General features: G+C 38.2%; 3 protein-coding genes, 1 long non-coding RNA gene and 3 pseudogenes across 15 annotated transcripts; 3 read left to right on the top strand and 4 right to left on the bottom strand.

Annotated features, from left to right (window-relative positions):
- Positions 1–10,771: 10,771 nt before the first annotated feature.
- SMU1 (SMU1 DNA replication regulator and spliceosomal factor) lies at positions 10,772–39,626 on the top strand. 3 transcript variants are annotated; one of them, XM_077147952.1, is made up of 12 exons: positions 10,772–10,906; positions 14,221–14,431; positions 18,643–18,795; positions 20,431–20,541; positions 26,720–26,848; positions 30,364–30,483; positions 31,867–31,983; positions 34,445–34,572; positions 35,172–35,298; positions 35,840–36,007; positions 37,697–37,849; positions 39,165–39,626. In XM_077147952.1, the coding sequence occupies exons 1-12, from the start codon at positions 10,881–10,883 to the stop codon at positions 39,261–39,263; spliced, it is 1,542 nt and encodes a 513-aa protein (XP_077004067.1). In that variant the 5' UTR covers positions 10,772–10,880; the 3' UTR covers positions 39,264–39,626. The 3 variants fall into 3 exon arrangements, with proteins under 3 accessions (XP_077004067.1, XP_077004068.1, XP_077004069.1); XM_077147953.1 differs by lacking the exon at positions 37,697–37,849; XM_077147954.1 differs by lacking the exon at positions 14,221–14,431 and having other exon boundaries at positions 10,782–10,906.
- Positions 39,627–40,666: 1,040 nt separating this feature from the next.
- Positions 40,667–46,095, bottom strand: LOC143673441 (AP-3 complex subunit sigma-1 pseudogene; annotated as a pseudogene).
- A 122-nt stretch (positions 46,096–46,217) lies between these two features.
- DNAJA1 (DnaJ heat shock protein family (Hsp40) member A1) lies at positions 46,218–57,491 on the bottom strand. 2 transcript variants are annotated; one of them, XM_077147955.1, is made up of 9 exons: positions 57,342–57,491; positions 56,055–56,196; positions 55,722–55,899; positions 53,633–53,737; positions 50,783–51,010; positions 48,780–48,894; positions 47,678–47,793; positions 47,286–47,386; positions 46,218–46,603 (listed from the first exon to the last, which is right to left on the bottom strand). In XM_077147955.1, exons 2-9 carry the CDS (start codon positions 56,184–56,186, stop codon positions 46,385–46,387), a joined length of 1,194 nt encoding a protein of 397 aa, XP_077004070.1. In that variant the 5' UTR covers positions 56,187–56,196; positions 57,342–57,491; the 3' UTR covers positions 46,218–46,384. The 2 variants fall into 2 exon arrangements, with proteins under 2 accessions (XP_077004070.1, XP_077004072.1); XM_077147957.1 differs by lacking the exon at positions 57,342–57,491 and adding an exon at positions 56,449–56,885.
- A 2,833-nt stretch (positions 57,492–60,324) lies between these two features.
- On the top strand, positions 60,325–96,549 carry APTX (aprataxin). Of its 9 annotated transcripts, XM_077147959.1 has the most exons (9): positions 79,278–79,344; positions 87,104–87,157; positions 87,263–87,399; positions 88,713–88,759; positions 89,571–89,873; positions 90,502–90,561; positions 91,329–91,555; positions 95,485–95,588; positions 96,275–96,549. In XM_077147959.1, the coding sequence occupies exons 2-9, from the start codon at positions 87,147–87,149 to the stop codon at positions 96,427–96,429; spliced, it is 1,044 nt and encodes a 347-aa protein (XP_077004074.1). In that variant the 5' UTR covers positions 79,278–79,344; positions 87,104–87,146; the 3' UTR covers positions 96,430–96,549. The 9 variants fall into 9 exon arrangements, with proteins under 9 accessions (XP_077004073.1, XP_077004077.1, XP_077004078.1 ...); XM_077147958.1 differs by lacking the exons at positions 79,278–79,344; positions 87,104–87,157 and adding an exon at positions 60,325–60,395; XM_077147963.1 differs by lacking the exons at positions 79,278–79,344; positions 87,104–87,157 and adding an exon at positions 60,327–60,395 and having other exon boundaries at positions 89,571–89,657.
- A 427-nt stretch (positions 96,550–96,976) lies between these two features.
- Positions 96,977–103,429, top strand: LOC143673443 (uncharacterized). The gene is made up of 3 exons (XR_013170359.1): positions 96,977–97,449; positions 102,960–103,043; positions 103,221–103,429. It is a non-coding gene; the product is annotated as an uncharacterized LOC143673443 (long non-coding RNA).
- Positions 103,430–104,590: 1,161 nt separating this feature from the next.
- LOC143656353 (shugoshin 1 pseudogene) lies at positions 104,591–106,173 on the bottom strand (annotated as a pseudogene).
- A 3,305-nt stretch (positions 106,174–109,478) lies between these two features.
- On the bottom strand, positions 109,479–110,127 carry LOC143673442 (SIN3-HDAC complex-associated factor pseudogene; annotated as a pseudogene).
- Positions 110,128–144,179: the final 34,052 nt, after the last annotated feature.

Here is a 144,179-nt window from a genome sequence, read left to right on the forward strand (position 1 = left end):
GCCGGCTAATAAAGACTCCAAATTGGCTTGCAGTTTTGAATTATGTGGTCTCTCTTTCAGTTCGTCCCACAACAATTTAATCCTCATAACTTCTGATGTGGGTGCTATCATTATCCTTATTTTAGAGATGAGGAGACTGAAGCCCAGAGCCTAAAGTCATATAGCTAGGAACTGAAAGAGCTGGGATTCATACATAGGTAACTTGCACTCTTACCCACTATCAGTATTGCTACTTTCAACCCAATGATAAACATTGCTTAGGATCTTTTCGAAGTAAGAAATAGAGCTTCCCACAAAATACTTCAAGAAAAGAAGGGATTATTGTAGGATAAAAGTGGGATCAAAAGAAAGAGGTGGAAGCTCAGAAACCTAAAGATAGGCACCATGGTGTAATCAGGCCTTCATAAGCCTAGAAATGGAGGTTCCTTAGGGCTCACAATTTGCTCCAGTGCCCTCAGCAGCAAAGAATTCAAGTTTCCTCTCTCTGGTGTGACCCCATGAACATTACTTGGCATATTTCCAGTGTCTGCTCCATGCTTGTCTTACAGACTTGCTGCCTTTCCTACCCTCAGCTCAATATATTTTTCTCTCTCATGACTAAAGCTGCCTCACACATCTATCTTACTTACTCATGGACTTTGGGTTCCCTCCTCCTCAGGACATTTCATCTTCAATTTTTCTCCTAAGTGTTTTGATCTCACCACGTTTAAAAAAAATTATTATTATTAAAAAATTTAGGGCAGGCGATGGGGGTGCAGTGGCAGACTTCTCACCTGCCATACTGGAGACCTGGGTTCGATTCCTGGTGCCTGCCTATGCAAAATAAAAAAAAAAAATTATTAGAGAAGTTGGAGGTTTACAGAATAATTATTCATAAAATACAGGATTTTCATATATCACCCCACCGCCAACACTTGCTTTGGTGTCTCATGTGTTTTAAGGTCACAGTTCTGAGACAGAGAGAAAAACTGTGGTTCAGATCATCGCTGAACCAGCTCATGTCTTTGGATGCTGGTAAGTCCATGGATTGGCTGCTCGTGGGACTGCAGTCACGTGGCCACCTACTGAACTCTTTTTAGACCCTGCTGTGGGTGAGGCAGTTTCCTTAACTGCATGTTAAGCCCCACTTTCCTACCTCTCATTAACCGCCACCACCACCCCTGCCCTACTGCAGGAAAGGCCACTTTCCTCTCTACTTGCTCCTGTCGTATGAGCCTGGTATCTTCCACATAATTTTCCAGTGAGAACAGAATCTGCAGTGGTTGTTTAGGACATCGGTCAGAGAAGGGTAAGGGACAGAGGTCAGCAGAACTTGGGACTTACTGTGAGATCTGGACTAGGGCCTTCAGATCCTTCTTTTCACTGTCTTATCTGTGTGGTGGAACTTTTCAGTGCCTCCTCCCATGCCTCACAGCCCACAGCAGACAGAGCTGGCTGTCTACCCAACAACCAGCCACCAGCTCCATCTTGTCTTCCTGACTGGATGATCTGTGATTGTGTTCGGAAGAACAGGAAAGTGGTGCCTTCACAGCCTCCAGTAGTACCTGCTGATTATCTCAGGCCAACTATGTTAATTCCATTCCCTTTGCCAGGAAGGTTTCATCTTGAGAATGGACAGATGATGCTGTTTTGACTGATGTATCAGCTGAAGTAGGAGACTTCTGGGAAAGGATTTTGATCCCTGATAAAAAATTAATCCAAAAGGAGAAAATCCCCTTTCTTACTCTGAGGTCAGGGTCACATGGCAGTCTCTGAAGGAAACCGCAGGTTTTGTTCCAAATTTGGGACAAATTTGGTGGATTTCATTCATATAGGTCTCAAAAAGGATGGAGACCCTTTGTCAGAATGATTCAGGGATTCCTGCCCTGAGGTGAGAGGTGGGGATTAAAAAGAAGGAGGAGTTGGAGGAAAACTGCTTGATAGTTCCTCAAAAATGTGAACATAGAATTGCCATATGATACAGAAAATCCACTCCTGATTATAAACCCCAAAGAATTGTAAACAGGGACTCTAACAGATATTTATACATAAATTGTCCATCAACTGATGAATGGATTCTCTAGGGAAACAGAACCAACAGGAGATATCTGTAACAGTATGAGATTTTATAAAAGTGTCTCTCACACCTGCAGGGCTGCACAAATCCAAATTCTGTAGGCAGGCTGCAAATTGGCAACTCCAGTGAAAGTTTTAGATGAACTCTCCAGGAGAGGCTGACTGACTGAAGTAGAGATGAAAGTTTTGCTCTTCTGACTGCTGAAGTGATCGTCTCCCCTTTAGAAGTATTAAACGATTAAATTAAATGTCTCTCATTGCAGGAGACACTTTTCTTAGTCAACTGCAGATGTAATCAGCTATAGATACAACCAAGGTACTGATAATTTAAGTCCACGAAATGTCCTCACAGCAACAGACAGGCCAGTGCTTGCTTGACCAGACAACTGGGCACTGTCACTACATGAGACCAACCATCACATGGATAAACTATATGCGAAATATCCATACAAAGGAACATTATTCAGCTGTAAAAGTAAATGAAGTCCTGATACATTCTACAACATTATGGATGAACCTTGAAAACATTATGCTGCATGAAAGAAGCCTGATACAAAAGGATAAATATTACATGAATCCACTTTATGAAATATCAAGAATAGGCAAATTTCATGACCAAGTGCGGTTTATACCAGGAATGCAAGGGTGGTTCAATAAAAGAAAATCAATTGGCATAATATAGGACACTAACGAACCGAAAGGGAAAAATCACATGATCATATTGATTGATGCTGAAAAAGCATTCTATAAAATCCGGTATCCTTTCCTGATAAAAATACTTCAAAAGCTAGGAATCAAAGGAAACTTTCTCAATATCATAAAGGGCATTTTTGAAAAACCTGTAGCTAGCATCATACTTAACAGTGAGAAACTGAAATCATTTCCCCTAAGATCAGGAACAAGACAAGGATGTCCATAGTCACCACTATTATTCAACATTGTATTAGAAGTCCTAGCCAGAGTGACTAGACAGGAAAGAGAAATAAAAGGCATCCAAATAAGAAAGGAAGAAGTAAATGTTCATTATTTGTAGATGACATGACCCTAAACTTAACTCTGAGAAATCTACAGCAAAGCTACTTGAGCTAATAAACAAATTCAGCAAAGTAGCAGGATACAAGATTGATGTACAAAAATCAGTAATGTTTATATACACAAGCAATGACCTATCTGAGGAGAGAAGGAAAAAATTCCATTGACAATAGCCACCCAAAGAATCAGATGTTTAAAAATAAGCCTAACCAGGCATATCAAGGACTTGTAACACAGAAAAATGGGGAAAAAATTTTAAAAGAAATAAAAAAATGATCCAAATAGATGGAAAGACATTTCATGCTCATGGGTAGGAAGGTTGAGTGTTATTAAGATATCCAATTCTACCCAACTGATCTACAGATTCAATCCAATACCAATCAAAACCCTAACAACCTACTATGAAGACTTGGAAAAAATGGTTATCAAATTTATTTGGAAGGGAAAGAGACCCCAAATAGCTAAAGGATATCCTAAAAAAGTAGAGCAAAGTGGGAGGACTATCATTTCCTAACTTTAAAGCTTATTATAAAAACCACAGTGGTCAAAACAGCATGATACTGATACAAAGATAGAAGTAGTGACCAATGGAATAGAATTGAGAGTGCATAGATAGATCACTAAAATTACGGACAAATGATCTTCAATAAGGCCCCCTGAACTGGGACAGAATAGTACTTTTCAATAAACGGGCATGGGTCATTGGATAGCAATAGCCAAAAGAATGAAAGAGCCAGTATCATAAAAGTTCTAGAAGAAATGCAGGGAAACATCTGCAAGATCTAGTAATAGGAGATAGCTTCTTAAAGTTTACACCTAAAGCACAAGCAGTGAAAGAAAAAAAGGACAAATGGGAACTCCTTAAAACCAAGTGCTTCTGTGCTTCAAAGGACTTTGTTTAAAAGGTGAAGAAAGTATAAAGAGTTTAAATACAGATACTGAATCCTAGAGGGTATGGTGATCTGACCAACGATGAGTGGCAGGGTCACTCAGAACCCTATTTGCAGACAGGAACTTGGAAGGAAGGTCAGGGCAGGACTTAACCATGCAGGCCTCAGTGTTGTCATCTGTTAGAGAAGGGACTAGTTTTTTACAGCTCCGACAATTTATGATTTCAACACTTAATAGCCAATTTTCAACCTAAATATCTTATGCTTCTTTAAACTCAGCTTTTCCCCAGTGAAATTAACCATCTTTCCAATTTTTTCTTCTCGTATCTTCCCTTTCATTGTCTTGGGCACACAATTTTAAACCTTGTAGTGACTTTTGACTCAATCCTTTCCTGTAACCAGTGCTTCTTAAACTTTGTAGCGCATACAAATCATTCAGGAATCCTGTTAAAATGAAGATTCAGTAGGGTGGGGCCCAAGATTCTGCTTTTTTTTTTTGGCATGGGCAGGCTCTGGGAATTGAACCAAAGTCTCCGGTATGGCAGGCAAGAATTCCGCCACTGAGCTGCCATTACACTGCCCAGAGATTCTGCATTTTTAACCAGTTTCCAGGGGATGCCAGTGCTGCTGATCTGTTGACTAGCCCATCCCCGGCCTGACTCCCACCCCATCACATCCAATTGGTTGCCAGGTAACTTAGATTTTTCCTATGAGACATCTCCCAATGCATCTATGCATTCCTTCTTCTTTGTTCTCTCTGTGCCCCATCACTCCCCACTACTCTCCACCACCTCATACCACCCCCTGTTCCCACCAAGTTTTATGCCTAGATAACATTGATAGCCAAACTGTGGGAATCCATCCATTAGTAGGTCATAATATCAATCTATGGGGTACCTGTCAGCATAAAAAAAAAAGGTGAAGAGGCAGCCAACTCAGTGGGAGAAAATATTTGGAAACCACATATTAGATAAAGGCTTGGTATCTGTGTATATAAAGACATTATACAGCTCAAAAGCAAAAGAACAAAAACCCAATTATAAAATGGGCAGAGAACATAAATAGGCACTTTTCTGAAGAGCAAATACAGATGGTTAAAAAGCACATGAAAAGATGCTCATTTTCATTAGTTATAAGGGGAATGCAAATTAAGACGATAATGAGATATCACCTCACACGTATAAGAATGGCTGCTATTAAACAAACAACTACAAATGTTGGAGAGGATGTGGAAAAATAGGAACACTTATTCACTGTTGGTGGGAATGTACCATGGTGCAGCCACTGTGGAAGACAGTTTGGTGATTCCTCAGAAAATTAAATATTGAATTGCTCTATGACCCAGCAATGCCAATATTCAGTATATACCCAGAAGAGCTGAGGGCAGGGAAACAGCCAGACATTTGCACACCAATGTTCATAGCAGCACTATTCACAATTGCCAAAAAATGGAAACAATCCAAGTACCCATCAACAGAAGAGTGGATAAACAAAATGTGGTATATACATATGATGGAATACTATGCAGAGACAATGTGGATGAACTTCGAGGACAAAATGAATGTGAAATAAGTCAGACACAAAAAGACAGATACTATATGATTTCACTATTATGACTCTGGTAAAGGTAATCTCAGAGGTTGCGCTGTAGAATATAGCAGACCTAGAGAGGTACGCAAAAGCTGAGACTGAGGAAAGGCTACCCAAGAGGCTGACTGTAAATGCAAGGGAATTGATAGTAATTAATTAGTGGATTATAAGTAACATTACCATATTGAAGGTGAATATGATTGAAAGGGGTTGTATGGTGCCATGTAACCCATTGATTAAATTTATAACTATAAATAAGTTCTTGCATGACTATTTCAATGGTTCGATGGTGGACAAAGAATCGAAAAGTAAAAATGCATGCTGTGGCCAATAGTTAACAGGAGGACATCTGCAATGCCACAACAAATTGCCAGGGGCAATTAATTAAGGGACAAGTGACAAGGGGTAGTTTTGATTCAGAAGTTGGTGACATTGTGTTTTTGCTGGTTCTTTGTCATTATGAACCAATGACAATTGTCTAAAATTGAGAGTGCTGTTGATTGTACAACCAAATGAAGATACTGTAAGACATGGTTTGCTTATTTTGGTCATTATCCATGATGACTAATAGACGGAGGGAGCCGAAGTGTACAATGACTGAGAAGCACAATGGTGAACGGTGATATATTTATATGAGGGAATTTGATGCAAGTACAAAAAGGATGGATGTTAAGGGACATACAAAAATCTGAATAAACCTTGGGGACAATTTGTTGTGCAAAATAAGCCAGAAACAAAAGAATATGCTAAGGTCTCTCTCAGAAAACACTTAAAAGAAAATTGGAGCCCTGATTGTGGACCCTTATAGCAGCCACATTTGGTCTAAAGTTGTAGATGCACTTCTGGATTCTGAAACACTGAGCTATACGTAATCAGCTAGTATTTCCCTGGAACTCTGAGTAGCTCTGTGACACCCAGTTCCAGAAATGGAGTACTACAGACCTGAAAGTTAGCATAGATATATATATAATAACAGTCAAAGTGACCAAAAAAGAGATCAGCCCTCACAGTTTAAAACAATGCCAGTCTGGCTGGGTCTGAGGTAAATTAGAAAGCAGGGTCAAAGATGATAGTGTACGTACTCTAGACCTTCAGCTATTGTATGAACCAAAGACAGAGAGTTTTATTATGCCTAGAACCTAAATTTTTTGTAACACATAATCTAAACCAACCTCTTTGGATAGCTCATTTAAAGAAACCAAACTCCTGGAGTTAAGAACCGAAACGATGCCTTGTGATTCTCCACAGTTTAATATAATACCAGGATACACCTCAAGACTATAATGGGCTGATAATTTAAATGTTTTGGTAGAGTCCCTTGAGGACTTGAAGGAGGGGGGAATATGTATGGAACTATTAAACCCTCCCATCTGGGAAACCCCAGGCACCCTCTCAACATTGAGGAACCCCAAGAAAATAAACCAAGCCCTGGATTTTAAGTCTTGCCCTTATGAAATTTATTTCTGTAGGGCAGAAGGTAAGACTACCCATACCAAAGCCTAAGAGTTGCTTCCAGGAAACTTCTTTGTTTCTCAGAGGTGGCCTCTCTCTCTCTAAGCCCAACTCTGCAAGGAAAATCAGTGCCTCCCCGTGCCCCGCCCCCCCCCCCTCCCCCGGCCCCACAGGCTATTCAGGGGCGAAAGTCTTCCTGATAATGTGGGCGTGACTTCCAGGGATGAGTCTGGCTCTGGTACAGTGGGACTGACAATGCCTTCCTGATCAAAAGGGGGAAAAGAAGTGTAATAAAATAAGGCATTAGTGGCCAAGAGAGTTCAAATGGAGTCAAGAGGCTATTCTAGAGTCTACTCTTATGCAAGCTTCAGTTAGAGCTAATTGCCATGTTTGCTGAACCCCAATCAACATTAATTACTCTTGTTGACTCTTAAGACACCTAGGGCTCTATAAAGTTTTCATGCACTAGGTTTGCCTTCCTGGAACATAATTCCTGGAAGGTCCCTAGTTCAGATAAATCCTGAAACTCAGAGCGGCCAGCCTCTCCACTATTTTCAATTAATTACATCTCCCTATCTTTTAGTGTGGACACCCTTCCCAATATGAAAAAGTCAGAACAGGCAATGCCCAAAGAACCCTATAGATTGGATCAAAGGAGGAGAAGATATATAACAGAGAAAATGGGATTTAACAAACGAGTATGGCTGCTGAATCACTATATTTGTATTTCTTCTAGCCTCCAGTGTTTTGGAGAGCTAGAAGCAAAAATCTAAGATGATGAAATGGTAGCCCATGACAAGCTCTGGGATCTGTTCTGTAACTTATTTATTGAAGTGTGTTTTGAAAATTATGGCCTTTTTCTTTCTTTGTTTTATATATATGTTATATCATACAATTTTTAAAATGTTTTTAAAAAAGAAAAGACAAATTGCCAGGGGCTGGAGGGAGGGAAGGATGAAGTTATTGCTTAATGAATTCAGAGTTTCTGTTTGGGCTGATAAAAAAAAAGAGTTGGGAAATAGTGGTGATGGTTGCACAACACTGTGAATATAACTAAGGCCACTAAATTGCATGAAAAAATGGCTAAAATGGCCAGTTTTATGTTATATTCTTTTACCACAATAAAATTAAAAAATAAAAGTAAAAAGCCAGGGGTCGAGTTAAAAGACTTTTCTCTAAACTCTGTCTTACTATCACGCTAGCTAAAATTGGCCTAGTTTAATAAGTAAAGCCAAAATTTCACTCCATTTTGGCAGGTAAAACTAGCCTCTGCCTTCTACTTTCCTTGCCCATTGGACTCAGGGTCTCCCTCTCCTACACTTTTCTTCCTTAATAACCAGTCGAACACCCGAAAGCTCAGTTTACAATGATAGCTTTTCTGTGGCCATTCTGCCCTCTGCTGGATTAGCAAGACTGCAGCGATGTGGAGTGGGAATGCCCGGCTTTCTGGAAAGAGGGCATGATCATAAGTTCAGATTTCCCTTGGGATCACTCTAGACTGTGACCTAACCTCTGGATGTGGGGTGAGAAGTCTCCTGGCGAATACAACTGACTGGTTCAGATCAGGTTAGAAATTGTATGTGTGTGTGCCTGTTTGAATTTCTTTGTCCGTATAAAGATGGAGAAATAGTAAAAGAGAGATCTCATCTGTCCAGTGTTAAATTTTCTAGACAAATTTACCTTTAGCACTTGTCAACCTTTATCAACTTGCTAGTAGTTAGGTGACAAAAGTATGTGTCAGTTCAGAGAGGAAATAGAAACTGACAGTTTCTATAGTTGGGTGATAGATGACTCATATAAACAGCTAGTTTAAAGGACGGTGGGGGGTAGTCAGTCTTTAACTAGGTAAAGATACAGTTTCATTACATATGATCACAAAATCATCGTACTCAAGTCAGTTATCATGGAGGAAACATGGATGAGAAAGTTCTGCAATTTGTCAGGGGCATTGACTGTCAATGAAAGACTTAAAAATACTGTACACATAAAAAGCAAAAGAATGAGGATACCTCTGTGGCTAATGATTTTAATGATAGGGTTTCATTTCTTAAGAGTGGTATCCAATGATCTGATTGGCATGGATACATAAACAGGGGCAGAGCACCAAATAACAAGTTCTGACTTAAAACAGACCACTGGCCACCAGGGTTTTTTCTCAAGTAGCAAAACAATATAGATTTTTACAACACCCCCACAATAACCACCATTTTTGTTTTGTTCAAAGACATTTTTTTTTCTCTGAAATTACTATTATCAGGGATTGATGTTTTCCACATAGATTAAGTTTTCATATAATTGAAATTTGAACATTAAAGTATTATAACTTCTTGGATTTTGAAAATAAGATTTTATTGCATTGTATTGTATTGTATTGTAGTAACACACAGATATATATAAAACATAAAATTAGTCATTTTAACCATTTTGTGCACCATACAGTGGCATCAATTACGTTTACAATATTGTGCTTCCATTATTATCATCCATTACCAAAACTTTTCACCATCCCCAAACAGAAACTTGTGTGGTGTACCTATTAAGCAGTAACTTCCCATTTCCCTTCCCCCTAAACTCTGGTAACTTGTAACTTACTTTCTGTTTCTATGTATTTGCTTATTCTAGGTATTTTATTTAAGTGAAGTCACACAATATTTGTCCTTTTGTGTCTGGCTTATTTCACTCAACATGATGTCTTCAAGGTTCATTTATGTTGTTGTAGCATGTATCAGTAATGAACTTCATTTATTTTAATGACATATTTTGGTTTGGTAAAGCTGCCAAAATACAATACATCAGAAATGGGCTGGCTTTTAAAATGGGGATTTATTAACTTACAATTTATAGTTCTTAGGGCATGAAAATGTCCAGCTGGTGACTTCTTCCAAGGAAGAGACAGGAAGAGACTTTTTCTTTGGAGCATGTCCTCCAAAATGTGATAGGAAATAGAGAATACTTTGAAAAAAGACGTTTTTAAGAGGCCAAAGGGAAGTTGTGTCGCAGACCGTTAGAGTGAGTATCAGATAATACTGAAAGCCCACAGGAAATGTCCAAATAAAAAATTTCAATATGTAATTTCTTGCAACATAGATTTATCATTGTGCTGCAAATATTTTCAAAAATTTATATAGGATAGCAATGAAACCTTTTAAAAGTCTTTAAGTTCATTGATATCGCTACATTTCATTTGTTTCTACTAATTTAATGATGTATGATTTTAAGCCTGTTAAAAGGAGTCTCAAATCTCCCTTTACATATTTGCATTTCGTTTCATTGCTCTTCCAGTAACGGCAGCAACTGCAGTGGAAACTCTTTTCAACTAAATACTTAGTTAGAAATGCTGTAAATAATTTAGCTCTTTCCAAGAAGTGTGTATGCAAATCTTAACTAGGTTCCAAACCTTTTATAATTAGTTTGATTAAATTGTGCTTTGGTGTCAACGACTTTTTTTTTTAAGATTCTATTAACTATTCCTACAAACGCTGATGTTGGCTAGTGTTCCATTGCTTTGTAAGGTATTAATCGCCCAATCAGGCATCGTAATTTCAATCCGATTTTTAAATCTAACCAATTAACTGCATCAAACGAAAGCATAATTTCCGAGGAGCTTTTACGGGTGCGCGCGACTTCCTCCAAGGAAGAGACCGGAAGAGACTTTTTCTTGGAGCAGGCTCATAGACTCGGTGACCTTCGGCCGCACTCGAGGTCCCGCCCCACACGTACCCCACGCTCCTCTAGGTACACACCGCCTCCAGGACTGACGTCAAGACAGCGAGCGGAGGTGACGCAAGGCGGCCGCCGGAAGTGTCGTTGGCGCGACGGGCCTAATAGCGGACCGAGGCCTCCGCAGGGAAAGATATCACCATGTCGATCGAAATCGAGTCTTCTGAGTGAGTCGTGCAGTGGCGAGTGTTTGCGCCTTAGCGGGGGCCGGGAGGTGATAAGTATGGGGTGGAGGGTGCTGAGGTGGAGGGGTCTGAGAGGTTGAGAAGTCGAGCGGTATTTCATGCCCACAAACGCTTCTTGGATCTGGTTTCTTCCGAGGCGGGCAATCAAGAAAAGGGACATCTTTGGGACGTGAAACCCAAAGCCCTCCTGGAGGCTGCGCGGTGTTGTGGGAAGAATACATGCCTTGAAGACCCGCGTTCTAATCCCCGCCGACTTCTGGCGGAACTGTGAGCAAATTAACGATCCACTCTGAACTCTAATTTAAGTTGTATGTACAGGAGGGGTTGGTCTCTTAAAGCCCTCCTCTCCCCGCCCCCCTCCTTAAGTAAAGTGATTCGTTCTTATACTTACACAGCCCCTCTGCTTTCCTTTGTGTAGCACTTAAATCCAAAATTGTCATTGTTTATTTGTGTGCCCTCGCCACTTGTTTGTGTAGACGGGCTGAATTACTGCTTTTGGAATGAGTGAACAACTAGCTAATTTACCAGGCTCTAGATTAGTCTGTGAGCTCGGTGTAGCCACAAAGGACAGACAGAATCTGAAGATTGGGCCAGGAGAATGATAGATTGGGGGGCGGGGTGGATTGAAAAACTAATGAGTGAGGTGAGTGACTAAAGACTTCTCTCGAATTCCATTCCACCATGTCCTTGCCAACACTCAGTAATTAAATTAGCAGGCATAACATTTGTGTCTTGCGTGGAAAGGAGAAAGAGGATCTGTCTTGAAGAGCTCTCATAGAAGAGAGGGTGATTTATTCATTCAACAAGTACTGAAGTTTGCTATATGCTATTGCTATTCTAGATGCCAAAGATACAGCAGTGAGCAAAACAGACCAAAATTCCTGCCCTAATAAAATGTAACTGTGATTGGGAAAGGCAAAACAATAGACAAAAATAATGAGTAAAATGGGAGGTGTAACATATGTTGGTAAGTGCTGGGGAGAAAAATTAAACAAAAAAGAGTGATTGAGAGTACTAGAGATTAAGACAGCTACGTTAGGGCAGGAGTTGGAAAGGGCAACATGATTTGGAGTCTGGATGATAGAGGACACTGACCATTCTCCCAGCCTTGGCACCCAGGCTGTAGCAACAGTGGCTGTTGCATATTTTTATTATTAGTAATAACTACTATTTACCAAATGCTTTCTGTGTGCACTTCCTAAGCAGTATAGTCAGTCGTTTCAGTAACCTGACAGGGTAGGCATTTTTCTTAACAGTTGGATAAACAGGCTCAGAAATGTTAACTGACTTGCCCAAGGTCATGGCTAGTAAGTGACAGAGCTCTGATTCAAATCCCAGTCTATTTCATAGCTTTTAGCGATTTATATATTACTTTATGTTCGAAGGTAGTGAATTTGATTTTGCTTAAGAGAAGTATGAGGTCTTTGTGGGAGGGTCTCATTTTGGGAGTACAAAAAGGAAGTGTGCTAAGGAAAATAATATGGTAATAGAAAAGCAGAAGTGTAAGCCAGGGGCACCCCTAAAGGGACCTTGAGAGAAAAATATATATGTATTTCTCATAGTGCTTTGAATAGCAGTAGTTAATTTCCTTAAGAGTATGGTTGCTTTCTTGTCAGGAATGTATTTCCAAGAGCTATACTGCTAGATTTGCATCTTCATTTTTCCACTTATTATCTCTGACACTCGGTCAAGTCCTTATCTGTAAATGGGAACGATAATAACGTTTTGAGGACTAAATGAATTAATCTATCTAAAATGCTTAGAACTGTACCTGGTGCTATAAACACCATAAACCTAGTAAAAATACAACAAAATGTTTGTTATTGTTTTATGATTATTGCTTCTTTCCTATGAAAGGGAATTGATTATATTCCAATCTGAAGTCCCTTCCGACTAGAATATCTGACCTCTGTACTAGCATGGTCCAGTAGATGTAATGTGAGCTATGTATGTACTTACAAATTTTCTAATAGCCACATATTAAAAAATGGAACAAAACAGGTGAAAATAGTTTTAATAATACATTTTATCCATCCCAATAATACAAAATACTATTATTTCAACGTGTAGTCATTGTAAAAATTACTGATAGTTGGCTTTTTTTATACTAAATCTTTGAAATCTGGCATGTAATTTACACTGATAACACATTTCAGTTTTTTTTTTTTTATGTTGTATGGTAGGGGTCACATTTCATTCTTTTTCCATGTGTCTGTCTTGTTATTGCAGCACCATTTATTAGGTTCTGGTTTTTGTTTTTGGGAAGTGCACTGACTGGGAATCAAACCTGGGTCTCCTGCAGGTGCGAATTCTACCACTGAACTGATTGCTCAGTTTTTATAGGAAATAGTTGATGTGTTTAGAGTTCATAAAATTTTTGGTTGAAAAAGTAGATTCAAATACCCAAGTTGTTCCACATGTATTTAAAAGTTTTCCGTTACTGAATCAGATATCAGTTTTTTAAATTAGGTAATATTAGAAATTAACTTCCTCAGTGATGCTTGTCATATTTCAAGTATTCATTGGCCACATATGGTTAATGGCTACCATATTAGACATTGCAGCTTTATACCAGTAAATATATGAGGCACAGTGGAGCTGATGACTTGCAAGAAGGGGAGAGAAGGTTGTACATGCTTGGTTTCTCTGTAGGCAGATGGGTGGGAACAGAAAGTAAGGAAGAGAAAGAACAGCATATCACAGTATTATCCAGTGAATTTGTATAGTCTGTATGAAGAGATCTTTTTACCAGACTCCCTATTACTATCAAGCCCCAGGGAATCAAAAGTCTTAGTATAAATAGTTGTTTGTTACATACTAAAAATTGTTACTTATTCTCTCAACATTTGGAAATTGTCCTTGAAACTGAATCTGCAATGTTTTTATTTCCCTTGTCCTGAAAGTTTAGTAATAAATACAGTGGGTAGTTGTTATTTTTGCAAATGAGGAGGCATAGGAAGAAATGGGGCATAATAAAAAGATCCGTGGCCCTGAAAGTAAGAGAATCACCTGCTTACTAACTCCTTTTCTAGCTGGTTGTGAGATATTGGGCAAGTTGTTTCTTTCTCTGAATCCCAGTTCACCTATCTCTGAGATGGGGGAAGGCTGAATGATCCCCCAGATCCTTCATAACTCAGATTCTGTGATAATTGGAAAGTTTTGCTGACATGATAAAGAAATGAAAAGTGGGTGGTAAAAAGAGGCTGAGTAGGAAAAATTGGATAGAATGGGCTTTAAATTTGGCCTCTTTGATGAGTGAGGATCACTGAACTGGATGACTAACTTTTGTTTTTTAGTGTGATCCGACTTATCATGCAGTATCTGAAGGAGAACAGTTTACATCGGGCGTTAGCCACCTTACAGGAGGAGACTACTGTGTCTTTGAATACCGTGGACAGCATTGAGAGTTTTGTGGCTGACATTAATAGTGGCCATTGGGATACTGTTTTACAGGCTATACAGTCTCTAAAATTGCCAGACAAAACCCTCATTGACCTCTATGAACAGGTAAGAATGGTGAAATCCTTGGGTTGGTTTATCTTGGACCCACTGACTGGGAAGCATCAGCAAACTTTCCTTCAAGAGTTTTAGGTCCCTTATTCTCACAAGCAGTGGGGACAACCAAAGCAATAGTCTCAGTCCCCAATCTTGGGGTTTGTTCATATGAAACTTAACCCCACAGGGGATAGGTCAAGCCTACTTAAAATTAGACCTTAGAATCACCCCCAAGAGAACCTCTTTTGTTGCTCAGATGTGGCCTCTCCAGCCAACACAAGCAAACTCACTGCCCTCCCCCTCTCTACGTGGGACATGACTCCCAGGGGTGTGGCCCTTCCTGGCAACATGGGACAGAAATCCTAGAATGAGCTGGGACTCAGCATCAAGGGATTGAGAAAACCTTGACCAAAAGGGGGAAGAGTGAAATGAGACAAAATAAAGTGTCAATGGCTGAGAGATTCCAAACAGAGCTGAGAGGTTACCCTGGAGGTTATTCTATTTTTTTTTTTAATTAATTAAAAAAAAATTAACAAAACATTTAGAAATCATTCCATTCTACATGTACAATTAGTAATTCTTAATATCATCACATAGTTGCATATTCATCATTTCTTAGTACATTTGCATCGATTTAAAAAAGAAATAAAAAGACAACAGAATAAGAATTAAAACGATAATAGAGAGAAAAAAAAACCTATACCTCACATGCAGCTTCATTCAATGTTTTAACATAATTGCATTACAATTAGGTAGTATTGTGCTGTCCATTTCTGAGTTTTTATATCCAGTCCTGTTGCACAGTCTGTATCCCTTCAGCTCCAATTATCTCTTCTCTTTTTTTTTTTTTTTTAATTAACGGAAAAAAAGAAATTAACCCAACATTTAGAAATCATACCATTCTACATATGCAATCAGTAATTCTTAACATCATCACATAGATGCATGATCATCGTTTCTTAGTACATTTGCATCGGTTTAGAAGAACTAGCAACACAACCGAAAAAGATATAGAATGTTTATATAGAGAAAAAAATAAAAGTAATAATAGTAAAAACAAAACAAAACAAAACAAAAACCTATAGCTCAGATGCAGCTTCATTCAGTGTTTTAACATGATTACTTTACAATTAGGTATTGTGCTGTCCATTTTTGAGTTTTTGTATCTAGTCCTGTTGCACAGTCTGTATCCCTTCAGCTCCAATTGTCCATTATCTTACCCTGTTTCTACCTCCTGCTGAACTCTGTTACCAATGACATATTCCAAATTTATTCTCGAATGTCCATTCACATCAGTGGGACCATACAGTATTTGTCCTTTAGTTTTTGGCTAGACTCACTCAGCATAATGTTCTCTAGGTCCATCCATGTTATTACATGCTTCATAAGTTTATTCTGTCTTAAAGCTGCATAATATTCCATCGTATGTATATACCACAGTTTGTTTAGCCACTCTTCTGTTGATGGACATTTTGGCTGTTTCCATCTCTTTGCAATTGTAAATAACGCTGCTATAAACATTGGTGTGCAAATGTCCGTTTGTGTCTTTGCCCTTAAGTCCTTTGAGTATATTCCCAGCAATGGTATTGCTGGGTCGTATGGCAATTCTATATTCAGCTTTTTGAGGAACCGCCAAACTGCCTTCCACAGTGGTTGCACCATTTGACATTCCCACCAACAGTGGATAAGTGTGCCTCTTTCTCCGCATCCTCTCCAGCACTTGTCATTTTCTGTTTTGTTGATAATGGCCATTCTGGTGGGTGTGAGATGATATCTCATTGTGGTTTTGATTTGCATTTCTCTAATGGCCAGGGACATTGAGCATCTCTTCATGTGCCTTTTGGCCATTTGTATTTCCTCTTCTGATAGGTGTCTGTTCAAGTCTTTTTCCCATTTTGTAATTGGGTTGGCTGTCTTTTTGTTGTTGAGTTGAACAATCTCTTTATAAATTCTGGATACTAGACCTTTATCTGATATGTCGTTTCCAAATATTGTCTCCCATTGTGTAGGCTGTCTTTCTACTTTCTTGATGAAGTTCTTTGATGCACAAAAGTATTTAATTTTGAGGAGCTCCCATTTGTTTATTTCCTTCTTCAGTGTTCTTGCTTTAGGTTTAAGTCCATAAAACCGCCTCCAGTTGTAAGATTCATAAGATATCTCCCAACATTTTCCTCTAACTGTTTTATGTTCTTAGACCTAATGTTTAGATCTTTGATCCATTTTGAGTTAACTTTTGTATAGGGTGTGAGACATGGGTCTTCTTTCATTCTTTTGCATATGGATATCCAGTTCTCTAGGCACCATTTATTGAAGAGACTGTTCTGTCCCAGGTGAGTTGGCTTGACTGCCGAGGTTATTCTTATGCATTAAATAAATATCACCTTGTTAGTCAAGATGTAATGGAGAGGCTGGAGGGAATTGCCTGAAAATGTAGAGCTGTGTTCCAGTAGCCACATATCTTGAAGATGATTGTATAATGATATAGCTTTTACAATGTGACTGTGTGACTGAAAACCTTGTGTCCGATGCTTCTTTTATCTACCTTATCAACAGATGAGTAAAACGTACGGAATAAAGATAATAATGGGGGAACAGATGTTAAAATAAATTTAGTTTGAAATGCTAGTGATCAATGAAAGGGAGGGGTAAGGGGTATGGTATGTATGAATTTTTTTCTGCTGCCTTTGTATTTCTTTTTCTGAATTGGTGCAAATGTTCTAAGAAATGATCATGATGATGAATATGCGACTATGTGATGTATTGTGAATATGTATGTAGAACGGAATGAACATATGTTAAGAATGTCTGTGTTTTTTTGTTATATTTTTAAAAAAATTTAAAAATTAATTAAAAAAAAAAGAGTTATAGTTCCCTGGTCCAGATAAGTCCTGAAACCTAGCCCGGCCTCTCCAGAACATCAGATAGTTCCATCTCCCTACCCCATATTAGTGACAGACCCTTCCAATAATAAAAATTTATCATTGTCATAGCCCAAACAACCCCAAAGAGAGGTATGGAAAGATCAAAGGGGATGGTGGAATTGTACATAGAAGATAGGACTTAACAAATGAATATGAATGCTGAATCATTAAATTGATATCTATTTTAGTCTCTAGTATTTTAGAGCAGCTAGAAGTAAAAACCTAAAATTGTGAAATTGTAACCCATGTCAAAGTCTGAAATATGTTCTACAACTAATTGTGGTGCTTTGTTTTGAAATTTATAGCTTTTTTGAATATATGTTATTGTTCACAAAAAAAGAAGGAAAGAAAAGTCGGCTATGATGATAAAAAAGTATTTAAGCCCTCTAGCCTTCTATATTCTGGAGCAGCTAGAAGGAAAAATATGAGAGGATTGTATGGTAGCCCATGACAAAGTGGGATCTGTCCTGTAACAGCTTGTTGAAGAGTGCTGTGAAAACTATTGCTTTTTTATTTCTTTGCTTTGTATATATGTTATACTATACAATAAGAAAGTAAAAAAAAAAAAAGAGTTGTAGGGTTGGGTTCAAGGGTGGTTCAGTTTTAGAATGTTCGCCTTCTGTGCAGGAAACCTGGGTTCAATTCCTGGACCATGTACTCCCTCCCCAAAATAAAAAGAGTTATAGAGCTGTAACAGGCCTTAAAAGCATATATTGTCAAGTCTTGCATGCTACTGTGTACTTTTTTTAAATCTGAAATTATTTCTTACGTTACCATTAAATGAACAGAGTGGACTTATTGGAAATAAGAATTTGGCATTATCTGAAGTAAGAATAGAGAAGTTGGTTTGTTTCTCTACATTCCGCATGAGTTCAGTAATTCCCTGAAGGAAATTTCACTAACTGAAGAAAAGTTTCTGTTGAGTCCATGGAAATATTCCCATCTTTAGTTTTCTTCAGCATCTGTGCTCTGAACAAGACCCTGAAAAAGGGGGAAATGAAGGATGGAGGGTACATGGGTGGTTCAGTGGTAGAATGCTTGCCTTCCATGTGGGAGACCTTCCTGGACCATGAACCGCCTGCCCCCACCCCTCACCCCCCAAAGAAGGATGGAGTTAGAAGAATTCAAATAATTACTTAAAATTATTCGTTTGTCCACCTGACATCTCAGTGAAAAGAAGAGGGGGCATTTCCCAATATTGGAAATCTGTTTGGCAGGCCATAGCTGCATTAGAAACTATACTGAAAAAGAAGTATTAATAAAAGAGTGTGTTGAAACAGCCATTTTCTTTCAATTGTCCAGGTGGTTCTGGAATTGATAGAACTTCGTGAATTGGGTGCTGCCAGATCACTTCTGAGACAGACTGACCCCATGATTATGTTAAAGCAAACACAGCCAGAGCGGTATATTCATCTGGAGAACCTCTTGGCCAGGTCTTATTTTGATCCTCGTGAGGTATGACTGTGGTAATGAAAAGAAAGTCTTGTTAACTTTGAAAATACAGGATGATGTGATCTTTTTACTATTTTATTAAACATGTTTTATAATTTTGATGCAGTTTTTGAGAATGATGCTTTCTAGTCATATATATTAGCTGAAATTTGCATATTTTAAGAGGATAATCTTGTTCAGTTTTCTAAGTATTTGAGGGTCTTCCCTCATGAAGTCCCCATTTTAGAGGACTGTGTGTTGGTTAGTAAAGAAGCAGATATCATTTGCACACTAGCCTAAATACTTATCTGGCCCTGAAGTACTACCTGATTACTAGTCTGTATGCTGCATTTGTATCTCCTGTCTCTGACAATCACAGTCTTCTCTTGGCTCCTCCAGTCCCTAGTAGCTTGTGCTTATACTTCTCAGCTGAGCATGGCGATTAATACCCTTCTTTTTTACCTTTTAAAAAACTTCAGGTTTATTTGAGTACATTTAATATAAAAACTCCAATAATGATAATTTTTAAAAATAGCAAATTAAAAGAAAGTACTATGTAAAAAGTACCCTTCCCACTCTACACATCTACAAATAACAATCTTGCTAAGTCTCTATAATTATTAGAAAACAGTGGTCTTACATGATCAGTACATGTGTTAAAGGGTGAGTATTTTCATCTTTCCCTGGAGGTTACAAGCTCAGAAACTGACAGAGGCTACCAAGAGGAGAAAACATGGTAGTATTATAAAAAGCAATTTATTAAACAGTCCCCTGCTAACCTGAAAGCTAATTCAGCTCTGAAACAGAGAAAATTAGTCCCTTCTCAATGCCAAGTTGAAGGCCACAATTTCTTAAAATAACAAATCAAGATCCAGGGCTGACCTTTAGGAACCTGATAGCTTGGTCTTGATGACATATAAATCCAGTTTTCTCACCTATCTGATTATATTTTGAACGGTATGATGTTGGACTTCAGGTAGCAATTATCTGCCTGTACTGATCAAGAATGGGGAGGTGTCTATGGATAATGGAGGAGGTGGAGGAGGGTGAATACTGTCTAAGCCATAGTACAACTGCAGTTGACTGATTTTTTTCTTCTTCTAAAACCATATTATAGGTATAGTTTGATTCTTTCCCACCCAGCCTTTCACTAAAGGTTTGTTCAAATAGGAGGATAAAGAATTTGAAAGGCACTGAACAATGAAAGTTAAAGTAAACTCACAGAAACCATGAGATTAAGGGAAAATAGTTTAGATTACCAGGACAGGCTTTAAGTTAGAGGTGATGAAGAATTTCTGGGATGGGAGTCATTTGACCTAAAGAAATTACCAGAAAATATAATAGAATCCTTGGCTCTGCAGATTTTTCAAAGACTAGAAAAACAACTGGCTTTAACATGGCTTACTTGGACTCTTCAGAAATAGCAGTAAGGATTAGCTGACCTCAGTTCCCTTCATCTCAAACTTTTGAAATGCAAGCGGGCAGTTTTGGGAAATCCATTTTTAAAATAACTAAATTTGTTTAATCTCCTTTCTAACTGGGTAATTTCTTTTCCTATTTTCCTTTCTGAAGGTTTCTCCTTGTTTATTGTTTTTTTTTCTTTTAAATAGTACATACGTATCTTGCTTGGAAGTGATGCTACCTTCTCTCCTTTTTCAGGCATACCCAGATGGAAGTAGTAAAGAAAAGAGAAGAGCAGCGATTGCCCAGGCCTTAGCTGGGGAAGTTAGTGTAGTTCCTCCGTCTCGTCTCATGGCATTGCTGGGACAGGTAATTAAATTCTGGCAGAACTGAAATTTTTGTAAACTCATATTTCCTGTATATTAACTATATGTATGAATTAAATCAATTGGATATCATAAGAATTGGGGGACTTGTATCAAGCGCTGTGCCATGCCACCTCCCTCTCCTGGATGAAGTGACATAGCTTGGTGGTTAAGAGCATAAGCTTTGTGGGGAAGTGAGCATTATCCCATACAGCAACCGTTAAAGTTGAAAAAAAGTGATCTGACTTCGACTAGAGATAGGAATGAAGCTAATTTGGATAGGACTAAGGTAAATCAGAATACAGGGTAAAGGTTGATATGGTCCATATTTTAAAATTTCAACTTCTGTGTGAGACCAAAGGGAGAGGTGTTTATTTGGTGCAAAATTAATAATTTTGGTAGCATATTATCTATTTGACTTGTGTGGTCAGTTTATTCAAATACCATCATTACATGGAATCTTGAATAGGGCATGAGAACTTATTGGTTTATATAGATTAGTGTGATGCCCTGATACATCCCAGAGTAATTTGGGCAGAGAATTAAAAAAGTATTTTCAGAGTCCTCTTCGGGGACTGGTGACAAAGGACCATTTGGGGAATTTCTGATATTCTCGCAAGCAATGGGAACAACCAGTTCAGTAGTCTGAGACCTCGATCTTGGAGTTTGCCCCCATGAAACTTATTCCTGCAAAGGAAAGTGAAGCCTACGTATGATTATGCCTAAGAGTCACCCCCAGAGAACCTCTGTTGATGCTCAGATGTGGCCTCTCTCTAAGTCAACTCAGAAGGTGAGCTCATGGTTCCCCCTCCCCTCCACATGGGACATGACTCCCAGTGGTGTAAATCTACCTGGCAGTGTGGGACGGGACTCCTAGGATGAGCCAGGACTTGGCATCATGGGATTGAGAAAGCCTTCTTGACCAAAAGAGGAAAGAGAGAAATGAGACAAAATAAAGTTTCAGTGGCTGAGAGATTTCAAACAAGTTTGAAAGGTTATCCTGGAGATTATTCTTATTCATTATATTGATATCCCTTTTTAGTTTATGGTGTATTGGAGTGGCTAGAGAAAGTACCTGAAACTGTTGGACTGTGTTCTAGTAGCTTTGATTCTATTTTGGGGGGAGCGGGGAGACTTAAAACAAGATGGTTTTTGTTTTGTTTTTAATATTTTATTGAGAAATCTTCGCACACATTTTATACAGTCCATGGCTCACAATATCATCACATACTTGCATATTCATCGCCAAAATCATTTTTAGAACATTTGTATCACTCCAGAAAAAGAAATAAAATGAAAACTCATACATCTTGTACCCCTTATTTCAGTCTACCAAATTTTTTACCTTTATCCCCCTCTGTTACTTATTTGATTTTTATCTTTATGTTTTTACTCATCTGTCCATACCATGGATAAAAAGAGCATCAGACCCAAGCCTTTCACAGTCACACAGTCACATCCAGTAGCCTTAATTCTTGAAGACGATTGTATAACTATATAGCTTTTACAGTGTGGCTTTGTGCTTGTGAAAATGTTGTGTCTAATGGTGGAGATAAGGGGTGAAAAAATTGGGTAGATTGAAATACTGGTGGTCAATGAGAGGGAGAGGTAAGGGTTATGGGATGTACGAGTTTTTCTCTTCTCTTTTAATTTCTTTTTCTGGAGTGATACAAATGTTCTAAAAATGATCACAGCAATGAATACCCATTTATGGGATGATAATTTGAGCCATTGATTCTATACTTTGGATGGTGTATGAATATATCAATAAAAATATTTAAAAAAGAAATAAGCTTTGGAGTTGGTTAGAATTTGGGGTATAAATTGAATTTATCATCCAATCTGGTATACCTTTTTGTTTTGTTTTATTTTTTGGCATAGGTAGGCTTCGGGAATCGAACCCGGTCTCCAGCACAGCAGGCAAGAATTCTGCCACTGAGCCACTGTTGCCCGCCCAATGATAGTCCATTGTTTACAAGAGAGTTTCACTGTGTTGAACAGTCTTATGTTTAATTTTTTATTCAAATAATATATGTATGACCTAAATTTCCCCTTTTTTACCACATTCACGTATTTAAGTGTTCTGATCCTATTTATTCTTCCTGGTGTTATAGTAAGTATTAAATGTAAGATAGTGCATGTAAAGTACTTCGAACAATGGCTGGCACCTAGTTTAGTAAAGGGTAGTTGCTATTGTTGATGCTTTATTATTATTATTATTATTATTATTATTTTGCATGGGCAGGCCCTGGGAATTGAACCTGGGTCTCTGGCATGGCGGGTGAGAATTCTGCCACTGAACCAGTGTGCACTGCCTTGTCATTATTTTTATAATGCTAACTAGAGTAATAGGTATTTTATAAATAGCACGGGATGAACACAGGTGATTTATTTAGATATAAGTAGTCTCTTTGCATTAAATCTGGAGTTAAGGAAAGAGCCAAAGCTATTTGTTGCAGGCTTGCAGTGATTCTGAGATTCAAAGTGAAGCTGCTTTTTTCCTTAATTTTTTCATCAAAATAAGAGATGTATATAGTTTAAGTAGTACTTTAGTGCTTGTAATGAAAGATAGTATCATGTACTGCCCTTCTCCAGCACTAATTCTTTTTCTGGGGGGTGGGGTTGCATGGATGGTCTGGGAATTGAACCGGGTCTCCTACATGGAAGGCAGGCATACTAACCACTGAACTACCGGTACAACCCTCCACCACTAATTCTTACCTTCCATAGACAGTTTCATTCTTCTGGCATTTACCTCCATAGCTAAATATCATGCTTTTCGTGTTACTTCTTTATGTTTTTTCCTTAACTATTAGTTATTGACTTCCTTCAATGGAAGATGAGGATTTGTATCTAATAATCACTCTCTACCGCACACATAATTTTCTCCCCACCAGACTTTCATTATAGTTATATAAAAAATTTTAGTTAAATCAATTTTTTAAATTATCTTTATATAAATAAGTAATGCTCAGGGCGGGCCACTGTGGCTCAGCAGGCAGAGTTCTCGCCTGCCATGTCGGAGATTCAGGTTCTATTCCCGGTGTCTGCCCATGCAAAAAAATAAATAACTAAACAAGTAATGCTCACAACTAAGAAGTAATTACATTTATTACATAAGGTTTGCAATTCCTTGCGATAATAATTGCTTTATTTTTTCTTTTGCCTAGTTTTCTGTGTACCTCTTATTAATTCAACCTTAATCTTTCTGACAGAACTGTAAAAAGTGCTTTTGTTCCCCTTGCTGATACTCTTTTTGAGGTCCTTTTCTCTTGTATTCCCACCAGGACTAGTTAATGTTGTCTTGCCGCAAAGTTACTGTACTGGGACTTCCTCCACCTTCGTGCTTGAAATTCTTTGCCTCTTTGGTAGGATCATATTTTTTAGATCCTGCATTTTCCTTTTTTTCATAGTTTAGGCCCTTGTTTTGATTACTTCCTCCAGTAACTGCCTTGGAAAAAGTGAAAAAAATTTAAAGGTAAATTTTTGAGGCTTTATTTTTGCATATATCTCCTCTCTTTTTATTCATTTTAAAGTTTTCCTCTCTTCATTGTCCCATATGTCTCTGCTTTCTCTGAGTTCTTTTTTTTTTCCTGTTTATCTATTATTTCTTGATTTTTTATTGCATTCCTATATACTAGCAGTAGCCAGTTAGAAAGTTCAGTGAAAAAAGAGGTCTTATTTATAGCAACAATATACAGTATAATTCTAGCCCAGCCTTTGTGGGAAATAAAATTTTTCTATTTTAAAAATAAGGCAAAAAAAACAGAGTCGAGAGGTTATCCTGGAGGTTATTCTGGAGTAGATAGCACCTTGTTATTCAAGATGTAATGAGGCTGGAGGGAACTGCCTGAAAATGTAGAGCTGTGTTCCAGTAGCCATGTTTTTTGAAGATGATTGTATAATGATAAAGCTTTCACAGTGTGGCTGTGTGATTGTGAAAACCTTGTGTCTGATGCTCCTTTTATCTACCTTGTCAACAGACGAGTAGAACATATGGAATAAAAATAAATAATGGGGGAACAAATGTTAAGATAAATTTAGTTTGAAATACTAGTGATCAATGAAAGGGGGGAGTAAGGGGTATGGTATGTATAAATTTTTTTGGTGTTTTCATTTTTTTCTTTTTTCTGAATAGATGTAAATGTTCCAAGAAATGATCATGATGATGAATATGCAACTGTGTGATGATACTGTGAATTACTGATTATATATGTAGAACAGAATGATCAAAATAGGAAGTTTGCGTTTGCTTGGTGTTTTTTGGTATTTAAAAAAATGAAAACAAAAATAAGGCAAAAAAAAAAGACAAAAAGCCTTCAAAATTTATTAAAACAACTAAAAGGCTTGAGTAAATGGTGAAACCTAATTTTCCTGGATAAAACTAACCGTGTCAGTTTTTCTCAGATTTAAAACAATTGTAATAAAAATCCCAACAGGGTTAGAACTATTTGACAAAAGAATTCTAGCACTTACTTGGAAAAATAAACTTGAAGCAATATCAAAGAAATTTTGAAAAGAAAGAATGTTGAGAGCATACTAACCCTAGAAATATTGAAAAATTTAATAAAAATATATAATTTGAATCATTTTGGTACTTGACAGAAGAATGTCTGTTTCAGCCAGTGTAACAGCACTGCCAGAAATCGATCCTATTATTTATTTAGTAAGAATTCAATAGATTGTGACATCAAGAAACCTAGGAACAAAGAAAGGATTACTCACTCAGTATGTGGTATTGGTATATTTTCTTTAGAATGGAAAAGCCAACGGTCAGATCAGAGTTCCTTCTAGTATTTTATGCAGCACAATTTTCAAGTAGATTGAAAGTTAAATATTTTAAGAAAATAGAACAACAAAAAAATAATAAAATTTGTAAAACCTGAGAAAGACTTCCTGAGCTTAGGGAGTAAACACCCTAGGAAATGAACATACTTCATCCCTTAAGAATGTAACTTGAAATGAAAAGAAAGCTATAAGGCTGTAATCAAAAATAGGCAAGCTGAGGGAAAAAGAAATAGCAGTAGATATTTCTTTATTGCATTAAAAGCTCACAAATTGATTAAATGGTAAGATTCCAAAAGATAAATGCGCTAAGAACATGACTAAATATTTAATAGAAGAGGAAATGTTTCTACATTAATAAACATGAAGAAAAGTTCAAATTCAGTAATCAGAATTATAGTTATAATTTATAACTTATAATTTATAATTTATAACTTTAATCAGAATTAAAGTTATACCCAGCTGAGTAAAGCTGGGCATAACTTTCCACTTAATAAGTTAGCAGAAGATTTTTTTTGTAATATACCCAAATTTTCTTGGAATAACAAAAGAGAAAAGAAATAAGCGTTGATTGCGTGCCTGTTATATGAGCATGTGCCTATTACATGATCTTGACATGTATTATTTTGTTCTTTTCTTTCAGCAGTCTAGGAAGTAGGTGTTTTTTTCTTGACTTTTTAAGAGTGGCAAAAGTGGGAGTTAACATTATGTATTGAGCCCAGGACGGTCTGTTTCCAAACTCCATGATTTTCCACCCCCTGTGATGCAGTCTTGTATACTATTGCAATCACAACTTTTTTTGGAGAAAAAAAAAACCTTTTGGGAAAATAGTTTGTATCAAGAGCCTTAGCGATTCATGTTCTTTTTTTGGATTTGGTAATTCCTCTTCTAGGAATCTATTCCAAGAGAATAAATTCCCCAATAAAAAATACCATATATGCAAAGATGTGTGTTTCAGTATTATTTGGTTGAATGAACTGTTGGAAATGATGTCATAGTATGATCTGATGATAGGTGAAGAAATGATAATATAAAATTTTATTTACAGTATAATTGCAACTAGATTAATTAAACAGATATGTAAGGGGGAGAAACTAAAAGGTAGCACATAAAATGTGAACAATGGCTGTTTGAGTGTTTGAACTATGGGAGATTTCTGTTTTCTAAATTTTTTTTGTAGTAAGAACCACACCTCTGAACCAATTTGTTAGCTCTCAGAGTCCTTTCCTACACTGAGATCGCAAGAGCACAAATACCCTGTGATTTGACAGCTAAAGATGGTTGTGGGCTCACGGTTTCCTCCGAACTTCCTTATTTTGGGTTTGGCTTTGTCTGAGCAATCAGGATCAGACCTTAAAAATGCCTGAGTAGATTACTGTTCATTTCTTTTCTTATAGGCACTGAAGTGGCAGCAGCACCAGGGATTGCTTCCTCCCGGCATGACCATAGATTTATTCCGAGGCAAAGCAGCTGTGAAAGATGTGGAAGAAGAAAAGTTTCCTACACAGCTGAGCAGGCATATTAAGGTAGGTTCCTTTGTCAGTCAGTAAGCATTTGTTTTGCACTCATCATCTGCTCAGCCAGGCCCTATACCAGGAGCTTGGGTAGACCTCATTCTTCAGCTCTGACAGAACATTCAAGGAAGGCTGCTGGTATCCACTGGAGTACTGCTTTAGCCTGGCAGTAGCAGACCTTAGATGTAGCATGGTGGATATATATTAGAAATGGAGTCTTTCATCTGCCCTTGTACTTCATCTCAAGAAGCCAGCATTTGGAAGAATAGTTAGCTCTTTAATTCAGTCTGAGACTAACCGTGAACTTTCTGTATATTTGTCCTATTCAGCATTTTGTGTTTGAGTCAGGCAAAGCGCTCCAGGTGTGGATTGTAAAATGGGCTTATGTGGTATTTAAGGAAAATAATTTTATCATCTTATGGCTAGTTCTTGTGATTTGTTTTTTTTTTTTTCGCATGGGCAGGCACTGGAAATCAAACCTAGGTCTCCGGTTTGGCAGGCAAGAATTCTGCCTGCTGAGCCACCTTGGCCTGCCCTGTTATTTTTTTTTGTTTAATCTCAGACTTTTCTAGGAAAAAGTATGATCAAGTTCTTGCTCCACTCCCAGAATTATATGCATACTTTAGCATCTTCTTTATATTACAGTTTCTCTTGGGTTTGTGTACTAGTAAATTCATGGATTTTAAAATATCTTATAGTCCTCAAATCTTTAACCATGGTTTAGTGTTTTTTTTTTTAATGCAGTTTTATTGAGATATTGACACACTGCACAAACCATCTGAAGTATACAGTCACTGGCTCACAGTATCACATAGTTAAGCATATCCCCATAATTAATTTTAGAATATTTTCATTACCCCAGAAAGGAAACAAAAAGAAAACCCAAATCCTCCCATACCATTTATTCCCCCCTATTATTGACCCATAGTATTGGTGTGGTACATCTTTTACCATTGATGAAAGAGTATTAAAATATTGCTGTTAACTAAATCCACAGTTTGCAATAGGTACAGTTTCCCATATACCCCTCTACTATTAACTCCTTGTAATAGTGCTGTACATTTGTTCTGTTCATGAAAGATTTTTTATATTTGTACAGTTAACCATGGACCTTGTCCACCACAAGATTCACTGTGCTGTACATTCCCATGTTTAACCTACAACTTTCCTTCTGATGACATACATGATTCTAAACTTACCTTTTCCACCACATTCACACCCATTCAGCACTGTTAATTATTCTCACCATAATGTGCTATTGTCACCTCTGTCCATTTCTAAATGTTTATGTCAACCTAGTTAAACATTCTGTACATGTTAAGCATTCTTTAGCCTCATCCTACATGATAACCTATATAACTATATTTTTTGCCTATGTGTTTACATATTATAGTTAATTCACATCAGTGGAATTATACAATATTTGTCCTTTTGTGTCTGATTATTTCTTTAAACATAAGGTCTTAAGGTTCATCAATGTTGCCACATGCTTCAGAACGTCATTCCTTCCTCCTGCTGAGTAATAGGCCATCTTATGTATATACCACATTTTGTTTACCCATTCATCTGTTGATGGACGTTTGGGTTGTTTCCATCTTTTGGCAATTGTGAATAGTGCCACCATGAACATTGGTGTGCAAATGTCTGTCTGCATCCCTGCTTTCAGATCTCCTGGCTATATCCCGAGTAATGGAATTGCTTGGTCTTAAGGCAACTCTATACTTAGCTTCCTGAGGAACTGCCAAACTGTCCTCCACAGTGGCTGTACCATTTCACATTCCCACCAGCAGTAAATAAGTGTTCAATTTCTCCACATCCTCTCCAGCACTTGTAGTTTCCTGTTTGTTTAATAGTGGCCGTTCTAGTAGGCGTAAGATGTTATCTCATTGTGGGTTTGATTTGCATTTCCCTAATAGCTGGTAATGCTGAGCATCTTTTCATGTTCTTTTTAGCCATCTGTATTTCCTCTTTGGAAAAGAATGTCTTTTGCCCATTTTTTAATTGGGTAATTTGTCTTTTTATTGTGGAATTATAGGATTTCTTTATATATTCTGGATATCAAAAACCCTTATATGTGGTTTAGAAATATTTCTTCCCATTGAGTCAGTTGTTTTTTCACTCTTTTGACAAAACCTTTTAAGCATAGGAGTATTCAGTTTTGAGGAGTTCCCATTTGTGTTGTTTTAAGCTATTAAATTTGTGATAATTTGAATACAGCAATAGGAAACTAATATACTTACTATTCACTGACTCGTTGATTGAATGGTTAAATGAATGTAGGTAGCTTTCTGTAGAACATTTTCCTGCTATTATCTCTGATATAAACTGAGCTACCATAGGTCTAGACAATGGCAGCAGTAAATCTACTGGATTCCTGCCACAGCTTCTGTAGCTGGAACCTCACAGAGCTCAACTGATCCCTAACCACCTACAAGAGCCATGGACTCCACTTTGGGGTACGAAGGTGAGCCAGTCCATCACCCCTACTTCTGAAGGGGCTCCTCAGCTGCGTCTAGACCTCCATCACGTTGCCTTTGGCAGATGCTAGAACCAATGCTCTTCACTCCCTCAATGGAGAAATGTGGCTCAAGATAAGCAAGATCTTAGCTGGGAGATTAACCTGAGTTAGAGGTTCCAAACTTTTACACTTTGTTTTCACTCATACTACGTCTGCTTTACTGAATCTTCAGAATGGTGGGTTTACTGTTTTAGAATTTGTCTTCTGAATTATGTATTCTAGTTTACATGTAAAGATATTTTTAAGCAGCACCTTTATTTACCCTGGCTAAAGCCTTGAGACAAATAGAAGCCTATTTTAATTATGCTACTGGGCAAAGATTTTCTGTTATAAACCCTTTCCTTTTTTTGGCATTTAATATGAAATTCAAAATAGAGCTTTTCTCTGCTCTTCCCATCGAGCATTCTGTAGTTTTTATCTGTAACTGGGAGCATCATCTTTGGTGTAATGTTCAGTATGCATTTACCAGGCATAAGTCTGCCAATTTTAATTAGTTCTCACAGAGTTAGGCAGCCACTAACTAAATAGATGATCATTAGATAAGATCGTGAGAAAAAGAGGAACAGAAAGTTTGTTTACAGAATAGTGTAAGAAAATGAACATTGATTTTGGAAAAGAAAAGAGTTTTTTTTTCCAATGCACAGCAGGACTATATTAGACCACGTTAAGATGAGTGAAAGTCATGTGAACAGTGGCTGATTCTAGTGAAAACTCATGGTCTAAGCTAATGAGATTATTTGTTCTAAGTCCCATGTTAAAACCATGTTTTCACTTATCTTTGGAAATATCAATTCCACATTAAAGAAAAACTGTTTCAAGTGAAAGCCAAGACATAGAACTGGTTAGAGGAAATACATCTATCATCTATCTCCCTCTGCCCAAATGCAGAAATATTTCATAATGAGGAGTTTTTACTTTATGCTTGGGTAGCTTTTGTCAGAGGGTTAAAATGGGTATTGTTTTAAGGCCACAAGATAAAATGCATATTTCGTTGTTTCATTTTAAACAGTTTGGTCAGAAATCACATGTGGAGTGTGCTCGATTTTCTCCAGATGGTCAGTATCTAGTTACTGGGTCTGTTGATGGATTCATTGAAGTGTGGAATTTTACGACTGGAAAAATCAGAAAGGTAAAGTATTTTAAATATATTAACTTCCCTAGTAGAGGAATTACTACTTATCTGTGTTTATCTGTTAAGTTAGATGACTTGAGAAAGTCGTAATGGACATGTATCACTTTTGTAATTGATAAAGCTCATTTAAAGTGATTTTAAATTAAATTTTGAATTTGTTAGTAACCAATAGAAAAATTGTTAGTTATTATTTTTACAGTATAAGTATAATGTTTTTTTTGAATTTGTGCTTCTGATACAGATAGGAAAGTTATTCTGTAAAGTCTCTTGCTCCCACCCTTGTCCCTTCAACCAGTCAGTTCTCTCCTTTGGGTCAATCAGGGTTTCTTCTGTAACCTTTCTTGAATATTCAGTATGTGTACAAGCAATTACTTATTATGTACCATTTCTGAAATCTTTTTTTATATATACAGATGGTAGCATGCTCTACCATACCCTGTTCTGTTCCTTGTTTCTCCTTTTATAGTGTATCTTGGATATCCCTGCTGTTTACTATATTGCATGGATTGCATCATTTTATTCCATTGTATGGAACCATGCTTTTTTTAACCTGTTGTTTTATTTAAGATTGTTTCCAGTCTAAACTAATTGTAGTGCTAATTGTGTTTCTCTTATTATGAATGAATTTGAGCAACTATTTACATGTGAAAAGCCACAAGTATTTCCTGTTCTTTGTCATCTGTTTGTCTGTTCGTGTCCTTTGCCTATTTTTCAATTGGATTGCTGTTTCTTCATTTATAGGAGCTCTTTGTATTTTGAGGAAATCATTTCCTTTGTAATATGTGTTGTGAATATTTTTCCATACTGACTCTTTTTTGATTTTGCTTATGATTTTTCTGTATAAGTTAGCTATTGTGTATTTTTTAACCTTGAGGCAGTATTACTTTACAGTGAGAAAAATAAGATATTTCTATTTGAACATAATAGATGTTAGAAAAAACATCTCAAATAAATAGATTAGTCAAGAAATTGTTTTAGGGACAGTAACTGACAATTTGGAAAAATTGTTAGTTTCTTGCCTCATACCTTTAAATAAAGAACTTCTCATTTAAACAGCCAGATGTAAAATATGGATCTGTGTGGAAATTTTACCTCAAAAGGTGGACAAGAAATAATGAAATTAAATGAAAATCAGTAAGCAAAAGATCTATAGAGTATTGTGTTTGTATTTTTTATAATACTAATTTGAGTTGTATAAAATTAGTTATTCCTGGCATTATCAGTTGTTCATTAGGAGCCATGTGTACATGGCTAATTGCTCTGGAGATTTAGAGCAGGCACAATCCATTATCCTGCTTTTTGTGAGTTTGTAGAGGTTTAGGGTGACTTGAGCTTTGGCTTTGTGTTATTTTGAAAACGGCTTACCATTGTTTCCTTTAGGATCTTAAGTACCAGGCCCAGGATAACTTTATGATGATGGACGATGCTGTCCTTTGCATGTGTTTCAGCAGAGATACAGAAATGTTAGCAACTGGAGCCCAAGATGGAAAAATCAAGGTATGGATTAACTCATGAACACTTTGAGAATTCTGTCATGAGGTAGTATCCTACATATAATATTCAGCATAATAATAGCACGGTTTATTGAGCATCAACTTTATGTTAACCACTTCTTGTTTAATCCTAATAATAACTGCCCAGGGAGGTCCAGTAACTTGGGGTCACTTATTTGATGAGTGATGTATCTGGAACTTTAATCCAGATCTGCTTGTGCCCTTTCTGCTTTACCACCTTGGCTCACCTTATGTGATGTATTGTTCTTTATTTTTTTTCAGGAATGGCCTGTAACCGATTAACTGTGGTTTATATTTAATTGCTGATAAAATGCTCTGACCTAGATAGATAAAGTACAGAATGGTTTCTGCTAAGTGAATTTAGAGTCTAAATTGTTGTTTTAATAATTTATAAGGAAAGGGGTTTAAGTTTCAAAGGATTCGGTTATCATTGTACTATGTGAACCGAATATATCATATTCAGCTCTTGGCATGCATTTTTAATGCCATCAGGGTACATTAGTGAGCACTTTTTTCTTGACTCTGCAGACTGTAGTGGGACACTCTGTTTACAAGTTTTTACTCTTTTTTTATTATTACTTTTTTAATTTTTTAAAAAAACAAACACAAACATTCTTAATGTATGATCATTCTGTTCTACATATATAATCAGTAATTCACAATATCATCACATAGTTGCATATTCATCATCATGATCATTTCTTAGAACATTTGCATCAATTCAGAAAAAGAAATACAAAGATAACAGAAAAAAATTCATGCATACCATACCCTTTACCCCTCTCTTACATTGATCACTATCATTTCAATCTAAATTTATTTTAACATTTGTTCCCCCTGTTATTATTTTTATTCCTTATGTTTTACTCATCTGTTGATAAGGTAGATAAAAGGAGCATCAGACACAAGGTTTTCACAGTCACATTGTGAAAGCTATTATCATTATACAGTCATCTTAAGAAATGTGGCTACTGGAACACAGCTCTACATTTTCAGGCAGTTTTACCTCCAGCCTCTCCATTACATCTTGACTAACAAGGTGATATCTATTTAATGTGTAAGAATAACCTCCGGGTTATTGTTTGGAATCTCTCAGCCATTGACACTTTATTTTGTCTCATTTCTCTCTTCCTCCTTTTGGTTGAGTATGTTTTCTTAGTCCCTTGATGCTGAGTCCCAGCTCATTCTAGGATTTCTGTCTCACATTGCCAGGAAGGTCCATACCCCGGAATCATGTCCCACGTAGAAAGGGGAAGGGCAGTGAGTTTGCTTGTTGTGTTGGCTGGGAGAGAGAGGCCATATCTGAGCAACAAAAGGTGTTCTCTTGGGGGTGACTCTAAGGCCTGATTTTCGGTGGGCTTGACCTATCCTTTATGGGGTTAAGTTTCATATGAACAAACCTCAAGATTGGGTGCTCAGCCTATTGCTTTGGTTGTCCCCAATGCTTGTGAGGATATCAAGAATTCTCCACTGGGGAAAGTTGGATTTTCCTACTTTCTCACCATTCCCCCAAGGGGACTTTGAAAATTCTTATTTACTGACTGTTCAGATCACTCTGGATTTATCGGGGCATCACTCTGGACAAACCTACACAATCTAATGCCCTACTCAAGGTTCCATGTAGTTATGGTGTTCAATTAAGCTGTCCACATAAGTTATATTAGGAACTGCACTAGTCAAAATACAAATTTTATACCAAATAAATATTTTTTGCTTTAGTCTCATACATAAGTTAAAGTTTTAAAATGTTAATTAATGTCTATTTTCAGTACCCTGCAATATTGACATTCCTTTGTTCTTCCTCATGCAAAAACATTTTTTAATTTGTACATTTAGTTACTATCATTATACATTCTAGGCATTCCTAGATTATACCATCTCAGTCTTTATCGTCTATCTTTCCTTCTGATTTCATTTGTGCCCCCAGCCCTCCTCTCTCTTTCTCACATTCAGCTTCATTTGGTGTTCTAACATAATTGTGTTACAGTTAGGTAGTATTGTGCTATCCATTTCTGAGTATTTATAATCAATCCTGTTGCACAATCTGTATCTCTTCAGCTCCAATTACCCAATATCTTACCATATTTCTATCTCCTGATGGTCTGTGTTACCAGTGAAATTCTTCAAGTTTATTCACCAATGTCAGTTCGTATCAGTGAGACCATACAGTATTTGTCCTTTTGTTTCTGGCTAATTTCACTCAGCGTAATGTCCTTAAGGTCCATCCATGTTGTTACATACTTAATAACTTTATTCTGTCTTACAGCTGCATAATATTCCATCATATGTATATACCACAGCTTGTTTAGCCATTCCTCTGTTGATGGACATTTTGGCTGTTTCCATCTCTTGGCCATTGTAAATAATGCTGCTGTAAACATTGGTGTGCAAATGTCTGTTTGTGTCCTTGTCCTCATGTCTTCTGTATACTCTTTTTTTATAAGGTATGGAAGATCCAGAGTGGACAGTGTTTGCGGAGATTCGAAAGGGCACACAGTAAAGGTGTTACTTGTCTAAGCTTTTCTAAGGATAGTAGTCAGATCCTTAGTGCCTCATTTGACCAGACAATTAGGTAAGTAAGAACCTCAAGACTCTTCATTACTTGGATATGATGAGGCCCAGGAGGGAGGTACTAGTGATTCCTTATGCTTTCACCAGTACAGTGTGATATAGGAAGTGTGAGGGTATCTCACCAAACTATAGCTAACTCAGTGGTTATCTATATGTCCATTTGAGTGTCTGCCTACAAGTAAGTTGGGGAAGGGATTATAGCATTACTTCATATTTCTCTAGCTGTGACCTATGGATCACCATCTCCATTGGAATCACCTAAAAGGGTTTGTTACAAATACAGATTCCTGGTCCTGCCAGACTACTGCTTCTGAATCTCATGATAATTAAATTTTTTAAAGGTCTGCCCTTGAACAGAAGCTTGTGGTATTATTGGTTTATTTTCTTCCAGCCTCTTTTCTGTAAAGCTTTTGTTTTTGGTTTGTTTGCTTTTGGTTTAATAAAAGCTATACTGCATACACCATTGCATAATCCTCTTTCTTCACTAAACATTATAACATGAACTTCTGAAGTTCAACTAAAATACATTCAGCCATGTTAGTTCCAACCATGATATATTGAATATTAATTGTTTTTTTCATTTGCTTTTATATATCATAGAATTCATGGCTTAAAATCTGGAAAGACTCTGAAGGAATTTCGTGGCCATTCCTCTTTTGTTAATGAAGCAACATTTACACAAGACGGACATTATATTATTAGTGCATCATCTGATGGCACTGTGAAGGTTAAGTATTTGGTACTGGTTTATTTTGGGGTGGCTTTCTATCTTTGTCCTTTCAGGAATTATCAGTGGTGGTAATTGTGGTAGAGAAAACCTCTTTATTAGCTATGTATGCCATAATTAAGGTGTGTGAGATAACAGTAATGTTCTGTAGGTAACCCCTGTTGGCCTGGCAACATCAAATAAAAATCCAAACAAACATTATCATGTTTAGGAAGAGAGGAAGGATGTAGCTTTCCATGTTGCTAATGTTAAAGATAGGTAGTTCTGTTAGCCAAGGAAAAATGTACAAGAAAAGATAATAGATTGAAACAGATTTTATTATTTAGCTTTGTGACTTCTGTATTATTATGCCATCTGGTCAATAAATAGATTGGTGCTTACTAAGTACCTGGCAGTGCTGGGTATTTAGACTTAAAATCATGAAACTTTTTCCTGCATCAGTTTTACTTTTTTTGGTAATCTTATTTTCAACCTTTTAAACCTCAAAACTTCTGATATTCTTACACGAAAAAATCTTTATGCCTTCAATTCTGTGTGGTAGGTTTGGAATATGAAGACCACAGAATGTTCAAATACCTTTAAATCCCTGGGCAGCACTGCAGGAACAGATATCACTGTCAACAGTGTGATTCTGCTTCCTAAAAACCCAGAGCACTTTGTGGTGTGCAACAGATCAAACACGGTGGTCATCATGAACATGCAAGGGCAGGTGAGTACTCAGAAAGTATCTTTGCACAGGAACTAGACTATTCCCAAATTGGTGTGTCCTGGTCTTAGCCCTCCCAGTGCATGGGAGTGGCCCAATATGGATTCACCACTCTATAAATGAATATGGGTTATGTGTAAGCCACATTTATTTTTCAGACATTTATGTAAACTGTAACTCTGTCAAGCATCTTGTTGGTGGCTCAAAAGTTGCCTCCTTTTCCCAGGTGTGTTTGTACACTATGCTCTTTATTTTTTATCCTTCGGATAAATGAGGCTCTAATGTGTTTTTAAGCCTTCTCCGGAACCTTACTGAAGTTTTCCAGATAACAGTCTCTGAGGGTAAATCAGTGTGGTGTGGATTACCAGCTCAGGAAATCTCCTAGGTACAACACAATTGAAGAGAGAACTCTAGTAGGGGAAGGGCAACAGTGTCCTCATAGAACCTCACCTTTGTGACTGTTATGTAGCACTGGGGGTGTCATGAGAATCAAGGTTGAGATCCCAACCCCTGATAGGTGTTACATGCTACTAAAGTATGGACCTGGACACTTCAGAATCCTCTTAAGCACAGAGGAGACCCAGGGGCTGGCTTGTAGTACTCTGTCTCTATCCCTTGAGTTCCCAAAGTAGTTCAGAAGCCATAGCTGAGATGGCTGGTGTGCAGTACCTGCTGAGCCACACTGTACAATAGCCACAGTTGTTCAGGGCATCTGCTGAATGTTCTCTGCTTGCTTTTTTATTTTTTAAGCTTTATTTTGAAAAATTAGTTTATATTCATATACAAGTTGCAAAAATAGTGCACAGAGTTCCTGTGTACCTTTCACCCAATTTTCCTCAGTGATAACATCGTATTACATGACCATAGTACAATTCTCAAAACCAGGAAATTGATGTCAGTACAGTACTATTAGTACAAATACTGACCTTATTTGGATTTTGCCAGTTTTTACATGCATACCTGTTTTTTGAGATGGGAAGGTGGTAGTTCTTTGAAATTTCATTTTATGTATAGTTTCATGTAACCACTATTATAATCGGTACACAGGCTGTTTCATCACCTCCAAAGAAACTCCCTTATGCTGTGATTTTATAATCACACTCTTCCCCCAACTCTAACCCCTGGAAACTATTGATCTGTTTTTCATTACTGTAATTTTGTCAGTTTGAGATTATTATGTAAATGGAATCATACAGTATATAATTTTGAGATTGGTTTCTCCAAATTTATGATTATTTTATTTTATTTTTATGATGATTTTAAAGTAATGTAAAATAAATCAAGCAAAGTCCTGGAGACTGAGTTTTATCCTGCTTGGGGAAATCATTTCACTCTCTTAGATAGTAGAACCTGGGGAGTATGAGTCCACAGAGCATTGAGGACCAGTGGTAAACTGACTTAGAAAATTTTTGTAATGAATATGCCTCAGGGTAGTATGGTTCAGTAGACTGAAGAGCAAGATTGGTGACTTGGGACATACGACTTCTAAATTTCTGTTTGCCACTGACTTGAGCTTATCAAGAGAATCTTTCCCAGGCTAGAGAATTTAGCACATGATGAACAGAATTAGAGATCTAATTACAAATGACAGTACATTAAAGTGCAAAATAATGTCAGTTTAGAATGCTGCACATGGCTGAGCTGCTGCTAATCCAATGTTTTGTTTTTGTTTTGGGGTGCAATATTATCTAGATTGTCAGAAGCTTCAGCTCTGGTAAGAGAGAAGGTGGTGACTTTGTTTGCTGTGCCCTTTCTCCCCGTGGTGAATGGATCTACTGTGTGGGGGAGGATTTTGTGCTCTATTGTTTCAGTACAGTCACTGGCAAACTGGAGAGAACTTTGACAGTGAGTATTACTGATTATGTTACTGCTTGTGGCTTCTGAACTCTGAAGAAATACCATTTCTAGATTGACTGCTATCAATGTGAAGCCAGATATTAAAATGTAATGGAGGCATTTTATCACTGAATGAAATAAAAGACCCGTAAAGTAATTGTATGGAATTACCTCCTCTGTTGGGAAAAGTAATCCTTCAGTGAATCCTAAGATTTAGGGGAATAGGATGGGTACATGTATAGCAAAGAAGGAGGAAGGAAACATACCTGTTTATCCTTCTAGATTAGCCAGCACTCCCCCATGGGGATTGGAGAGTTACAGATGTAGCTAGTTTTCTCCATGTCCTTTCGAAGACATTGCTTGGAATATTATCTTATTCACTGATTATAAAGTTTCAGAAACTTTCAGGTGTTTTAAGAGTCAATGCAAGAAAAGTATATTACAGTAATTAATGTCAGCTATTCTAAAAAAAATCCCCAAAGCTCAGTGGTTTAACACAATAAGCATTTATTTCTTACTGTGTTGGAATGTGATGTGAATTGATAGTGTTCCTCCATCTTTTAGCTGTGCTATTTGGAATATGTGGCTCTAAGATTTCAGGAGGGAGGCCTATACTGGATGTTTTTGAGACCCACCTCTGGAAGTGGCTTATGTTACGTTGTTCCTCAATTCTTTTGATCAGAATTCAGTCACATGACTGCAACCCAAATGCAAGGGGCGTAAGGAAAATGCAGTCTTCTGTGGTTCAGGAAGAAGAAATGTTATAATCTCTTTTTTCGAATTATTGTTGAGTGAACTTTTGGTAGCCGTTCTATGAAGTCTCAGAGATCTAAGATGTGAGCAAAATAAGATGAGGTGGAGATAGACTCTAGCTCAGAGCCTGGAAAATACAAGTTCATTGACCTGAAGGGATCATTTGGTATCTGCCACTGTCTTGGCCTTGAATTTACAAAATGGTAACATCATTACCCCTAAAGCTCTGGAAACCCTAATTTGACTTTTCTTATTAAATTAGCTTGAGAACATGCATGTAAATAGATTAAGCTATAATGCAAAAACATTTGGGACAGAGACTTGTTATTCACACATGATGAAAAACTACAAAAAATGTGACTAGAAATGTAATAACCTTATTTGAGTTTGTGATTTGCTTGTGTTTAACTTACTTGATGTCTCCCCATTTTTGCATTCGAAGCTGCTTTGGGCATGATTCCTGTTTGAGAACTGGAAGCTTTTCTCTTCACTCCCACCCAGTTCTTGGGGCCTCTTCTGCATTATTTGTTATGGACCCATGTGCTCTAACTCTGAGCTTTATCTGTTCTAGGTTCATGAAAAGGACGTGATTGGTATTGCACATCACCCACATCAAAACCTGATTGCTACTTACAGTGAGGATGGACTCTTGAAGCTCTGGAAACCCTGATTTGACTTTTCTTTTTAAACTAACTTGAGAGCATGCACTTAAATGAAGACATACATATTCATGTTGCGTTGCTCTTTTTTTTTGCCAGCTTATGTAAGGAAACAAATTGCAAGAGTTATCTGCAAGAATAATTTTTGAAAATTCACATTTAAATAACAGATTTTTTTGGTTATTCTTTTTTTTTTGGTATATTTTTAAGGTATTAGTTTATTTGCCTCATTTCAATGGGACAGACAATATTTTCTGAAATCTACCTGGAGAGTGAAATACTGGTATTTCTAGAAATATTATATTCCTTTGATTGATTGAGATGCTGATTAAAGTGTACCTCCCAGTAAAATTTGTAAATAAGGAACTATCCCATATTCAGTAGCCGTTTTATGTTCCTTTAAAAAAAGTTTTTTTTAAATATACTAATAAACAACCCCTTCTGCAGGCTTTATTTTAAAATATAAAATAAGTGCCCATCTAGTTAATTTATTTACTTAAAATCAAATGGGGGTGGCCACATTATTATTCTCAAATCACAGGTACAGCAGGAAGGCGATTCCTAGGATAGTAGGATAGAGTGGAAATGTGAAAAGGCCAGGTGATGCATAGGATTTCATCTCACTACCCTCACTCTTCCATTCATTGCAATTTCAGTTCCTTCTCAGCTTACCTTCTCATAGTTTTAGCCCATCCCCGGGGATATTGTCTTCATCTTCTGGACGGAACTAGTTGCAGGATCCATTATGAGAATTCAGAGTTTGGCATGTGGAGTTTTGTATGTAGAGGTGGTTTTGGCATTGAAAAGTACTGTTGTACTGAAGAAAAATTAGAAAAGGACCTGAGATTTACAAAAATCTCTTTTGCAATGTGTGTTATCAATAGTTAGCTAAAGACAAAAATTTTGAGGCTTAGAAAACCCTTGAAAATATTTTGTACATCTTTCATGTTTTAGTTGAAGCTAGATGGAGCATGGAGGTATAAAGGATACTGTGCTAGGCACTATTTCAAGAAAGTGAGACATTTGTTCCTGTAGGTCTTTTATGCCTCTTTTAACTTTATCCTTTTTTAGGTACTAAGAGTCTTATGCCTTTATGACTTGCAATACAGATAGCCTAATCCTGTGCTTTTGCCTGATAGTAATGCTCAATTTTAAATGAACAGCACTAAGGGTTTCCTCTTTCCCAGTCATATTCTACGACTTTACTTTTACCACAAAACCTCCAGCTTTTTTGTGTGTCTTTAGAAATCCAGTTACCTTGGAGTTTATTGAAACTAAGAGAAAAGGTCACATTTTCATGCAATACCCTCTTAGTTCTTTAAATAACAATTGTAACAAATAGAAGTAAGGAATACTGCACTTGTGTTCCATTCAAAACACCAACAATTTGGGTTGTACATAATTAAATGCCTCAAATACTTTTTGAAATACTGGAGTAGCCAATAAAAGAGGCATGCCTCAGGTGGGCATACGGATGCCAACTAGAAAAGAAAATCACATTAGAACCACTCAATTTCTTCAAAAGTGCTGAGCAAGAAAAGTAAAATTGAACTTCATGTACTGACTTTATACAATTTCTGTATCATACTTTGACTTAAACCCAAGAGCAAAAGTTAAGACTATTTTTGGTAAACAACTACATGATAAATTTAGATTACTTTTCCCTCTGGATTTTACCTAGGTAAGCCTTTTTAATTTTTTTTAATTTAAAAGAGATCAGGCTTGGCACTTTGATACTGATATCATGAATGTTACTATTTCTTGGGATCTCAGGAAGATTCATACGTTTTACAGCTGATACAGCTGAAGCTGCTAAGCCACCCTCAGATTTTTCTAGTTTATTTTGTGTAATTTACGTTAACAATCTCACTCATGTTGTCTTTTATACCATCCCTCATTACCATTTCTACAAGAATATTGTGGAAATTACATACATAGAAAATTAAATCCAGTTCACAAGTATTTCAGAATGCATCTGTTTCCAAACACTTGAATTGGGTCTAAAGTGCCAAGGGTACTTTCTGAAGAATCCACACAAAAGAAAAATATCATGTGGCATAGTATCTATAAATCATTTTGTTATCACATCCTATTAACAGTTGCCTTCTTGGAAATAACAACCATTTTTATTTATTTAGATACAAAAATGGATACCAAATCTCCCTCTGATGTGTTGTGTATTGTTGTATATTTTCATTGTTGGGCTGGTAGAGCTTGGCGGGCCCTGGCTTCCAGTGGTTGTAGATGAGGCTCACCTTGATCTTGGCTGAGCTGAGCTGACTGATTGGCTGGTGGAGGCAGGCCCCACTGGACCCCTCCCGCAGGTGCCTACATGCAGCTTTTTGACCCAGGTCATTTGCTGCCATTTTGACATTTTGAAAACGGACATGAGAGTTGGCTATAGCATGATTCACATGAGTGTAGTTTTTGCCATTCTAGTGAAAAGATTTTTAACTTAAAGTTTGAGACTGAGAGAGGAAACTATGTATGTTAAAGTTCATCAGAACCACCTTTGAGTTGAATTGACAAAGCTGTGACTTCATGTGCTGACAGTTGTGAAATACCTTGTACCACTAGGAGCAAGAATCTAGTCAGTGTCCGCGTATGTTTTCTCTCCGGGAATAGTTATCGCACACCAGTTTCTGGCCGATTTCTGCCATTTATGTTAGGGAAGAAAAGTAATTATTTTAATTTAAAGTAAAAACTTGACTGGCGGGCCATGGTGGCTCAGCAGGCAGGGTTCTAGCCTGCCCTACTGGAGACCCGGGTTCGATTCCCAGTGTCTGCCCATGCGAAAAATGAAATAAAAACTCAAGACACTTTTTTTTTGGTAATGGGGGGGAGGGACACATAGCATTACAGGATTAAGAAAGGCTTCCTAGAGGAGGCGATCATAAAAGGACCAGCAAAACGGGGTTTACTCTAGGAAGCAGAAGAATCTGTCCAAAAACTATGGCTTGGCATAGCAGCAAGGTACGTGCAGTGCTGACAAATAGCAGTGCCATGGAAGACCAGGTGAAGTGGCCTGGATTTTATCCTGCAGCTATGAGATGCGTTATATATATATATTTATATATATATAAAGTAATACATTGGCTGTATCAAATAAATGTATAGCTGAGAAAGAGAATGAACCTTCTACCTTTCCCAGGTAACTCTTGAATCTTTCTACAACTTAATTTCAAACAAATCTAAACACCTAATAACGTTTACTTGTTTAGAAATGGGAGCACGGTCTTAACATTACTCTGAGCCTTGCTTTTCTCATTAAAACCTATGTGACCATCCGTCCAGTACTGCTGAGAGGGAGAGACCCCGAGACGCGACATGGTGCATTTCTGAGAAGGGGGCAGAAGCTAAGGTGGGGAACAAGAGCAAAGACAGCCTGCGGTCTTTACAATCCACATGGGCAGGAAGAGACTACCCGACTCCCCGCTTTTCCTACGCAGGGGGGCACCAACTTGTAAAGACAGCGGCGGAGGGTGGTCCGTGCCTGCGTAAAGGGCTGTGCAACCCTCTCCCGGCCGAGCGCTTGGTCTGGGTATGGCTGAGCAGCGCCAGAACCCAACGCTGGGTGCTGAGCTAGAGGAGCCCCCTTAGCGCTCCGGGAACGTACTTAGTGCCCGCTGGATCCAACTGTCAGGGACTGGAGTCATCTGGTGGCAGTATCATTGGTCGTTTTCCAAATGTGGCAGACCGAATTACTGGCCTTTACCACCATGCCCATGGTGGTGGTTAAGTAAAATGGGAGTTGCTTTTAACATTGGTTCAATGCCTGGTTCCTTCTGAAATTTAAGTCTGTTGTCGTCAGGGTACTAGGATGTATCCTGTCTAGGCCACCAGATTTAAGTACCTCCTCTTTAGCACTTAAAATTCGTGGCGTTAAAATGAACTCCATGAGGACAAGGGCGTTTTTCTTTTCTTGCCCAACGTCAGATTCAGTTGTTGAAAAACGTTGAACACACGATGGTATTTCAGGGCAACTTTTTGAAAAAACAGCAAAATGGCTGTCTCAGGTAGTTATTTTTTGCCAGTTTTAATTTTCAACTTCTGTTGTTACTAGTAGCACAAATAAGTAGCATTTATTGAGTCCTCTTTTCCTATAGTAAGCAGCCTTATTTCTCAGAATCATTTTATTAGGTATTGTGCTTACCATAATAGAGGTAAACAAACAGGTTTCCAGAGGTTGGGTACCTTGCCCGGGTCACAGCAAGCATAGAGCTGGGGCACTCAAAACCAGGTGTGATTCCAAAGCTGTTTTTTACTGTCGGTTTTTCCTTAATCTTTAATTTGGGGCAGAGACAAAACCCGTGGATTATTTTTCTCTGTGTTGTTGAAATCTAAAAGCAAGCTGCTGATGAGAGGCAGTGAGTTACATAGGAAAAGCACTGAATTAGAAATCAGACTCTGAATTCCAGCCTCTGCAGTCAAATTTTTGAGGGGCTGGTGATGGTCGTGCATGGTCTGGGAACTGAGCCTCCGTTTCCGGCGTGACAGGCGAGCATCCTACCACTGAACCACCCATGCACCCTAATTTCTTTTCTTATGGGTAGGCACCGGGAATCGAAACCGGGTCTCCCTGCACTGTTTTTTTTTTTTTTGCAGATTTCTTTTTACTTAGACTACAATAATGGTTCTCAGTGTCACTTGGAAACTTCTTTGAAATGCAAATTTTAAGCCCCACCCCAAACTTAAGAGAATCAGAAACTCTGGCCATAGGGGCCAGCAAGTACACTGAAATTTGAGAACCACTAAATTTTAAAGTAATTTCCTCATTGTTCAAAATCTCAGGAGGTTGCTGCAATAATCAAGTTACGTGATAAAGGTGCAAGACTAGAAACCCTCAAAATGACATTTTTGTCTTGTTGCAGCTCAGTAGCATCTTCATTGTGCTTTCAGACTCCACGCTTCATTTCTCGACATTATCTCAAAAGAGAAGAAATTGCTAATGTACTGTTCGGGAGTTGCCCTGCTCTGAGCTTGTTTCAAACTCCTACTTGAAATAGGTAGGGCTACCACTGACCTTCCACAGCAATTCCCTTAATGGCATCGTGTCTCAAAAAGTCTGTAACATGTCCCCATGCTTTCAACCTTAGCTGCACATAACAATTATTCTGATGTAAGCCATACCCAGACCAAAATCTCTGGAGAGTGGAATTCATTTTTCTAATGCTTCCCAGATAATTCCAATTGTAGCCAAGGTTGAAAACCATTACCATACGCAGAGATTTCTAAATTTCAAATGTAGTAAGGTCTAATACCATCTTGCAAAAGCACCCTTATAACAATCTGCCTATACTCCTGTTCCCTACATGTACGAATGAGGAAGGGGAGCGGATACGGGGGATAACATCACCCCGTATCAGGGTCACTGCGGGGGTCAAGAACTGTACTTGTGTGGAGCTTGTATTCAATGTTTGTATGTATGAGGCCTTTTTTTTTTTTTTAACAGACTAAGATAAATCTTGTTTTTTGCCTCTGAGTAGTAACTATAACTTTTTTGTGTCCTTCAGACTTTTTATAAAGTCTTTTAAAAGAGTTAAAAAGGTACAATACATATTTCATCGTAGAAATTTTTTAGAATGTTATGTTAACCTGATGAAAATGAAAATTTGTCCCAAGTAGTACTCGGAACACTATAAAGGCCCTGCTTTTCTGTACTTTCCTGAACACCTGGTTCCTTAGCCATCAAATGAGGGTGGCTGTCTGGCAGCAGGCCAAAAAAACTGGGAAGAAAAGGTGGTCAATTAGGAATGTTGCTATGGCAAGTAACACCAAATTAGGTTTAGGAACCATTTTCTCCACCAAGTTTTAGATTCTCCTTTTTGAGGGAAATTAAGGTAAGGTCAACGTCCACGTTGGAAATGGTTAAGAACCTGTGACAGGATAGACAAGCAAAAAGCTCTCTCATACTTTCTGGTGTTTTAAGTTTTTAGAACTCCCTTCTCTTGGTTCATTACCCAACCCCCTCCCTTCACTCCCTGCTCATGTTCAGTATTAAACAACTATATTTAATAACATTCTTTTGTATTGCTCTTTTAACAAGTAAATGAAAAGTTACCTTAGTAAAAAGCCAAAGCTTTGCTCTTGGGGAAAAAAAAAGCCTTTAGTGACACACACTGTAAATGCTTTGTAATTAGTATATTAAGGAGACATTCATACATTTCAAGAATAGCTTAAATTCTGATATCCAGATTTAAGCATGTGAACATATGACTTTTAAACATGATTAAAGCTATTCATAATTTGCTATTACTACCAACATTAAATTACAGTTACTTTGGAGCATAAGTTAAATGGTTTAAAGTTAGCCTAAGGAACACCTCCTATCTCATACATGCAAATTTCTCCTGCTCTACAAAGATCTCTTCATCTTAACTTCTAAGTTACCCAGCTCCTGCAACACTACTCTGAGGCCTATCATGGTCCAAAGAGAAGGGGGGGGGGGGGGAATGTAACCAGGTCTGAGCAACATACTTATATATTAAGAAAAAAAAAAAAAGCATATCAGAAGGGAATGCAATTGTAGAAGTGCACGCCCTCAAGAGGCAGCATATTATGATAAATTCTTCCTTAGAAAGCTACCATTTCTATTACTGATACCAGACTAAATTACTGCGCCATTTTCAAAGAGCTGAGACAGTCACTGCAGAAGCATCACAATAAATCCCACTTAATACAAATAACTATACAGACCAACACGTCTCTACAAATTGCTTTTTTTTTTGATTGCCAGTTAAATACAGTTTTAATTTAATAGCTTAACAATGAAGGGTCACACACTGAAGTCAATACACATACCTACACCTAGGCATTTCACGCTAAGCTAGTCCATGTATACAGCGAAAAAAAGATTACAAGGTATGGCCTAACAAATGCTAAGGAGACTTTTCACACCAATAGTTCTTACAAGTATTAAACTTCATCTGGCACACTGAAGTCATCATACATACAGGGCAAAGTGAGAGCTTTTATATTTGAGTTTATTCTTCATTTTAACTTTTAAAACACTACTATAGCTGAATATTATAACAAAAAACAATAGCAAGTAGTGAGCATATTATGGTTACAGTCCTTCACTTATTCACTACTGCATATATAAGATGCCAGTAGTGTTATTCACTGGCCCCAACTAAGAGGTTTGACACTGAACACCACCTCTGGGGTGATGTTCATCATCCTCATATGCTTCTCCATTGTAATGGCGTCGTCTTTCCTGATTGGGATCAAAGTCCACCAGTTCTACCTGATCCATTTCATCAGTTTCTTCTACTTCTTTCCGCTCTGGTAGGAGTTTTTCCAGCAAAGACAGTTTATCAGGAGAGAGAAAGCCATTCTCAGGAAAATTAACCTACAAAAGGAAATTTTCTACTTTAAGTTCAAGTAAAAAACATATTAAAACTCATATTCTGAAACAATTTCAAATTTACAAGGACAACAACGAAAGTAATACAAAACCCAAGCAGAACTGTGGGATAATGCTCCCTAATACCGATATCCACCATTTAAGTTCAACTTGATTTATTTCATCACTAGCTCCTTAAATTACATATATTTGCCCCCAGAAAAAGACATGTATCAACATACAACACCTTTAGGGCAATCTACCAATGCCAGGTTAGAACATGTTCAAAAAGGGCAATAGTACCTACCACTCTGAACTAGAATTTAAGGCTTATAACACAAGTCAGGTTGTAGAAATCAAGTAATACACTGTTTTGTCAAGAAATCCACAAAGGTTATTTTAAGCACTTCTGCTAAACCTTTTTAAGATCCTGCTTATAGATTCTCATTCATAAAATATCCCCTTGCCATAATGCTTTTCCTCATGCCAATCTTTAAACAGCCAATTAGTGACTCAAATCCAAACCCAACTTAACAAAGAATGCTCAACACCACAGGAGTTGAGCAATTTATTTCCTCCTGGACAAGTGAGAATATAAATCTGATGGATTTTTTTTTGGCATCAAGAAATGCAACTCTTTAAGAAATTTAGTATTTTAATAAATTTTGAAATATTTATTATAGCTTACCTTAAATTCAATGATTAGGCGACCCTTTTCATACGGCCTACGATAAATCGGCATGCCTTCATTTAGTACACACTTGATATCTCCATGCTTGACAATCTGACCTAAAAGCATTGAAGCCACATGATCACATTTTTAGGAAGCAAGGGAAATTAAGAACAGAAGTCTTATTTCATTGATAGCCAATTTCTACGGTAAGGCAATCCCATATCATTTCATTTATAGGCTTTCTAGGAGCTGCTAAAAAGCCAAGGCGCCACAAGTTCAGCTCAGCTCACAAAGGACATACCCAGTTTTCTCTGGGTGTCTGATCTATTGAGCTACGTGCAGACACTGGGGAAAACAACAACAACAACAACAAACTACAACAGAGAAGGAGGAGTTATTTTATATACCTGGATGAGAAGTGATGACTATGGTTCGGTTGTCAAGTGTGGATATTGGCTTTTGGAAGCCACACAATGCTTCAACAAGCTGTATGTCCATACACATGAAAAGGTCTTCTCCTTGTCTGTATCAATGTAAATATGGCATATATTACATGCTGCAAATCACCAATGATTCCAAGTACTAGCAGGCAATTCTGATTGCTTCTCTAATAGCATGGTGCCTTACACAAAGACACCCCCCTCCTCCCTCTTCTAAGGGTGAAACAAATGAGAACAGGGAGCTAGCAGCAAATGGAACTTTTCAGGACAAGGTTACAGAATTCTTCTACACAAACACTTTTAAAAGCCTCTGCCATTTGCCATCAATAAACTGTCTCATTAACTACTTTTAAATCTAATTTCGCACAAAGATAGTAAAGGAAAAAAACTTAAAAGCAAGGCTTTTTAAAAATATTAAGGAAAAGGGGCCATTATGGTCTAACAGTTGGACAGATCTGGTCTAGGTTCTAGACTTGAGATTCTATGAAACTAGAATAGGGATATGACCCATTTTGAGAGTTAAGAATTTGTTAATTGGTACATGTGAGATAATTCCATTGTGCCTGGCAAACAATCTTCTACATTTATTAACAGCCCACTTCTTCCTCCTCTTTCCAATCCATATTAATACAATGACTTAAAAATCAGTCAGAATGCTCTCAGAAAACTACTTGAAAAGCAACCCAATGAACTCAGGAATGAAACTGGCAAAACTTTTAGGCCACTTTCTTCAAATTAACTGCCTACCTTAAGCCTGAGAGTCAAATTTTGTCTTGAGTTCCTTCCTTCAGCCCATATACTTCGTGTTCATATTTACTACTAATAAAGTCTACCAAACATCTGATTCAAGTGCACCCCTTCAAGATCCAGATTAGGTATCAATTTACTTTTCAATTTTTGGCAGCTTCCTTTAAAAGCAAAATAATTTGCGTCTAACTCTTCTTATACTTTTTTTCAGGGAATGTCTAGGAAATATGTTCTAAGAGTATTCAAAAGCTCATTCAACTTTTTAAAAATACACCCAAATATATGCTAGACATCAATTTGAGTGGTTGATTAAAGCATTTACCGAGTAAAAACACCATGATCCTTCTGATCTAAAACAATGATGATATCTCCTGGCTCCAGTCCTGGCTCTTGGTCTCCTTCACCATGGAATGTTATCTTTTGGCCATCTTTCATGCCTAAAAACAAAAAGTTAATTTTGTACTCTTATTGAACTTCCAACTAAGTTCAGAATCACAAAATCTGTGAAGACACATAAATGTGGGTTTCTGTGTTCACGAAAGATGTAATATAAAATGCGGTCTTTGTGGATATTATCACAGAAATGATTGAGAATGCCCACAGGATGGGACCTGTCCAATTTTCTACTGAAGAAAGTGTGTAATAATGAAAATTCAAACTCTAGAGGCAAAAAGATGTGGCTTCAAATTTTAGAACTCCTATTTACTAGGTGGATTACTCTGGGGAAACAAATTGTATAATCCTCCTAAGCCCTAACTTTCCCAGAGACCTATCCTTATAATTACAGATATAATGTTAAATAAAATGGTCTATGCTGGCACCGAATCAGTGACACACTGGCAAAATTATAGCCACTAAATGTTAAGTAGTTTAGTTTACTTAACTTAAATTTAAGAACCCCTATCAAATCATTTCTATTAAACCTAAATGTGGGATAAGTCAAGACTTTGTATTGCACTAGCAGTAATTACAGGTAGAAAACCTCATCAACTAGTATTTGGAGTAAATCTTTAATCACTGAAAAACTTTTAAATCTTACAATTTCAAATTCTGTAACTGTTCTGAAGACTCATCTATTTAATCCCTCTAAAAAAAAAAAAAAAGGGTAATGGCCAGGTCGGTCAATGTAAAAAATACAGGGAGAACTTTCCTAATACGGCAAACATTTTCAAAAGGCCAATATATTTGCCCTACTGGCCACTGTGTATTAGTTCAGTTAAGGGTCTGGACAACATCTCTTAAAAAAATAATTCATGTGGGTGCATGGATAATTCAGAGGTTAGAATGCCTGCCTTTCATGCAGGAGACCCGGGTTCAATTCCTGGACCATGAACACCCCACCCCAAAAATAAGATAAAATAAAAATAATTCATGTAAGAAAATATGTGCTGGCAGATCATCCCATTACAGCAGCATCTGATTATTTCCTAAACCAATGATTACTGAGGTTACCTAACAAGAATTACTTCCCCACTTTCTATTATAGAAAGCACTAAACCCTAATATAAAAGCAAACAGTACTAGTACAACACATCTAGTTTCAGTAGATATCCGTTCACAACTAACCTACTTCATTTATCGTACCTCCACCAACATCTCCTCCCACCCCGCATTATTTTGAAGTAAAACCCAGACACAAGAACTCATTCACAAATACTTCAGTGTGTACACACTAAGGTTTCACATGTAAGGTGAGTATCCTACCAGTGGGGAAAAAAGATAGAAATTGCACATCCTACTAAACATGGGTGAATTAAGAAGGAAAAACAGATGCTATAATAATAAGTTCTAGATCCATATGTACAGTATAGCATTAGTTTCATTTAAAAAATAGCAAAGTGCAAAAGAGTTATTACCATAATCTTGATCTCAAAGTAGCAGGAATTAGTGATTTAAACTTTCTTTGGAACAATATAGATTTTCTAAAATTTCTACAAAGAACACATATTGCTATAATAATAACCCTAGAAATTCAAAGAAAAAAGTAACCTGAATCTCAAGAGGCAGAAACAGACACAAATGCTAGACAGTTTGTAAAAAAAAAAATATGTTCACTAATTCATTTATTTTTTTGGCATGGGCAGGTAAGAATCCTGCCACTGAGCCGTTGCCTGCCCACTAGGTTTATTTTTAAAGCTATATCTAAGAATTACAAATTCTAATGAAATCGCATTCTTCACCTAAATCCCCTCGCCCCAAATTCTTAATCAGAATCCATATTCCTTAACATAGTAATTCCTAAGGAATGTTCAAAGAGACGAGATTAAAAAAAAGATGTAAAATTAACGGTTTAACAGGAGAGAATAGGTGTCTCACAGCACTCACCTTTGTCAATATGAACTTCTAGAATCTTCTTCTCTCGAACTATCTTCCTTCCATTGCAACTTTTACATCTGTCTTTAGGACTGATCCGTTCCCCATGGCCCTGGCACTCCATGCAGACAGACTGAATTTGCTGAACCATTCCAGGTCCTATCTGATGAATTCTTATTTGCATTCCAGTACCTCGGCAATTAGGACAACACTCTACTGCTCCTTTTTTACCACCTCGGCCTAAGTAGTTCAAATAAAATAATGTATGGATTTAGTAGCAGATACAGTATAAGGAATTAAGACTGGGGTTGCTTAACCCTAAGGATTTTTAAGGTCTGATGGAAATGCTCCACAAATCTACAACTGAAGTTTTTTATTTGATAAAAGATAGCCACAATCTTCAATTACTTCTAATTTCCTGACTATTGGTCTTCCAAAAGAGCCATTTCAGAATTTTGAACTATAAACACATGCTTTTGAAAAACGAATTCTTAGGACTGAGATCAAAACATTTTAGTTTATTACTCTAGAAGATACCACATTCACAATTTATATTTATAAAAAAGCTTAAAGGTTCACAGCCAGCAACTTATCTCTAATTGAAAACAGATATGCATGCCCCAAAAAGAGGCTGTTTAAATCATATACAGATTATGAAGCCACTACAATGTTTCTGAAGTTTCAGATAAAGAATGTATTCCTAAAAAAAGTGTAGCTACTCTGCTAATATTTCTCTAAGGTGGGAGGTGAGGTGGTTTATCTTCATACTTGTATTCTCCAAGATTGAAATAGTGTTTGATTTTATACCCACTAAGTCATCTGTTCTTATTTCCCATTAACATATTAAGTAAGGATGTTAGAGCACTGTGGTAGGACGAAGCTGTATGTACCCCCAAAAGATCACGTTCTTAAAGCTAATCTATTCCTGTGACTGTAGAGCAGACTTGCTGTGGATGGGACCTCTTGATCAGGTTATTTCAGCTGAGGACTGCCCTAGGTGATCTTAATCCTCCTACTGGATGGAGTCTTTCATAAGAAAAGCTGAGAAAGCAGACAGAAAATCTAAGAAAACACCAAGAATACAGAGTAAGAAAGCCGCAGAAGCTGCAAGACACAAGCCCAGGAAAAAGAATAGGAGTCCCAGATCACCAGTCCTGTCTTTGGGGAGAAAGTGTTGCCTGTTGATGCTATGATTTGGATATTTTTATAGCCTCAGAACAGTACGCCTTTAAGTTATTAAGTCATAATTATTAAAAGTCAACCCATTTCTTAGGGTAAGATTTTGGGTAATTAGAGCTGAAGGGATACATTTTGTACAACAGGACTGAATACAAAAACTCAGAAATGGACAGCACAATACTACCTAACTGTAATACAATTATGTTAAAACACTGAATGAAGCTGCATGTGAGAATGATAGAGTGAGGAGGGCTGGGGGCATAAATGAAATCAGAAAGAAAGATAAATGTTAAAGATTGAGATGGTATAATCTAGAAATGCCTAGAGTGTATAATAATAGTGAAATGTACAATGCACAAATTTTAAAAATGTTTTTGCACGAGGAAGAACAAAGGAATGTCATTATTGCAGGGTGCTGAAAATAGATGGTAATTAGTATTTTAAAATTTCACCTTATGTGTGAGACTAAAGCAAAAAATGTTTGTTACAAAATTTACATTTTGACTAGAGCATTTCCTAATATAACTTATGTAGATACTTTGATTGAACACCATAAGTACCTGGAATCTCAGGTAGGAAATGAGATTTTGTTGGTTTGTCCAGAGTGATGCCCCGATGAATCCCAGAGTGATTTGATCAGTGAATGGAAAAGTATTTGCAAAGCCCCCTTCGGGGAATGGTGAGAATAGGGAGAAATTCAACTTCCCCAAGTTGAATTCTTGATATTCTCACAAGCAGTGTGGACAACCAAAGCTACAGGCTGAGCCCCCCAGGCTTGGGGTTTGTTCATATGAAAATTAACCCCACAAAGGATAGGTCAAGTCTACTTAAAATTTAGGCCTAAGAGTTACCCCCAAGAGAGCCTCTCTGTTGCTCACATGTGGCCTTTCTCTCCAGCCAACACAACAAGAAAACTCACCATCCTCCCCCTGTCTACGTGGGACATGACATGACTCCAGAGAACTGACTCCCAGGGATGTGGACCTTCCTGGCAAGGTGGGACAGAAATCCTGGAATGAGCTGAGACTCAGCATCAAGGGATTGAGAAAACTTTCTCGACCAAAAGGGGGAAGAGTGAAATGAGACTGTCAATGGCTGAGAGATTCCAAACAGAGTCAAGAGGTTATCCTGGAGGTTATTCTTAACGCATTAAGTAGACATCATCTTGTTATTCAAGATGTAATGGAGAAGCTGGAGGGAACTGCCTGAAAATGTAGAGCTGTGTTCCAGTAGCCATGTTCCTTGATGATGATTGAATAATGATATAGCTTTCACAATGACTGTGTGATTGTGAAAACCTTGTGTCTGATGCTCCTTTTATCTACCATGTCAACAGACGAGTAGAACATATGGAATAATAATAATAGGGGGAACAAATGTTAAAATAAATTTAGTTTGAGATGCTAGTGATGAATGAAAGCGAGGTGTAAGGGGTATGGTATGTATAATCTTTTTTTCCCTGTTATCGTTTTATTTCTTTTTCTGAATTGGTGCAAATGTTCTTAGAAATGATAAATATGCCACAATGTAATGATATTGAGAATTACTGATTATATATGTAGAACGGAATGATACGTTAATGTTTTTGTTTGTTCTTAATTTTTTTAATTAATAAATTAAAAAAAAACCAACCCATTTCTGATATATAGCCATCTCCACATTAGCAAACTAAAACAATCATACCTTCACATTTGTCGCAAATCACATTCTTTTGCAGAGCTAGTTTTCTTGTTGCACCATTATATAAATCTTCTAAGGTTACTGAGAGTTGATGTACAACATTTTTACCTAAAGCAAAATATTATTTATTAAAACCCTTGTGTTAAGACACTATTAAAATTGTAAAGGATAACGAAGTATGTGTTGAAGTATGAGCACATACACAGAATGTTCATATTTATCACATATCATCCTTGAACTGTGATGCAATTACAGATAAGGTTACTTGGGTCAGAAACGAAGTTAATTTGCCTGGGGATATAGATGTGGCCATTTTACAAATTACAATAAAAACATTACCTGCAAAAACTTCTGGGGAAAAAAAAAATCAATGTTATCTAAATAGGCACATTTCAAAGAATTAATCCAAACTTTTGTTTCTAATATATTCTTGGAACCTTTCATTTTGTGTGATATGGAACAACATGCCCATATGTCACTCAAAGATTCTTCCGCATAGTAAGCTCCTAGTAACTGAAATCTGTAAGGAAAGCTGTTGTATCTGAGTCGCCTTATAAATTCCTACATCCCTTCTTGATCAACAGGAATATAACTTTTTAATGTGGGCCAGCACTTGTTTAAAGATTAGCTTTCTTATAACTTACAACTTTCTATAACTAAGGAAACATTTTATATCTGCACTGGCCAGTACAGCAGCCATCTGTCACATTTGGCTATCGAGCCCATAAAATGTGACTACTGTGAGGAATTGACTTTTTATTTTATTTTAAATTACTCTACATTTAAGAACTACATGTGGCCAGTGGTTAAAAAGGAATGGCATCCTTAGAATGGAAAGTGGAAGGTTAAGATCATATAAGGACACTGTGGATAAAGAAATGAAGTCACCTGTCAATGGTTAGTTAATAAGTTCCTAGCCTAGTGATTCTTCCACAAGGACTTTATCCACCACCAAACAGTACTATCTTACACCTAAATGAAAAAGTTCTGAAACTTCTTCCTGCATAACATGCCCAAGGAACATTTTTGTTTGTTTCAGCTACATGTCACATACCACGAACTATACCCTTCTGCTCCTAACTGCACCTCTGGGTTCCGTATTGTACAGTCCCATGAAGTTAATTCTGCATGCTAAAAGCTATGTTTTTTACTTTAAACTTTGTTATACGGAGTCGGAAATGTAAAGAAGGAAAAATAAAATTTCTAAAGTTTGATGAAGCACACTATTTTCTGGTCTAATATGTTGGCTTCTTATTGATCTAAGCCATATAGGAATTTACGAATAGTTGTTACTAAAAAAACAAAAAATCAATCCTAATAATTTACTAATAAAGCAACTAATTTGGATTGTAGATTTTCTTTTTATAGTAAATTTCTACAAAATGAGCAAATAAAAACATATTTGTTTCCTTGAAGACCTTTGTGAGGACTGAGTAAACCAACAACTTCCAAAGTCTTTTTGAACGGTAAAATCTCAACAGTGAAATTTAATGCTTGCTAGTTTGTTCTGAAACTGGCTTCTAACCATTAAACCCTGTTTGTACTAACTATACTGAGAACAAAGTCAGAGCAATTTCTCTTGACCAGAATACTGTAGTTTTACAGTACACAACCACATTTCTGTTCAATGCTATAAACGTATAGTTTGGTAAAAGTGGTGCAAGATTCAACAGTTAAGTTACTTGGAGGCGACGAAGCTATCTTTCAATCCTGTAAGACCTTGACTACGTCAAGTTTCTGAACACTAACTCACCCTTGATTGAAAAAAAGGCCACAGTACCCACCACTGTGTTGCACCAAAGAGCTGTAAAAACGGCTTAGAAAATTATACTGTTAAACTTTGTCCCCTTAATTAACTTTAGCTTTAGTCTAAAAGCTAAAACTTACTAGAAGCACTTATTTATTACCACTTAATTACCTTAAGCATTTTTAGTTCCATCAAATCTTCACTTACAAAAATTATAAATCAGTTTGTGGCCAGTTGCAACTTTGTACCAACAAGTTAGAAAGCACTGGAATAAATGACGTCACAAGAATTTGCTTTGTTCAATGGCTACTTTAATTTGTTGCATATTGACCAGGTTATTCTTACCTCTCCTTTCTCTCTGCATCCTTCCACCACCTCCAAAAAACATATCAAAGATGTCCATAGGGGAGCCAAAACCCCCTCCTGCTCCACCCTCTTTAATGGCCTGTTCTCCTCCTTTGTCATATAATTCTCTTTTCTTGGCATCAGAGAGCACTTCATAAGCTTGCGAAATCTGTTTAAACTGTTTACAAGAAAGGAAACAAATTTCGTGTTTTTTAAACAAAAGTATAACAAAGCATAGCCACTATATTAGGCACTCTCAATTCCAGGTCCTAAAATATTTCATACGTCTGGCAAAAAACTATTCAGACAAGTTTAAGGATATGTATTACTTGCCTTCTCGCCTTCATTTGGATTCTTATCAGGGTGGTATTTCAAGGCAAGTTTCCTGTAAGCCTTTTTCAACTCTTCCTGGGTGGCATTGGGTTTGACCCCCAAAACATCATAGTAAGTGGTTTCTTTCACCATTTTCTACAGCCTGAAATTAAAAAATGCAATTTTAAGGGACTTTCAATTTGTACTTTCAGTTAGTAAAACCTGTCCTTTGCCAAGATCTGATTAAAATAACACAGCTTCTTAAACTTCAGAGTAAAGATAAGGATTCCTATGATAATTCAGCCCGAGTTCTAACAGACCACATACACACTAACAACTAAGAGAAAAATTCAAGTCTTAGCAGTTGGTTCCCACTCTCCCAAATGAAAGCCTCTGTAAAAACGCGACAATTAACCTGGATTGCTTATTTCCTATCCCCAGAGATGGTGACAAAACAGCAGTCATCCAAAGAACACCACCATATTCAGTCCATCGGTTATTACATTATCATTGTCTTCAGTAAATTCGATGAACGCCAAACACTAAGAAAATACATCTGGGCTCGACCGGGGGTGGGTGGACAACGTGGTTTATGGAACTCATTAGGAACATTACTTTCAGAGAGTAAGCGCCCCTCCCTCCCATCCTGAGGGACAGCTCTCAATCAAGGAGCTTATATCTCCTCCGCTTTCATCGCCGAGTCCCTCCTGCCCTACAAGCCAGTGTCAACCACTGTATTTACATCTCGCCAGGTTTCTCCCCTCACTTGGCGCCGTTTCCTTCCTTTCTCCTTCCTACCCTGTATCTAAGAGGTGGGGGTAGAAGCCCAGGCCTAAACAAAGAACGAAGGCAGGGAGAAGAAACGAAAGCGGCAGCTTCCGCCCCACCCCTCCCGCAGCCCCTGGCCCCTACCTCCCCCCGCGCCTGCGCGCAAAGGCGCCCACTCCGAGCGAGCGCGGGCGGAGGGGGCGCCAGGGCGCGCGCGGAGGGGAAGCGGAGGCGGAGACGGCGGCTCCCTGGGGACCTCAGGCTGGTTGGGGGATGGTTACGTGGGGGGGGGGGGCTGCGTGGGGGGGGGGCTGCGTGGGGGGGCACTCAGAGAAGGCCTCACGTCCACTTACTGGGTACCGGGGATGGACTGTCGGAGTACAGTCCGTGGATACCGGAATGGGGAATCGTGGATACAGGAACCGACAACCCTCCCGCCCACGCGGAGCTAACCGCCTCTAACCGCGGCTCCACCTGAATCCCCAGTGCCTCAAGAGTGCCAGCCTGGGGACGAAGGAAAATGCGAGGGCTGAGACTCACCGGTGAGCAGGCCGAGGCTGGTGAGGGGGAGCGGGAAGGAGCGCGTCGCTGTGCGCAGCTCAGGCACCCACCACTCCTCCACCTCTCACCGAGCGTTCTGGAAAGTTCCGGCCGGCGCGCCGCAGCCGTCGTCTTTTGTAGTCGAGCCGGGGCGCGTCACTCGCCGGAAGTCCCGCCCCTCCCGGCCACTGCCACCGCCCACGGTTACCTGGGCAACGGCGCGGGGGCACTTGGGCTGGGAGGGGCTGCGCGGAAGGGCCTTGTGTGGGGGGTGGGTACAAACCCACGTTCTCGACGCTTTTGGAAGCTTCTGGAGCCATTATCTTTCGGCAGCCCTAGGTGCGGAAATCCCGGGTGGACGCGGTTATTGTGCCCTGTGCGGTGCAATTCCGATGCAACTCGGGGATCTGAAACTATTGGGGCGGTTGCGGCTGCTCGATAGGGCGGGGAGGGCTCGGGAGCCAGGCGGCTGCCGTCTGCCGATTGGGAACTTCCCAGAACAAAGCACTGCAGCCCCTCCTCCCCACCGTCGCCTTTTCCCCCTCTTTCCCCTTCAACTGTGTTAGTTCTTGACCCTGAAGTTCTGGGAACTCGCGGAGCAAGAAATGCTGAGCGAGGTGGACCTAGTCCACAGACCCTTCTCAGGCCTTGAAATTTGGTCTTTTTTACACAGTCTAGAGCTTCTTAATTCACCAAACTGGGAGGGAGGAAGAGCCCTTTGTGGATGTCTCGGCCTCCAGGTGCACATTATCTGCCTTAAGCCTTTTTGTCGCCTTCGTATTGAGTGCAAGGAGTCTGGGATTGTGGTAAACAGAGAAACGTTTAGGATTGCTTAGTGCAAGCTGAGAACCATAGCTCCTTCCCTGGCGAGGGATCCCTCCTGGTTGGGCGAGTCGGGGACACGGTAGCGCTAAGAGTGGCTAGCTGTGAAAAATTGTTTTACGTGACTTTTAAGTCCCAGCATTCTGTGAACTTGGATCTAGAGTCTATGAAGTGAAACGTTGGGTATTCAAATGTTGGGAAGGAAGCATAATGGAAAACGGTGTCCATTTTCCTGAATGTAATACATTAAATTTATGACGACTATTTAGCACCAAAGAAGCAGCAAAATTGAGAAAGCATGGGCCATATCTCTTGGACTTAGAGGGGAAGCCTTTGAACTAAACCAGAACGGCAAGATAGTGGTCAGGAGGGGAGAGTTTCTAGCGTTAGATTGATTGGGGAAAGTAAAGCGTTTTGGGGAAAATGACGGTTATAGGGAGTTTTGAAAAGGGAGAAGAGCATTCCTAGGAAAGGATAAAACAGAAAAGGTTGAGAGGTGTGGGAAAGTATGATGTTTTTAGGAAATTGTAAGTAATTGAATACAGCCAGAGCTAAGGCTGCCGGAGTGGCTGGAGGTGAGGAGTCAGGTCGTTGGGAAATATCTCCATGCTTTGATATATCTTGCCAAGCTAAGAATTTTGAACTTCACTCGGAAGCATGACCCTGCCCTTCAGCCTTATTGCCCTCATTGATTTAAACGGGATACCTTTCAACCAAGCTGTCTGTAGTTTCTCAAATGCAGTTTTTCAAGTCCGCGTGATTTTGCTTTGCCTGTTAAACACTTAAATTTTCCAGTGTTACATATAACTTATGAAGTGTAACCCACACTTAATTTAAAGCCTAATATTGCCAGACGGTAATTGCTACGGCGTGCAATATAACGATTTTCTAAGTCATGGTATCTGCCCTCAAGGAGCTCACCACGTAGTGAGGGAACCAGAGACATAATATATTAAGAATATTTGGGGTACCAGAAAAGACAGTGTTCTATTAATCCATTCTTGGAAAAAAAAATATTTTGGTGCCGATTTGGGGAACTGTTTACCATACAATTAGGTTTGCCAAGCAGAAACCAGCAGATGTGAAGGCATGCATGGACATGAACAATAAATAAGCCATAACTAAATATATTGTTCTTGTGTTACATAAGAGTTTTAGTCCTGGAGTTCCTACTTTACTGTAATTTAAGTTATGCATTTATGATGTTAATATTGATTAAGCAAATGAAGTAAACATCAGTATGGTATATATCAAATGACTTCAACCAAGAGTTTCCACAATGACTACTACTATGTTTAGTGTTTCTGCTTCAGAAACCCACAAGTTTGAGAACTGCAAATGTGATACAAACATGAAGATAACTACTTGGCGCAGTGAAACGTGATGTTGAAGATAGTTTTAAAATGTGCAAGCTCATATAGTAAGTGAATAAATAATGGGCATAAAAGTTGGTTAATGAAAAATATATTGCTTGTGTATGCATAGACTACTTCTGAAGATACACAGTAACTTGTATGGTTGCCTATGGGGAGAGCTGTGGAGAAAGGGACTGGGGGGAGGGGACAGATGAGAGAGGCATTTCACAATGTATCTTTTTTTAAGCTTTTGAATTTTTAACCCACAAGAATGTAGTACTTACTAAAAACTCAGCTTAAAAAAGTATAAAATTCTTCCCTCTCAATTCAAGCTTTGAGCTAGTAACTTGTAACCCCAACAGCAAAGTTAGGTCATAGTTGCCTTAAAAGCCACCCTTACATATGTTCGTTTGACAGTTTTTCCTTGATAGAACCTATCTCGAAAAATACATTCTGGCGAATAATCTGGCACCTTAATAGTAGAAGTTTTGACACTTTTTTTTTCTTTAGAAGTTAATGCTTTTAAGAAGCATTTTTATTTACATAAAATACCCAAAACAGCGATAAGTTTATGTGATTTTTTTGTAGAAATGGGATCATATATAGCATAGTGTTTGTACCTTGCCCTTTTTGCTAAATTTGCTGCTATGTTACCATGCATATCATGATAAATATCTACCTTCCTATTTTCGATGATTTCATAGTATGTAGTATGCAGGACCATAATTCATTTAACTGTTCCCCTGTTGATGAATAATTTTATTTTTACAACATTTTACAAGCGGTGCTACAGAGGAGAGTTCTCAAGTAGATCTTTGGGTACTCATGTATCTATTTCTGTAGGAGGAACACTTAGAATTGAAACTTCTGGGTCAAAGTGAGTACAGATTCAAAATCGTAATAACTTTCCATATAAGTTCTATCAGTCTGTACTGCCCCCAGCAGTGTGAGTGGGCCTTGCCAACATGGAGGGTTCTTTTATTATTATTTTTAATCTTTGCCAGCTTTAGAGATAAAAATGATACCTTATTGTTTTTTTATTAATTAAAAAAAGATTAACTAACACAACATTTAGAAATCATTCCATTCTACATATGCAATCAGTAATTCTTAATATATCACATAGATGTATGATCATCATTTCTTAGTACATTTGCATCAATTTAGAAAAAGAAATAGTAAGACAACAGAAAAAGAAATAAAATGATAATATAGAGAAAAAAATAAAAATAAAAAATACAAAAAGTGTATATAAAAAAACACACAAACAAAAAAAACTATAGCTCAGATGCAGCTTCATTCAGTGTTTTAACATAATTACATTACAATTAGGTAGTATTGTGCTGTCCATTTTTGAGTTTTTGTATCTAGTCCTGTTGCACAGTCTGTATCCCTTCAGCTCCAATTACCCATTATCTTACCCTGTTTCTAACTCGTGCTGGTCTCTGTTACCAATGACATATTCCAAGTTTATTCTCGAATGTCGGTTCACATCAGTGGGACCATACAGTATTTGTCTTTTGGTTTTTGGCTAGTCTCACTCAGCATAATGTTCTCTAGGTCCATCCATGTTATTACATGATTCATAAGTTTATTCTGTCTTAAAGCTGCATAATATTCCATCGTATGTATATACCACAGTTTGTTTAGCCACTTGTCTGTTGATGGACATTTTGGCTGTTTCCATCTCTTTGCAATTGTAAATAATGCTGCTATAAACATTGGTGTGCAAATGTCCGTTTGTGTCTTTGCCCTTAAGTCCTCTGAGTAGATACCTAGCAATGGTATTGCTGGGTCGTATGGCAATTCTATATTCAGCTTGTTGAGGAATCACCAAACTGCCTTCCACAGCGGTTGCACCATTTGACATTCCCACCAACAGTGAATAAGTGTGCCTCTTTCTCCGCATCCTCTCCAGCACTTGTCATTTTTTGTTTTGTTGATAATGGCTATTCTGGTGGGTGTGAGATGATATCTCATTGTGGTTTTGATTTGCATTTCTCTAATGGCCAGGGACATTGAGCATCTCTTCATGTGCCTTTTGGCCATTTGTATTTCCTCTTCTGAGAGGTGTCTGTTCAAGTCTTTTTCCCATTTTGTAATTGGGTTGGCTGTCTTTTTGTTGTTGAGTTGAACAATCTCTTTATAAATTCTGGATACTAGACCTTTATCTGATATGTCATTTCCAAATATTGATTCCCATTGTGTAGGCTGTCTTTCTACTTTCTTGATGAAGTTCTTTGATGGACAAAAGTGTTTAATTTTGAGGAGCTCCCATTTATTTATTTCTTTCTTCAGTGCTCTTGCTTTAGGTTTAAGGTCCATAAAACTGCCTCCAATTGTAAGTTTCATAAGATATCTCCCTACATTTTCCTCTAACTGTTTTATGGTCTTAGACCTAATGTTTAGATCTTTGATCCATTTTGAGTTAACTTTTGTATAGGGTGTGAGATAGGGGTCCTCTTTCATTCTTTTGCATATGGATATCCAGTTCTCTAGGCACCATTTATTGAAGAGACTGTTCTGTTCCAGGTGAATTGCCTTGACTGCCTTATCAAAGATAAAATGTCCATAGATGAGAGGGTCTATATCTGAGCACTCTATTCGATTCCATTGGTCGATATATCTATCTTTATGCCAATACCATGCTGTTTTGACCACTGTGGCTTCATAATATGCCTTAAAGTCTGGCAGCTTGAGACCTCCAGCTTCGTTTTTTTTCCTCAAGATACTTTTAGCAATTCGGGGCACCCTGCCCTTCCAGATAAATTTGCTTATTGGTTTTTCTATTTCTGAAAAATAAGTTTTTGGGATTTTGATTGGTATTGCATTGAATCTGTAAATCAGTTTAGGTAGGATTGACATCTTAACTATATTTAGTCTTCCAATCCATGAACACGGTATGCCCTTCCATCTATTTAGGTCTTCTGTGATTTCTTTTAACCATTTTTTGTAGTTTTCTTTGTATAGGTCTTTTGTCTCTTTAGTTAAATTTATTCCTAAGTACTTTATTCTTTTAGTTGCAATTGTAAATGGCATTCGTTTCTTGATATCCCCCTCAGCTTGTTCATTGCTAGTGTATAGAAACGCTACGGATTTTTGAATGTTGATCTTGTAACCTGCTACTTTGCTGTACTCATTTATTAGCTCTAGTAGTTTTGTTGTGGATTTTTCCGGGTTTTCGATGTATAGTATCATATCGCCTGCAAACAATGATAGTTTTACTTCTTCCTTTCCAATTTTGATGCCTTGTATTTCTTTTTCTTGTCTAATTGCTCTGGCTAGAACCTCCAACACGATGTTGAATAATAGTGGTGATAATGGACATCGTTGTCTTGTTCCTGATCTTAGGGGGGGAAAGTTTTCAATTTTTCCCCATTGAGGATGATATTAGCTGTGGGTTTTTCATATATTCCCTCTATCATTTTAAGGAAGTTCCCTTGTTACCTTATTGTTTTAACGTGTTTCTTTAATGTGTTTCTTTGGAGTGGTTAAGGATCTTTTAACTGTTTACTGATCGTTTCTTCTGTTGACCATTTTTCTATGGTGTGATGCCACAATTTTAATGATGCACTTTTATATTAGAGATATTAGATGTTAGTCTGTTATGTGTTGCTTTTAGTTTTCCAATGTATTCTTAGTTTTTTATTTATTATCCATATTTGTACCTTTTTTGGCCATATAAAGGTTTTAAATTTTTATTTATTTATTTATTTTACATGGGCAGGCACCAGGAAGCGAACCCAGGTCCTCTGCCATGGCAGGCACGCATTCTTGCCTGCTGAGCCACTGTGGCCCACCCAAGGTTTTAAATTTTTAGTTAGGTGAGTTTTAACTTTCACCTTTTTTGACTTCTCTTTTTTTTCTTCTTCTTTCCTTTCCCTTTCCCACCCCTCCCCTTCTTCATTTATTATGTTTATACCAATCCAACATTATTAATATATTCTCCCAGGTTTTCTAGTACTTTTCACATATAGTATAATTTTCTCTATGCTGTATGGGATATGTTTTGGCTTAAAATATGAGGATAGTTTGTGTTTATTTTTTAATTTTAGAATAAGTTTTAGCTTTACAGAAAAGTTGCAAGGATAGTACAGAGGTTTCTGTATATCCCACACCCAATTCCCTGCTTAACATCTTACATTAAGACAGTACAGTTGTCACAGCAAATGAACTAATACTGATAAAGTATTATCATCTAAACCCCATGCTTTATTTGGATTTCCTTGCTTCTAATGTCCTTTTTCTGTCCCAGGATTCCATCTAAGATACCGCATTACTTTTTGTTATGTCTCCTCAGATTCCTCTAAGATTGTGACAATTTTGCAGACTTTCCTTATTTTTGTTGACTTTGACAGTTTTAAGGAATACTGATCAGGTATTTTATGGACTGTCCTTCAATTTGAGTTTGTTTGATATGCTTCTCGTGGGTAGACTGAAACTTAGGAGAAAATCCAGAATGGTAAAGTGCCATTTTTGTCATACCATGTCAACGGTTCATGTTATCAACGTGACATCACTGTTGCTGCTGACCTGGATCATGTGGTTGAGGTAATGTTTGTCAGGTTTCCCCACTAAAGTTATTCTTCCCCCCTCATTTCCATACTGAACCCTTCAGAAGGAAATCAGTATGCACAGTTCATATTTGCGTGATGGAGAGTTATGCCCTACCTCCTTGAATGAGGGGTGTATCAACATGACTTATTTGGAATTCTTCTGCATCGGGGGAATAGCTCTTCCCCCATTTATTTATTCAATCTTGTATGTAAGTATGGACTCATGAATATTTATTTTGTACTTGTGTTATAATCTAATACTAGGTTTTTTTTTTTTTTTCCAAAAATTTCCTGTGTTGGCCATTGGGAAGTCTTTGAAGGCTTGTTTCCCTTTGACATACCCCCATAGTTTTCTTTTTGAGCACTTCCTTAGTTCCTGGTACTACCAGATGCTCCAGGCTCATTTTGTATATTCCCTGTTCCCACCTCAAATCATCCATTTCTTCAAGAAGCCCTTGTTCCTTTTATTTGGGCACCCCCATCTTACCCACCCCTCCTCAGTTTTTATTTGTAATAAATATATTTCCATCTTTGAATTATTAAATTGATACATGCTGGTTTTAACAATTAAAAAAAGTAGTCTCTAAAGTAAAAACGACAGATTCCCACCTCCTCCCTGATGTAATCTCACTCCTGGATATAATTACTATTGACAGCTTGGTATGTAGCATTCCAAGCTTTTATACTTTGCTTATAAAATCTATGCATGTACACATATATAGACTTTTTATTACATTTTAAAACAAAAGTGGCATCATAGTATGTACATTTCTGTGTAATTTTTTTTAACCTAACTTCATATTATATTCATTTCTGCAGGACTGTACATTAAGATGTACTTCATTCTTTTCAATAGCTGAACAGTATTTTCTAGTATGATTGCACCATACGTTAGTTAACCATTTCCTTATTGATAGAAATGCTGATTGTTTCCAAGATTTTTGCTAATATAAGCTGTATTAGGTTTCTCCGGAGAAACAGAACCAACAGTATGTGCATATGTGTGCGTGCGTGTGTGTGTGTGTGTAATAAGATTTATTATAAAGAATTGGCTCATGCAACCTTGAGGGCTGGGAGTCTGAATTCTGTAGGGCCATCTGCAGGTTGAAAACTCTCAGAAATGTGACTATTAAAGTCATTAGTCTGAATTCCTCAGGGAAGCTGGCTTCACGGAAATCCCAGCAAGAGCCAATGTTCAAGGAAAGGCAGAAATTCTTCTTCAAAACCCAGAGACACTCAATACTTAATTTTTTAAAATGCAGTTTTATTGAGATATATTCATGTACCATACAAACCATCCTAAGTATACAATCACCAAGTACTTATATTTTTTCTATTCACAAAGAAAAAACTTTAGTCCATCTTTTTAAATTAATTTTTTAATATTTAAAAAATATAATCACAAACAAATACAAATATTCTTAACATGTGATCATTCCATTCTACATTTATAATCAGTAATTCATAATATCATCACATAGTTGTATATTCATCATCATGATTATTTCTTAGAACATTTACATAAATTCAGAAAAAGAAATAAAAAGAAAACAGGAAAAAACTCATACATACCATACCCTTTATCCCTCCCTTTCATTGATCACTAGTATTTCAGTCTATTTTAACATTTGTTCCCCCTATTATTTATTTTTATTCCATATGTTTTACTCATCTGTTGATAAGGTAGATAAAAGGAGCATCAGACACAAGGTTTTCACAATCACACAGTCACATTGCAAAAGTTGTATCATTATACAATCATCTTAAGAAATGTGGCTACTGGAACACAGCTCTACATTTTCTGGCAGTTCCCTCCAACCTCTCCATTACATCTTGACTAACAAGGTAATATCTACTTAATGCGTAAGAATAACCTCCAGGATAACCTCTCAACTCTGTTTGGAATCTCTCAGCCACTGACACTTTATTTTGTCTCATTTTGCTCTTCCCCCTTTTGGTCAGAAGGTTTTCTCAATCCCTTGATGCTGAGTCCCAGCTCATTCTAGGATTTCTGTTCCATGTTGTCAGGAAGGTCCACACCCCTGGAAGTCATGTCCCACATAGTGAGGGGGAGGGCGGTGAGTTTTCTTGTTGTGTTGGCTGGGCGAGAGAGGCCACATCTGAGCCACAAAAGAAGTTTTCTTGGGGGTAACTCTTAGGCCTAATTTTAAGAAGGCTTAATGTATCCTTTGTGGGGTTAAGTTTCATATGAACAAACCCCAGGATTGGGGGCTCAGCCTATTGCTTTGGTTATCCCCACTGCTTGTGAGAATATCAAGAATTCTTCACTTGGGGAAGTTGAATTTTCCCACTTTCTTACCATTCTCTTTTTTATTCACTGTTCAGATCACTCTGGGATTTATCGGGGCATCAGTCTGAACAAACCTACAAAATCTTATGCAATCATTGAGTGCTTAGATTTTTTCTGTTCATAAAGAAAAAGCTTTAGTCCATCTTTTAATCTTTTTTTTTTAATTCCTGACATTACAAAACTAAACTGAAATGTATTAATATTCCAGGCTTATGTTTCCATGACAAACAGAAAAGAAATCATGAGCCAAAAACAAAAGAAAACAGGAGGAAGCTTATAAAACTAAATATGGATCTCAGCATTAACAGGTGAACAGAGAATGAAATTAAAACACTTTGATTTAAAAAATCAAGAGTGGATGATGAGGGCAGGCCACGGTGGCTCAGCAGGTAAGAATGCTTGCCTGCCATGCCCAAGGACCCGGGTTCGATTCCCAGTGCCTGCCCATGTAAAAAAAAAAAAAAAAAAAGCTTTAAGAGTGGATGATGAAGTGTGTAGAAACGGAAAATTTATAAACTATTTAAAACCTGGAATGCTGACTGTTCAGAAACTACACAGTTGAATCATGGGTGGTGGTGAATAGCAGAAAGGGATTATGGAAGACTGCATTGTTCTAGCTGTTCCCCATCCCACACTGTCTCAGAGGAGAGCCTGACATTAATTAGATATTGAGCCAGGCTAATGCTGGCAACAGACCCAGTGATGGTTACCTGCCTATCAGTAGCTCTTTCCACTGGGTTTGCAATTTTGATTTTGGTACCTTGACCCATGTTATGCAGCCCATCAAATCATTTGGAATGTTGAGTTCATGAGAAATAGTCTGAGCAGATGCATCCAGACCTGCCCTGAATCTGGTCTTGCCATGCATCACAGGAAATGAGACTGTTGTAGTGCCAGCTGGTGTAGCTTGGTCAAATCTGGGTGTGGAATGGCATATTGTCTTTGAATGGTATAGGCCTCTAGATGTAGTCAAAGTTATAGACACAAATCCCATCTTAAGAATACTTTCACAGTATAAAGTAGGTCAACGCTTAACTAATCTAGCCTAGCACACAATAACCTACCCAGATCTTGACACATGAAATTAACCACCACACAAACTATGCTATTGTAGACTTCCCTGCATGTGTATCTTTAAGTTTGAGTTTTCTTAAATTTCTTTTGGAATAGACTTGTAGAGGTAAGCATGACAGGTCAAAGTGTGTGCGTATTTTAATCTTTAAAAAATACTCCTTTGCTTTCTTAGAAAGCTATGCAATTTACAGTCCTACCAACATAATTTAAAAGTGCATGGGCAGGCCACAGTGGCTCAGCAGGCAGAGTTCTTGCCTGCCATGCCAGAGACCCGGGTTCAATTCCTGGTGCCTGCCCATGCAAAAAAAAAAAAAAAAAGCATCCTTCTACGTTGCTACCTATCATAGCCTGCCAACCCACAACCAGGACCATTCCAGGCAATTCTAAAGAACACCTAGGGCAATATATAATTCTAAAGAACACCTAGGGCAATATATAAGTACATGGAACCTTTACCTAGGGCAAGGGTTCCATGCACTAGAGTAACTTTGCAGAAACCTACAACCTCCAGATGGGTCCCTGGACCAGATAAGTCCTGAAACCTAGAGGGCCTAGCCTCTCCAGAGCATCAGATAGTTCATCTCCCTATGCTATGTTGTTGACAGACCCTTCCAACAGGAAAAAGTTAGACTGGCCATAGCCTAAACACCCCTAAAGAGAGGGATAGATCAGAGTTGATGGTGGAGTTTATACAGAGAAGATAGGATTTGTGCTGGTTTGAAATGATGTATGTACCCTAGAAAAGCCATGTTTTAATCCTAATCCCATTTTGTGAAGGCAGCCATTTCCTCAAATTCCTATTCAGCATTGTATGTTTGAAACTGTAATTAGGTCATCTCCCTGGATATGTGATTTAATCGAGAGTGGTTGTTAAATTGGATTAGGTAGAGGCGTGTCTCCACCCATATGGATGGGTCTTGATAAGTTTCTGGAGTAATACAAAAGAGGAAACATTTTGGAGAATGAAAGAGATTTGGAGAGAGCAGAGAATGCTGCAGCATCACAAAGCAGAGAGTCAATGAGCCAGCGACCTTTGGAGATGAAGAAGGAAAGCACTTCCTGGGAAGCTTCATGAAACCGGAAGCCAGGAGAGAAAGCTAGCAGATGATACCATGTTCACCATGTGCCCTTCCAGCTGACAGAGAAGCCCTGACTGTGTTTGCCATGTGCCTTCTCACTTGAGAGAGAAACCCTGAACTTCATCAGCCTTCTTGAACCAAGGTATCTTTCCCTGGATACCTTAGATTGGACATTTCTATAAACTTGTATTAATTGGGACATTTTCTTGGCCTTAGACCTGTAAACTAGCAACTTATTAAATTCCCCCTTTTTAAAGCCATTCTTTTTCTGGTATATTGCATTCTGGCAGCTAACAAACTAGAACAAGTTTTAACAAATGAATATGATTGCTGAATCATCAAATTGATATTTCTTTTAGTCTCCAGTATCACAGAGCAGCTAGATATAAAAACCTAAAATTGTGGAATTGTAACCCATGCCAAACTCTGAAATATATTCTACAACTAATTGTGGTGCTGTGCTTTGAAATTTATTGCTTTCTTATATATATGTTATTTTTCACACAAAAAAAATGAAGTCAATTGTGATGATAAAAAAATTTTATTCCTTCTAGCCTCCTATATTATGTAGCAGCTAAAAGGAAAAATCTGAGAGGATAGTATGGTAGCCCATGACAAACTCTGTGATCTGTCCTGTAACTACTGTTAAAGAGTGCTTTGACAACTATTGCTTTTTTCTTTCTTTGCTTTGTATATATATTATACAATAAAAAAAGTTTTTTAAAAAAGACGTAAATCAGAAAAAAAAGTGCATGCTTCTCACATCCTCAACAATACTATTAATCTGTTGAGTAAAGTGCTATTAGGCTGAACCCTCAATCTTGGGGTTTGCCCCTGTGAAACTTATCCCTGCAAAGGACAGGCCAAGCCTACTTAAAATTAGGCCCAAGAGTTACCCCCAGAAAACCTCTTTTGTTGCTCAGATGTGGCCTCTAAGCCAACATAGCAAGCGAACTCATTGCCCTCTCCCTCTCTACGTGGGACATGATTCCCAGGGGTGTAAACCTCCCTGGCAACGTGGGAAAGAAATCCTATGATGAACTGGGACTCAGCATCCAGGGATTGAGAAAACCTCAACCAAAAAAGGGGAAGAGAGAAGTGAGATAAAGTGTCAATGACTGCAATTTCAAACAGAGTTGAGAGGTTATCCTGGAGGTTATTCTTATCCATTATATAGATATTTCCTTTTTAGTTTATGGTGTATTAGAGTGGCTAGAAGGAAGTACCTGAATCTCTAGAGCTGTGTTCCAGTGGCCATGTTTCTTGAAGATGATTGTATAATGATAGAGTTTTTGCAGTGTGACTGTGTGATTGTGAAAACCTGTGTCTGATGCTCCTTTTATCTGTGGTATGGACAGCAGAGTAAAAACTATGGATAAGAAATAAATAATGGGGGAACAAAAGTTAAATTGAGTAGATTGAAATACTAGTGGTCAAAGAGAGGGAGGAGTAAGGGGTATGGCATATGTTCTAGTTTGCTAGCTGCTGGAATGCAACACACCAGAGACAGATTGGCTTTCATTAAAAGGGGATTTATTTAGTTAACGTATAGTTCTTCAGAGGAAAGGCAGCTAACTTTCAACTGAGGTTCTTTCTTACGTGGGAAGGCACAGGGTAATCTCTGCTGGCCTTCTCTCCAGGGTGATTCCTTTCTGCATCTTCCAAGGCCTGGACTGAGCTGTGAGTGCCAAGATGAGGTATGCTGAGCTGCTTTGGTTGTGCTACGTTGAACTCTCATTTAAGCACCAGCCAATTAAATCAAACATCATTCATTGCAGCAGGCACGCCTCCTAGCTGACTGCAGATGTAATCAGTAACAGATGAGGTTCACATGCCATTGGCTCATATCCACAGCAATAGAACTAGGCACCTTCACCTGGCCAAGTTGACATCTGAATCTACCACAGCATGTATGAATTTTTTCTTTTTTATTTCTCTTGCTGGAGAGATGCAAATGCTCAAAAAAATCATCATGGTGATGATACATAGCTATGTGATGATATTATGAGCCATTGAGTGTAATCATGTCAAGAATGTATGTCAAGAACATTTGATCGTTTGTTCGTTGTTTACAATAAAAAATATTTTTTAAAATTGCATTTCCTTCACTATTAGTGAAATTTAACAATCTTGTATATATTTAAGGGATACTTGCATTCTCTCTTTTCTGAATTACTTTCCTGTTTATAAGTTTTACTTTTTTTTTCTATTAGGGTGTTCAAAACTTTGTTCCTCATGTGTGGTAGTTTTTTGTTTGTTTTTTTTTTTTTTACATGGGCAGGCACCGGAAATCGAACCCGGGTCCTCGGGCTTGGCAGGCAAGCATTCTTACCTGCTGAGCCACCGTGGCCCGCCCTGTGGTAGTTTTGTTTTGTTTTGTTTTTAACACTTGAGATGTTCACTGTTACATGTGTTGCAAATATTTTCTTCATGTCTGGTAACTTGACTTTGAAGTTGTTTTTTTTTTTAAATTTATTTATTAATTAAAAAATTCAGAAACCAAATAAAACATCAACATATATAATCAGTAATTCACAATATCATCACTTAGTTGCATATTCATCATTTCTTAGAACATTTGCATTAATTCAGAAAAAGAAATAAAAAGACAATAAGAAAAGAAATAAAATGAACACAGGAAAGAAAAAAAAAAGATTATACCTACCATACCCCTTACCCCTCGCTTTCATTGATCACTAGCATTTCAAACTAAATTTACTTTAGCATTTGTTCCCCCTATTATTTATTTTTATTCCATATGTTCTACTCCTTTGTTGACAAGGTAGATAAAAGGAGCATCAGACACAAGGTTTTCACAATCACACAGTAACACTGTGACAGCTAGATCATTATTCAATCATCCTCAAGAAACATGGTTACTGGAGCACAGCTCTACATTTTCAGGCATTTCCCTCCAGCCTCTCCATTACATCTTGAATAACAAGATGATCTCTACTGGATGCATAAGAATAACCTCCAGGATAACCTCTCGACTCTGTTTGGAATCTCTCAGCCATTGACACTTTGTCTCATTTCACTCTTCCCCCTTTTGGTCGAGAAGGTTTTCTCAATCCCTTGATGCTAAATCTCAGCTCATTCTAGGGTTTTTCTCAATCCCTTGATGCTGAGTCTCAGCTCATTCCAGGATCTCTGTCCCATATTGCCAGGAAGATCCACACTCCTGGGAATCATGTCCCACATAGAGAGAGGGAGGGTGGTGAGACTGCTTGTTGTGTTGGCTGGAGAGAGAGGCCACATCTGAGCAACAAAAGAGGCTCTCTTGGGGATGACTCTTAGGCCTAAATTTTAAGTAAACTTAACCTATCCTTTGTGGGGTTAATTTTCATATGAACAAACCCCAAGCCTGGGGGCTCAGCCTATAGCTTTGGTTGTCCACACTGCTTGTGAGAATATCAAGAATTCAACTTGGGGAAGTTGAATTTCTCCCCATTCTCACCATTCCCCGAAGGGGGCTTTGCAAATACTTTTCCATTCACTGATCAAATCACTCTGGGATTCATTGGGGCATCACTCTGGGATTCATTGGGGCATCACTCTGGACAAACCAACAAAATCTCATTTCCTACCTGAGATTCCAAGTACTTATGGTGTTCAATCAAACTATCTACATAAGTTATATTAGGAAATACTCTAGTCAAAATATAAATTTTGTAACAAACATTTTTTGCTTTAGTCTCACACATAAGGTGAAATTTTAAAATACTAATTACCATCTATTTTCAGCACCCTGCAATAATGACATTCCTTTGTTCTTCCTCATGCAAAAACATTTTTAAAATTTGTGCATTGTACATTTCACTATTATTATACACTCTATGCATTCCTAGATTATACTATCTCAATCTTTAACATTTATCTTTCTTTTTGATTTCATTTATGCCCCCAGCCCTCCTCCCTCTATCATTCTCACATGCAGCTTCATTCAGTGTTTTAACATAATTGTATTACAGTTAGGTAGTATTGTGCTGTCCATTTCTGATTTTTTGGATCCAGTCCTGTTGCAGTCTGTATCCCTTCAGCTCCAATTACCCAATATCTTACCCTATTTCTATCTCCTGATAGTCTCTATTACCAACGAAATATTCCAAGTTTATTCACTAATGTCAGTTCATATCAGTGAGACCATACAGTATTTGTCCTTTAGTTTTTGGCTAGTCTCACTCAGCATAATGTTCTCAAGTTCCATCCATGTTGTTACATACTTCATAAGTTTATTCTGTCTTAAAGCTGCATAATATTCCATCGTATTAATATACCACAGTTTGTTTAGCCACTCGTCTGTTGATGGACATTTTGGCTGTTTCCATCTCTTTGCAATTGTAAATAATACTGCTATAAACATTGGTGTGCAAATGTCCATTTGTGTCTTTGCCCTTATGTCCTCTGAGTAGATACCTAGCAATGGTATTGCTGGGTCATATGGCAATTCTATATTCAGCTTGTTGAGGAATCACCAAACTGCCTTCCACAGCGGTTGCACCATTTGACATTCCCACCAACAGTGAATAAGTGTGCCTCTTTCTCCACATCCTCTCCAGCACTTGTCATTTTCTATTTTGTTGATAATGGCTATTCTGGTGGGTGTGAGATGATCTCTCATTGTGGTTTTGATTTGCATTTCTCTAATGGCCAGGGACACTGAGCATCTCTTCATGTGCCTTTTGGCCATTTGTATTTTCTCTTCTGAGAAGTGTCTGTTCAAATCTTTTTCCCATTTTGTAATTGGGTTGGCTGTCTTTTTGTTGTTGAGTTGAACAATCTCTTTATAAATTCTGGATACTAGACCTTTATCTGATATGTCGTTTCCAAATATTGTCTCCCATTGTGTAGGCTGTCTTTCTACTTTCTTGATGAAGTTCTTTGATGCACAAAAGTGTTTAATTTTGAGGAGCTCCCATGTATTTATTTCCTTCTTCAGTATTCTTGCTTTAGGTTTAAGGTCCATAAAACCGCCTCCAGTTGTAAGATTCATAAGATATCTCCCAACATTTTCCTCTAACTGTTTTATGTTCTTAGACCTAATGTTTAGATCTTTGATCCATTTTGAGTTAACTTTTGTATAGGGTGTGAGACATGGGTCTTCTTTCATTCTTTTGCATATGGATATCCAGTTCTCTAGGCACCATTTATTGAAGAGACTGTTCTGTCCCAGGTGAGTTGGCTTGACTGCCTTATCAAAGATCAAATGTCCATGGATGAGAGGGTCTGTATCTGAGCACTCTATTCGATTCCATTGGTTAATATATCTATCTTTATGCCAGTACCATGCTGTTTTGACCACTGTGGCTTTGAAGTTGTTGTTTTTTAAAATTTATTCTAATAGAAATGGAGGTGGGGGGGAAGAGTAGCACATTTCATTTAGTCTCTCAAAGTTAAAAGTTAACGTTTTCCCCATTGGAATGATAAAATATTCCCTTTAAAGCTCCAGGTTGGTAGATTGCTGCAAGAGACCATATATTCCACAGTTTACATTATGATTATTTTAATTCTTCACTTTGCTATAGAATATGTTCTAATTTAAGTTTGACACTACATCTGAATTTCCTTCTCTGCACATAAATTGTGATGTAGATATGATTGTTTTGCCACCATATTATTATTTTTTCAGAAAAGAAATTGATGAAAGGAACCGCTTATAGAAGTAGTTGCAATTTTTTGTAAACAATTTCTATGATGTCTCATGAACCCATGATATGACATCAAAATCTACTCTGCAAGATATATATATATCCTCTTTTCTTGCACTGGGCAGCAACTTATAAACTGCAACATCCTCAACAAAACAAAAGAAAAATTCCACTGATGTAATGACCGCTATGAGAGGTCTTCTCTAATCTTCTGAATGATTTATAACTCTTCTTGTATTTTTCACCCTATGGACACACTTTTATCATAGAATTTATGTAAAGATACATAAAAAAGGTATAAATTAAAAGTTTGGAGGATGAAGAAATAAAAACACAGGGAGAGACAAAATGGAGCTTGGAATGAGCTAAAAATGTGCATAGAAATGACCTTCAATTAAAAAAAGCAAAGAAAAAAACAATAATAAAAAACACCCAAACAAACAAAAGAAATGACCTTCATATATGGGCAACTGGGCCATGAATTTGTCTCTAAGCTAAAGCCTCATTGTATTCACAATTCATGGTGTCTGTAAGAAAAAACAAACCTGTTACTCTGGAGAAGTGAAACTATTCCTGGAATTGGGATCTGATTGGAATGTCTCCCAGGGGTGTTAATAAAGAGAACATTGTGTGATATGAAGAGCAGTGTCCTTGACAGCATTCCTAATGGGGTGACCAGTTCACAGGGATGCCTCTTAACAGCCCGATGGCTGCACACCAAAAGGCAATCCAATGAGTTAAAGCCAAGCTTCAGAGGTGGAGGACTGTTTTGGTGATCATGACTTAATAGCATTTATTTTTTTATGTAATGAGGGTCACATTTCATTCTTTTTCCAGGTGAGTATCCCCTTATTGCAGTAACATTTATTCTTTTTTTTTTTTTGAAGGGGGAGTAGTGCATGGGCCAGGAATTGAACCTGGGTCTCTCACATGGCAGACAAGAATTCTACCACTGAACTATACTTGTACCACCTCCTTAATAACATTTTATATCCAGCCAGTACTTAGCACAGTAATTGTCGTATAGCAGGTGCTCAGAAGTGTTTGTTGAGTGAATGTCAAACCCTGATTACCAAGATCTGATATCCTGCACCCCAACTTTGCACTCCTTTTGTAGCTATCAGGCAATATGAAGGAATTAAAGTGTTGGGTTAAACTGCCATTTCAACATTTTTATGTTCAATTTATTATGTTTTATCCAAATATGGGTGGGAAGTCAGGAGGTGAGGGATATGTGTGTGTATGTGTTCACATTTTTCTGGGTGTGGTAGTGGTGGTGTTGGGTGTGGTAGTGGTGGTAGTTAGTCAAGAAAGTGTGGTAGGAGAGGTTGGTTGGCAAGTGATCTTGAGAGCACTGCTGGCTTAGATCTTAACTCTCACTTGCAAGCTGTTCCTCAGAGCAGAGGCAGAACTGGTAATGGTGTCAAGTTGGGTAATGGGGTCAACTTGGCCAAGTGATGATGCCCAGTTGTCCGGTCAGGCAAGCACTTCCCTGGCCTTTGCTGCAAGGATATTTCATGGCTGGTTGTTAAACTGGAAGGCTAGTGTATTAAATCATCAGTCAGTTGACTGCATCTGTGGCTGATTACATTTGTGATCAATTATGGCACAAGTAAGGATTGTCTCCCACAACATGACAATCCAATCAGTTGAAGGCTTTTAAGGAAGAAGAGAGACCCTTTCACTGCTTTTTCAGCCAGAGAGCCTCTCCTGTGGAGGTTGTCCAGACCCTTCATCAGAGCTGCCAGCTTCATAGCCTGTCCTACAGATTTTAGATTGCCATGGTTGCATGAGACACCTTTATAAATCTCATATTTACAGATATATCCTGCTGGTTCTGTTTCTCTAGAGAACCCTAATACAGTGGGCCTTTGTTATTGGTCTCTGAGCTAAGCATCAGCGAGGCCCAGACACAGGTCACAGTGGTACCAACAGTAAAAGGAATTCAGTGCTGCACTAGCAGCCCTTAGATGGGCCTTTCCTGACCCTGCTACCAACCTCTCCCCCCAAAACTTTTTTTTTCTCAAAAGAGGTGTTCCAGCTATTCTCTCCCCTACAACTGTGTACTTTTCCTTCTTAGGACTTATTACCAATTGTAAATCTGTGCATGTGAAAGTAATGACTGTCTTCCCCACTAGACTGTGCCACAAGGGCAGGGAGTGTGTCTGTTTTGCTTACCTGTGCATCCAGAACATAATAGAATCTCAATAAATATTTGTCAAATAGAGGAACATTGAAATACAGATTCTAGCATTTGTCTTGCCCATATCAGTAATTTACCTTGACATGTTAATAAATTATACTTTGATGTGTACCTGAGTCTCATGTGAGTTAGATAGGTAAATCAGTCTCAAAGGGCCTGACCACCCTAAGCCTAATATTAGGAAGTCTCCATGAGCAAGTCTTTGGACTAGACCACTGCAGCCTTCTCAGGCTCCAACTGCACTTCCTTTATACCAGGACTCTCAAAATCAAAGGCATTCAGGGAGTCAGATTATATAAATAAATGGATGGGAACAGTGGCAAGTTGAAGAGCACATGGTAGCCACTCTCAGTCCCAGCTGTTTGTTGCCAGAAGTTGCTAGATTTACTGATTTTTTTCAAGAGACCAGGAATCCTGATTTTCTTGTGAGATCTAATTTTTAATTGTTGGAATAAAAAATAAAACTCCCTGAGCAGGCCAACAGAACACATTTTGAAGGGCACAGTTTCAAGCCTTTTCCTTCCATCAGTGAACCTCAAATTTGAGGGGGCATCGGGATAATCTGGAAGGCTTTCAAAAAATATTTTTGACAAATCTTCACACACATACAATTCATACATGGTGTAAATCAGTGGCTCACAATATCATCGCATAGTTGTGTATTCATTACCATGATCATTTTAGAACATTTACATCACTCCATAAAAAGAAACAAAAAAGAAAAAACTCATACATCCCATACCCCTTACCCCTCCCTCTCACTGACCACTAGTATTTCTATCTACTCAATTTAGCTTACCCCTTATCCCCTCTATTATTTATTTCTTTATTTTATCCATGTTTACTCCTCTGTCCATACCCTGGATAAAAGAGCATCAGATACAAAGTTTCCACAATCACACAGTCTCACTGTAACAGTTATATCTTTATACAATCACCTTCAAGGATCAAAGCTACTGGAACACACTCAACAATTTCAGGTACTTCCCTCTAGCCACTCCAAATACACTGTAAACTAAAAAGGGATATCTATATAATGCATAAGAATAACCTCCAGGATAACCTCCAGACTCTGAAATCTTTCAGTCACTGAAACATTATTTTGTCTCATTTTTCTCTTCCCCTTTTTGATCAAGAAAGGTTTCTCAATCCCATGATGCTGGATCCCAGCTCATCCTGGGAGTCTTGTCTCACATTGCCAGGGAGATTGACACCCCTGGGAGTCATGTCCCATGTGGAGAGGAGGGCAATGAGTTCACCTGCCAAACTGGCTTTTAGAGATAGGCCACATCTGAACAACAGAAGAGGTTCTCTGGTGGTGATTTGTAGGCCTACCGTTAAGTAGGCTTAGTCTATCTTTATAGGAATGTTTCATGGGGTTGAACCCCAAGATTGAGGGCTCGACCTATTGGTTCTGGAGGCCTTTTTAGAAACAGATTGTTGGGCCTCACCCCGAGTTTCTCAATCAGTAGGCCTGGGGTAGAGCTCCCAAATTTGCATTTTTAACAAGTTTCCAGGTGATGCTGATGCTACTTGTCTTGGAACTACATTTTGAGGGCTACTGCCATAGATAATATCTCAGAATACTCTCTACTCATTTTTATATATGTTTGTGATAAATCATTTTGCTTCTGGAGTGGTATCTATGAATCTCTTAAGTGTCATCACCCATATATTGTACCATGACCCTCCTTTCTTGGCCACCACTGCACTTTAGACAGTGGGCTTGATCTAACTGAAGCCATCGGTCTGGGACCTGGGAGGTGACCCAGTGTGGGAACTCTGCCTGATTTTTCACATCTTATTGTGAATAATACAATTAGAACGATCCCATCCCGGTTTTGAATGTAAGATACACAAAAGGCAGGGCAGGTAGAAGCAGAGACAAAGAGAAGCTTAATTCTAAGGGAAAAACAAAACTGGCTAGGTCACCAGAGTTGTTGCTTTTTATCTCAAGCACTTGTGAACCCACCATTAGGCCTGACTCGGTAGCTGAGATGCATCCGTGCCTCCCCACTTCCTTAGGCGACCTTAGTTTAAGCTTGCATTTCCTCTAACAAGAGCAAGTTCCTCTTTTTGTTTCCTGTAAGATCCTCCCACCTTCTGTCTTGATGACTCAGTTGTTTTCGCTATACTGTTGAGTTTTTGCTTCTATATGGAAGGAAACAAATTCCATCTCGACAAAGAAGCCTCTTATGGCTCAGTTTTTATCTAAGATGTTTGAGAAAAAATTAAAACAGCATGCCTTCATCCCTGAAATAGGGATTTCTCTACCTGACAAAATGCCTTGGAACAATTGCAAAACCTGACTCTGAGGGAACGACCTGGAACTGCTGTAAAAATCTGTAAACATCTCATCCTAGTATTCTGTTTCTCTACTCCCTGATTGCTCTTCCGTCAGTTCATTACTGAAGATAGCACTAAACAAACGAACAAAAAAAAAACCTCTAGCAGGTTTCCCTGACTCTCTTTCTTCCTTTCCTTTATTCCCAACAAAGGGAGAAAGTATACTATGGCTAAGAAAGGGAGAGAAGCAATTTCACAGCAGGTACCAACAGCAGAAAAGAGAGCCTCAATGATAGCGTCACCTCACAGGAGTGCAAAGAAGCTGCACGGCCGCCTGGAAACGTGGAACCTGCACTGGCCGCCTGAGGTCTCTTCCAGTTTAGACTGAGGGTGGTGACAGGAGAGCGACCCCCGAGCACAGAGGTGCCGCGAGAACTCCGTCTTCTAGGGACAGTTGCCAGGTTACCCACGTGAACCCCGGTCGACTGCTGGACGGGTTGGGGAGGACATTTCCCAGCCCGGGCTTGGGCGAGACTTTCTCAGCCAATCCTCAAAAGGCTCTGGTGACGCCACAGGTTGCGATTGCAGTCTCGTGACGTCATCCTGCAGCGCCGGAAGCTGTGCGGCCAGATGGACTGCTGTGAACGTGTCCATCTCTGCCATCTCGAGGTAAGGCGGTGATCGGCCTACCTCTTCTGTTGAAACCTGCAGGATTGGGCCTCAGGCTGGGGCCGCTCTGCCCCCGAGTAATGTTCCTTGAATAACGCTCTCACGGCTTCTTTCTCGGCAAGCGTTGCCCCATCCTCTGGCTCTCCGGAGAGCTCTTGTGCTCCGTTTCAGCGGGGCGGTCACGTTGGTCTCCGCCCTTTGTTCATATGTGCTCCGGATACCTGCACATAGCTTAGTCGCAAAAAGGTTAGTTAGAGAGTGAGTCCTTTCCTACCTAAGGAGGTGGTTCAGCTTGTTAGGAAGTGTTGTCCGCCAGAAACTCCCTGAAAGGAACTTGTTTTGATACCTTGAGGGCCTTCAAAGGAGACAGTGCACATCGTAAATAAGTGTTCTCAACAGGCATTACAGGAAGCTCAGAAGAAGCAAGTCTTTCTCCAGTGATAGAGATTTCAAAAGAGCAGCGATATAGTTTCCATTTGGGATTAATGTGGTCTAGGTTTAGAACCTTCTTGAAGTTTGCCTTATATTTGGAGTCCTATAGAATACTTTGGGAATATATTTGAATTGTGATTGGTCATAAGGGCAGATCATTGGGGTTTGTGTCCTCCCACCTTAGTTTGCAACGTCTGTGCTGTCTGATGGTCTTTTTCACAGGACCTTAACTTCTGCTTTCATCCAACCTTAACTATTAATAAGAATTATAATGGTTTTAAATGCTTTTTGCCAGACACTAAGCTTTACATACTTTTTCATTTTAATTAGCCCTTGTGATAACCCTGTGGTTTAGAGCAGTTACTGTCCTTTTACAACTGAGGAAGTAAAGTCTTAAGAGCAGTTAAATAACTTGCCTCAATTCACACAGTGAGTGGGTGGTGGAGCTAAGATTTGAATCCAGGCAATCCGACTTCATAGGCCTTGATGTTAACCATTGGTGTATGTTGTTTTGTCTTCAGTTGTGCATTAAGCTCCAAGCATTTCACTCTGTTGTTACTTTAACTGGATTGGGGAGAAAATTGAGGTCATCATATTTTTCTTTTGTAACAGAAATTAAGAATTAACAAATGATTACTATTACCGAATCATTACGTGCATGTTTGTTTATCTGTATTGTGGAATAGGTAGCCATTAATACCTGAGATTACTGAAACTCAACTAGTCTCACCTTTATTTACAGTTACTATTATAATGGTTATTCTAGCCTAATATTGGCCCTGTGTGTACTTACTATTTTATAATATTAACAACTCCATCCCTCACTTGTTTGGATTCATAAAAACCCTGAACTCCTTAGACTCCAGGAAATAGATTTTTTGGGTGGATAGGTCATTTACTCTCCTGTGTCACACTTACCATTAAACTCTTTCTCTCTTTGAAACCCTAGTGTCATAAATTGGCTGTTGTGCACATTGGGTAGAGAATCCACTGCTTTTGATTGGTATCACTTTCAAATTCCCGCTTCTCCCTTCCCTTCTTACAAAGTCATCTGTTTTTGTAGCCATCGTTACATTACTGTTAGTCTTCAAGAATGAGTGAACTCTTTTTTATTATTTTTTATCATAACAATCATTTTTTTAATGAAAAATAACATACATACACAAAAGCAATAACTTTCAAAGTGTATCACAACAATTAATTGTAGAACGGATTTCAGATTTTGGTATGGGTTCCAATTCCACAATTTTAGGTTTTTACTTCTAGCTGCTCTAAGATACTGGAGACGAAAAGAAATATCAATATAACAATTCAGAAATCATACTCATTTCTTAAACTCTACCTTCTCTGTATAATTCCACCATCACCTTTGATCTTTCTCCCACTCTTTAGGAGTATTTTGGCTATGCCTATTCTAACTTTTTCATGTTGAAAGGGGCTGTTGATAATATGGGATAAAGAAATGGACCTGATTGGTGTCCTTGAGAGGCTGGACCCTCTGCATTTCAGGACTTACCTGGTCCAGGGACCCATCTGGAATTTGTGGTTTTCTGGAAAGTTACCCTCTTGGATGGAACCTTTGTAAAATCTTATATAATGCCTTAGGTATTCAGATTGGCAGGAGTGGTTGTGGTTGTGGTTTGTCAAGTTATAATAGGTAGCAATGTTTAACTAAAGTTTGCCTAAGAGTGACCTCCAAGAGTAGCCTCTCGATTCTATTTGAACTCTCTCAGCCACTGACACCTTATTTATTATGCTTCTTTTCAACCTTTTGGTCAGGATGGGATTGTTGATCCCATAGTGCCTGAGCCAGGCTTATCTCTGGGAGCCATATCCCATGCTGCTAAGGAGACTTTCACCCTGGATGTCATATCCCATGGAGGGGGAAGGACAATGATTTCACTTGCAGAGTTGGCCTTAGAGAGAGAGAGGCCTCATCTGAGCAACAAAAGAGGTCCTCTGTAAGTAACTCTGAAGTATACCTATAGGTAGGCTAGGCTTCTCTGCTATATACATAAGCTTCTCAAGAGTAAGCGTAAAGATCAAGGGCTTGGCCTTTTGATGTGGGTGTCCCTACTGTTTGATACAGTATCAGGCGTTTGAGTGGATTCTTTTGATAAAAGAAAATCCCTTTATCTTTGCTTCTGACTTTTCTTTTACCTTTACCTGTGAGATCTTGTTTTCATTTGTTTTTCTCTCCCTTACTGTCTTTACCCCAGTCAAACATAAACAAAGAAATCAGGCTTTTTTAGATCTCTTCCTATCCTCACCTCAAAGAGAGAGAAAAAAAAGAAAGAAAAAGTCTTTGGTCATTGTTTTGTTTGTTAAAGCTGCTAGAACACAATATACCAGAAATGGGTTGGCTTTCGTAATAAAGGGAATTTATTAAGTCACAATTTTCTAAGGCCATAAAAATGTCCAAACTAAGGCGTCCACATAAATACGCTTTGACTCAAGGAAGGGTTGATGATGTTCGGGTTTCTCTGTCAGTTGGAAAGGCTCATGGCCACATCTGCTAGCTTTCTTTTGTGGCTTCTCATTTCAAAATGGCTTCCTGGGAGTGTTTTGCTTCTGCATCTCCAAACATCTCTCACTGTGTCAACCCTGAAGCTTTTTCCAAAATGGTTCACTTTTAAAAGACTCCAGTAAGCAACTCCACCTTGAATGGATGAAGATACATCTCCATGGAATCCAGCTGAGCAAAAGGTCCCACCCACAATTGGGTGGGTCGCATCTCCTGGGAAGCAACTTAATGAAAAAAATCCCACCTAGCAATATTAAATCAGGATTAAAGAGCATAGCATTTCTGTTATACACAGCAGTTTCAAACTGGTACAGTCATTTATCTTCTTTTAGCTATCAAGGAATAATTCTCTTCTTCTCATCTAGACTCTTTTAAAGATTATTTTGTCTCCATATCCTCATCTCTCATTCACTTCTGCAGTTTAGCTTTCAAACCCATCATTCCCCTGAAATTGTACCTTAAGGTCAGTAGTGACCGATTATCAAACCAGATGGACATTTTATATTTATTATTGGATCCCTTTGCTGCTTTTGAAACTTTATCAAGCACTCCTTATTTCTTTGCTTTCTGGACAACATGTTCAGCTAATTTAGGTCCACCACCTATGCAAAAGCTTTCTTGATACCTCCCTGGGTTGGGTACTACAGCTTTGTGCTCCCAAGCACAGACCAATAAATGCACTTATAACATTTATTATGATTGTTTCTATCTCTCTCTCCTTCACAAAACTCTGCCTTTTGAAGGCCAGAACCCATGCTTTCTCTGTGTAAGCCTTAGAATGGTACAAAACAATAGTAGGCATGCAGTAATCTTGATCAAATTATCAAATAAGTGAAACCAAAAGATAGTATGGTACGGTGGTAAGGAACCCATTCTTTGGAATTAATTCAAATCCAAGCTGTGCTAGACATTGACTATGTGACTTGACCACAGTATTTATCTTCTCTAAGTCTTAAATTTCTCTTCCTTATAATGAGATTTTTTATTAGATTAAATGAGATGATGTAAAGACACTTGGCACAGTACTTAGCACATAGTATGCATTTAATAAAGATATGCTGAACACCAGGACATGCAGGACTACAAGGCCAGTCCTAGCCCAGTGCAGTGATCTCTGGTGACCTTTTCTTGTGTTTCCTGAATGGGTGGGCAATGATATAGTCTTCTTACCAAGAGCTTATAATCTCATTTGGAGAGTAGAATCATATCCACATTACACATTTAGAGAACCAGGAATGCAGTCCTACCATGTCCAATAACAAAAGTGTAGAAGGGAAGATAGCTCAGTGAAAGCCTCAGGAGAAGGTGGGGCTTGAAGGTTGAGTACTATTTGGATTTCTAGGAGGGCGGAAAGGATATAAACCAATACCAGGAAGCCATATTAAGAATGGCTCATTTGGAAGATATGATTTAGTATAGTTATGTTATATTATACCTGAAAGGTGTAATGCATGTAGGAGTGTCTGGGGGAAGGGAGGAGAGAGGGATGGATATGAATGGGGCTAGTTCTGTGAAAAATAGCAGGAGGTGAAATAAGTAATGTCTGTGGGGTTACAGTATGGAGGCTCTCAACTTTAAGCCATATGTGGCTGCTTTAAGTTAAGTTTAAATTAAATTTAAAAAAATAATCTGTTCTTTTGTCACACTAGCTACATTTCAGGTGTGGCTACATGTGGCCACCTTATTGGAAAGTACATGTATAGAATATTCCATTATTGCAGAAAGTTTTATTGGACAGTACTGCTCCACAGTATCAAATTGTTGGCCTTGTTCTTTTGGCTTGTCAGATCATTTTGGTTCCTTAAGAAATAATCAGAATTTCTCTCTCATCAACTCCCACAACCTGGAATGAGAGGAAGAAGCATGGGCCTGGTAAATAGAGAACTGAGATTCATCTACATAGATGTGAGGATTTATGGGATAGTCCAAAGAGAGGAGCAGAGTACCACATCATAAGAAGAGGAGAAGGAAAAGAGAAGACAAAAGAGAGAATGAAAGAACCTGCATAGGGTTATCATTTGATCACTTACTAACAAATACTTTTTGCATTGCTTGCTCTGTGCTAAGTGTGGGGATGTAGTGATTAAGTTCCCATAGAGCTTGCAGTTTTTAGAGTTTTACTGGTGGGGACTATACTGAAGATTCAGAAACACCCATCTTTCTTTACTCCCCATAGCCTAAAAAGCTTCATTCCTGGGAGCTGGAACTGGCAGCTGAAAAGGCCAAGATGTTTAAAACGTCACATAGCATTGTGTGTTAGCTACTTCACCTTCGTAAGAGGTAGTAAATACGAATGTCATAACTTCAGAACTTTGGAGGTGGGAGAATAAAGTATGTATTTGTAGAAGTCACGAGGGCTCATTCCTATTATCCTACATCAGCCAACCGTGCTCTCACCCACCCATCAGATTCCTTCCTATCCTTGCACAAAAACAGTCTTCTCTTCTGGCTTCTGTTATTGTCAGCATGAGTGTTCACAGCATGACTTATTTGCCAATGCTTAATGAAGACATGCTTCACTTGTCAGTCCATTACCTCCTTATTCTTTAGTTCCCAGCAAGTGCAAACAGATACCCCTCTGAACACATAGCACTTAAAAGCAAATTGGGAACTGCTTGTAGCACCATTATCATCTGAGACTCTGGATTTATGATTTTAGATTTCCAGTTGACCCTTCTTGCTCTTTGCATCAATTCCACAAAGACCTGCTGAACTGCCTTTTGGACTACACTCTGAGCCCATTTTATTAATGGCATCCAGACTAAACTCTGTGGCTAGATTTCTCCATTCTAGTCTGCCTGTACATAGTTGTTAGCAAAATATTCTGTGAATTCTGTTGTTTCACCTTGTTGTACAGGTCAAAACCTGGCAGTTCTCTCCTACTGATTATGTTAATCCAAACTTTTCAGCCTATTGTTGTTATAACACCTCTGCCCTTTTTTGTGACTCTTTGGGGTTGCTTCTCAGTTTCAACCAACTCAGGTCTGCTTTCCACCCCTGACCCGTGGCTTGTTATTGCTGAATCTGTGTCATCACTTGTGCTTTTTAAAACAGAATGCCCCCTCCCACTTCTTTTCTTCCTTATTAGTCCCCTTGACTCCTGGCCCTCTCTAACTGGTCATTTTCTAGAAGCCTTTCCTGACTAATCCAAGTCCTATGAATTTGTATCTTCCCAGCAATCATATGCTCACTCTGCTTTACATTATCTTGTTTTTGCTGATAGTAATGAAGCCATGATTTTTAAAAAACTGTTTTCTCTTCTGCTTAGTGACATAAAGCGTGTACAGAGGGCATGATAAGTGCTGCTGTGACTGTAGGCTACATTTCCCAGAGAGGCAGTGTTAGAGGCTTTACCACAGATAAGTTCTGGAATCTAGGGAGGCATCCCAGACCTGTCCCTGCCCATAATTCCCTAGGTGATATCATCTCTCTTTGCCTCAGCTCCTATGACATGTTGATGCCTCCCTGATATATACATTCAGTCTTCTTCCTCTCTCCTAGGAGCGTCATACCCACATATCCCTTGGATCTCCACAGGTAATTTAAACTGATGCTGTTTCAATCGGAAATTGTTCCTTTTTCTCCTACCCCACTATCCTCAAACTATGTCTCTTGTGCATTACTAATTTTGGTTAATGGGTATCTTCCAAATTAGAAATCTTGGTATGTCCCTTTGCTCCTTTGTCATTCCCTAGATGTAGTCAGTAATTCAGTCTGTGTTCATAGTTTCTCCTGACTCTTTTTCTCCATCCCTTTTGCTTCTGCCTTTTTAAAGGCCTTATTTATCTTCTATTGATATCCTACATGGCCATAAAGATTGTTTTTCCAAAAATCACACTTAGTCTTCCTATTTCCCTATGTTATATTTCTTGTTTCTCCATTACAATATATACGAGTCATACTTCTCTTGTTTCTCTGTTACAGCATATCTGAGCTTCTCAACATGATAGATGAGATCTCACACATGCCAATTTCTTGCTTCTGTAAGCCTGTCTCATATCCTTCTCCCCCAACCCCTGAATCTTTGGGATGCCTCCCTAGATTCTAGACCTTATCAATGCTTAGGCGTCTAACACTGCCTGTCTGAGAAATGTAGCCTGCAGTCATAGCAGCATTTATCATGTGTTCTGCACAAGCTTTGTGTCCATAGCAGTTGTGCCATGGCTTCTTTGTGCAGGTGCTGTTCCAAGCTTCCAGAACATCAGCATTTCCGCTGTTGATGTGCAGGTTGTGTATTGTACAAAGGCAATATTCACACTTTAGAAATCATGGATTTAGTGTAGTTAGGCAAATGGCAGTAAAATGTACATCAGTATATTATGACATTTAAGGAGAGGAAACCTTTTTCTAATGCACGTCAAGACGCCTTATAAACAAAAGAACATCCTGTGTTATTATGCCTTTAGTTCTCTGGCATGCAAACTTCCTCTTATCCTTTAAAATCCAGATAAACATTGCCTCCTTGTGAAGCCTTTTTTGATGTTCCTCACAAGAGTCGTCATTCGTTTCACTGGGCTAATGCGGTATTAAGTTACTCCCTTCTTGCAACACTCATCACATTATAATGTAGTGAGTATGTCTGTCCTGCTTGCATGCTGAGCCCTGAAAACGACAGGAACAATGTTTTATTCATCCTTTGATCCTCAGAATATAGCCCAATATCCAGCACACAGAGTGTATCAATAAATATAACAAATATTTGATTGCTTAGCGTAATTTGGACAAAGAGGTAAATACCCACATTATCTCACTTAATCTTCACAACAATTTTATGAGTCCTGTCATCATCATCATGTTTTACAGGTGAGGAAATTGAAACTAAGGAGGTGAAGTTGCTTGCTTCAAGATGAACCCCTGGTAAATGGCATGTGTGGTAGTGCTGGGGTAAGACCCTGGAGGACTTGTTATGCTAGTGCAGCTGTTCTTCCGATGATTCTCTTGCTCTTCTCTTTTGTCTCTCAGGGTGATGATGCGGGTATGCTGGTTGGTGAGACAGGACAACTGCCACCAGCGAATCAAACTCCCGCATTTGGAAGCAGTTGTGATTGGGCGTGGCCCAGAGACCAAGATCACTGATAAGAAATGTTCTCGACAGCAAGGTAAGTGATGATAAGAATATACAGACTATCATATTTGTTTCCTTAGGGTCGGTATAACAGAAAAGACACGCTTCCTGGGTGCTATTGATCGAAAAACTTATTGTCTGCTATAAATAGTATTCAGAGACTGAGATCTTTTGGCCAAAATTTGGACCTCATTCATTCCTGATTCTGCCCGTCCAGTGGGGTAACATTCAAGGCAGGGTGGGATGAGAGTGGGGGCCAGGCAGATACCATCCATATTCCATGGGATGGTGGAACTAAGTCCTGCGCCCTGCTTTGCCTCAGGAGATTCCCCACTGGTCAGCATGACAAATGAATCCTGAAGTCTCCAGGCTGAAACCGTATCTGAGAAGTGATGAAGTGGTGCCATCCCTTACATATTTTCTCACACATAGGGTGGTATCTTTGTAAGACCATGGCATCCAGCTCTTGAAATGTCTCTTGGGGGTTAATGAAGTTAAAGTCCTTTCTCTCAGGAAAAAGTCTTACCGTGTACCTTGCTTTCTCCTGTAAACTCCAATAATTAATTATACATATTCAGTGCTACCAGGCCTCCTACCTACAGTGTGACTTCTGCCCCTCCCCCCCCAGCAGTTTTTCCCAAGGATTCTAGACTTTGAGAGCTGGAAATTGTGGCATCAACTATGGTCTTTCCTTCATGAGTTAATCTAAATGGAAACAAAACTATACTTGAGCTGGCTAAGCCCAAGAAACAGAAGCAGATGCTGTCTCTCTCTGCAGCCGCACTCCTACCCCCCAGCAGCTGAATGGGCATCTCTGTCCTCCCTGGTGAGTGCTGTGGTGCCTCTTCTTTGTCCTGGCCTTACCACAGATACTTTGTTCTGAACATGAGTGTTTAATCTTCTTCCCACAGATGCTCAGACTGTTCTGTCCCTGCTGTCCTCTTTCCAGAATGTTCCTTCCACTTCCTGTATCCAAGCCAGGCTAAGCTTCTGTTTTCCAGGAACATATATTTTACCCCTTTCTTTGTTGAAGACATCTGATAGTTTTACATAATTGTGGAAGTCTGATTTAATCCTGATCCAAGAGCTTGTGAGAGAAGTGGGTCCCTTTCCCTGAATGCAGAGCTGTGATATTGAATGATCCAGGGTTTGAACGATTTGAAGCCCTCAGAAATTGATGGGATTTGGAGCCCTAGCCATTTATGTAATGGGCAGTTGCTCAGAGGCCTTTGGGAAGGCGTCTGCCAATTTGCCTACCTGAGTGAGGCTTCCTTGTCCTAGAGAGAACAGGAGCAAGTATCCAGATCTTCATGGCATTTGAATTTAACTTTTTTCAATCTCTTTCAGTACAGTTGAAAGCAGAGTGTAATAAGGGATATGTCAAGGTAAAGCAGGTATGTTTAACTTGGATTTCTATTTTATTCTTGATGATTTTATTATGCTGTGAATTTGGAGTGTCTTTGCCAGCCAATGAAGGCTTCTCTGTCCTGTGCAGAAAAGTGTCTCTTGTCTTTTGAAGGAGTCTCCTGACAAACTTGAACTCTGACAGTGCTGGCACATAGAGAAAGGATTGCATGGTCTGTGGACCAACTGAATATTATAACTGATTTATAAATTATTTTTGTGGGGAAAAATGTATTCTAAACTTTCATACCAAATTGAAAATGAACTTTTGGAAACAGACCCTGTTCATAAATGAGAGGTGGGTCTATTTTCCTAAAGCAGGAGCATTTGCCATGCTCCTTTTCTGCTTCTGATTAGTTCTGATAACTTGTCGATGAATGGTTCCCTTTGCCCTGATTTATTCTAATATGGAACAACAGTATAGTGTTAAGGTTTAGAAGGATGCTGTTTCTTTCTCTACACCAATGTGTAGTATGAATTTTTGGTTTAGTGTAGGAGTTAAGAACTCAGGCCTCAGGCTTTGGAAGCAGGCTTGGATTTGCTTCTCTTTCTGCCACTTAGTCTCTGTGTGCACTTGGGCAACTGACTTGACTTCTTTGAGTCTCAGACTCCTTACTGCATATATAACATAGGGATAATAAAACTTCCTTTTCAGAATTGGTTATGAATATTGAAAGAGTAATATATGTGAATATTTGGCATGGTACCTGGCACATAGTAAATGGTTAACATAGTAGCAGGTGTATTATTAATGGTGTTCCTGTTATTATTATAATTAACTTCTGATTCTTTATTCCTTAGGTAGGGGTCAATCCTACCAGCATTGACTCAGTCGTAATTGGGAAGGACCAAGAAGTGAAGTTGCAGCCTGGCCAGGTTCTCCACATGGTGAATGAACTTTATCCATATATTATAGAGTTTGAGGAAGAGACTAAGAGCCCTGGCCTGAAAATACACAGGAAGAGAAAGAGGTCAGACAACAGTGATTCTACAGAAAAAGATGTAGCCCAGGAAGCTGTGTTAGAGACAGGGCTGGAACCTGTGGACAACTCTAGCCAATGCTCAGTGCCCCCAAAGAAGGGGAAAGATGTATCTACCAAAAAGGTGAGGGTAGGATGATTGATAGATGATGTGGAGGTTAAATGAGATATAATGAGTGTTTAAATGTTTTATATTGTAAAAGCCCACACACGAGTAAGGCATTATTAATCTAATGAGGGTTATTAACTATGATGAAAGAGGCACATGTTTGTGGAATGAAAATCATTCAGGTGAATGTGTCTCTATTTTTCTCTTGAATTCCTGAGGTAAGCTGCTGGAAGGTAGAGTGATAATGACAGTGGGCTTAATAATGAACCATTAAAAATGAGCCATACATTTGTATATCTATAGAAGGTTAACATTGGAACATTTCACAGATCATGTAATTCACATTCTGATGTCAAAGTGGAAACTTGGTCAGATTGTAGTTGGAATATTACAGGCAAAGAAGAGTCCACATCTGTGGCATTTCCAGCCTCCATTGAGACACCCAACTGTGAATAGAGGAAGATAAATGGGAGGGCTTTTGATCCTAAAAAGCAGTCTCTTGAAACAAAAGATCTAGTTTAAATCTCAAAAACTAACCTTATTTCCAAGATTTTTTGAACTTTGCTGTCACACCCTACATATTAATTACTGCCAGATTTACCTATTGGCATTTGTAATTTACATTGTTCTTTTCATTTTTTAGGAATCATTAGGTCACTGGAGTCAAGGTTTGAAAGTTTCTATGCAAGATCCCAAAATGCAGGTGAGAATAAAATTTGCGATTGATATGTTTCACGTTCTAAATGACCACTCCATAAAAGGTCACATTTACACTGCAAGTGAGATCAAAGGAGATCAGTCTTTCTAAATGACATGTGTTTTGTGGGAATCAGTGACTTTTCACAATAAGATAGCAACTGGAACTTTTGGAGAGAAGTCCTTCAGGTGAATGTCTTTTCTGCTTTGCCACTCCACAACTTCTGTGTACTACTGAAGGAAGTTGTGTTAACATTAGTGTGGTCTTCTTTCAAGGCAGCTTCAGATAATGTTCAGTTACTGTAGCTGCTGGGCTTCCCTGGGATTAATAGTCTGACATCATGCTGGAAGACAATTTTTTGAGTTAGGTTGACAAGAGAGGTCTGACAGGGCTTCTTGGAATATGTGCATGCATCACATGGTCTATCACGAGTGGAGAAGGGTACATTTGAATTTACATGTGCAGAGATTGTACATTATAGCCATGGGAATTATTTTTTATTCTGCGTCTTCTGTTTATTCTGTATAGTATGGTGGCTGACTCTGGAGTAAACTAAATCTGGTTTTGAGTCTATATTTCCACTGAGTAACTATATGAGTTTGCTCAAGACACTTAGACTTAGTTTCAGTACTCCCATTTGTAAAAATTGTTGTAGTAAAGCCTTTTGCACAAAATTATGGTGGGGATTAAGTGAATTCATGAATATAACAACACCTGGTACGTTGAAGATGCTTGGTAGATGTCAGTTTCCTTCATTTGTGCTCCTCTGCTAGGTTTACAAAGATGAGCAGGTTGTGGTGATAAAGGATAAATATCCTAAGGCCCGTCACCACTGGCTGGTCTTACCGTGGACCTCCATTTCCAGTCTGAAGGTTATAACCCAGGAACACCTTGAACTCCTCAAACACATGCACACTGTGGGGGAAAAGGTGATTGCAGATTTTGCTGGGTCCAGCAAACTCCGTTTCCGATTGGGCTACCACGCCATCCCCAGCATGAGGTAAGCCTTGTACGTGTTACTGGTGCCTCCTGGTTCTCTCAAGGTGGACAGATGGATTCAGCCAAGGCCTGCTAGGTGTGCTGATAGCACCGAGGCTCAGGGGAGTAAGGCAGGATGCTTTCAAGGCAGGTGGGCCAAAGTTTCCACCTCTCTGCCTGACTTACCTGCAAGCCTTGAGTTTCCATTTCTGCTTATAAGAAATGCAAGCAAGGCAGATCTCTCCTGTTCTTTGAACCAAGCACCAACAAGATAATTAGGCTAATTGGATTTCAGATTTTCATCATGGTTATTTATTTCTGTAACCGCCCAACACAATCATATTTTATTTAGGTGGGTATTATGACTTAGACTATTGGCTGCTTTAAACAAGTGGGACCTTTTTGCCTCATTGTTTTTCCTCCTCAATACTTTCTTTTAAATTGAGGTATAACCTACATCCAATAAAATATATAACAGGTATAGTTTGATCAGTTTTGGCATATGTATAAGGCTATGTAATTATCACTCTGATCAAGATACAGTACAGTTCCATTATCTCATCCCCAAAATTCCCTTGTGCCCTTTTCCAGTCAGTTCTCCCCTCAGCCCCAAAGTACTGTTCTGATTTCTTTCAGCATAAATTAGTGTTGTCTGTTGTAGGACACCATACAAATGGAACCATACAGTGTATACTCTGTGTCTGTTCTCTGCAATAATTTTGAGATTTATGAATGTTGTATTATCACGGGCGTACTTTTTTTTCTTTTTTTCCCATTTGGGTAAATACCTAGGAGTGGAATTGCTGGGTGAGAGTTATGTTGTACCTTATTTAAAAAAAATCTGTTAAAACTTTATTCAAAATTTTAGGAGGGAAAATCACCCCTGATCCTATTTCCCTAATACAGCAGAGCTCATGACTAACATAGCCCTTGACCCACTGAGCCCTTTTCACATAGTAATCATGGTGTCTATCTTTTTCATATAATGAAGGCAGTTGTGCTAAGAAAGTTGAAAGCAAGATCTGTGGCAGGTGTAGGTGGGATGCAAAATGTGCAATAAGTAAAGTTGTCACTTACATACCAGTCCCTTTTGTGATCACTCTTTATGATGTAATTTTAAATAATAGACCTTATAGAAAGGTGGGATGCAAAATGTGCAATAAGTAAAGTTGTCACTTACATACCAGTCCCTTTTGTGATCACTCTTTATGATGTAATTTTAAATAATAGACCTTATAGAAAGGAAAAGGTAATAAGTTAGTTTTTCTATTGCAAAAGTAATGTTTTCAATTTAGAAAATATAGAAAAGAGAGAAAAGTATGAATCAGATCTTGATCTTCTATAGCACATCACTAACTAAACTGTAGACCTTATTCAGGTTGCGCCACATTTTCCTCTAATGCCCTTTTTCAGCTCTAGGATCCAATCCAGGATCCCACATTGCATTTATTTATTGTGTCTCCTTAATTTCCCCCATCTGTGAAAGTTCCTCCTTTCCTGGTTATCATGACCTTGACACTTTTTGATGAATACTAGCTGGTTGTTTTATAGGAAGTCTCCTAATTTGAGTTTTTTTGATGGGTTTTCATGATTATATTGTGGTTATGTATTTTTTTTTCCTGCCAAAAATCCCACAAAAAGAAGTGATATGTCCTCAGTGTGTCATATTAGGGGTGCATGATATTGGGATGGTGTATTGCTGGTGATCACTTGTTAAGGTGGCGTCTGCCAGGTTCCCCATTCAGAGTCATTGTTTTTCCCTTTGTAATCGGTCAATATCCTGGGGGAGTTATTTTGAGAATATGCCACTACTCTGATTCTCTTTAAACTTTCAATGATTTTAAGATCATTCAGTGGCTCTTGTCTGTAACAGTTATTACTGTGGTGTTTGCCTACTGGTGATTTTTGTATTTCCCTCATTCCTTCTAATTATCAATCAGAATTATTCTGCATGGAAGAGGTGTCCCTTCTCCCTCATTATTTATGCAATTTTCCATTTGTCAGTGTGGATTCCTAGATATTTATTTTGTTCTATAGGTTATAATTCATTACTATTATTATTTATTTTTCATTATAGCTTTGGCCACTTGAAACTCCCTCAGGGTGACTCCTGTGTCCCTTTGACGTGCCCCCAACATTTTTGAGCACTTCCTTATTTTCTGGCCCCATGTTGTGTTCCAGACTCATCTTGTATTTTTCTTGACCCAGCCCTGGAATGAACCAGTTCTTTATGGAGCCCTCATTCCTTTTATCAAAGAGTGGGATTTATAAAACGAGACCTAGGACTAGGTTTCTGTGATGAGAAAAGTGGTTGATTCCATAGTGTCATTGTTCCTAGGCACTTTCACCAGACAGAGCTAGAAAATATGCATATGAAACTAACCCAGGCAGACACACATATCTTTATTCATTTCTGTGTTTATCAGTCTGTATGTGTGTGTGTGTGTATATATATATTTATCTAAGATCATACTGATTCTTCTGATTCAATGCATATCTAAGATCATACTGATTGTTCTGATTCTGACCCAAAACCACAAGGTTCATTCTAGTTTCCACCTTTCCTTTTTGTAACTTTTTTTCTCTAACAGTGAGAAACCTGGCTCTTAATAACTACCATAAATTCACTTATTTGTTCAATTCTAGCAATATGCAAAAAATAAATACAGAATTGACGACCCATATCTCTGTTAGACAGACAGTATTTGTGTACAGTCCCTTTTGTCTTTAGCCTTACAGTATCCAGTCAAAATACTGCCTTGCAGAGTAACCTAGGTTAGTTATTTTCTCTGGCAGTTGCTTCAGTATGGTTCTGTTATTCATCTCTAATACAGTTAGGTTTATTTGTTCCTACTTCTATTCCATTTTGGATTCCTCCCTCATACTGACTGATTTTGATTACTTATTGGAGCAGTGTGAAACATTACTATGATTCTAAGAGTCAATGCTACACAAAAAGACATTCTGCTTGGCTTAATAAGTCCAAAACAACTCTTGATTTTCTTCCTCAAACTGGCTTTTGCCCTAACGCTCCCCATCTCAGTAAAGTGGCACACCCAGTTTTTTAGGCCCCAAGCTCACATCTGTAGTAAGTTTTGTTGGTTCTATTAAAAAAATATTCAAAGTTGGATTCCTTATCACCTCAGCTGCTACAGTTTCATTCTAAGCCATGATCTTTTCCGGCCTGCACTGCAGCAGCAACCTCGGGATTGGTTTCCTTGTGTTCATCTCTACATTCCACAGTACTTTCTCCACATGGCAAAGAGAGTGATCTTTTAAAAGTGTATTGAGATATCATAGCACTCCCTTGCCTGAAATTCTCCAGTAACTCCTCATTGGAATCAGAATAAAATGTGCATCCCTTGGTAGCTTATAAGACACTTTATGATCAGGCCCTGGCCCACCTTCTGGCCTTGTTTCTAACCATTAGCTGCTTTATTCACTGCACTCCGGCCAAATTACTTTCTTTCTCTTCCTTGGTTGCATCAAGCTCTTTCTTATCTCAGGGGCTTTGCACTTGCCTTCCCCACTCCCTGAAACACTCTTCCCCCAGACCTTTTCCTGCTTGAATTACTGCCTGGGAGAGGTCTTCCCCAAACACCCTCACTATGTTAAAGAGGCTACTCCTAAATACACTCTCTCCTCCATTTCTCTGTTTTATTTTTCCTTAGCAATGATAACTCTTTGAATTTTCTGTTGGTCTTCCCCCAGTAGAATATTATTTCTGTAATGGCAGGGGCTTTTCCTGTGTTGCTCACTGCTAAATTCCCAGTACCTAGAATAGTGCTTGGGACAAAGTAGGTACTTAATAAGCATTGCATATTAAGTGAATGAATTGAACTAAATTGACATACTATCTGAACTTTACATACCCATAATTCTACTGTTTATGATTTTGATTCAGCCATAATTTATAATGGGCTTAATAGTCAACTTTTTTCTTTTAACCAGCCATGTACACCTTCATGTGATCAGCCAAGATTTTGATTCTCCTTGCCTCAAAAACAAAAAACATTGGAATTCTTTCAACACAGAATACTTCCTAGAATCACAAGGTAAACAGTGAATGTTCTTTGTTTTTCACGTTTATTTTCTAGCTATTCTAAGACTTGGTTCAGTTGTTTCCCTAAAAAATAATCCAGTCTCAAAAAGTGTACCACACTGTGTTCTCTATAGAAAGAGCCCGTTAAAGAAACTGGATTATGTGGACTGTAGGAAAATTGTCACTATGCTGTGAGTGTCCTTGGGTGACCTAGAAAGCCCTTGTGTTAGGGTCAGCAAGGTGTTTTATTGTAACAAGAGGGGACTTTACAGGTTGTTCTGAAGATTATTGGAGTTTATGGATGAGAATACTCTGAACAGTTTTTTGTCTCTTCTGCCATCAGTGGGAAGGAGCTTGAGGACTTCCTTTTGTCAGGAATTGTGAATTAACAGGGGAAGGCTGTGTATATCTAGAAGGAAGCATTTCCCAGTGAATATACTGTGGTGTGGAACCTCAGTATGCTGATGCTTGTTACCAGCATTGAGATGGTAAAAGAGTCCGGCAGACTAACTATCTAAAAGACATGTTATTCAGATTTAAACCCTTATCAAGCCCCTTTTTCCCAAGAGGAAGTCTAACCTTAAGCTTACTGTTTTAAGATACCTGTCATATTTTGATTTGGAATCACATTTTCTTTTTTGGCATCTTATATGAACCTTCCAGAGTGTCTGGGATCTGAAATTTTTTCCTTGCCTGCAGCTGTGATTGAGATGGTAAAAGAGTCCGGCAGAGTAACTATCCGAGATGGGACATCTGAGCTCTTGAAGCTGCCCCTTCGTTGTCATGAATGCCAGCAGCTGCTGTCTTCCATTCCTCAGCTGAAAGAGCATCTCAGGAAGCACTGGCCAAAGTGATTCTGCAGAGCCTGAAGTTCTGCAAGTGTGGCCAGTTGTTTGGAGTGAACTCCTGGCACATATTTTGGATTGATTGTGAACTTTTACTTATTTCTTGAATTAAAACATGCAACATTCTTACATAGTATGTTTAATTTCTGAGTGGCCACAATGCAGAGTTACTCAAAGTAGTTCAGAAATTAGGGTTTTGGGTTTGTTATGGATGTGTACTCTGAAGAGGGTGGTTGGAACATGCCCAGGACCCATATTTAATGGTGTTTTCTGTATTGACGGGTGGATTTGCACTCCTCTCTGCATGTACCCCTGTGGCCAAAGTGTATCTTGCAAAATACACACACACACACACACACGAGCTATTAGTTGAGGCTTATACTTGAGTCATCAACCTTCCCACCTGCAGCAGTTTCCCCTTCCTGCCTATCCCTCCTCCTGTAACTGCAGCTCAAATGTGTCAAGTTATTCCAGTTTTCAGAACTATACTTGTTAGCACTTTACTGTAGTTAGTTTGGTTCCCCCCCGCCCCCCCCCCCCCCCCCCCATCAGGTCTGATTTATGGGGGCAAAGCCAAGTTCAAGCTGATCTAACATAGGATATAGAAGCAGAAGGTTGGTTATATACTTCTGTTCCTTCTCATTTGGCCTTCCTCCATGGAAGCATGCAACACCCTTTGATCAGAGCAGCCAGATTGTACTCTTCTTTGATCACTGATAGGTCTTGTTTCAGATCGTTAACTGTTCTGTAATGTTCTTTCTTCTGCTATGTTTTGTGTGGAGGCTCAGGCTCTTCTGTCTCCTCCCCTCCTTCCTTCCAAGGCCACCCAAATGCTCCCTTCTCAGGAAGTCTGTCTCATCAATTCTCCACTCTGGGCAAAGAGGCTACAAGAAGGAGGTGGAAGGATTGAGTTTTCTTCTAATACCAGGTGTACCTGGCTGGTGAGGAAATACTTGGTCATGTGTTCATCATGGTTCAGCCTTCAAGTCTTCCTGCTGACCTGCTTGGATTTGTTGCCTAAATATAAAGGTAATTTCTTTGAAGCATTCTGTTAAGTAGTTGAAAATTATAGGAAATTCAGCTGACAAATACAAAATCAGTTCTGACACACAAAAAGGTAATCACTGGATGAAAAAGTTGCACAGAACCACAGTCACACTTTTTCTTAGAACCGACTGTGATGGAACAGCTGAATCAAGTTGATTTTTGGGTAATATCAGAACTGAAGGTGAAGGGAAAACTAAAAAGTTGTTTTAATCAAATTGTTGATCTATTTGGGGATGTGACTTGTTTTGCTCTTGAGTTTGTAAGAAAAAAGAACACCCTTAACAAGAGCTTCTCTCTAGAGAGAGAAAACCTCAATCCATAAAGACCACATCTGACCTCGGTATTTTTTACAAATAAGATGCCACAGTGGTTGGTTGGTGAGCATGGGTATGGTAATATTTAATACTAATTAATGATCATATCAGCTAACATTTGTCCAACTCCTGTGCTAGGCATTATGCTAAGTACTTTATTCAAATTTATCTCATTTAATCCTTATTGTATGTAATCCTATGAGGTAGGTATTGCTGTTAAACCCTTTTTATGGAAAATAATCTAATGATCTATAAAAGGTCCCAGACTCTGAAGTCATTCTTGGTCTGGTGCATCAAACCTGTTATTTCTCCTATTAGATGAAGAGTGTAATGCAGTACTAATCAACAGGAACCATAGTCCCCAGGGGCACTGGGCCTGTACTGACCTGAAACTTTCCTGAGAATTTAATTAATTTCCCTGAAGTTCCCTTTAAGGCCCCCTTTGTCTACCTGTCACTACCCAATGTATTCAGTTCCTGTCCTCTCTACACTGCTAATGGTCTTCACCCATTATTCTATCTACACATAGTTCCTCTTGTTTGACTGGATCCAGGACCTTTGAACCTACCTGTAAGTCTTCTTCCTCTCCTGCAAGCCTTGCCTCCACCCTATGGTCTGTGGGATTCTCTAAATCCAATTGCAGAGAGAAGGTGGCTTCTTCATAGCTGTCTCTTCCTTATTGTTATTAGGCACCAGGCACTGAAGCTCTTTTCAAAATCATGCACATACTGGTTAAGAACATGGTCTGGATTCAGATCTGGGTTCCAATTCTGGCTCTGCTACTCAAAGCTGAGGGATTTGGGGCAAATTACTCATTTTCTCTGAACTTCAGTATTCTTTTGTGTAAATGGACAAAATGGAGTTGGGTTATAAAAGTTAAAATAATCCATGTAAAGCATTAAGCATAGTATTGGGTACAGGAAGGACTCAATAAGTGGAAACTGGAAACCTCTGCTTCTATTTCCGTTGGGGCAGAGTATTCATCTGATCTATGCCCCTCTCCACATCTGATGCCTTGGAGCCGCTAGAAACTCAGTGTGTCTAAAAGTTTGTTCCACAGACTCACAGAGATCACAATTACTGGTTTTCTTTTAAAAAATGTAAACAACTAGACTTTACCTCAGAACTACTAAATTACTATCTGGGTGGCCCAGGAATCTTCATTTAAAAACATTTTAGACAGGTATTTTAAAATGAATATATGAAAGCTTGAGAACCACAATATAAATGAGCCTTTGACTTCAAAGCAGTTTGCACTTCTGCAGCTTCCAGATTAGGCTGTGCCCTGCCAGGACACATCATTTCCTGGTCAGCCTTTTGGGTCAGTAGTGGGCCTTCCCTCTGCAGGGTCAGTGTTATTTCCAGATCTAGGGAGATCTTGGACATTAGGTGGAGTTGCGTGACTGGCTATGAGAACAGCCCTTCTTGGCTGCAGAAGGGTGGGGAGGATCTCCTCTGGTCCCAGGCTGTTAGGGGCCAGGCCTGGAGCTGACAGCTTCTCCTCAATTACCTCTATCTCCTCTTCTTGCCTCGTCTTGTGGGTTGATCCTGAGATTTCCAGTGCAAACTGCCAGCCTTAGGCTCAGAGTATATTCAATTTTCATCTTTTGGAGCTGTCTCTCAGACACTCAGGTACAAATGATCCTTTCAAGGACCAGCCGTATATGGGTTGATCATTAAGGTCTCTCTTAATAAGAGACCTTATTGAGGGACATTTCCTGGGCTACATCTGGCAAAGAGTCACACAATGAGACATGGCTGAGTATTAGAGATTCAGGGCATCTGTGTCAGAGTTAACTCTCTCCCTCTATCCCAGCACCCTGAACTTGGAAACTCACAGAGATCTGAAGATTCTACTATAAAATAGATTTAATTTTAATGTGATAAAAGCCCACGGAGCCCTTTTCCCAGAATAATGTGTATTTATATGTGCATTTTCAAATACATTTTCAGAGAGTTTATGGAGCCCTGAAGTGTTTCCATGGACTCCTAGGGATCTATAGACCACAACTTAAGAACCTGTGCTCCAGAGAAGGGGGTTATCACTGTGCACCAGGACTGTTCAGGATGGGTCTAGGATCACTATGGGGGACTATGGGGAACTCACCTCTGTAATGTTTCATGGCTGTTCTTTTTTGATCTCTGTGCTCCCCACTTAGCCTTTCAGTATGTGAGCATCTGGCAGCCTCTGTCTGAGATGGAGTTTATGTCCAGGGGCTGCTGGCTCCAATTTGACCTCTGCAGTCAGGCAGGAGTCTTATAAAATGAGTCTGAGTAATTCAGGAATCCTGGTTTACAGATCTCATTATGAGCTATTTAGAAGGCATTAATCTCCTTTACTAGGATGAATGTCTAGGGAAAAACAGTACCAATAATCTGCACTAATAAATCAGCTGCATCTTGACTAGAGCCCAGGACAGAGGGAGCAGCAATATTTTTAAAGTGCAGTGGGTCAACAGTACAGACTATGCTAAAGACCCACTACAGCTTATAGCAGCTTGTAATGTTAAACTAAGGCAGAGATTTTACTGAGGTTCCAGTTAGTGCACTTGAGAATTACAGAACATTAATCCCAACTTCAGATAAAATGCCCCAGGGAGTAAGCTTTTTTAAAAATAGAAATTGCAAAAGCATTCAATTTAATTTTTTTTACCAAATTAGCTGTGCTGTATAGTTTAGCATATCAATATTAAAACCAAATGAGAATTTTTGTTAAGAAACTGCAACCAAGGAAAGACTGGGTGGGTATCAGAGACAGTGCAATACATGAGATGATATAAAAGAAAATATGGAAGAGTAAGATGATTACTTCTAAGATCTTTGTTCAGCGAGGCTACTCAGTGACCTTGAAGATCTTTGAGAAGAAAACCCGTGAATAATAACTTGGAGGGGCCAGAAAAGAGCTTGAGATATATAGCTATACATCCCCAGGTAGGCCTCTATTGATATTATCACTAGAAAAAAAATGACCATTTTGCTCCTATTTAACCCAGAAACCAAGGACCTATTAATGCATTATGAGTGAGAGGTCTGGTGATGGTGTGGGAGGTGCTGGCATAAAAAAGAAAATCAAAAGCATGCAAATCACATTTGTATTGCTAAATCATAGCACTTCTTCCGTTAGGAGCTATCCTCTTTTATCTTGCATTTCTGAAGCTTCCGGATTAGCTAGGCAAGGCGCAAGGAGGCAGTTTTATCAAAATAAAGTAGTTAGGGTGGGTTCTCGCCTGCGGAGCCGGAGACCCGGATTCAATTCCCTGAGCCTGTCCATGTCAAAAAAATAATACATACATACATACATACACACATACATACATACATACATACATAAAGCAGTTGGATATGGATGAATACTTTAACTCTAGCCAAGATGACCAATTTATAACCCAGCTCTTCTATTGCTGTAAGAGAAGGTAGGGGAGTAGACGTGACAGCTGAACTGGGAATCTGAAACTGAGGAAGTGAACACCATGCATGAGAGCATGAAGAACAGAAGTTAACAAAAAGTTTATAACGGATCTCAAGTCAGAGGCGGGGCAAAGGGCTCTCAAAGATTTATTAGAATCTCTGAACTAAAATGATCTAATATCTCTATCTTAATCTATTAATTTGGTGTTTTTTTGTTTTGTTTTTTGGCATGGGCAAGTTACAGGAATTGAACCTGGTTCTCTGGCATGGCAGGTGAGAATTCTGCCACTGAGCCACCGTTGTACCACCCTGTTCTTATATATATTTTAAAGCCAATGAACTCTTCCACCACCGGGGAATGGGTTTTGGGTTTTAGTCTTTTAAAGATTAGAGTTCTGATATATCCGACTCAGAAAGAGGCTGGTAGGTGAGCATTATGTAAGCAATTGTTAAATAACTCACCACATTAGTGATATACCCCAATGCCTGAGTGTTCCAGTGCATGTAGCTGCTCTGTAGCAAAACCTCAGAGAAGGGGATGGACTAGGTGTGGGGGAGTGGGAAAGGAATTTAGACCTCCAGAATTCTAGGCCACCATTCAACTCCCTTTACTTGTTCCATTTGGCAGATTTGTTTTGAGGCCATCTGTTTTGGTTTGCTAAAGCTGCTGGAATGCAATATGCCAGAAATGGGTTGGCTTTTACAATGGGAATTTATTAGCTTACAAATGTACAGTTCTAAGGCCATGAAAATATCCAAATTAAGGCATCAGCAGGAGGATAACCTGTGAAGAAAGACTGCTGGCATCTGGGACACTTCTGTCACATGGGAAGGTACATGGCTGATGTCTCGTGGTCCTCTCTGAGTTCCATTGCTTTCAGCTTCTGGCTTCAGTAGCTTCCTCTTTCAGCAACTCTGGGAGCCCTTTCTGTCTGAACTCTCTTGGCTATTTCTGTCCTTTATCCTCTTATAAAGGATTCCAGTAAAAGAATTAAGACCCACTAGGTTGGTTGAAATAACCTAACCAAAATGTCCCATCTATAACAGGTCTGCTCCTAGAGGAATGGATTAAAAGAATATGGCCTTTTCTAGTAACCATCCGTATTCAACTGCTTTATTTTAATAAATCTGCTGCTTTGCCTGGCTAATCTGGAATCTTCAGAAATGCAAGCTAACAGCTTCAAATTACCACACCATCCTTTTCCAATCTCTCAAATTTTAGAAGGTAGCTAGGACTTGGATGTCCAAGTGACAAATTCAACAGCTTAAATCATATCCTTCCCTTTCTTGAAGTCTTCTCCTTGACTCTTCCCAGATGCTCTCGAGGAACTGATGTCTTAGTTAAGAAAAAGGATAGGTATCATTGATAAATTTCACTTACTTCTGGTCTTGCTTCATAATTCCTTCATTTAATGGTAGAATAGGAAAAGAAGAAAAGGATTTAGGTTAGTATTTGAATCTCAGCTCCATTATGTGTTAGGTGTGTGACACTGGGGAGGTTATTTAACCTCCGTGACCTCAATTTAAATGAGTATGATGTTAAGGGGCCATAATCTGTCAAGTAGTAATCAATCCTAGTCTCTACCAAACTCAAACCCCATCTGAAATGTAGAGGCTCAGTGAGTATTCTCTTGAGCAAGCTCTTGTTCTCTCTCAGCCTTGGTTTCTCATCATTAAAACCAGAGTCTTAGATTAGGTTATATCTAAGGTCTCTTCCTGTTGTAAGTTTCAAGTCTTCAGACTTCAGCTATTTTCCTCCTATTGTTCAAGGTCTCCTTTTTTTCTAAGACAAAATTGGAAGATAATCTTTCTACAACAGAAGAGATCCTTTGCATCCCTGCCTTAACCTATAAGGTAAGTTTTTATAGAACATTTGCTACTTTTCAGGCAATAGGCAGTCATTAATATTAAACTAACTGGAAAGTCCAGAAGTAATGTGAGATTCAAACAGCATGTAAATCGGACTCACCAGTGTTTGGGAAGAAAGAAACATGTAATAAAACTCTTGTTCTTCTTGGATTATTTTCTTAGGATGGATCCTAGAAGTATGATTATGTGGTAATAGGACATGATATATTTAAAGCTCGTCTCATCAGGTAATTACTTTCTTATTCTCTGATATCACCCATTTCCTTATACCCTTAATAACTAATAGGGAATAGTCTGTCATTCAGCCTGTTTCTCTCTCACTTTTTGTTTAAAATTATATGGAAATGGTATTTTATTTAGACTTTTTTTTTTACTAGTGGAGTTAGTTATTTCTATCTGTGAAATTTATTCATATCCTATGCCCATTTTTTTCCATTTTAGGTTTAGAATTTTCTTCACTGTTTTTAAGAGAGTCCTTGATTTAAAAAAGTACATTAATCCTTTCTCATCTTTGCTGCAAGTACCTTTCCCCAATATGTTTGCCTTTTGGATGATTTTGAACAGAAATTCATTTTGTTTAAAAATGAGGTATCAGCAACATTTAAATAAAATTTCTATGAAACGCAAATCTAAATGGGGTTGTTGGTGACAGAATACTTACTATTTGGTTGTAGTTATTCCCATTAGGATTGACTGAATACAGTTATTCCCTTTTTCTGTTATTCCATATTAAGTTCTTATACTTAACTGTTCTGGATTTTGCATTTCACAGATGTGTCCATTCCTGACCAGCACTTTTTTTTTTTATTAGACAAGACTTTATTTGCTCTTTTAAAAATGGATAAACTATAGTGCTTTAAAAGTTTAAAGAAATACATACAAATACAAGCTTTGAACTTTCTAAATTGAACTAATTCCCTCATTGGTTGATCAAAAACTTTATATTGTGCAAATACAAAAAGCACTTAGCATTCACACATTTAATATTTGAGATTTTTGCCTAAATAGGAGCTATCCTGAAAGTCTACAAAATAATGACTTATGATTTTGTGAGGCAGTACTTTGAACATTGTGTCCTTAGAGCTTTGGGTTCAGGGCTTGTCACTCACCCAGTCCCTATCCCTAAGCAATCATCAGTTCTCTAATCATGATCTCATATATATTTTACCTGAAGAATTAAATACAATGGTGGGATAAGGGATCCACAAACAACTTAAGGTATACCCTATTGTGAATGTGAAGGATTTACTTTACTTAAATATTATAGTAAGGAGTTTCAAAAGGTCCTCAGCCTGTCTTTGAAAATCACTCTAGCATCCCCTAATTAAGGAAAAAATAGAGATGCTAAAAGCTTATGATTAAAGCATCTTAATTTGACAATCATTAATTTGAAAAATTTTGAAACTTTTAGTAAAAGATAAATTTTGACTTGAAGGGTTTTAGGCAGTATAAGAAATCTAAACTATTATAGTGCTTAAGTCCAGTTATTTATATTCAAAAGAAAAAATAAACTCATTTATTAAAGGTTAAGATCAACCATCATATTTTAAGTGTAGTTTTGAAGAAATGTTCGTGATCTCTATGTCCCTGTCAAGAGAATATTCTATGGCAATAACAACCCACTTGTGTACTATCTTACAAACTGTGCTTTGAGCTAGAGAGTGGGGTATGTGATGAATTTCAGTGGCATCCAATGAAAGCTTCACTGTATTTGCTTCATGCATTTTTATTTTAGAATTGTGTCTGGAGTTCTTTTTTGGCTTGAAAACAGGAGAATTCAAGAAACACAAATCTGTAAAAGGGTCCCATCTTCTCAGTTACGAAGAAGGTATGGGGGTTCCTTATAATTTGTACTGGCTGTGCACTTAGGTTTATGAGGAGACACTGCTGTACTTTATTCTTTTTGGGAGAAAGAGAAAGTTTTATGATTTTCACTAAAGGAGATAAGGAGACATTTGTGATATCCTTCAGACCAAGATGAGTTGGCTGGAAGTTTCAGGTGCTGCACTAGTAGGAGTTTTATTGGTAGGGGTTTTTGTTGGCTTAGAACCCTGGATCTCTTTTCCATTTGTGGTCCTATCTGGATAGATTGGGTTCCTGTCTGATTTGCTGGTGAGAGTTTGAATGTACTTGCAGGTATTTCTAGGAGGTCATCTGACTCACTTCATTCACAGATGCTCACTTCAGGATCATTTTTGCTTTCTACTCTTTTAGAATCATTGCTCTTTTTTTTTTTTCTGAAAAGGAGTGAGATGAAAATTAAAATTATAAGCATCATTGGAACTGAAAGATTCATCCAGAATTTTTTTGGAAACATTTTTTTTTCTTTTACTTTCATTCTTTCTCCCTTTATATCTGATATAGTGATAATAGATTTTTTATTTTCTTCTTATGTTGACTGTTCTTTTCTCTTCTCTTTTTCTTCTTTTGCATTCCATGCTTAGTTTTAGTTTGTTCAGATTTGGACTCTAAAATGATTTTTTTTTTACACTAAGGTTTGCTGGGTTAATCAACTTTGGTGATAAGTTAATTTGGTTCTTGCTTCTTTGACAAACATTTTCTTTGTCAAAAGAATTTTTTTTTTTTACATTTTCAGGTATTTCTACATTTATGAGTGAGTCTGGAAGTTGAATTCTTTCCAATTCAAAAGATTCCTCTGTCAAATGACTAGTTTCAAAATTACCCATGGTATCTGTATTAGTTTGCTAAATCTTCCAGAATGCAATATACTAGAAATGGAATGGCATTTAAAAAGGGAAATTAATAAGTTGCAAGTTATAGTTCTAAGGCCATGAAAATGTCCAAACTATGGCACCAACAAGAGGTTGCCTTCACTTAAGAAAGGCTGATGCCTTCTGGAACACCTCTGTCAGCTGGGGAGGCACATGGCTGACATCTGCTGGTCCTTGTTCCTGGTTCCATTTCTTCCAGCTTCTGATGCCAGTTGTTTCCTCTTTAAGAGGACTTAGTTCCTCACTTAGTTCTCTGGGACACAACTCTGGGTTCTGGCTTACTTAGTATCTTGTGGTAAGGCACATGGTGATGTCACTGGGCTCTGCCTGTGTCTATGCATCTGCTCTCCCTGTTGACTCTTCAGGCATCTCCGAACATCCATGTCTCTATTAGCTCTGAAGCAACTGTTCTCCAAGCATCTGCATCTGAGGTTTCTTCAAAATGTTTCCTTTTTTATAGGACTCCTGTAAACTAACCAAGACTCACCTTGAATGGGCAGAGTCACATCTTCATCTAATCAAAAGGTCAGACCCACATTTCTTTGGACTGTGACCTTTTCATATTAGAAGGATCTGTCACTAATATGGGGTAGGGAGATGGAACTAACTGATGTTCTGGAGAGACTGGACCCTCTAGGTTTCAGGACTTATCTGGTCCAGGGACCCATCTGGAGGTTGTAGGTTTCTGGAATGTTATCCTAGTGCATGGAACTTTTGTAGAATCTTATATATTGACCTAGGTTTCTTTAGGATTGGCTAGAATGGTTTTGGTTGGGGTTTGGCAAGTTACAATAGGTAGCAATGTCTAACTGAGGCTTGCATAAGAGTCACCTTCAGAGTAACCTCTTGATTCTATTTGAACTCTCTCAGCCACTTTGTTACACTTCTTTTCCTCCTTTTGGTCAGGATGGAATTGTTGAAATTTGAACATTTTTATAGACTTGCTTTAGTCATAGTCTTAGAACTGTGGACTTGCAACTTAATAAATTCCACTTTTTAAAAGCCTTTATGTTTCTGGTATATGGCATTCCAGCAGCTTTCAAACTAGAATAGCATCCTTCAGCCATCTGCATTCATTGGGCATCATGTATAATGCCCAAAGTCCATAGTCCATCAACATTCTCAATTTTAGATAAATTCATTGTTCCCAAGAGAAAGATAATCAATAAACACACCCTCACCAAATAGAAAATCCAGATCTCCCCTTAACTCTTGTCCCTTGTCCCATTATTTACCCTTGGTTGCTGTGGTACTGTTGATGTTTTGTTATTAAACATAGCCCATAGCATGCAATGGGAGTTTCCTCCCTATACCCTGAAATTATGCACTTTTTGTACAAGATTCAAACCTATGCAATAGTTTACGCAAACACTTATTTATATTGTAGTGTTAATTGGTGGGACACATGGGTTTATGCAACCCGTTTCGATCATGTTCACTTTCAATATGGTAGTATTACTTAGAGACCTACTAGTAAACCGCCTTCACTTCTATCTATTCCCTGACATTTAAGTTCAACTCATTAGCTAACCGTTCACCCATCCCTAGCTTCTGTGTATCTCTAGTTCTCTTATATTCTGTACTGTAAGCCTCTGATTTTACCTTTATCATGATCATAAAAGTGGAATCATACAGTATTTATCCTTTTGTGTCTGGCTTATTTCACTCAGCATTATGTCCTCAAGGCTCTTCCATCTTGTCATGTGCTTCAGGACGTCATTTCATCTTACGGCTGCATAATTTTCCATCATATAGTCCCTCCATTTTAAAAAGTGAGATTGTATGGTTCTTCTGCTTCCGTTTTTTTCTAATAAGATTAAATGTATTCCATAACCTTGTTAAAGTTTTTATTATAAGTATCCGACAGCATAAACAGTACAAAACACTTTTGTGGATTTCTAGCATATTAGTACGAAGTGCATTCTAAACAGGCAGAGAAAAGGTGGAAGGGGAAAAAGAAGACTGTGGTTGAAGTCTAGTGATAAATAAATAAATACAGAAGTAGAGATGATCCATATTATAGTATATTCTACCACCAATACTGTAGTCAAAATGTACAAAAACCAAACCAAAACAAAACCAATTGAAATATAACTCAGGAGGAAGATGATAATGGCTGGGACTCTTGTAATACACCTCAATGGCTGTGGGAGAGCCACCCCAACTCGCTGTCTAGACTGTGCATTTGGTGGCATGCAGCATGTAGGTTTTTCTAAAAGGAAGAAATACAGAATCTTAAGTTTAGATTAAGAACTATTAAAACTATGAAAAGTGGCTCACTCCTTGTTATACTATCCAATATTAAAAATCCAGTTTTAATAGCACTGATTAATATTATTATTATAAGGTAGACAAAATGTTCCTCCCTTCATGAAGTGATATTTTTGCCTGATATTTTAGAAATGAGGCAATGACAGTACTTTGGTTTGGATTCAAGTGAGAGGTTTTAATAGATTTAGAATTGAAGAGCTCCAGATTCAGGATTTATTTATCACCTAACATATCAGTGTTCAGAAAGCCTGAGTAAAAGAAGCCAAACCAAAACTCAACCCACTTAGCATTAACACACACCACTTTTCTTCTAGTAGAATTTTACTTTAAATATTGAAAAGAAAAAAAAAACCTTAATATAGGTTAAAACAAGTCAAACACCCACTCTACACAGATAAACCTTTACAAAGGTCAGCTGAAATAATCCAGAGCTAAAACTGAATTACGCAGATTTTCAGTGTTGTCACCAAACAGTCATATAACACAAACAAAAGTCAATTATATACACACTAGGTAAGCTCTCTAAGAAATGTACATCAAGAAGTATTAACCTTTGTTTTGTGCCATCCTGAAGACTTGTACCCTTTATTTTTCAGACATTTTAAATAGTGCTTGTTCTCTACCATGTGGTAATGCTTTGGTACTATTCATATAGGATCACTTATCCTGAAGCCTTGCCATTTCCCCAAGAGGAGCTTTGATTCTGCTTTAGAAGTTTCATATAAATTACAACCTTTATCAAATATTAATTAATATGGAGGTGACACAGAATGCAACATACACAGTCAAGTTATCTCTCTATAGATTTAGTAATTGCTTTTCCTTTCAAGGTATTTACACCAGAAAGCTTAGTCTGTCCTGCTTAATATTCAGTAGTACAGGTTTGAATAGTCAAACCTTGACAAGACCTTAGTATTTCAAAATTATTAACAAATACCTCTAGGGGCAAGTCCATATTATTGAATTAGGACAAATTTACTATCATGAGGGAAAACAAGTGTAGCCACCCATATTTAAAAGTGCCCCAACCACTGATTCCCAATATAGAAAAAACTAAAACTACGTATGGTTTATCATACAACAAATCCCATCTCTGTCCCCTAAAATTCCCCTAATTTCATTCATGAGAAGGGGATTTAAAAAAGGCAAAGAGCACGTTACAGCAGCATTCAGGCTTCCTATGAAATACCCAGCATCTTAAATATTATACACTTCTCTCTTTCCTTTAGTAAGCTAGATACTGGCTTCAGAGTTTATGGAACTGGGGGGAAAATAACCCATTCAAAACCATTCTAAATATTGTCTTTTGGCAGAATCGCAAGTATCCAAGTTAAAAATAGGAGGGTCACTTTGTTGCTTTGTTGTCTTTCCAAGAAGAAAAAATTGCTTTTTGTTCCCCTTCTACCTATAACCTCAGTCACCACTCCTGAGTGGAGATGGCTAGAGACTCTGGCCCCTGCTCCTCTGGCTTCTCAGCAGCTGTTTTCTTATGCTGCAGCAAGGCTTGAATAGGTATGTCAATAAGAGCTTTCCCCAAATGTTCTCTATAATAATCCCACAACATATTTTCTGTCTTTTCCAGTATGAGAGATCTAAAAAGGAGAAGACTGGTGTTCCATTAGCAACAGAAGCCATCTCAGTATCTGAGCCATCATCTGACAAGGAGATTGGGCTGGGGAGGAACTTGAGGTGGTACTGAGCATCAGAATTGGGACATTTAAATTCTTTCTTCAGTTTACTGATCTGGTTGCTTTTCATCCTGTTTCCAGACACGATTTTCACTTTCTTTGGTTTCAATTTAGTCTTTTGACTGGGTTCTTCCCTTGTACCTAACATATGATTTCAGTGTTTTTTTTTGATCTTGCTGGCAGCTTTTTCCATTTTTTCACAAGCAAGACACAGGCATTGCAGATATCTCCGGAACGAGTCTCATGCAACCCAAAACAGCTCTGGAAGTCCTTTTCATAGCATTTACTGTCAGTAAATTGAGAACTGGAGGATTTAGCCCTGCAAATACAGCAGCCCTCTATGCTTCGGTACATCTTTGGCTTGTGAAAACTGAACATCTTTTCTTCTGGGCAACTCTTTTCCCAGAGCAGCCGTTCCAGGCATTTCTGAGATGTGGGGTACACAAAACACCAGCCCCCCTTGGGGCGCTCCCTCCTCTGTAACTGCCTTGTCTAGTACTGCTTCCATCTATTGGTGAAAAGGCTAGTTTCATTAAGAGACCAACAATGAAGTTTTCTAGCCCTTTTGGCACTCTATTTAAATAGTCAAAAATAATCAGATGTTTAACATCTTGATGTTACTGGCCTAAAAGAGCAAGTAGGTCTGGCAAATTTTGGGGGGAGGTAATTGTTTTGTTAACTATCAATTTCATCAGTGATTATCAGAGTATTCATGCTTTTTAACTATTCTTATTTTTAAGATTAATGTATAATTTATGCACAGTGAAGGGCACAGATCTAAAGTGTACAAATGGATGAATATTTATAAATGTATAATCACCAGTTAAATCAAGGTATAGAACATTTCTACCATATTTCCAGCTCCTCAGAAAGCTCCTTCCTGGCCCTGCCTAGTAGATTTTTCATTCTACCCCTACCTCCCAAAGGTAGGGTGACCAGTTTGTCCTGGTTTGTCAGAGACTTTCCTGGTTTTAAGTCTGAAGTCCATGTCCCAGGAACCACCCTAGACCCAGGCAAACCAGGTGGGCTTGTCAGCCTACAAAGGTAACCACTAATTTGAATTTTTTCACCAAAGGTTTGTTCTTCCTGTGCTTAAGCTTCATATAGATGGGTGTATTCATTGGTATATGGCTCCTTTTTCTGAACATTATCCAGAGATACCACTGATATTTGGGTGTAGCAGTCATTCTTTCCTTGTCCATTGCCGCGTACGAATAGTCCACAATTTATTTACCCATTCTATTGCTAATGGATATTTGCTAATGGATATATGACGATTTTGAATAACACTGCTATGAATAGTCTTGTATTTAGGAAAACTATTCTTGAGTATTTGGTGACAAATTTTTAAAATCGAGTCCATCAAAATTTGCCAAGTATCAGCATAGCATTTTTTTAAAAAACTTTTAATTTTAGTAACAAATACGCAACTAAAAAATTTCCATTTTAGCCACTTTCAAATGTATGATCCAGTAGTATAAATACATTCACAATATTGTGTTACTATTGCCAATATCTATTACTCCAAACTTTTTATTACCTCAACAGTAACTCTCTGCCCATTAAGCAATAACTTCCCTGACCCCTTAACCCCTGGTAACTTATGATCGACTATCAGTCTCTATGAAATTTGCTTCCTCTAAATATTTTATGTAAGTGAGATCATACAATATTTATCTTTTTGTGTCTGACTTATTTCAGTCAACATGTCTTCAAGATTGCAGCATGAACAGTGGCATACACATATTTGTTTGAGTCACTACTTTCTACTCTTTTAGGTATATACCAAAAAGTAGGATTTGCAGGATCATATGGTAATTTTATTTTCAACTTCCTGAGGAAATACCAAACTGATTTTCACAGTGGCACCATTTTACAGTGCTGCAAAGCAATGTATAAACAATCCTATTTCTCTGCTTTTTCATCAACACTTATTAGTTTCTGGTTTTAGAATAATAGCCATCCTAGTGAGTGTAAATGGTATCTCATTGGGTTGTTTATTGTTTTATTTTTACACAATTCTCTTGAGATACAGTTACATACTATATAATCATCCAAAGTGTACAATCAGTAGTTCACAGTATCATCATATAGTTGTGTATTCATTACCACAATCAATTTTTGAACATTTTCATTACTCAAAAAAAAGAAAATACCAATGATAGAGGGAGAAGGGCTGAGGGCACAAATGAAATCAGAAAGAAGGATACATGATAAATGATAAATGATTATACCATTGAGATGGTATAATCTAGGAATGCCTAGATTGTATAATGATAGTGACTAAATGTACAAATTTTAAAAATGTTTTTGCATGAGGAAGAACAAAGGAATGTCACTACTGCAGGGTGCTGAAAATAGATGGTAATTAATATTTTAAATTTCAATTTATGCGTGAGACTAAAGTAAAAAATGTTTATTTGGTCCAAAAAAAAAAAGAATACCAAAAACACCTCGTACCCCTTATCCCCCCCCCCGATTATTTATTTATTTTTGTCTTTATTTTCTTATTTATCTATCCATATAAAAAGGGAGTGTCAGCCACAAGATTTCCATAATCACATGGACACACCAGGAAAGCTATATAGTTACAAGATCATCTTCAAGAATCAGGGCTACTGGATTATAGTTTAACAGTTTCAGGTATTTCCTTCTAGCTATTCTAATACACTAAAAGCTGAAGAGGGATATCTATATAATGCATAAGAATAACCTCCAGAATTACCTCTCAATGCTATTTAAAATCTCTTAGCCACTGAAAGTTTAATTTTTGTTAAACTTGTTAAATGAAAAAAGTTTATTTCATTTCTTTTCTCCCTTTTGGTCAAGAAATCTTTCTCAATCCCATGATGCCAGGGCCAGGTGCATCCCTGGGAGTCCTGTCGCATGTTGCCATGGAGATTTATACCCTGGAGTCATGTCCTATGTAAGGGGGAGGGCAGAGAGTTCACTTGCAGAGTTGTCTTAGAGAGGCCACATCTGAGCAACAAAAAAGGTTCTCTGGGAGTGACACTTGGGCATAATTATAAGTAGGCTTATCTTCTCCTTTTCAGGAATAAATTTCTTAAGGTCAAATCCCAAGACCGAGGGCTCAGCCTATGAAATTGGTAGTCCCCAGTGCTTGCAAGAATATCAGGAAATCCCCAGCTAAGGAAATTAAATAGCTCTACTTTTTTTCCCAGTCACTCAAGGGAACTTTGCAAATATTTTATTTTCTGCCCCAGATTACTCTGGGATGTATTGGGACATTACACTAACCTGTACAAACCAACAAGGTCTCACTCCCTATTCAAGGTTCCATGTAATTATAGTGTTCAAATAAACTGACCATACAAGTTAGATTAGATAGTGTGCTACAGAAAATATAAATTTTGCACCAAATAGACATCTTTTCCTTTGGTCTCACACTGAAACTGAAGTTTTAAAACCAAGTCAATATCATCCTTTACCCTTTAGTCTGCTTTACCATAGTCCTAACTAAATTAGCCTCATTCTCTAATTGAACTCTGAGCTCTTTTTAAGCTTTTTAACAATTGTAGACTGGAGTAATGCTGACTTTCATAGCTCAAACTCTAACTCTCAGTCTCAGGTGTCACATAGATACCTGAAGTTCCAGGGAACAATCAGGTTATACACAAAGAGCTCAGCATCTCAGAATTTGGAAATAACCATTACAACTCAGGAATAAATGTGACTGCTATAAGAGCTTACATCCTAGGAACCTTTACTATAAGCTTTCCCTTGATAAACCTATGTTCTTAGAATCAGTTCTCAGGGTTTGCACATTGTAGTTAGTCCATATTAGTGAGGCATGATATTTTTCTTTGCATTTCTGGCTTATCTCGTTCAATATACTGTAGTCAAGGTTCATTCACTTAGTTCCATGCCTCACAACTTCATTCCTTCTTTGCAGCCACTGTATGTTCCGTTATATGTATACACCACAGTTTGCCCTTCTGCTTATCAGTCGATGTACCCTTAGGCCACCTCCATCCATTGCAAATCGTGACTGCTGCCACCATAAATACCAGTGTGCAAATGCCCATTTGTGGCCCTACTTTCAGTTCTTCTAAGTATATACCTAATAACAGGATTGCACTATCATATGGTGTTGTAGTTTGCTAGCTGCCAGAATGCAACACACCAGAGACAGACTGGGATTTTAATAAAAGGGGATTTATTTTATTAGTTCTTCAGAGGAAAGGCAGCTAACTTTTGACTGAGGTTCTTTCTTATGCGGGAAGGCACAGGGTGATCTCTGCTGACCTTCTCTCCAGACCTCTAGGTTCCAACAACTTTCCCCTGGGGTGATTTCTTTCTACATCTCCAAAGGCTTGGGCTGAGCTGGGAGTGCTGAGATGAGGTATGCTGAGCTGCTTGGGCTGTGCTACGTTGAGTCTCTCATTTAAGCCCCAGCCAATTAAGTCAGACATCATTCATTGCAGCAGGCACACCTCCTAGCCGACTGCAGATGTAATCAGCAACAGATGAGGTTCACATGCCATGGCTCATGTCCACAGCAATATAACTAGGTACTTTCGCCTAGTCAAGTTGACACATGAATCTGACTACCACATATGGTAACCCTATACTTAGCCTCCTGTGGAACCATCACACTGCCCTCCAGAGGGGCTGCACAATTCTACTTCCCTACCAACAGTGAATAGGTACATCTCTCTCTCACATCTTCTCTAGCTCTTGTGTCTTTCTGTTTATTTTTTTTTAACAGTTTTATTCACACATCATACAATCCAGCCTAAGTAAACAATGAATGGTTTCTGGTATAATCACATATGCATTCACCACCACAATCTATAGAAGGACCTCTCCATTTCTTCCACAAAGAAAGAATAGGAAAGAAAATGAAGAATAAAAAATAAATAAAATAAAATAGAAAGGAGAAACAATAACCACAACCACCAAAAATCCCATACCCGTCCCTCACATCCCCCTCTTATTGACATTTAGCTTTGGTATATTGCCTTTGTTACATTCAATGGAAGCATATTACAATGTTACTGTTAACTATAGATACAACTTTGCATTGATCATATTTTTTTCATATACAACCCCATTTTCAACACCTTACAATGTGACATACATTTGTTGTCCCTCATGTAAAAACATTCTTATATTTGTACATTTAATCACCATCATTGTTCACTCTAGGTTTTGCTAAGTTACACAGTTCCAGTCTTTATCTTCTATGCTGGTTTAAAAGGATTATGTACTTTAAAAAAGCCATGTTTTAATTCTGATCCATCTCATGGAAGCAACCATTTCTTTTAATCCCTATTCAACACTGTAGGTTGGAAATTTGATTAGATTATCTCCACAGAGATATAACACACCCAATTGTGGGTATTAACCCTTGATTAGAATGAGATGTGACACCCTCTCATTTCAGGTGGGTCTTCATTAGTTTACAGGGATACTTTAAAACAGGAAACATTTTGGAGAGAGCCACAAGAGAGCCATGACAACCACTACAGCCATCGCAGCAGGAGACCTTTGGAGATGAAGAAGGAATATGCTCCTGGGGAACTTCATGAAACAAGAAGTCTGGAAAACTAGCAGATGTCACTGTGTTCCCCATGTCCCTTTCCAGTTGAGAGAGGAACCCTGAACTTCATTAGCCTTTCTTGAGTGAAGGTAACCTCTTGATGGTGCCTTAATTTGTACATTTTTATAGACTTGATTTAATTTGGAGATTTTCACGGCTTTAGAACTGCAAACTTGCAACTTAATAAACTCCCCTTTTTAAAAACTGTTCTGTTTCTGGTATATATTGCATTCCAACAGCTGGTAAACTAGAACATCTTCTGTCTTTCCTTCTGGTGCCATACGTACCCCTAACCTCCTTCTTTCAACCATACTCACACTCACCTTTGTTCATTGTACTTACAATTTTGTGCTACCATCATAAAGTATTGTGCTATCCATTTCCAGATCTTTACAATCAATCTGGTTGAACATTCTATACTCCCTTAACATCAAACACTCAATTTCTACCCTCTTTCTATCCCCTGATAACCTGTGTTCTCAACTTTAACTCTCAGTTCACTCATTAATGTTAGTTCATAGTAAAGAGACCATATAATATTTGTCCTTTTGTTTCTAATTTCATTCAACATAAAGTCCTCAAGGTTCATCCACACCGTAGTGTGCATAATGACTGTATTCTGTAGGCATACTGATAGTTTGCATTCTCTAAATCTCTCACTTCTGTTTTTTTCTATCTGCCCACACTGTTCCTTTTAGTATTTCTTGTAGAGCAGGCCTCTTGTTCACAAACTCTCTCAATGTCTGTTTGTCTGAATATATTTTAAACTCTACCTCATTTTTGAAGGACAGTTTTGCTGGATATAGAATTCATGGCTGGAAGTTTTTTTCTTTTAGTATCTTGGTTATCTGCTTTCTCACCTCCGTGATTTCTGCTGGAAAATCTACACATAGTATTAGCAAGCTTCCCTTGTATGTGAGGCATCGCTATTCTCTTGCTGATTTCAGAATTCTCTCTTTGTCTTTAGCATTTGACAATCTGATTAGTAAGTATCTTGGAGTAGGCCTATTTAGGTCTATTCTGTTTGGAATACACTGTGCTTCTTGGATCTGTAATTTTATGTTTTTAATAAGAGATGGGAAATTTTCAGTGATTATTTTGTCCATTAGTCTTTCTACCCCTTTTTCCTTCTCTTCTCCTTCTGAGACACCCATAACATGTATATTTATGTGCTTCATGTTGTCATTCAATTCTGAGACTCTGCTCATATTTTTCCATTATTTTCCCCATCTGTTCTTTTGTGTGTAGGATTTCAGATGGCCTGTACTCTAGTTTACTAATCCTTTCTTCTGCCTCTTTTTGTCTGGTGTTTTAAGTATCCATTGTGTTTTTCATTTCTTCTGTGGTGCCTTTCATTCCCATAAGTTCTGCCACTTGTTTTTCCAAGCTTTCAATTCCTCTTTATGGTCACCATCTTCTTTTTGTCCTTCGTTTCTTTAGCCATATCTTCTGTCAACTTGTTGAGTTGACTTAGCAATATTTGCCGAACATCTTTAATTAGTTGTTTCAACTCCTGTATCTCATTTGAAGGGTTAATTTGTTCCTTTGACTGGGCCATATCTTTATTTTTCCTAGAATGGATTATAATTTTTTTTGCTGGTGTTTAGGCATCTGATTTCCTTAGTTTATTCTGTAAGTTGTTCTCACTCTTTTACCTAGGGTTTTCTTGTTGGTTGCTTTGTTTTCTATCTGTTCTTTGGCATTCAGTTCAACTTATTCTAGACCTCTAGCATAGCTTTAACTGATTTTTTCTGCTCTTGTTTTTCCGGTTCTTGCCCTGTCTATCTTGAAGCTTTTTTTTTTTTGAGGATCGTCTCCCAACATATGATCAACCCCAATCAGATTTTCCCAGCCCAGACAGGCCCAGGTCTCAGGAGGAGAGTGTAACTAGTATCTAGTTTCCCTGGGGATGACACCCAGCAGAGTGTCAGACTTTCCTTTGAAGCCTCTTGACTCTGTGCTTTTCCTATCCTGCCCAGCAGGTAGTGCTTGTCAGCCCACAGTTCCCTACTGGTTGTAAAGTGGTGTGGTGCCATTAATTCTCAGCAGACCCTGTCCCTGCCAGGTGTGTAGTTGAGGCAGAGGCTAAGGTAGACTGTGGGCTTAAGCTGTTTCTGTTTTCCAGCCCCTGGGGTCTAAATTCTCCGAATGAGAGTTCCCACTTGAGCTGCCCCTCCCCCCACCTTTCTTGGGGGAAGATATGCACTTTAGGGAATTATCTCCTTCACTGACTAGTTACTTTGTTTCTCAGATCTGTCTCAACTCCTGCCCTTACCTTGGTCAGTACTGACAATTGAAAATGCCTGAGGCTTTCTCTAATGACTTAGAATAGTTTTATATATATATAAATTCCTTTTCAAAGCCAGTACCCAGTTCCTAAGGTTTTTTATTTGATTTAGCATGTTTGTTTGAATATCTTTAGTTGTTTCAACTCCTGTATCTCATTTGAAGTGTTAGTTTGTTCTTTTCACTCCTTTTTCCTAGTATGAGTCATAATTTTTCATAAATTCTCACTAGTCAAGAGCCAGAGTTGGTACCTGGCTCTATGTGTCCCTCTTCTTGGGGCACAGCCCTTTTCCAATATTCTGAGCTTTTTTTCCTTTTCATCTGCCCAGCCTACTCTCTAGATATCAGGGTTCCTTTCCTGCTTGGTCTGGGTTCATCTGTGCTTGGAGCTTGTACTCAGCAATTCAAATTTATTAATTAAAACCTCAAGTGGAGCTTGGTTGAGCTACCTTCCCTTGCTCCTAGTAAAGACTGCTTCTTTTTCCCATGGGAAAGTGTCTCCAGTATGGCCTGGCATGCTGTGGGGGGCTTTACTTATGGTTCTGTGCTGTGATCTCTGCCTTTCCACCCATTTCAGACTGGTGTACAGTATGTGTCCAATCATGGAGTCTCCCAAACAGTTGTTCCAGATAGTTCCTGGCTATTTACTAGCAGCTCTAGGAGATTAACTAAATCCCACACCTTCCTATGCCACAATTTTGTCTTGCCTCCTTCTTTCAGTGTGTTTTGATTTGCATTTCCTTAACGGCTAATGATATTGAGCATCTTTTTATGTGCTTATTAGCCACATGGAGAAATGTCCATTCTTTGGGAAAATGTGGCTAATGATGTTGAGCATCTTTTTATGTGCTTATTTAGCCACATGGAGAAATGTCCATTCTTTGGAAAAATGTCTAGTCAAGTCCTTTGCCCATTTTAAAATTGGGTTATTTGTCTTTTAGTTCTTCGGTTGTAGGATTTCTTTGTATATCCTGGATATTAAACCCTTATTAGTTATATCGTAAGCAACTATTTTCTCCTGTTCTGTAGGTTGTCCTTCCACTTTCTTTCTTTTTTTTTTTTATTAATTAAAAAAAATTAAATCATTTAGAAATCATTCCATTCTACATGTACAATCAGTAATTCTTAATATCATCACATAGATGCATGATCATCGTTTCTTAGTACATTTGCATCGGTTTAGAAGAACTAGCAACACAACTGAAAAAGATATAGAATGTTAATACAGAGAAAAAAATAAAAGTAATAATAGTAAAAACAAAACAAAACAAAACAAAAACCTATAGCTCAGATGCAGCTTCATTCAGTGTTTTAACATGATTACTTTACAATGAGGTATTATTGTGCTGTCCATTTTTGAGTTTTTGTATCTAGTCCTGTTGCACAGTCTGTATCCTTTCAGCTCCAATTGCCCCTTATCTTACCCTGTTTCTACCTCTTGCTGGACTCTGTTACCAATGACGTATTCCAAATTTATTCTCGAATGTCCGTTCACATCAGTGGGACCATACAGTATTTGTCCTTTAGTTTTTGGCTAGACTCACTCAGCATAATGTTCTCTAGGTCCATCCATGTTATTACATGCTTCATAAGTTTATCCTGTCTTAAAGCTGCATAATATTCCATCATATGTATATACCACAGTTTGTTTAGCCACTCTTCTGTTGATGGAGATTTTGGCTGTTTCCATCTCTTTGCAATTGTAAATAACGCTGCTATAAACATTGGTGTGCAAATGTCCGTTTGTGTCTTTGCCCTTAAGTCCTTTGAGTAGATTCCCAGCAATGGTATTGCTGGGTCGTATGGCAATTCTATATTCAGCTTTTTGAGGAACCGCCAAACTGCCTTCCACAGTGGTTGCACCATTTGACATTCCCACCAACAGTGGATAAGTGTGCCTCTTTCTCCGCATCCTCTCCAGCACTTGTCATTTTCTGTTTTGTTGATAATGGCCATTCTGGTGGGTGTGAGATGATATCTCATTGTGGTTTTGATTTGCATTTCTCTAATGGCCAGGGACATTGAGCATCTCTTCATGTGCCTTTTGGCCATTTGTATTTCCTCTTCTGATAGGTGTCTGTTCAAGTCTTTTTCCCATTTTGTAATTGGGTTGGCTGTCTTTTTGTTGTTGAGTTGAACAATCTCTTTATAAATTCTGGATACTAGACCTTTATCTGATATGTCATTTCCAAATATTGTCTCCCATTGTGTAGGCTGTCTTTCTACTTTCTTGATGAAGTTCTTTGATGCACAAAAGTGTTTAATTTTGAGGAGCTCCCATTTATTTATTTCCTTCTTCAGTGTTCTTGCTTTAGGTTTAAGGTCCATAAAACTGCCTCCAGTTGTAAGATTCATAAGATATCTCCCGACATTTTCCTCTAACTGTTTTATGTTCTTAGACCTAATGTTTAGATCTTTGATCCATTTTGAGTTAACTTTTGTATAGGGTGTGAGACATGGGTCTTCTTTCATTCTTTTGCATATGGATATCCAGTTCTCTAGGCACCATTTATTGAAGAAACTGTTCTGTCCCAGGTGAGTTGGCTTGACTGCCTTATCAAAGATCAAATGTCCATAGATGAGAGGGTCTATATCTGAGCACTCTATTCGATTCCATTGGTCGATATATCTATCTTTATGCCAGTACCATGCTGTTTTGACCACTGTGGCTTCATAATATGCCTTAAAGTCAGGCAGCGCGAGACCTCCAGCTTCGTTTTTTTTTCCTCAAGATGTTTTTAGCAATTCGGGGCACACTGCCCTTCCAGATAAATTTGCTTATTGGTTTTTCTATTTCTGAAAAATAAGTTGTTGGGATTTTGATTGGTATTGCATTGAATCTGTAAATCGATTTAGGTAGGATTGACATCTTAACTATATTTAGTCTTCCAATCCATGAACACGGTATGCCCTTCCATCTATTTAGGTCTTCTGTGATTTCTTTTAACAGTTTTTTGTAGTTTTCTTTATATAGGTTTTTTGTCTCTTTAGTTAAATTTATTCCTAGGTATTTTATTCTTTTAGTTGCAATTGTAAATGAGATTCGTTTCTTGATTTCCCCCTCAGCTTGTTCATTACTAGTGTATAGAAATGCTACAGATTTTTGAATGTTGATCTTGTAACCTGCTACTTTGCTGTACTCATTTGTTAGCTCTAGTAGTTTTGTTGTGGATTTTTCCGGGTTTTCGACGTATAGTATCATATCATCTGCAAACAGTGATAGTTTTACTTCTTCCTTTCCAATTTTGATGCCTTGTATTTCTTTTTCTTGTCTAATTGCTCTGGCTAGAACCTCCAACACAATGTTGAATAATAGTGGTGATAGTGGACATCCGTGTCTTCTTCCTGATCTTAGGGGGAAAGTTTTCAATTTTTCCCCATTGAGGATGATATTAGCTGTGGGTTTTTCATATATTCCCTCTATCATTTTAAGGAAGTTCCCTTGTATTCCTATCTTTTGAAGTGTTTTCAACAGGAAAGGATGTTGAATCTTGTCAGATGCCTTCTCTGCATCAATTGAGATGATTATGTGATTTTTCTGCTTTGATTTGTTGATATGGTGTATTACATTAATTGATTTTCTTATGTTGAACCATCCTTGCATACCTGGGATGAATCCCACTTGGTCATGATGTATAATTCTTTTAATGTGTTGTTGGATATGATTTGCTAGAATCTTATTGAGGATTTTTGCATCTGTATTCATTAGAGAGATTGGTCTGTAGTTTTCTTTTTTTGTAATATCTTTGCCTGGTTTTGGTATGAGGGTGATGTTGGCTTCATAGAATGAATTAGGTAGTTTTCCCTCCACTTCGATTTTTTTGAAGAGTTTGAGGAGAGTTGGTACTAATTATTTCTGGAATGTTTGGTAGAATTCACATGTGAAACCATCTGGTCCTGGACTTTTCTTTTTAGGAAGCTTTTGAATGACTAATTCAATTTCTTTACTTGTGATTGGTTTGTTGAGGTCATCTATTTCTTCTTGAGTCAAAGTTGGTTGTTCATGTCTTTCCAGGAACCCGTCCATTTCATCTAAATTGTTGTATTTATTAGCGTAAAGTTGTTCATAGTATCCTGTTATTACCTCCTTTATTTCTGTGAGGTCAGTAGTTATGTCTCCTCTTCCATTTCTGATCTTATTTATTTGCATCCTCTCTCTTCTTCTTTTTGTCAGTCTTGCTAAGGGCCCATCAATCTTATTGATTTTCTCATAGAACCAACTTCTGGTCTTATTGATTTTCTCTATTGTTTTCATGTTTTCAATTTCATTTATTTCTGCTCTGATCTTTGTTATTTCTTTCCTTTTGCTTGCTTTGGGATTAGTTTGCTGTTCTTTCTCCAGTTCTTCCAAGTGAACAGTTAATTCCTGCATTTTTGCCTTTTCTTCTTTTCTGATATAGGCATTTAGGGCAATAAATTTCCCTCTTAGCACTGCCTTTACTGCATCCCATAAGTTTTGATATGTTGTGTTTTCATTTTCATTTACCTCGAGGTATTTACTAATTTCTCTTGCAATTTCTTCTTTGACCCACTCGTTGTTTAAGAGTGTGTTGTTGAGCCTCCACGTATTTGTGAATTTTCTGGCACTCCGCCTATTATTGATTTCCAACTTCATTCCTTTATGATCCGAGAAAGTGTTGTGTATGATTTCAATCTTTTTAAATTTGTTAAGACTTGCTTTGTGACCCAGTATATGGTCTATCTTTGAGAATGATCCATGAGCACTTGAGAAAAAGGTGTATCCTGCTGTTGTGGGATGTAATGTCCTATAAATGTCTGTTAAGTCTAGCTCATTTATAGTAATATTCAGATTCTCCCTTCCACTTTCTTGATAGTGTTCCTTGACATACAAAAGTTTTAATTTTGATGAAGTTCATTTCATCTATTTGTTTTTGTTCCTCATACTTTTGGTGTCATATCTAAGAAATCATACCAAATCCAAGATTATGAAGATTCCCTCCCCATGTTTTCTTCTGGGAGTTTTATGGTTTTAACTCTTATGTTTAGGTTCTTCATCCATTTAGAGTTAATTTTTGTGTATGGTGTGAGGTTGGATTCCAACAGCAAAGCATTATTTAATTTGAATATCTTCTGCATGCTGGGCACTTGGTTAGCCATAGAGAAGGGATTGCCTCTGTGATTTGAGTTTAAACTATGCTCAGGTTGAGCTGAGGGCCCAGATAATAAGGTTAACTTGACCTACATTTGCCTGCTTGGCCATGTTCTGGGTGTAGTATATGTATTTTTCTAGACAATAATACCCCAATCTTTAAAACAGTATTTGTCTGATTAAATCTTAGCCTATAGCCTTAACAACACTCTGCTTTTACCTTCTGTGACCACATACCACTTTCTCCAGAATTTGAATCTGGACTGGTTTGGGTAGCACCAATGAAATCTTCATTGCCCCACTTTATGCTGACTCTGGAACTAAAGTAAGGAGTGAAGAGCACAGCTGAATCCAGGAGCTTAAATAATGTCATTAGAATTTCTCTTTCCATCCCTTTGTTCTACTTTCTTGTGTTGGCTCTCTTTGTGGGGCAGCAAAAATAGTCATGGGCAGCTGTGCCTCCAGATCTTCCCAACATTCTTATCAATACTAAGTATCCTGATTCCTGTGGTTAGGTCAAATGCTTATCCCTGGACTAACCACTGTGTCTCCTAAGAAGATGGTGTATTCTAACAGGTCCAAGTGACGGGACCACCTTGAGATGGGGGATGTGGAGCCATGGGATTGACAGCCCATTAGAATTATATCCAGGGAGGAGGAGAAATTTCTAAAACAATAGATGCTTACTACTCACATGGATCCCATACATCAATCTATATGCTGATAGCTATTGTATGGGATCTAAGGCTGGAAAGGAGGCAGTTTTTGACTTCTGGTAGCTTAAAGTTGAAAGTTGATATGCCCCATTGTCTGATTGTTTGCCATTGACTGGAGGAATAGCTATATAATAGGTTAAAACTGAATCATTAGTCACTGGCCAGGGACCCTTTCAGTGGCAGTTTTCTACTTCTGCAGAAACTATAGGATTTAGATCCCTGTTCTGGTTCATCAGTAGACCACCAACTTTGCTGCTCTTTCTCAGCTGTCTTCGGGAGGTAGGAAGCCAGGCCCAGAGTGGGAGGAGTAGCCTTTTGGGGATACTCGAAAACCCCAGTTGACCAGTTGGATCCTTATCTCCTACTAACAGCATTTTCATTATTAAAAGTATTCTCTAGTTTACAAATATGCTACCCAGTGACTGAGGATTGGAAACTGTTACTTTTACTTTCAAGAACCCATAAAGAGGGAAATGTTCATGACAGAGCAAGAAGATGTAAGTCAAATACTAAAATGTGCTCTTTCCAACTGGTCAGGCACAAGGGGAGAGACCCAATATTTGGAGCACGGCCTCAACAGGTACATTATCCGAATTTCCCACATGAGAAGCTGCTAGTTCCTGTGTCCCCTACATGTGAATGAGAAAGAGGGGCCCCCTGCACACGAAAGCTTTTGCCCTACATTCATCCCTTAGACTGAAGCCTGTATAGGGCACAACTGCACAATTGTACAGCGTGGGGACTCTGTCACCACACTATGAGGTTCCCTAGGACAGAAGTTTTTTGTTTTTTTTTTTTTTTGTCTTTTATCATGTGCCCAATGCAATCCAGAGTACCTGGAACATAATAAGATCCCAATAAGATTTTGTTGAGTGAATGAAATCTTGTGCCATACACTTTGAAAACAGAAAACAATTTGATTACAGCTGAATTAACTATGTGTTAGTTTGGTGGGGAACAAAAATAGCCATGGGCAACTGTCCCTCCAGATCTTCCCAACACCTTGCTGCCATTGTTTATGGGTAAGACATCTTTTACAGGTAAAATTAGTATTTTCTACATGACATTCCAGGTATTTTCTATTATCATCTTTGCTGACAAATCAGATGATTAAGGCTGCTGGGATTTTCCATAGCTTTCCTATGAGGGTTGTATTTTCTGGAGTTGCCATCTTTGGCCACCAGATGACAGCCTTTGAACAATAAATTCTTATTTTCATATACCCCAAGCCCTTTTTTCCTCCCAGAGCCTTCTTTGAAAAAGTTTTATGTAACTGTTTTATGTTTCAGAATCAATGCTTCCAAATAAAATGTATAAGGGGGGGTTAAATCAGGTGTTTTAACTTATTGTCCAGTTAAGATAGAAGTTTGAGATAAAAGCTGGGTGTAGGGAAAAATACAAAACCTAGTAAATGTGATTGATAGAGGAGTCACTTTTTCCTGGCGGTTAAATAGACTCTGGCATTGGCTAGAGTTGGGGTGGAGGCCTGATTCAGGCGGTCATTAAATGAGGGACGTGGGGCAAGCCAAGGGCGAGGCAGGCATTGAATATATGCTAGCTCTTGTTTTTTCCTTTTTCTTGATATGATACCAAGGTTATTGACTCTTGTCCCTAAGACAAAAAGAACTGTTGGTAACACTGGGAGCAGACATTTCTCTGGGCATATCTTTGAAAAGTGATTTTTTTTTTTTTTTTTTTTAAGGAAAGACAGAGAGAAGGAAGGAAGGATAGAAGGAAGGAAGGAAGGAAGAAAGGGAAACATTTTTAAACATTTTCTTGTTTTATTGTATTCTGTTTCTCCGTTTTTGTTACATGGGCTGGGGCCGGGAATCGAACCGAGGTCCTCCGGCATAGCAGGCAAGCACTTTGCCCGCTGAGCCACCGCGGCCCGCCCGTGATTTTTTTTTTATTAGAGGCATTGTAGGTTTACAGAAAAATCATGCAGAAAATATAGAGTTCCTATACACCCCCTGTCAACATACAGTTTTCCTTGTTTTAACACTTTGCATAGTGTGGTATAATTGCTACAATTGAAGAAACAATAATATTATTATAATAATGATAGGCCATAATTTACATTAGGGTTCATTGTGTTGAGTCCTTTGCATTTTTTCCTAAGCTTTTTTCTTCTTCCAAGTTTTTGTTCTACTGACATATATACAACCTAAAATTCCCCTTTCAGCCACATTTGAATATATAATGCAGTGCTGTTAATTACATTTACAGTGTTGGGCTACTGTCACCACCATCCATTACCAAAACTATTCCATCATCCCTAACAGAAACTCTGTGGCAACTAAGCATTGACTCCCCATTCCCTACTTCCATGCCAGCCTCTTGTAGCCTGTACTTTAGTTCTGACACTATGAATTTGCTTAATTGAGATCATGCAATATTTGTCCTTTTGTGTCTGGCTTATTTTACTTAGCCTGGTGTCTTCAAGGTTCATCCATGTTACATGCATCAGAACTTCACTCCTTTTATGGCCAAATAATATTCCATTGTGTGTGTGTGTGTGTGTGTAATATATATATATGTGTGTTATATATATATATATAATATTTTGTTTATCCTGTTGTAACAGAGAAGTTATGATTGAAGGGATGATTTTGATTACTGAATTATTATATAGATGTTCCTTTTTACTTTCTGGTATATGAGAGTAGACAGAGGGAAATACTTGAAATCTTTGAACTCTGAGAATGGTTGTATAGTCTTTGTCTTGTGCCCTCGTGATTATAAAAACCTCATGACTGATCCTCATTTGCACCCATTTTATCCAGTTTTTTAACTTTGGAGTCTTGTGATCACTAAAGACAGCCCTTAATGTTTATTAATGAAGGGCCTTGGACCAGCCCAGAACTAACCCAGCCCAACTCCAAAGTTATCTTGATAACCAAAGTGAGATTGAACCAAAATGGACCCGCCTAACATGTGCAGTAGCTTAGACATTAAGCTACAAGTCATCTATACCTCATTATAATACTAAAAACCACACCCATCAACATATTAAGGCAGCCATTTTCTTACATCCCTTCTGTAACTAAACTTATAATCAATCTGCGCATGCTCAATGATTAGATCGCCTCCAGTTACATCAAATGGAGCTATGTGCTTCTTGCCCAAAAACCTGCCCATGTTTTGATACTGTAAAACTCTCATAATTACTGCAGTTTGGGGAGACATATTTTTGGGCCAATAGGCCGTCTGATCTCCTGCTTCATGCCTAATAATAAACTCGTTCTCTCTTTGAAATCCTTGTGTCTTAGGAATTGGTCATCGAGAGTACGGGACAAAGAATCGATCATCTTTGTCCGATAACACATTCATCTGTTGATGGACACTGTGTTGCTTCCATCTTTTGGCAATTGTGAATAATGCCACCATAGGCATTGTGAGCAAAGATCTGTTTATGTCCCTGCTTTCAATTCTTTTGGGTATATTCCTAGAAATGGGATTGCTGGATCCTCCCCTTCCAATATCCCACTTCCCTGGTAAAGAGAATTATGATGAAAGAGAATAATTTCAAGGGAAAATAATGCAATTACCAGCAGAAAACCATTCAAATAGTGACACTACAGTGTTTTTCTTTCTCTGACAGCTGGCTGTGGGGTGGGGTTAGCAGTTGCTGGCTTCCCTCTGGATGTGTGAAACTGTTTCTAACTCCAGTGTAGTCATCAGCAGAGGGCGCTTGCCTCCTGCCTGTGCCTGTCTCCCACTGAATGGGAGCAGTGTTCAGATAACCTCGGTATTAGTATCATTTATCCTAAACCCATTTCAAGATTTGGGGGAAAATGAGCAAGGGCAGCATGAAAATCAGTCCTTAGTAGAAACACGATTGAATTGTCACAATTTGGAAAGAACTTGTCACAGTGTGTGATCTGCCCAGAGGCACTCTCCAAAAACACCGCAAAATCCTCCAGGAATCCTTTCATCATTTTGAAACTCTGGTTTGCATTTCCAGGTGCCAGACTGACTTGCTGCACACAGAGTTTGTTTTTCAGTTATCGGTAATGGGAGGAACACCTGAGACATGTCTACTTTTTGAGAAAGAGGTGGGGACTCCTTCCTGAAAGGGAGATGGTTGTAGAGAGCATTAGGCTGCCCAGGCGTGTGGATGAGCAGTGAGGATGAAGAGGACCTCAGGGACAAAAGGAATTCCTATGACAGGTTTGCCAAGAAAGATAGAAACCGTTCTCTTCATCTGCTCCTCTGCTGGGGCTTAGGATATATGGCCTGCTGAGTCGGGAGGCACAAAATCAACACTACTGAGACTTGCTTTGTGCCAGTCACCAAGCCTGGCAGCAGTACTATAAGGGGGTGGCTTTAGTTTCACTTCTCTCGAAGAATTTACGACTCAAAATGGTTATGTCACAGGCCAAAGTAGGAGGTTGAGGATCTGGAAATCAGAAGGTAGAACTCTTCCCACAGGCCAAGATGCCTCCTACTACATCCACATATAACATCTCCCTTAACACTGGTTACTGAGCCTTGAACTTCTGTCAAAGCATCTTAGAAGGAAGCAGAGAATGACCAGCCCCATTGAGGTCAAGGGAATAACTGAAGGCTGGAAAATGTAATTTGGAAAACTTGACCTCAGGACCCTTCATAAAAGCACTTGTGCCGTAGGAACTGCCTCATTCTCATTCTGGAAGGTGATGGTCCAGTTTTAATTACATTGAGAGAGAGAGGTGATAATATAACTAAAAAAATTATTCAGTTAAAATGCCTGCTACCCTGGAGCTTGGGTGAGATTGAGAGGGTAGGAACACAAAGAGATTGAGGAGGTCTGGCCGTTTGGATCCTTTGTGGTAAAATCAGAGCTTAAGTCTGGCTGATATTCACAAGAAATATATGAAATAAAGTATCTAAAGTTCTTTAGTAACTAGTACAGGCCCGGGCCCAGTGCATTTTAATTTCAGCCTCTCCACAGGGCATAGGAGGCAGTGATGAGGGTGAGGCGAAGTGGACTGGTATGTCTGGGAGAAGTGAAAGGCAGGTGTGGTCGGCGCCGAGTGTGTCAGTGCCCCCAGGAAGGAGCAGGGGGACGGTGAGGGGGTGGTGGCTGGAGGCTGGGATGGGGCAAAGGGCTGCGCTTCCAGCCAGCAGTGAAGCACTTGCCTGCTGCTCCCTTCCCTTCCCTCCCAGGGAGAGGTACCGAGTGAGTTGAGCTGGCCGAGTGCACTGACTTGGGGATGAGGGGGTGGGGTGGGTGGAGGGTGAGAAGCTGCTGGAGCCGCACCCTGAGAGCGCACGCGGGGTCCTGCGGGTTGCTGGGCTTATTGGTAGGCCCGGGAGGCTGGGGTGGGGGGGCGTTCTGGGGAGACCGTGACTGGAATGGAGATCTGGGTGTCATATTGCGGGAGACACAGGAGGCCAAGCTCTCCCCAGGTCCCAGCAGGGGGACCTCCGAGGGCGGCCGGCCTGAGGGGGTGTTGTCCCCAGTCTGCGCTGGGGGACGGCTTCGGCACGCGAGGCCGCTGGTGCGGGGAGCTTACACGGCTTTGGGGTGCAGGAAGGGGCGCCCCGCGCCCACGGGCAGACGCTGCGGGCACAAAGGCTCCGGTGCTATAGGCATTGTTCCTGCAGAGACCCGGGCCTGGCCGGATGTGGACAACAGCGATGACCGCTGCTGGCCGCCACTCAGCCCAGACCAAGGCAACGGTGCTGTTCACCGGGGGCTTTGCCCCTGCTCACAGGCCAGAGCCTGAGGATTGGCCCCCAGATTCCAACCCCCCCCCCCACTTCAGGGCGGCCAGTCTAAAAGTGGTTATTTTTTTCACCTTGTGGCGAAATATCTGCCCCATTCTTATTTCCAATGGCCATGTTGATTTTTCTTAGACTCTCATTAACCAAAGTGATTAACCAAATCCCACCCCAAATTACAGCCACCCTAGACGCTTTGGAGTCGCTGGGTTCAATCCCAATCAAATCTATCATTTAGCAGCGTGTGCGACATATGGCCAAGTTTTACTTCTCTGCCCCTTAAATGTCTCACTTGTAAAATGAGGACGTTGTAGGATTATTGGGAAAATTAAGTGAAACAGTGTGGGTGAAACACTTGGGAGGCGGTCTAGTAACCTTGTGAATTTGGCCAGGAGTTGTTTTCAAAGGAAACTTTCTTGTGTAATTGGTTTAATCTATTTATTCATCTGAATTCTTGATTTTCCAATATAAGGAGGTACATAACAACGAGGAGTCATTGTAATAGCTGCAAATAGGTGCAAATAAACATTGTTGATAAAGCAAATCTTTTTTCATTCAAAATAATTTTGAGATAGGAAGTGTTCTAGTTTGCTAGCTGCTGGAATGCAATATACCAGAAACAGAATGGCTTTTAAAAAGGGGAATCTAATAAGTTGCTAGTTTACAGTTCTAAGGCCAAGAAAATGTCCCAATTACAACAACTCTATAGAAATGTCCAATCAAAGGTATCCAGGGAAAGATACCTTGGTTCTAGAAGTCCGATGAAGTTCAGGGTCTCTCTCACATCTGAGAAGGCACACGGTGAACACAGTCACGGTTTCTCTCTCAGCTGGAAGGGCACATGGCGAGCATGGCATCATTTGCTAGCTTTTTCTCTCCTGGCTTCCTGTTTCATGAAGCTCCCTAGGAGGCATTTTCCTTCATCATCTCCAAAGGTTGCTGGTTGTGGACTCTCTGCTTTGTGGTGCTGCAGCATTCTCTGCTCTCTCCGAATCTCCTCCATTCTCCAAAATGTTTCCTCTTTTATAGGACTCCAGAAACTTATCAAGACCCACCCAAATGGGTGGAGACATGTTGTCACCTAATCCAGTTTAACAACCACTCTTGATTTGGTTACATCTCCAGGGAGATGATCTAATTACATACAGTATTGAATAGGGATTGTTCTGCATTTATGAAATGGGATTTTGATTAAAACATGGCTTTTCTAGGGTCCATACATCCTTTCAGACCAGCACAGGAAGTAATTTAGTTCTTCCTCCAAATGATAAAAGCTTGCAGTGTTCTTTCTATATTAATTAATAAACTATGTTTTTAAAGTGTAAAGATAATCTGACAGTTGATGGATTTAAGTGACTTCACTTTATAAGTATTTGAAATGACAGTTAATTTCAAGATCAATGCCTGGATTTCCATCCCAACTCGTTTATTGTGCCCTATATGGAAATGTTTTAATTTTGTATAATTATAAAAACCTGCTGGCTATCATAGTGTCTACACCCTTGGTCCTTTCCTACTGCTTCCCACAACTATTAACCCCACAAAATGTATAAGGCCTTAAACCATAGTGGCTAATAGCAAATTGGTCATCAAGGCATCCCCTCTGGTCTGTGGCTCATTTCTTTTTTATTGAGGCTGCTTTATAGATACAACATAATTGTGTTTTGCACATAATCTACTCTTTTACTTAAAACTCAAATTGGGGTTAACACAAAGAAAAGCAAAGGACCTTTAAAGATAAACAACGCGGTAGGTTCTGTGCTCACAACCACATTTGTAGGCTTGCCTAACAGGATTTTGTATTATAATTAAAACTTTCTGAATTGCTGTTTAGTTTCCCATCACTGTATTCATTATGGTTTCTGTTTCTTGAGAGAACAGCCTAATTTTCGTCTTTTAGCAGAATTACCTAATTGCACAGTCATTTTCAACCACAGAATAGGCAACATTAAAATGAGCCAAGGGAAATAATTGCGACATGCAGACTGGGAAGAGGTAAATGATGTGATATGAAGTCCTTGTGCTTGAGGCGTTTAATTTGACATCAACAGAAAAAGAATTTTTCTGAAGAAGAAAATACCTTGTAATTTAATCCACATTGTGTTTAGCTACAGACAGTTCCAGTAACAGAATTTTTTAAATGTTTTTCTGATTCATTTGATGCTTAAAAAAGAATTACTTTAGCTCTTGTATCTCTATTGTTGTATGCTTCATTAATCTTAATTTTTATTGATTACTGAGATGAAACAAAATAATAATAATAAATGAATTTAGCATGTATATATAAAAATTGGACAACTCCAGGAGGCAAAAAATAAGTTAGGACAAAAGAACAATACAAAAAAAAATTTGTACGTGTGCCTGTATGTGTGTGTATACATACACACACGTATGTATACCTGTGTGTGTATACATGTGCAGAGGCACTTATATTTATAGGAGAGAGAAAGAGCCTTATATCCTTTGAATAGAGGAGATACACTCACTCCTACTCCCATTTGCTCATGAACACTTAAAATGGTTGCTCTTAAATTTGGCTACAAAGAAATTCTTGATATATTAAAAAAAAAGATTATAGGTCACATTCTTCTATCATAATTAAACTTATAAATGAATAATTAAAAAGGTATCTAAAAATCTTGACCACTTGGAAATACAGATTTATGCTGCCCGGTAACTTTTGGATTATTAAGGAAATCAATGCTGAAATTGCACTCTAAATAAGAAATGAAAAGGGTGGGCCATGGTGGCTCAGCAGGTAAGAATGCTTGCCTGCCATGCCCGAGGACCCGGGTTCGATTCCCGGTGCCTGCCCATGTAAAAAAAAAAAAAAAGAAATGAAAAGGCCAGCATTTTAAGCAAAAATCTGTAGCTACGGATAGAGCTGTTTTCAGAATAAAATGTGTTGATTTAAAAGCTTTCATTGCAGTCAACAGTCTAAAGATAACTTACTTTACACCTAAGAAATTAGAGAAAAATAAAGTAAAATAAAATTAAGAGAAGCTAGGAAATAGGAAGTTACAAAATTAAAACTGAAATTTAAAAAATGGAAAATAAAAACTATAGCATTTGAAAGTCGGGCTTTTGAAAAGAACCTATCACTAAGTTAAAGAAAAAAGAAAGCAAATTATATATTTTGAATGATAAAAGAGACAAAAATAGAAGAGATGAAAATGATTTTAACTGCAACTCAATGGTAACTATTTGGAAACCTTGAGGAAATGGAAGATTTCCTAGCAAAATATAAATGAACAAAAGTGACATGAGGGGAAATAAAAAACTTGAGCAAACTTATTTCCACAAAGGAGACAGAAAAAGTGATTAAAACTCTATCATTAAAGCAGCGTGGGTACCAGATGATTTTCACAGCTGAGTTCTTCCTGACTTTGAAAGAACAGGTAATGCAATGTTATTTAAACGAGTGCTTCTCAAAGTTTAATGCGCATAGGAATCATCTGGGGGTCTTGATAAAATGCAGATTCTGATTTAGTAGGTCTGGGGTAGAGCTTAAAATTCTTTATTTCCAGCCAGATGCCAGGCCCACCTCTGGACCACCCTTCAAGGAGCAAGGATTTAAACTATTCAGGACTATAGAAAAAGATGGAGCGCTCCCTGATTCATTTAATAAAGCCAGCAGAACCTCCATTTCAAAACCAGGTACTTGTGATAACACAAAGAAAGAACACTACAGACCAATCTCACATATTCCTGCATCAATAAATATTTATTGACCATCTATTGAGAATGTCACATACTGTTCTAAGGGTAGGGAATATAGTTGGGATTTAAATTTAAGTCCCTATTCTCTTGAGATTACCTAAAAATATAGATGCGTAAATTCTAAATAAAATATTAACACAACGGATCAAGTTAAGTAACAAAAGAATAATAATTGATACAGTACTGGGTTTATTTCATGTATGGGAGGCTTGTTCACTATCAAGACATCTATAACCAATCAACACATTAAAAAAGAAATACCATATGATCATATCAATATATTCTAAAGAAATTTTTGATAAATTTAACAGCTATTCCTAATAAAAAATGTAAGTTAAGTAAGAATACAAGTAAGGACAAAAGACTATGCCCTTAAAACCAGTAGTGAACGTTGTTCTGAACAGCAGAACTCTAAAGTCATTTCACAAAAATCAGGAATGCCCATTTGCCATTATTTTATAATGCTACTTTGTCATAAACGTCTAGTAAGACAAGAAAATGAGATAATTTTCATAAACATTGGAAAAGAAGCAATTAAGCTATTTGTTTTTGCTTATGTATTGATTATTTGCCTAGAAATCATAGTCTAGTAGAAATAAACTACAGGAGTTAAAAGTGATTTTGGAAAAGTGGAAAGATTCAAGATATATACACAAGACGCATTAACTTTTCTCTATATTATCAGGAAGTACTTAGAAAAGGAAATTAGAAAATTATTTTAGTTACAGGAGCTACAAAATCTTAAAATACTTAAGGATATAATTTTGAAATATCAAATAAATGCAAAAACAGCGAGAACAGTACCTACTGTTCAGCTCCAACAGTTGTCAATATTCTGCCATTCTTGTTTTGTCTGTATTGTCCTCTATTTTGCTGCGGTAATTTAAAGCAAATTATTTTACCTTAGTAGTATATTTAATAATTTTAATTTTATTAATAATCAATGATGTGTATAAATTAAATTATAAAATAAAAATTTAAGTGCTCAGTGAGCAAATGGAAAGACATACCATGGGTGCTAGTTTGCTAGCTGCCAGAATGTGATATACCAGAAACAGAACAGCTTTTAAAAGGGGGAATTTATTAAGTTGCAAATTCACAGCTCTAAGCCTGTAATAATGTCCAAATTAAAGTAAGGCTCTAGAAATGTCCAATCTAAAGCATCCAGGGAAAGGTTCCTTGGTTCAAGAAGACCAATGACGTTCAGGGTTTCTTTCTCAACTGGAAAGGGCACATGGCGAACATGGAGACATCTGCTAGCTTCCTCTCCAGGCTTCTTGTTTCATGAAGCTCCCCTGGGGGTATTTTCCTTCTTCATCTCCAAAGTCTGGCTGCATGGGCTCTCGTGGTTCTTGTGGCTCTCGTGGCTCTGAAGCTTTCTCCAAAAAGTTTCCTCTTTTAAAGGATTCCAGTACACTAATCAAGATGCACCTGGAATGGCTGAAGTCACATCTCCCTCTATTCAAAGGTTGATACTGGGTATCAACCAGTTGGTGAGTCACATCTCTGTGGGGATAATCTAATCAAGTTCCAACCTACCGTACTGAATAGGGGTTAAAAGAAAGGGCTGCTTCCACAAGATGATCACGATTAAAACATGGCTTTTCTAGGTTACATCATCCTTTCAAATGGTACACCATGTACCATAAAATGTCAATTATTCCTAAATTAACCTATAAATTTAATAAAATTACAATTATAATCATTACAGGATATATTTTCGAACTGAGTAATATCATCTTAAATTTCATATTTCATTTCTCATTTATGAAGAATAAATGCCTGAGAAACCCAAGAAAATTATGAAAAGAGTAATGGGAAGAGGGGTATTCCTTTCTAGCTTTAGAATATATTACAACACTACTGTAATTCATTAAATATGGTATTGACATAGCAATAGGAAATAGATATGTAGAACAGAAGATATATGTGAGTAATTAACAAGTAAAAAGGGGTTTTCAATTAAATGGGAAATTGTGTTTTATTTAAACAATAGTGCTTGCACAAGTAATTATCCATTGAGAGTAAGAGTTGACTTGCATGACTAATAAAAATAAATTCCAGGTGGATAAAATGTTAAAATATCTACTTGTAATAAAAGAAAATAAAAAAATTCTAGAAGAAAACCTAAGGAATTAATAGTTAAACTAAGGAAAAGAGAGACCTTATTAATCAAAATAGAAATCCCAGAAAGTGATTAAGAAAAAGAAACATATTTGACTGAATAAAAATTTAAAACATTTGTATATCAAAAGATAATATAAGCAAAGGCAAAAAGCAAAAGACGGATTTGGAAAATTTTTTTAACACAAATGACAATTATGAGGGTTAAACTTTATAATATACAAATAAGTCTTACAAACTGACAAGAAAAAGATAATCTGATAAAGAAATGGGCAGAAGATAGGCTACTCACAGATAAGCAAGTACACATGGCCCCTAAACATAGAGAAAATCTCAAACTTAGTAGTTAGGAAAATGCATGTTAAATAATAATGACATATCACTTTATATCCACCATATTTTCAAAATATAAAAAGAAATCGGGTAGGCAATGGTGGTACAATGGCAGAATTCTCTCTAGCTGTGCTGGAGACCCGGGTTCGGTTCCTGGAGCCTGCCCATGCCAAACAAACAAACAAGCAAACAAAAAAAAAAAAAAAGGAAAGAAAGAAATTACTCATGTTGCTGGTAGAAATATGAGCTATTTGCTTTTGGAAAAGCAATTTGGCAACATCTAAAATTAAAACATTCATATACCTTGATCAAGCAATCCTACACCTGAGACTGTATTGAATAGAAGCAAAAATACTAGCAATTAAGAATATATATATCAAGGCTATGTTCATACTGACAAAAATTTGGAAACAGAATAATTGCCCATCACTTGATCTTATTTCTATTCAATGCAATTCCAATGTTTAATTAGAGTGATATAAAGTAACTGAGGGAATTTTCATGATGTATTGCTGAGGGAAGAAAGTAAGTAATGGGTTATCATATGATTCTATTTAATGATCAAACAGCCTCAAGGTCCGTATCTATAAATGCATGTTTGTAGTGATTATATGATCAAGGAGAAAAGTATAAGACACAAGCCAGGCTGTTAACAAGGGTTACCTAGATAGGAGGAGTGATGTAGATGCAGAGGAGGGAACAGGGAATATGATAAAGATGAAGAGATGGAGGAGGGAGAAAAGCAAAACAAAACAAAACAAAAGGGTGTTGTGTCGTTCGAACCTTTAACAAAAATGATCTCATGTAAGTTAAAAAATATACATGTGCAAGTACATACACACCCATATCAACATACCAAGAAATTAGGAGAACCTGCTAGTTGTATATCTTCCCACCAAGAGGTGTTTATTCCATCTGAAGTAAAATGCATGTTTCTAGAGTATTGTATATAGCATGATCATATATGTTTTGGCGAAACAAGTAACTTCCCCCTTTATAGTTTGTTTACAAATATTTGTATGTGGTGTGAACATGGAGAAAGCTGAGCAAGGGGCCTCACCTGGCTGTTAATGAAGGTTAGCTCAAAGGGATAGGGTTTGGAGGGAATGGGATGTGGAAGGGGTGACTAGCTTTAAGCAAAATACATATTTGTAGTGTTTCACTTTTTGCAATAATCATGTATTGCTGTTAGAAATAAAACTCCTCACATCAAATAAAGACAAAATTTAAAAATGTGTTTGCTATGTCCTCAACATCTCAAACAATGTTTGGCACATGTTAGGCATTCAATATATGTTGGCTGCATAGATAAACAAATGAATTTGTTAACATTTATTGAGTACCAAGTATGTGCTAGGCTCTGGAAAGCAGGTATTGCCCTATAGCTATGTGATATAAAGCCATTTGAGTTAAATGGATCTTGGTATATCACAGAGCAAACCGTGTGCCCTCAAACCTAACTAAAGATAAAAAATCTGCAATCATTCTTTCAGCCCATGATAGGGACCACACCTGTTCTTCAACTGTACCGTAAGGGATTCCACTGAAGTTGCTTATACCATACCCTTGAAATACACTTCAGGTGTGCATCTTCTACACTTCAGCTAATCGTTGCAGGGTGGGTGGGTGTGATAAAGCATATTGGAGTAGAGAAAGCTTTCTGATATTGACCATGATGAATGCCACTGACATCCTTACTAGCTTTACCAAGAAAATTCTTCAATCTCAAAGCACACTGGCTTTGTTGTCTGTTTTCATATGATTATTTTTTACTTATTATCTGACATGTTCTTTTTCCATTTTAAAAATATCTCTTCCTTCTTTTCAAAATGTTGACTCAATTAAAGGGGTTGCGTTTCTGCTGTAATTGCTGACTTAAATGTAATAGGCATACCCTCCTTAAATTCCACCGGCCATAATGTACACTCATTTTCTATGTTATTTTCAAGTAGTCAAGGAGAAGGAAGAGCTTATAACTGGATTCGAATTTTTAAGTCATGTGATGAGGAAAACCCTTTTTTCCTATTAGGTATTTGCTTGAAATTTGGAAATATTTGTTGACTATAGGCAAAATTAGCAGCAATATTAAGGGTAATGCATTTTTCTACCCAATAATGTGTGTATTAATTAACAACAGAAAAAATAATAGGACATCCATGTATTTTTCCTCTTTTTTTTTTTTTAACTGTCCATCATTGAGGGCTTACTATGTGCTGGACATTGAACAAAGCTGTTATGGTTCAAAGCTGTACGTACCCAAAAAAAAGACGATGTTCCTAAAACTATCTCATTCCTGTGAGTGTAGTTCCATTGTAAGTAGGATCTTTTGGTGAGTTGGAGGATCTTAAGTTGAGATGTGACCCACCTCATTCAGGGTGGGTCTTAATCCTCTTACTGGAGTCATTTCTAGGAGGATAAAAAACAGAGAGAAGACATAGGAAAAAGCCCCAGTGAAGCCGAGAGAAAAACACTGAAACAAGAGGCTGGAAGCAATGAAACGTGGGAGAGAAGGGAGAGGCCAGCAGATATGGCCACATGCCTGGCCGTGAGACACAGTTGTTAAGGAACACTGGTAGCAGGTCTTCAGGGAGAAAGCATCACCTGTTGATGCCTTGATTTGGACATTTTCATGACCTAAGAACTGTAAGCTTGTAAATTAATAAATTCCCATTGTAAAAAGCCAACCCATTTCTAGGATGTTGTATTTTGGCAGCTTTGGCACACTAAAACAAAAGCTGTTTATATAAGTTATTTCTTTTAATCTTCACAAGAATCCTATGAATTAGGTGTGATGAAGAAATCAAGGGTAAGTGAAGATAAGTAATAAAACTAGTAAATAAAAATTCTCTCTGGCTCCAAAGTCTGTGCTCCTAACTACTGTACTATACTGCGTACTCATTTTCTAGACAGTGCCATCTTCACCAGAACACCTATGTCTCAGAAGGTTCAAGCAAAACTTGAGTATCCTGTTTCCTGATTCCAGACCCCAGCTTTTTCATAGCATTATTCCCATTATCTTAATAAATGATTTGGTAAAATTCAACATTATCAAGACTCTCAGTTACTTGGCCCTTCTACTTCCTCTCAGTTTAGCAGTCCCATCTTGGGCTTTCTTTCTTTCCTCTCTATGAACCTCGTTGTTAATTATCTGGAATATTCTCCCACCAACTCCCCCTCCCCCCCTTTACTTCTATCCTACTCCCAAACCCAGCTGACTGTTTCCCAACTCTAATTAATGCCTCTGACTCCCATCTTCAGATTAGCCTATCAATGCTGAAAAAAGAACATCAATAAACTTTGTGATAAATCTTGCAGACTGGTACCACTACATCTTCATGACCCTTAAACCATTGCTGGGCTCTCAGCACTCCCTTTTAGTTCTGTGGCTTGGCTGTATTCAGGTTCCTCCTTCATTCCTCTCAGCAGCTATGCCGTGTCTGTACCATTTCTCTTAAATTCTCACCTTCCTTACTCTTAGTAGACCCGGTTGTCTCCTACTTCAGTCCCCAAATCAAGGCAGTTGGGCTTTGCCTTGCTCAATTTTCCATACCTCTCAGAGCCACTCATCTACATGCATATCATTCTCGACGTTCTTCCACAGGATGAGGGGTCCCCCTTCCTGTTCAACGCCAACTGCTCACACTACGTCCTTGACTCTTTCTCCCCTTTTCCCTTGAAACTTGATCATAGATTTCCCTTTCCTCCCTCTATTTTTCTCTTTTATCTCCCTCTCTTCTGGTTATTCCCTTTTGGCCTGTGAATGTCCACGTCCCTTCCATCCTAAACAACAATAACAGTAGCAACAAATACCCTTCATTCAAAGCTCCTCCACCTATGACCCGCTCCAGTGAACATTTACTCTCTCTCTTACTCTTTTCTTCTGGTATTACGAAGGAATAAGTTTATGTGTTGTCCTCCCATTCACTCTTCAACCTATTACAGGCTGGCTCCTGTGTCCTTATTGCCCTGAACTGTTTCCATTGTGAATGGCTTAGTACAGTGGACATTTTTAGTCCTTTATCTCTCTGATCCACTTGTCACTTTTAACTTGTTCCTTTTGAAACTTTCTACTTCCTCAGCTTCTGTGATATTACATCCTCTTGCCTTGCCTCGAAACTCTTAACTGCTCTTCTTCCTTTCATTATTTAAGCTTCTGCTTTCTCATTTATAGTGTTTCTTAATCTACCACTCTTTCAATTCTATATACTCTCCCTAAGTAACCTCATTCACCCACACTCTGATGACTCTAAAGTCTGCATCTCCAACCTGGGCCTCACCATGAGGTTCAGTCCATGTCCTCCTACAAGGGCATCTTCTTGTATATGTCCCACAAGTATCTCAATCTTAACTCACCTCATACCTGACTCATCATCTTCTCCCCTCTGCTGGTTTTACCCTTGTATTTTTTCCCTTGATTTGGTGGTTCCACTCTCCAATTCTCCTCTCTTCCCATTTCCACCCCCTGCCCCAATCATCCATGCTAGAAACCTGTTAAAAAGATTAGATGAGATAATGCATGTCAAAGATATAGCATGGAGCTGCCCCATGGTTATTATTCAATGAATATTAGTTGTTGCCTGCCACTGCTTCTGACTATCAGTGCCCTGGTTCATGGTCTTATTCCAATCCTGAACTATTTCCACAGCTTCCTCTCTGGTCTTTTTGCCTAATTTTCCCATCAAATCCATACTCTCCACAAGCTGTTTTGTTTGTTTGTTTTTAAATGCAAATCTCAGCATTTATGTAAGACATCTTCTGCACCTCTGTAGACATTGTCAGTTTTACCCATGCCCCAGAGTCTTGAATCCTTTCTCTGTGCAGACCCATGCAATTCCGCTTGAGGCAGACCAGCGGCACTCTGGAAGTTCCTGGCTCCTCCCACTACTTTTGGGTGAAGATGCCCAGGGAGGTAACTCAGAGGTACTGATAAGCCAGTTCCTTTGGGGCAACTCTGACCAGTGGGAGACAGGAGGCTGGAGGGAGCCAGCAGATAAAGTCCTTTTCCATTTTTCCCTTTTATGGTTTTAGAGGCAAGATTTTCCTATGCAATCTGTCCAGGGACATCCTACTTGGCTAGGCAGTCACCTGTAGAGTGATTGGCTGGGCTTCTTTGTAGTTTGTCTTAAAACAGTGATTAGTTGCATTTGTTTCTAGTTCTTCCCTGCCTCATTTTCCTTTGCTTCACTGCTCTGGGATTGATTGTACTTCCCAATAAAACTTTAGTACCTTAATGTTAGCTTTAGGTTATGTTTTCTAGGGAAACTTGGCTGAGATATGAAGTTTCTCCCTTGCTTAAAAATCTTTCCTTGGCTTCCTATTGCCTACAGAAGTGTTATGGAGATGTTTGAAAATCAATAGGATTTTTTTGTGGCCTTTTGGTGTGAGTATACCTGAGAAGCTACATTTTAAGCATATTATTTTATTTTAAATTTATTTGCCTTTTTGTTTTTCTGTTTTATTACAGTTATATTTTAATTAGGTTTGCAGGTAGGCTATATTACCCATTATTTTCATTTCAGGAGAGTAAAACGCAAGTTAAAAAATATTTGCATAGAAAGGGGGCATTGGGTATGATACGGGTTATACTGTTGGTTACGTGGCATAGTTCAAATTTTTTAGTCTAACATGATCTACTATTGCCCTCTCTCCAGCCTCATATCCCACTGCATGCTTCCTCCAGACATACAAAACTGCTCATAGATACCTCCTGATATTGTTCTACTTCCCACTTTTCTGCTTTTGCTAGTGCTATGACACTTGCCTGGAGGGCCCTTCTTTTCCTTTTCATTGGCTAACTTCTCTCCTAGATATTATACCCACAAGAAGCTGTTCTTCATCCTGCTCACTGCCTCATCTGGGTTTGAAGCCCCTCCTGCATTCTCCAACAATATCCTGTACATATTTTTGTATTGCATTAATCTGTTTAGGTGTATTTCTTCCCCCACTAGATCGAGAGCTTCTTGAAGTTGCAGACTGTTCTTAATCATCTCTGCATTCCCAGAACTTAGCCTAGCATGGTGTCTGGATGTAGTGGATGTTCAATAAATGTTATTGTTTTAGTTTCTGAGGTGCTAAAAAAATACTGTACAATGGGTTGGCTTAACAACAGGAATTTATTGACTCATGGTTTTGAGCTTATGAAAAGTCCAAAATCGAGGTATCTGCAAGGCAATGCTTTCTCCCTGGAGGCATTCCTTGGCTGTCTGCCATGATCTTTAGTCCTTGGCTTTTCTGTCGTGGGGCAATGCACATTGTGGTGTCTTCTCTTTTCTCTTCTGGATTCCATTGACTTCCAGCTTCTGGTTGCTCCCTGTGCTTTCCTTCTCAGTGGCCTTCTCTATAAGGCCTTAAATAATAGGACTGAGACTCATCCTATTCAATTAGGCCACACCTTAACTGAAGTAGCCTATCAAAAGTCCTATTTACAGTGTATTCCTACTCACAGGAATAGATAAAAATGAAGAACATGTTTCCTGGAGCACCTGACTCCAAGTTACCAGTTATGAATTCAGATTACTGTCTCTAGTCTGTTATCAAATAAGTTACAGATAGTTCTTTCCATCATTTGACTTTCCATTTGGTAAAAGATGTTTGCTTATACCTTACATCAGATAGAAATGCTTTGGTTACAAGGAGCAAAATGAACTAAGAGTGGCTTAATCACATTTATAATTTACTTAACATTTATAGTTTACTCAACTAGCAGTCTGGTGGTGGGTAATCCCTGGGTTGATCTGGTGGCTCAGAAATGTTTTCAGGGACCTAGATAACCTTAACTCCTCTGCTTTATCATGCTTATTGTGTTTTTCTTGCATAAAAATTTGGGTAGGTGGCTTAGTGCTGGTATGATGTTACATGATGCTGGGTACTTAGGCTTCTTCAATTTTGTTGCCCTTCACCTTGCATGACCTTGATCTCAAGGTTCAAGATAGAATTTTCTGAATTCTGGGCAGCAGGATGGAGGAAAAGACAAGGAAAAGGGTCAAAGGTGCACACATGCCATCTCTGGCAGCTGCTACATGCATTTCTCCTTGCATCTTCATGGCCAGAATTTAGTCACATGACCACATGTAATTAAGATTCAACAGAGGCTGAGAAATGGAACCTTTATTTTGGGGAGATAGTGACTAATTAAAATTTTTATTATTATGGAAGGACAGGATGAAAATTGGGAATATTAAATAGTCTCTGCCAATGTTCCTTTGCACATTAAAAAAATTGGGTTGCATCTCTTTTTCTTCTTGACTTGTCTATTGTGTTTGTTGCAAATATTTTACAAATATTGTCTTTTAACTTTGTTCATGGTATCTCTCATCGTAGAGAAGTTTAAAATGATTTTGTAGCCAACTCAGACATTCTTGTGTTTTTCTTCATTGTTTTTGGAGTTTATATTTTGCTTAAGCAGGCTTCCCTGACCATATGCTCTCATATTTTCTTCTGGTACTTTTATACTTTAAGAAAAATTTTTTCTCTTAGTTCTTTATTATATCTGGCATTTACTTTTTGGTATAGTGTGAGGGATCCACCTTTATTTTTTTTCAATTTTTAGCTAATTACTCCAACCATTTATTAAAAATTAGTCTTCATTTCTCACTCATTTGAAGTGTCCCATTTATAGAAACTAAATTCTAAACATACACAAGTCTGTTATGGACTCCTTATTTCAGTTCTACTGAACTGTCTATTACTAACTTCATACTGCAATTTTAATTACTATGATTTTGTAGTATGTTTTTATTCTTTTTTATTTTCTTTCTCACTCCTTTTTCTTCTTCCTTACTTCCATTTCACCTAGGCAAGCTAGTATGATGTTCCCATGAAGATGAGACAAACGGTTTCCTTTAATCTCTGTTTATTTCACCATAGATTTTCTTTTTGCCTTTTTCTCATTCCTTTTATTTTATTTTTTGATTTTTAAACTTTTTTTATTGTATAGTATAACATATATACAAAGCAAATAAATAAAAGAGCAATAGTTTTCAAAGCACTCTTGAACAAGTAGTTACAGGGCAAATTCCAGAGTTTGCCATGGGCTACCATACAATCCTCTCATATTTTTCCTTCTAGCTGCTCCAGAATGTAGGAGGGCTTAAATATTTTTTTATCATCACAATTGACTTTTTTTCCTTCATTTTTTTTTGTGAAAAATAACATATCCAAAAAAGCTATAAATTTCAAAGCACAGCACCAGAATTAGTTGTAGAACATATTTCAGAGTTTGACGTGGGTTACAATTCCACAATTTTAGGTTTTTACTTCTAGCTGCTCTAAAATATGAGAGACTAAAAGATATCAATTTAATGATTCAGCATTCATATCCATTTGTTAAATCCTATCTTCTCTGTATAACTCCACCATCACCTTTGATCTTTCCATCCCTCTCTTTAGGGGTGTTTGGGCTATGACAATTCTAAATTTTTGCTATTGGAAGCGTCTGTCGCTAGTATGGGGTAGGGAGATGGAACTATCTGATGTTCTGGGGAGGCAGGGCTAGGTTTCAGGGCTTATCTGGACCAGGGACTCATCTGGAGGGTGTAGGTTTCTGGAAAGTTACTTTAGTGCCTGGAACCCTTGTGGAATCTTATATATTGCACTAGCTGTTCTTTATAATTGCTTGCAATGGTCCTGGTTGGGGGTTGGCAGGTTATGATAGGTAGCAAGTTCTACCTGAATCTCGCAAAAGAGCAACCTGCAGAGTAGCCTCTTGACTGTATTTGAACTCTCTCTTCCACTGATACTTTATTAATTACACTTCTTTCCCCCCTTTTGGTCAGGATGGAATTGTTGACCTCTAATCTCTTTCTTAATCACCTTCCTCTCATTTCCTTGCTACCCAGTGTTAAACTTTTCAAGTCTTGCATTGCTTGGAAAT

The sequence above is a fragment of the Tamandua tetradactyla genome, chromosome 2, assembly GCF_023851605.1.
Source record: "Tamandua tetradactyla isolate mTamTet1 chromosome 2, mTamTet1.pri, whole genome shotgun sequence".
NCBI lineage: Eukaryota > Metazoa > Chordata > Mammalia > Pilosa > Myrmecophagidae > Tamandua > Tamandua tetradactyla.

Bases quoted from the DNA above. Each gene is read 5' to 3' on its own strand.
- SMU1 (XM_077147952.1), top strand. From the start codon at position 10,881: ATGTCGATCGAAATCGAGTCTTCTGA. The intron at 31,984-34,444 runs GTATGGATTAAC...TTTTTTTATAAG, and splicing joins CCCAAGATGGAAAAATCAAG to GTATGGAAGATCCAGAGTGG. The intron at 37,850-39,164 runs GTGAGTATTACT...TATCTGTTCTAG, and splicing joins AACTGGAGAGAACTTTGACA to GTTCATGAAAAGGACGTGAT.
- DNAJA1 (XM_077147955.1), bottom strand. From the start codon at position 56,186: ATGGTGAAAGAAACCACTTACTATGATGTTTTGGGGGTCAAACCCAAT. The intron at 51,011-53,632 runs GTATGATTGTTT...TGAACTACTTAG, and splicing joins GATTTGCGACAAATGTGAAG to GCCGAGGTGGTAAAAAAGGA. The intron at 46,604-47,285 runs GTAAGCTATAAT...TTCCTTTTGTAG, and splicing joins GCCTAATCATTGAATTTAAG to GTTAATTTTCCTGAGAATGG.
- APTX (XM_077147959.1), top strand. The intron at 87,400-88,712 runs GTAAGTGATGAT...AATCTCTTTCAG, and splicing joins GAAATGTTCTCGACAGCAAG to TACAGTTGAAAGCAGAGTGT. The intron at 91,556-95,484 runs GTAAGCCTTGTA...TCTTTTAACCAG, and splicing joins CACGCCATCCCCAGCATGAG to CCATGTACACCTTCATGTGA.